The sequence below is a fragment of the Polyodon spathula genome, chromosome 26 (genome assembly GCF_017654505.1).
Source record: "Polyodon spathula isolate WHYD16114869_AA chromosome 26, ASM1765450v1, whole genome shotgun sequence".
Taxonomy (NCBI): Eukaryota; Metazoa; Chordata; class Actinopteri; order Acipenseriformes; family Polyodontidae; genus Polyodon; species Polyodon spathula.
Genome location: NC_054559.1, coordinates 11,925,106 through 12,068,817, shown reverse-complemented (window position 1 = coordinate 12,068,817; position 143,712 = coordinate 11,925,106). Strand labels below are relative to the sequence as shown.

Sequence of the window (143,712 nt, the reverse complement as noted above, 5' to 3'; positions counted from 1 at the left end):
TGAACAGCAGGCTCTAAAGAAATTATACATTTGAATGCAAAAATATCCTTGATTTCGCAATTTAAAGTCTGTGAAAAAGCAAACATTCGGGCAGAAGAAACGTGCAAAAGGCTCTTTCATCCATAAAAAATGAAAAATAAAAAAAACGGAATCAATTCCTCACAGTCTAAAAGGTTAATTCATTCATTTGTGCTAATTACATGCAATTTGGGACACTTGATATGACGTGTAAGTTCTACATATTGAAAAACTAAATAAATAAAAGAAAAAGGGCAGGTAACAAAGATGAAATAGAAAGCCAATATATTCAGGCATAAATCTGAGGCTAATTTCATTGCAACAAGGACTCTCCTGTCGTTCAGTGTTCTCAGTGCCGGTTGTGTCCAGATCTCTTAATGCACTGGCTATGCCATACATTAGAGGTAGTATCTTATGCCCCAAGTTGTAACATCAAAAGTTTGGTTTCACTTTGGTTTTACGTTATGCAAATACCAATAGACCTTCTGAAGGATTGTCCCTACAGCCCTGTGAGGATAGTATACACATTATGCACATCAACTATTTTTTCGCTCCAGTAACACTGTCTCCCTGATCCTGATCCACAATTCTGCTGCCTGACCTCTATCTGAACCTCTCTTATCTCCATCAGTCCAGACAGCACTCTGAATAAAGTAGCCTGTCCTCGGCTCATTTTTCTAATTCAGGCTCCTCCACATATTATTGCTTCTCTAGAGACCAGATTCATTCAACTACTGTAAATCAATTGGCATAATAAACTGCCTCTTAATTGTGAGACTTGCCAGGCCAGGGATTTTCTGAGAAACATATATTCCCATAACAAGAAATACTTTCTTTTTCTTTTCTTTTATACTCCCCCTTTCAATTTAAATGCTCTCTGTGGGTCACTTTGCAATATACTGTTTGTGTTAGAAAAACACGCCATAACACTGTCAATACAGACTAGAATGTGGAGATTCCTGATTGATCACCTGATTCATTTTACATTTTGTCTGATTGTCTGTTGCATGGTTTTCATCCAGGATGAAACAACAATACAGTTTGCTTTATTACATTTCGATCACACACACAAAAAAAGTGCCCTTGTTAAATACAGCCTTTGCATTCATTCTATTTCTTTCTCTGACAGGATATTCTATTTTCACACAAAGTTGTGACAGTTTAATTACATCTTCCAATCCCTTGCAGTTACTCTATGGGAGCCAAATGTGAGACTGTCTGTCTCCATCTTACTGTAGAGCTGACTGCCCTTTCTTGATCCTTCTTTTTGTCTCCCCCAGACGAGAGTTTGTCATTTTATTATTTTTGGCAGGGCGAAAGGAAATACAGGAATTACACCTTTGCTATAATGCTCCTCAGAGACCTCCTAAAGATCCCTCTTTGGTTTCAAGGCAAAGAGACAAGCCTGACATTGAAGCTCAGGTTTCTCAGCTTCAAGGTGTTTTGTAGAAGTCTGTCAAAGTCACAGCAATGGGCTTGTTTCTAACAGGGAGAATACAATGCAAAACAGTCCTGGGATGGGTACCATGGGGTGGGTAATGGGAGAATATGAAAACAAGACACATAGAAATACTGAGGGTGACTAATTGTGGATGTGGTTTAATGCATTAACATTGCACCTCTGAAAATCTTTTTTTTAATTTATTTCTTGCTTCAAATGGTAGTCTGAACATTGAAGTCTTTGCAATGTTGAAGAATGCTGCAATTTATCAAAACAAAATAAAAAATGAATCCCATGGAAATGCTGAAGTTCTCTAAAAATTACCTTTTTTAGGATTAGGGAAATCAGCAATTGACAGGACAGGATGGAGAGAAAGCAACAAATAAAAACAAACAATTCAAGTTATAAATCCATGGAATCAAAACCAAACCCAATGTACTAAACCAATGATTATAAAATGTTTGCACCCGCTGAAGGGAAAAAGCATCCATTTACTCTTGAATTACAAGCTCTTCAGCTTCGTCTCTCCCAGGGACAATGATCCAGTGGAGTATCAAACAAACCCCATGAACTAAACCACTGTGGGGGGATATTTACACCCCAAGACTCAATGGGCACAATTCCGGTTTGGCTTTGCGCATTCTTGGCATGAGCAGGTTGCTAATTTTGGTTCCAGATCAACACTTTAACACCCATCACAGCATTGTCTGCAACATTGTCTCTAGTCATTGTGCATGTGGCTAGAAACACTGAGCTGTATCGCAGTTCAGATTCTAATTCTGCTAGTCATTATGGGAAGGAATTGCCAGCTGCCACTCATAATGCTGGTTGGTTTATATATAAAACCTCCTATTAGTTTGAAACTTTAGTTCCAGTTGTACACAACTGTGGACCAGTAAAATGTAAAAAAAAACAAAAAAAAGAGATATTTTTCATTGGTGACTAAAACAACTGAAACGTGTAGTAAACCTGTTATAAAGATACATCAGCAAAAGGTGTATTTTATTTTATTTTTTTTATTTTTTTACAAATTTCTAGCCATTATTATCTATTTAAGTTCACAAAGGTATGTATTTGAACCCTACATTTTTTATATATATTTCAAAAGTAAGTCAGTGTTAGTTACCTTTATTTCTCCAGACCAGATCACAAATGTACACTTGATGTATAAATCACGTACAATTGAATGCATATTTGAATGTATTATTGTCAGGAGAAACAAAAATTAAACGCAATCTCTTATAAAAAATGTAGACTCGTTAGTTAGTGTTACAAATAAGAGAATCTGAATCTCTGCCCTGTGGAGCATTGTGTCTGTAGAACTGGCAATATTCTGGTACCTGCCATGTTAAAGAATAATACAAATAACAATGTGTTTCAAAATTGAAATGCCTTGCTTACGCCCGGCACACTGGCTTGCGGAATTGCTCTTGGACAATAGTGGGGCCAGAAAGAGACTCCAGGAATAGAATGTGTGTGTGTGTGTGTGTGTGTGTGTGTGTGTGTGTGTGTGTGTGTGTGTGTGTGTGTGTGTGTGTGTGTGTGTGTGTGTGTGTATATGTGTGTCTGTGTGTGTGTGTTTTACTGGGAACCCTGAGATTGTTGTCATTTACATGGTAACAAGATACAGCTGGACTAGGCAGGAGCAAGCTACTTATCTCTCTACAGAAATTACAGTCTGTTGCAGAAAGCAATATTATAGCTTCCTGTTTCTATGGCTACCCAATAAATATTAATTTTAAATGAAAGGGATGCAAGCTTGCCTCTTTTGAATTATCATAAGAAGGGCTCTTTGTAAAACTGGTACTGAGTCTCTTCAGTGTGTTTACTATTTAAAGAGTAGCAAAAAAAAACTCAGGGCTCTTTTTAGCACATTTATTGTGATACACCACAAAATCATAGCCAAGTGTAGCAAAGCATAGTATGGTGAAGCATATGTTAAAACCATGGTTAACCATGCAAGGGTATAGGAAAGCATGAGAGAAGAATAGTAGAAGCATAGGAAATGCAAGGTAAAGTGCAAAATCATATGCAAAGATACCATGGCAACAGTGGTGCATTTAAATCTGCAACTCTTTAAAACAATTTAAAACAGTAAAACGATATGTATTGAATACATGGTAACTATTTAGTTTAAGTGCAATTCAATGTTACGAGACTAGTATGGATCACCTTAGGTCAGGGTTGTCCAAAGTTGGCTCTTCCACTCCTGGTCTTTGTTCCAACCCTGTTGTAAATTGTTTAATTGAACCAATTAAACCTCCTTCCAGATGCTGAAGTAGTTAGTTATGCCATTTTACCTGTTAAACCTGGAGTGGAATGGCCCTCCAGGACCGTGATTGGACCCCTGATCTTACAATAGGTGTGCTTAAAAGTCCTGAAATCAAGTTGATTAGTTTAAAGGAAAAGATGAAAACTTGTTCAGTGTTCAAAAACAGATCCTGTGTGTTTATTCTCACACCATACTAAAGAGCAGTGGGAAGCAATTTAATTGGGGAATTTATCCAGACCAGAGTTTTATTTTTGCTGTGTTGCTTTTTCTCCAGAAAACCTTTTTCTCAACTACATTGCTCCTCAACACCATGCTGTGGAAAAGTAGCTCCCTTCCAGAATATAGTTACCTGATGCCAAGTTATAGCACCTCCTTCAACAGAGTCCTACAGAAACTCTGCATCTGTGGCTAATGCTGCTCAAGACAATGTAGTCCAAGTACGCCAAATTATCTCATCAGGGGAAACCAAAATCAAACTGGTAATTACATCAACACTTTTCCTAATGCACAGGTTAATGAGGCAAAGAGTGTATGGCAATGTGTCAAGAAAATGCCAAAAGACATGAGTCAAGAATAAAAATGAAAATATATTTTTTTATAAAAGCAACAGCTTCTGCTAGCCGCCGAGAGCCAACGTGGTGTGACGCAGACTGCGCGGCAGAATGGTGGAAAGTCATGCAGGTGGATGGGATTAGTTTAACTAAAGTGTGATTAAAATTAACTTTGAGTGACGTGCAGCTCAGCGGACTAGCATTGTAGAGATTACAAGCAAGCTGAATTACATTCTATAAATTCCCATCGAAATGAAATGAGTGCCACTACTAAATCTGGAGTGAATTTGGGGACTGGTATGGAAATATGTCCATAGAAAGCGGGTGAAGTGAATGATGATGAGTTGATATAGGGGAGATATATTTTCTGTGGTGCATAGGATACCACAATATCACCTATGATAAGACTGTTTAAGTTATAAACAACACTTTAGTTTAAACATCTGTTATAAAACTCTAAAATGCATTAACACTACACATGTTAATAATAATAACACACTTTAGCAATACAGTGTTATAAGATTATGGTATTAATAAGAAACTGCATAATTAACTGAATTGAATGTATGTGTTGTAATCTACCTTCCCTTGTTAGTATTTGTCAAAATAATAATTATTGCCTTTAAGTATTGCAGAAAGGACCAGGTCACATTCCAGACATATATATATATATATATATATATATATATATATATATATATATATATATATATATATATATATATATATATATATATATTATTTTAAAGGTTCGATAGCCCTTTTTAAGCAGACCCATATTCAGAAATTGAAGTTTAAAGCACTTTTTTTGCTCTGTCCTTAAACTAACCAACTGGATAGCTAAGCTGTTTACCAGTCAAAAACCTAAATGCTTTTACACACAAGTTACACACAAAGGTTTCACACAGTATCTATTCTACTGACAGCCTATTGCCTTCACGCCAACTACAGACTGCCCAGAACAAACATGACCTGCTTTATACCTATCTGCTTAATCACAGGCAGGTGATACTCATTAATTATTAGAGCCAGGTGAGTTTCACCTTGGCTCCCTCTCGTAGCATTCTGGAGGACTACATATTTTCCTTTTCAACCCCCTAGTCTGCCACTGTGTGTATATATATATATATATATATATATATATATATATATATATATATATATATATATATATATATATATATATATATATATGTGTGTGTGTGTGTGTGTGTGTAGGGACCTTAAAACAGGCACCCCCAAAAGTATTTTTGCTTGGGCTATTATAGTGAGTAGTCCTGGGGAGGAAAGTACCCTGAAAGTCTATGTAAGGCAGTTATGGCGGCCTCCAGCCATTAGGGAGCAACAGCAAGTACACTGGAGGCTAGGCTAATACATTAGACATGATAGTGCAGTGTAGCTGAGTGACTGAGAGGAAGACTGTCTGTAAAACAAATATTATTGTTATCTGTTTCAGGAATTATAGCTGGATAATTGGACAACAGTGGTATAGTGCTTTATGTCTTAGTTTTAAGCATTGGGAAGAAACTCACAGCATACATTGCCATTCAAGTTCATTCAATCAACTATATATGTAACATAAGCTTGCCCGGCCCATCAAGTGTGTTACACATATACTAATCATATATACTAAACAACACTCAGGTCTAATAGAGATAATCAAATATTTTAAACATAGATATCAAACAAAATCACAGAAACTGCGAGCAAAAATACAGCTCAAAGAATCATGATAAGTTTTCAGTATGAAACGTGGCACACTGTCAAAATGAAAACATTACAAAGTTAGTATCGGGTATGACCTCCCTGAGCATTAATACAATCCTGGCAGTGTTGATGCATAGACCTGACCAGCCTCTGGATAGACTGCTGTGGGATGTTCCGCTACTCTTCCTGTGCAGCTGCAGCCAGCTGGTGAAGGTTGGCTGGTCGCGGTTGTCTCCTGTGGATAGCAGATGTTCTATTGCTGGCCACAGCAAGACCTCGACATAGTTTTCTTGAAGTTGTGCAATAGTAATCCTAGCGCTGTGTGGTCTTGCATTGTCCTGCTGGAAAAACGACACTTCCGGATCGGCTTCCGGATTCCGGAATGGAAAAACTGTTGCCTCAAGGACTTTGTCAATGTATGGCTGAGCAGTAAGGTTGTCCTCAATCTGCACCAAAGGTGTTCTTGTGTTAAAGGAGATTCCTCCCCTCACACTTCCACCGCCCCACCGGTTGACTTGAACAACGTCTCACAGACGTTGTCTTCCGTCTGGTCTGTCAAGGGCAAAACGACATTCAATGTGTATAAAACACTCCACCACTCTCGCTGCCATACCTCAGATATTCTCTGGCCCACAAAAGACAACAATTTTGTCTCTCAGTTGTCAACATGTTACCCCTGAATGGCCTCCAAGCATGCAAATCATTTTCATGCAGATGGCGAGCTATAGTCATTCTGCTGATATGCAAGGTATTTCTTCCTGGAATTTCTTGTGCTGTAGCCACTGCAGTCTGAAAACCATTACACAGATGGATCAGTCAGATGTGACGGTCCTGGGCCGGTGTGGTGACCCTCTGCTTTCCAGGACATGGCCTGTCCCTCACAGAGCCAGTTCCCTGGTTTCTCTGGACTAGTCTGCTGATTATTGAAGCAGAACTTCTCTCACAGACAGGCCGCCTTCAATCATGCCGATAGCAACCAGGCGATCTTCATTACTCAAGCGGGGCATGTTCGTATCGTTTGCTGGTCTTGTGTTAATTTAAATTCATGAAATCACATGATTAAAATTGTTATGAAATCACATGACTTTAGCTCAGTATTTTGTTATCCCAAGGAACATACCACTCAAACAATCAACAAACCTATCTGCTCACTATTTAAAACAGAAATAACATTATGTATGTGCCCAATGAGCTATTGATGTAAAACTTAAACTGTTGCGTTTTCATTGTGCATATATATATATATATATATATATATATATATATATATATATATATATATATATATATATATATATATATATATAAACCATAGGAGGACCAGATTACTTAATATATTTTGAGTCCAGGAGCATAACTCTGTGGCTGGTTATAACATGTTTTATTTGATTTTTCCCTTAGGGTATCACAGTTTCTATATCATTTGCACTGTGACATGATTAATTACCCAATTAGGTTGTCTGTCCTACCTTCCCTTAATAGCTGCAGCAGTCAATCATTCTTATCCTTGAGTGTCTGGAACACAAGTTCCTGCGTGGAATCAGGTGACTGCAGCTTATGTACCTGGGGGGGGCAACAACAACAGGACTGCAACTAATGTGACGTTCTTTTGAACAAAAATTGAGCATTATAGATATATGATTCCCAATAAAGGAAGACATGCATTGCCTGCTCTTAAAAAGGGAATGACAGATGGGAGTGACAGGCAGAATCATTAACCTACAGTATGCTAGACAGGTGCACAGACAGGAACAGGTTTATTAAGGAGGATTATAAAATACAGATATTTTCTTCATTCCCTACAACAGCTGTTTGGAAGGGCTCCAAAACTATAATTGGGAAGTCAGGCCAAATATGAATTTGGGAGCAGTTCTGAACTATAAGTTATCATTTCCCCTTGCTTCCACATTTAGTAGAACTGTCTGTGATTCAAAAGCAATTATATAAGAACAAGCATACATATTACTATTACATGTTAAGGGAAGTAAACAATTCAACATTGATTAACCATGAATGAGCACCTTTAAAAAACAAATCAAATTTCGTTATGAGTAAGTATTGACTGTATCCTGGATTGATGCTTACTTCAGAGGAATTCAAAAGGAAATATGTTGGTTCATTAATAGTTAATTGAATCATCACCACTTATGTTGTATAACCAAAATAAAATATAAATATATTTATCCCAAATGTAAGCTCCTCAGGAACGATTTATTGATGGTTAACTCAATCAACTTCTGACTCAGCTCCAATGACATTCTTTGATTTTTTTTGTTTATGTTTGGGCCTGTACCCATATGAGATCATACTTCTGACACCTAGTGTCAACAGCTATTGTCATTATCTTTGTCTGGCATTCTGGGTAAGAGACCAACCTCTTAAAGTGACATAGTCCTGTCTACGGGATCATTACATCATCTTTTTAAACTCTACCTTAAAGAAAAAGAGACAAGGGAAAAGATACAAGGGAATTTGGGTTGCACCAGAACCCAGGGCCTCTTGTATCAAATGACTCCTGTCACATGACTGAAATTCAGGTTTTCATCCAAAGTCTCTAGCTTCTTGCTCTCAGTACCTAATAATTGCTACTGCACAATTATGTTTTTTAATTCATAACAACAAACAGCGTATCTAAGTACTAGTCAGCATTTACGCAAAAGTACTGTATATTTGAGCAAATATCACTTGCTCTGGAAGTTAAGTTATTTCCAGTTTAAGCTGATGGATAGAAACAAGGTTGCAGAGATATTAGAAGAGAGAGGGGCTGAGCTAAGAACAGAGCAGGTACCCAGAGCTTAAAGAGGCTCTCAGATATAACTGACTGTATTTAGATAAATGAAGACTGCATGGGAAATTAATGTGAAGCTCTATAATTGCAATAAACAAAAGAAAAAGAAAAGAAATATAATGACCTCGGTAAAGGGCAACAATATGCGATTGAAATGTTTTTGGCAGAAAGGCAACGGTGTCTCAGGAGAGAACAGAAGGGTGACATTCCCCGGCCTGCCAACAATTTCAATTCCACACACTTTAGGGGAAAGAGGATCTAGCCAAAGTGAACAGATGATTCCAAGCCCCGCAGCAACATTTTCTTCGAAACCAGATTGAACTCCACTGCAAACTGTGAAGACAAATAAGTGATTTGTTGTGCCAGACTTTTTTAATGGGACACAGGAGCTGGTTAAGGAGGTTGCGTGGTCCTCTGGTTAAAGAAAAGGGATTGTAACCAGGGGGACCCCCATTCAAATCTCAACTCGTTCGCTGACTCACTGTCTGACTCTGAACAAGTCACTTTGTGCTCTGTCTTTCGGGTGAGACGTTGTTGTTAGTGACTCTGCAGCTGATGCGGAGTTCACGCACCCTAGTCTCTATAAGTTGCCTTAGATAAAGGCCATCTGCTAAATAATATATGTCACTTTTTTTTTATCTTGCTAGGATGAGTTAAAAGAACAAAGGAGAGTTATCTGAAAATACTTAGCAGACAATTCAGACACACTTATGAGAACAATAAATATATGGAATAACAATGATATTCAAAGGCAGTGCATTGTTTTTCAAGTTTAATGAAGGCACAAGTGGATTGTGCATGAAGCCATATCTCAAAGCATATCAAAGTATATATACTGTTTTCAGAACTTCATAGGAACCCCATCTGGGGTTTTTTGATTGAAATGTCCAGGTGTGTACTCAGTCCCAGTCAGTACGATAAAGTCTCTGTGCCTATATAACGGGCAGTGTTGTGTGATGCACTGCAGCTATGTGTTCTGTCCCCTGTCAGTGAGACGAGATGAGGTTATAAGCGTTAAAACCATGAATGCAGATGAGACTAGCTCTTTTGCGTTGTGTTTAAGACGCTTGCATTATGGTGTGCAGGGTCTCCTGATCATACCTAGCCTCCGCCCTGTTACACCAAGAAGAATCCAAGCTGTTATAGCTTCAATGGCTTGAGATAACAAGGGAAGCTATAACTTATCACTATTATGACATATTTATTTTCGGAAAATAATAAGGTATATAAATGATGGACATTGTTTCTTTTTATTCACTCGATCATTCATCCTTGACCATGACACGCTTGAGTGACTATGATTGAAGCATATGCACTTAATCATCTAATTAGTGAGACAGTTGATTGGATGTTGATCGGAGTGATTTCAGCTGTTGAATTGCAAGCTTGAATAAAAACAATATAGAAAATCACAGAAAAACACCAATGCTTCATCTGTCAAGAGAGCAGCGCCTTCGTGCAATCGGCATGTTGGAGGCTGAACTAGGGCAGTGTACTGTGGCTCGCTGTCATGGGTGCTCACAGCGAGCAAATTCAAGCCTTGCGAGACAGTATAACCAGACACACTCTGTCAATGACAGGCCACAAACTTGGAAACCAAGAGTCACAACACCTGCCCAAGATTGACAGATCATTATGCAGCATCTTCTTGGTCATTTTCACACTGCTAGTAGAACAGCATCTGATACTGCAGGTCATAACAGTCCACGCGGCAGCAGTTCAACTGTAAAAAGGGGGTTATACAGTCATCATCTACAGGCCACATGACCATACAGGGGTCTGATGTTCAGCAATGTGCACTCTAGCAACAGGATGATGTGGAGCCAACACCTCACCTTCAATGGAGCCAGGTCCTCTTCAGTGACGAATCGAGATTCTGCATTGACTGCCCTGATGGACGTCAGCGGGTATGGCGTAGACATGGTGAACACGGTGAAGGCTAATTGTTGTGTACGAGAGACAAATCGGTGGGGAGGACCAAGTGTGATGATCGGAGCAGGAGTGTCTAGTCGCTCTAGAACTCCTCTGGTAGTGATTGATGGCAACATGACTGCACAGCAATATGTTGACCAAGTTGTACGGCCTCACTTGGTGCCCTTCTTGCAAGCCCATCCTAATGTGACAATTCCAGCAAGACAACGCATGTAATCATGTTGCTCGTTTCACGACAGCTTTCTTGCAGAATGCGAAGATGAGTCATGCCATGGATGCCTTATTCCCCAGACCTGAACCCAATTGAACATTTGTGGGATGAATTTGGGCGACGTGTGGCTTCTAGGGCTCGGAGACCACTGAACAGGCAGATGCTTATCCAGGCACTACAAGAGGAATGGGCCAGGATTCCACAAGACAACATCCGAAACCTGGTGCAAAGCATGCGTTGCAGATACACTGCTTGTATTGTTTCCAACGGTGGCCACACACACTACTAGCCTGTGACTTTCACAATACTCCCCCACGCCAGCCCCCCATAACTTCAGACAGTAAAATCTCAATTGTTGGTCAGCACAATAAAACGTCATTACACCTGCTCTAAGATAGAATTTGTAATTTTTCGATCACATCTAGTGCATTTTATCCAAATATGAGTGATACTTTTCTTTTGATGCTCAAACATAAGTGATATGTTTCTTTTGATGCTCAGTATATATATATATATATATATATATATATATATATATATATATATATATATATATATATATATATATTAGAATATCTATACTTTGGCAACATCATCTTGTTTTCCATCTGAAGGGTTATTTGATTTGATTTTTGTTAATTATTTTTATTTTCCCTTATTTCAAGTCATGCCATGCAGTTTAAATTGTCTAAAGATAGGCAGTGCTGTAAACAATTTGTGTGCCAAGCCAGCTCACAATCTTCTTGTCTCTCTACAATACAGCAATCAGAGCTCAGATTTAAATTACAAATCTCCTGCAGAGAAAATTCCATTTATTGAATCCACCTTCATTTCATTCATGTTAACTTTGCATTATGTTAAAAAGATTTATTCACTGTTATTTACCACAAGTCTTTTAATTAACGTTTTGCCTTTGTGCTTAAGTACTTACAAGTCTAATTTGTGGCACCCGTTGCTTTTGTGGATGTATTTATGGATCGTATTGTAATGAGATTTAGATTTGTTCTCTCTCTCTCTCTCTCTCTCTCTCTCTCTCTCTCTCTCTCTCTCTCTCTCTCTCTCTCTCTCTCTCTCTCTCTCTCTCTGTCTTTCTCGCCCTGATAAAACAGTACCATGGTAGATTTGCATTGCAGCCTTTGTAGCTTGCCATGCTACCATATTTGACTTCTAGTTTTATATGCTCCAGAATCTACTGATACTCATAATGAAGCACATGTCTCGCCAGCTTCCATGATGGACTTGGGGGCATAATCAATGAGAAATGACACATCCTATCAAAACCATTTTATCATCTTGCAGACTCTTCACGTCAAAACAGAGCCACACTGGCTGCCCAGAATGGTGTAACACTCTGTCAGCAGCAGATTGGCAGGTAATCTCATTTTTTGTCCTCTGCAGCTAAAACAAATTGCAACAGCAACCATTCTTAGTAAAATAAAAGATAGATAGACAGGCAGACATGGTGCTGTTTTTCTTCCCAGTGTGGACGTGATGCGATTTTGAGTTTATCTTTAAACACATTATTTTTTTATTTCAAAGAGCCAATAATTGCTTTATGATTCATGATTTACAGAACAGAAAGAAAGTGAAAGGAAGGAGGAAAATCAGTTATTATATTTTTTGTAGCTAAAACTGGAACAGTATCATTGCAGCGTTGACCAATAGCACTAAGGTGAGGGGAGTTAAACACAGCAATGTGATTAGGTTGCAGACAGCATTTTTACCCTGGCAAGCTGGAGCAAATAGGGGTAAACAGGGGTGTTAAATAGAGGTGTTACCGCTGATATTAAATCTCTAACGTAAAAGTTTCCACCTAATGACTAATGAATAGTGCTCTGTTAGTTTTACCATCTTTATTATTACTTCTTATACCATCCTTTATCCCTACAACAGGCAGAAACAGATTGCTTCTCTCCTTGGCTTCTATAAACATGGAAAAAAAAACTAGCAGTGATGAAGACACAACAGAAAAATGACCATAAACGAGGCATCAAACGTTGTAATATCAGGAGCATGTTTTTTTAACTTGAAAGGCTGAATTTCAGTTGTACAGGCCGTGTGATGCTTGTCAGAAACAGCTCAGCCAAAAATATGGAAAGTCAATATTAGCAAATTGATTGCTGCATCCACAGGGGATCAGCTTAGGGTTTCAAAGTAGTGTTAAGGGTGTGTCACTTCAATAGAGCTGCGAGGACTCGTCCTGGTCCTGGCAGCCAGCTGTTACTAGCTGGACAAGGAGGCCCCAGACCTGACTGCACAAGCAGGTAAACACTCCTTTGCTATCCTTGAAACTCTTTATCACAGTCTGGCCTTGGCAATGTTTTCTACAGAGTTCACTGGCAACGATTCAAGCCAAAATTATACATTATTAAAAAGTAGAATTTTATTACGATGTAAGGAACTGCTAGAAAGGGGCATCAATTTTAGTTTTAGATGTAGGGATGTACAATTTATCACTCTGTAACATATGGCTGTAATGGAACATTGCTGTCCTTAATCAATCCATCAATATTTATTTTATATAACGCCTGTCATAGTGGACCACCATCACAAAGCGTTTTGATGCTTGCAGCGACTATGTTCAGAGATTAATGTTAAACGACTCAATTAAACAATTACAGTGCATGCATTATTTTACTGTTCCACTGTTCAATCAAACAGCTCCTGCAGAGAGTTCATTCCAACTGGCATTATCCACTATCCACTGATTCACACATATTCTTCCTGCATGAGGCACAATATCTGTAATGGAAGGGTTAAAAGTTTCTGCTTAAAAAGGCAAGAAATATAATCAAGTGAGACACCAGCCCTGAACCAAAATCATACCCTTTTCATAGTCTTTTTCCTTATGGGTGACTGTAATAATAACACTCACACAGCATATGCTAATTCAGGTCTTATTGTATTTTCATTGGAAAGTGTCACCAGCAGCCATGAATCAATCTGGACACCTAAAGATGCTTTCTTTGCATTCTTCATATCTCAATCAACTTGCTTATTTATTTGAATGAATATTCAAAAACTTTTTGACAGGAAAAACACTCCAGGAAGTCTCCCAGTGGCAGCAGTATATTGTATGCAAACAGATGAGTGACTCATTTTCTACTGGTGAAGTTTTAAACTATCTAATCTAATATAAACTCCAGTGATTTAACCACGCGCATATCTCCACACAGCCCTTTATTATTTATCAAAGCTGGGTGCCATTTTAATCATTTTTAGTGAAAACAAAACACCCCATTAATGAGTTGATTAATCAGATTAAGTGAGAGTGATAATAGTGCATCCCTATATATATATATATATATATATATATATATATATATATATATATATATATATATATATATATATATATGTGTGTGTGTGTGTGTGTGTGTGTGTACCGTGATTTTTTTTTCATGCAATGCATTCCCTTGCGCCTATCTGCACTCTTTCTAGAGCAGCAATATCCTTTTTGTAGCGAGGTGACCAGAACTGAACACAATATTCTAGATGAGGTCTTACTAATGCATTGTAAAGTTTTAACATTAAATTCAACACTTTTCACTAGATATCCAAGCATCTTGTTGGCCTTTTGTTATAGCTTCCCCACATTGTCTAGATGAAGACATTTCTGAGTCAACATAAACTCCTAGGTCTTTTTCATAGATTCTTTCTTCAATTTCAGTATCTCCCATATGATATTTATAATACACATTTTTATTGCCAGAATCTAAGTCATTAATGTAGATTAGGAATAGCAGAGGACCTAGTACTGATCCCTGTGGTACTCCACTGGTTACCTTGCTCCATTTTGAGGTTTCTCCTGTACGTTCTGTTTTCTACATGTTACCTACTCCCTAATCCATGTGCATGCATTTCCTAGAATCCCTACTGAGTTCAGTTTGAGAATTAATCGCTTATGCGGGACTTTGTCAGAAGCTTTCTGGTAATCTAAGTAAACCATGTAATATGCTTTGCAATTATCCATTGTCGATGTTGCATCCTCCTTTGGCTTAGTGTAAGTGTATGGCCCAGGTGGGGTCCTATTAGTCTCCTAGCAGAGTCTACACTCCAGCAGGGACTGAGACAATAGCACCACAGTACATCCAGTATTTTGTCTCAAACTGTGTCTCAAAAGTCTTATCTCTCCAATGCTTTCAGCTGACTTGGTTTATAAAAATGTTACATTTTTATAAAGTGATTTCCAATGATGCCAATCTTTGGATCGTGTCTGAATAAGTGGCTACAGGGACGAATGCTGCCTAACACACCTTGGAGCTCCTTGTATTGCGACTCTGTCCTCTCGTGGCACCAATGGTAGGAATGAGCATATTGCACAGTAATACTACTTAACCTATCGCAGAGTCCTATTACCAGTAACATAGGAACTAAGAGCATCATGGAAAGACCAGAATCAAAAAGAAAATCTGGAAAACAACAGCAAAACAATCCTAGGAAATGTTGTTATGTACGGAATCTTACACCTTTAAAATAAACATTGCTTCTCAACAACATTAATAGCACATTTATTTTTCATGGGGTGAAAAATGTTTTAGCCCTCAACTGTACTTTTATTATTTCTTTGACTTTTAAGGATATATTATGTGAAGTATTATCTAAATGTGGAAATCATATAAGCACTGAAAAAATGTATTTGCGTGTAATATATTCCTAATTCCTAATTCAAGATGCAATCTGTAGAGCCGTACTGTTTGCTTTTGTAAAATGAACAACAGAAAAAAAAATACTTTGCAATCATTGCCCCTTGTTTATGTTACTTGAGCTTTCATCCATAGACGAGGGGGAATTCATTGCAGCACATCATCTTTGCAGCTTGACACCTAAGCAAAAATAAAAACAACTCTGTATCTGACACAAGCTAATATAAATGCAATCTCATGAAATATTAACTTGAGATTTTACAAACTTCTGAAAAGATACCAAAAAAGTCAATCTCTGTCAATATTAAGGGTTTTAAAACTCCAGTGTCTTGTCCTCCTTGAAACTGATCTGGATTGCCATTGTGTTTTTGTGTTTTGTTTCTATTTTGGACTGTATTTCCTGAGCTGAGTGATGTAACTTGGTAAGGTCCTGAGCGTTGGCAGCACACTCAAGGCACTCATGACTGTTCTCAAATGGTCGTCTGATCCCCTGTTAATTAAGTAAGGTCATACCTAAAACAAAATAATAAGCAAATGGAATTAAATAGGAATATTATGGCGTTGTTTTATCACATGTAATGGGATTTATACATACTGCACAACATCTAGGGTGCAACTGATATAATGACATTTTCACTAGAAAGGTCCAATCTAAATGTTTTGCACACACTTAACAAATGTTACCTGACACCTGTGACCCTAGGATATAGCCCTCTGAGAAAACAGAGAATGGGGTGAGCATGAAGATGGAACAGGGGTTTTCAAGCTGGGGTATGCATACCCCTGGGGGTACTTCTAAGGGTCATAGGGGTACGCAGAACGACTCAGAAATGCACAAATAAAAAGAAAGTAAAAGAAAATAATGATCTTGAATTTATTTTGTAACGGTATTATATATTCTCTAAACCAACGTATATAAGTATTCAATCTTTGTTCAGCTGCTCAAAGTGAACTGCTGATGGAAAAAAATACACAGAATCTATCATGTCCACATTTTCCACCTGTACGCACGCGCGATTTCGATTACGTGGATTTCCACCCTGATATACAGGGGAAGCAGGTGTGTGGGGATTGTGTCTGGAGAGCACGCTGTGCTGCTCATGATCTTTGCTGTTTTCAACTTGTCATATCAGTGAAGCACAGTGTTTCTGTGTTTTTTCAGAAGTATAAATGCTCTGGTAAACAAATAATAATCCCAATACTTTGACGGTTTGTGTTTTAATTATAACCACGTCTGCATTTTAGTAACAGCAATGCCGACTTGTTGAATATGTTTTCAATGTTTGAAATTGATACATTTCTTGCTTGCAAAAGAAAAACGCAAGAAAGATTTGCAAAGTGACAGAAAGTTATACAGAAAAAGTTTATCATAGTTAGATGTTATAGTTTTATCTTGAGGTTATTGTTTTTGATATTGTAAACATTTTAAATGGCACACAATTATGCTGAGGTGGGAAGCAAATGGTAACATGACAAACATTTACAGTGCAGACTATTTTGTATTATTTATAATGATTTTGCCGAATAGAAAGCGAATACGAGTGCTTCCAAAGAGATTGATAAATACTGTCTTTTAATTCTGTGCATCCAAAGATGTAATTAAGTTTTAAGAATGAAGCCTACTGTTTGGCATTCTGTGTTAAACCAGAAGTTTGTCAGTCCCAGACTGTTGTGAAAAATTATATATTAAATAAGTGGGGAAAAAAGAAATGCGTTAATCAGATTATTCTTCCTTTTGTTGCAACTGTGGTACCATTCAGTGAGCGAAAATTGTAAAAGGTAGCTGATTCTCTTAACAAAAGATGCAATGCCCACATGCAGAGCTGAGCTGTTTATTAATCAGTCCTCAAATCTATACAATTAACTGTGATAATGAAGTAGCATGCTGTTTACAAAAAATCAACCTGTGTTCTGGAAAGACATTCCCCTGGACAGCTTCACTGCAAGGTACAAGGAATAACAAGCAGTAACAAGAAACAATAATATATATATATATATATATATATATATATATATATATATATATATATATATATATATATATATATATATATATAATACAATAATTAAAGGAATGCAATCCCACAGCTTTCTGATGTACTCTCTCTCTCTTTCTCTCTCTCTCTCTCTCTCTCTCTCTCTCTCTCTCTCTGCTACATTGTGAACACTAGACTCAGAGAGCTCTATAGAGAGAAAGGCATGCTCTAAAAATGAATCCTGCCATCTCTAATTGTAATGGGGTTCTGGGACACTCAGTGGCAGCGCGACACCAAATCCTGACCTATATTATCATCCCTGGAGTCAGTGCCATCTAAAAAGCAGAAACATTTCTCCTCATCTGTTCGTTCACACTGCACAATCTCCCAAGATTATAGCCCATTAAAACATGAGCTACTAAAATTAATAGTGAATCTGGGTCAGTGAGGGAAATTTCTTAAATTTGCATAGCTTTTCAAAATGACCCATAGCATAGAAATAAGAAATGTTTGGTTTCATTAGCTCTGTCATGTTTACATTCTGGGAGATTTGTGTGATGTTTTTGGTTGCATGCACACCCCTAACTTGACCATAATAAAAGTGAAGGCCCAATAAATTGTTACAAAAAGTAACAAAGCCTGTTAAACTTACACATACATATCCTATATTTCTAAGGTATTGAGCGAAGATTTTCAGACAGACATCTTTTGTTATCTGTTGTTCAATACTGCAGGAAGCAGGATAAGCCACCATTGGTTTCATTTTTAGAGATTAGATTCTGCCAGGTCTTTTGAATCTGTTTACACAGTATAGATACGCTTTTACAGTACTTTACTTTCCCTGGGGTGGTTGTATTGTTTTTGGTTTTAAGACAATGGGTGGTGCAATATAAATGTGTTGGCTCTCGAGATGCAATATGTAGTTTGGGCAGCTATAGTGATGCAAAAGCACCTGTAGTGACCACGTTTGCTTCATTTCTTTTTAGTTGCAATGTGCTCCATCTGGTGGTGTGCAAGTGATCAATTTCACTGCAAACCAGATTCCCAGCACTGTATTGGAAGGAGGCAGGCAACACCATTGAGCTGTAGAGCTGGCAATAGAGGATTTTCTTACAACTTATAATGTGCAAAACTTTAGTTTTTATAACATAGAAATTACATACTGAGGCCTATATGTACAAATATACAAGCTGTTGACCTGTCAGGAAATGTCACAAAAAGCTTTTGACACATCTTCAGCACTTATAAAAAGGCTCAGTTACTCAGTGCCTAATTTCCAATGTATTCAAGAAGTTAGCTATGACTTATTTAAATGAAATTCTGTATACAAGTTAACGAATTATTGTTTACATTTGAATTTAATAGTAAACCATACATTTGTTCATATGTAATTACATTTTCGTTATTGACACTTATAAAGTTTTCTCCTCCCTGTAGTTATGTCTTTAGTATTATCACTGTGAACAGTATTTGTTTTATAAGTGCCAGTATTTTATAATGATGCCAGGTTTCTCTGGTCTTTATTCACAGCCAGATGCCATCAAGCTGCAGCGCGACCCACTCAAGCAATCTAACAACAATTTACTATGTACTCAAACACTTATCTTTTAAATAGTTTACAGCGTCGATGCTACAGGGAAAGGTAGGCGTGTCCCAGCTGACCTTTAAATACAGGCTTTAAATATTAAGAAGCTGTTAATCCTCCAAGCCAATCACTGTTTACATGTTGTTTTTTTTGTGATGGTCTACTAACTCAATGTTACTTTTACCATCTTTGTTTCTTCCTAGGGGGTCGCAGGAAGCTTCTACCAACCTGTACAGAATAGTGTTTTGAAACAATTTTACTGTTTGGTCCTATCCCTGTGGAATTTGCATTTGTTCAGCTGCAAACACTTGCCTGCGGCTTGTGTTTACTGTGAAGGTTGCGTGTAAAAACGTCTTTGTAAACCAGACTCAAATATTCTATACAAATACCCATGAATTTGGATGTGCCCTGATATAATTACAGTACCATAGTTACTTGAAACTTGACCAGTTCCAAAATAATTGGAAGAGAAAGCAGGAGAGGCAGAGCCAGGCCTTTCCATACAAAAGCCTCTTCCAGTTCTGGCAGTCTCCCGCCTTTATTATTGTTTGACAGCAGCAGTTGAAGTCACTCCACTTGAATCTGATTAACATTATCACTCTCACGCCTCGGTATTCTGTAGCCTATTTAGAAGTTCAACCTGCCTAGTTATCTTGGGATGTTACTGCTGGAAACCTGGGTTCAAACATTGACAAATGCTCCTATAAACTGACATAAAAATGAGTCATGTCTGAGGAGAGGCGTTGCATGGCTGTGAAAATGACTAGTCAGGTCAAAAATGCAACCAAACTGTTAAAAGCAGACAATACAGATTATATGATGAAAACAATCCCGCTATTATCAAAATTAATGTTGATCTCTACAGACAAATTTGCATTGATATATTTCTGTGCAGCCAACAAAAATACCAAGAAGATGAATTAGAAGCTAGCCCCATTCATTCCAGTTCAGTCATGCTCCCAATATTGACATACAGCATCATTAGAGATGATTTGCAAGATATATACAGATCTTTGAATATTCTCTGCATCAGCGAGCACCAGTTTTATGGGTTGCAAATCGTCTCCCTCTGATTACCTTTGCCACTGTTGAGCTGCAGATGAATATAACGAATAAACACATTTAATTTCCCATTACTTTGCAATGCAGCCCATTGGACAGAATGTATTATAAAGTCCCATTTAAAATATTCGGAGCACCACTTAGACTGAATATGACAATATGAGGCAATTCAAAGCAATGTATTATCAACCGTCTTGACAATCACTCATTGTAAAGTGAAAAATAAATAAATAAATAAACACCTATAGATGCTTGAATTCATGCATATATTCCAGGAAACACATTAAGCCATGCTGAAATATACCTAGAATATCTTTAAAAGACAACCCCAGTCTCTGTGTTGCTTTATGAGGAAATCCTAGGAGACAAAATATCAGTTTATTTGATTTGGTTTTCCATGCCACTGTTGATTTATGCATTTCATTTTTGCTTCCAGCACACTACTTTTTCTTCTACAACTAGGCTTTCAAGTCAGTTTTATTTTTATTTTTTTTTTACTACCAATCTGCCTGTGTAAAAGGCCTGTTCTGCCCCTGTGGTCTGGCCGGGTGCCTGCGGGCTTGCTTGTAAGCTGCCCAGAGCTGCGTTGTCCTCCGACACTGCAGCTCTGGGTGGCTGCAGGGTGGGTCTGCAGTGTGAAAAGAAGCGGTCGGCTGATGGCACGCCCTTCGGAGGACAACGTGTGCTCGTCTTCATCGCTCCCGAGCCATATTCTAAATTGGAACAACATTTTTTAAAAGATAATTGGAGACAATCTAACATGTCATAAACGACTGCCTCTAAATTAGATCATGTTTGTTTAACGTTAAGTTTCACAATACTCAAATCAAGTCGATTGTTGGTTTTTTCTAATACACACACTTCATGCATTTCAGCTGAGCTTTGTCTCAGCTCAGTTGGAGGCTGGCTTGTCTCTTCTGCTGGAAAAGGGGAAAAATGTATTGTCAAGGTGCTAATGAGTTGGCAAAACTGGGATAGAGCGTAAATAGAATGAAAAAATATTATTACCGGTAAATACTCTTGAAATGCAATATTATAATATCTTTGTTCTTCCTAGATAATCATACCTTATTATTCAGGCACAGGGGAACTGTGGCCCAGTGTCCTTACAGTTGGTACACAGCTGTTTTCTATGATTCTTTCAGTCATATCCTGTTATTGTTGTGGCCCATTTACATGGACTGTTATACTGTCAAGTTTTTTTACCTCCAGAACAGATACATATATCAACGATTCCCATCTTTTCATATATCCTACATTTCTAATCATGTTCTGATTCTGTCGTTGTTTGCCACTAGAGATCAACGCAGACACAGCTCCTACCAGGGAAGGAAGATTACAGCAACCCAAACTCATTCCAGACCTAAATGGGATGTATAGGGATATAAAAGTCTTGACAGTCTTTTTACAAATATGTGCAGCAAAGAGATTACTTTAGACAGTTTTACTGGCTCGATGAGCAGTCTTAAGGCATGAACAGCTGTCTGAAATTCTACCAACGGCTCACAAAATGCCTGACAGCTTGAATCAAGGTTCAAAAGTGTCTTTCTATTAGCTGTATTTGCTTTATTATCTTGTTTTGATCTCCCAACACCCCCACAAAGCCCCCCTCCCCCCCACCACCACCACCACACACACACACAATGTATATGCACAACAACACACACACCATCACTCCCTAGGAAGCTGTAATGATAGTTCCATTTTAAATGATTTATAAATATACTCAACAGAGTGCATCTAGGCTGCAGTTTAACCTGAATTTAGCAGTTGCATGTGAGAAATTACATCGTCACTGTAATTTATTGTTATTATATAATTCAATTTTTGCTGCTGTTTTGCACTATTGAAACTACAATGTTTTTGATGGTATAATGCTGTATTCATCAGCAGCGATAGTGCAATTAATATTTATTGCATCTTCCCAAATTTCATACGGGACACAAGCATAAATGCTCACAGTCAAACACACATAAAAAGTACATGCAAGCACATACTGTACATTAATGCGTGATCCTGCTTATTTGAGATGGTTTGTGTAAATATAGTTTTAGAAGACTCTAGAACAGTTAAATGTCCAGATGCCTTACTGGAGGGGACAGTGGTGTTCTACTGCCCTCTAGTGACTATTGGGTGTGACACCTCTGTCTTTTTGATACAGCGTCCATGCCCAATGCATGAGATGGTACACATGTTTGAGTGAGTAAAGCACACCTTCCCTGTGGAAGTCTGGATGATAATATCTATGGGGAAGAGTATGTTGCTATTGTTGTAGCAATGCTACAGCTCAGTGTTGGTACAGAAGTAGATTGTTAAGCATTGCATTGTATAGATGCCTCAATAAATCACACTGTATACTTGATACGTATTCAGTGAAAAAAATACTACACATTCACACCGATGATAACCGTTGCTGTTGCTTTGTGTCTGGTTTTAGAGGCATCAACCAGCAGCTATAAACCAAAATGACAAACCAACAAATTCCCAAAATTGAAAAAGAACGAGGGTTAGATGCAGGGAGTGTGGTAACTAACTACCCACTGCCACACTGATCAGAGTTTGACTGGAGAATATAACAAAAATCAACCTGGAGCAGACTGGAGGAGCTGACTGGAGGAATGAGAACGGGCTCCAATAAAACAGCTCCTCCTCAACCCTCTTCACGTTCCAGATTCACAGGAGAGACAAGTCTCTTACTCCCTCACTTGCTCTGCTGTATGTCTGTCTCTAAAACAGTACAAGGCCGCTAAGGTGTCCTATCGAATCTACAGTTAAATGGAACAAGTAATTTATGTCTAATTCTTCACCTACAGAATACTGCACACAGGTGAATTTAGAGATACATGTTCCTATTGACAGAACTGTACCTCTTGCTTCATTTAAAGGTTTGTTTAAATATAATCCACACCACTCAAGGCTGTAGACTGCTGTTGCATGGCATGACAAACCTTTAAAAAATGTTTGTGTGACTTTGTAAGTCATGTAACCCTTATTTAACCCATTATCCTCCCTTTCATCTTTCTGTACAGTTACTTATTGTTCAGAGGGTTAAATAAGTTTTAGTATTCATTAAGCAGTTATTGACTGTTTTGTGAATGGTAACCATAGAGCTGTTCATTAAATAACTGATAGAAAGAGGCACTGGAAGCCACCATTTCCAAAATTGTATCTATCAGGAGGAAATAATATTTTTGTGGCATACATTAGGTATTCTGGCACTGCGGATACAGTATATACACTAGAGACACCTACTGGACACTGATATGTACTGCGTTTACTCTTTGAACTATGCGGTTTTCCCTGGGAGTAACACAATAGCCATCAAGCCCCTTAGCCTTCAACACCAACGTTCAGCTCGACTGCCAGCTCGCTCCCACTCTGCATTTCAAAAGGAAGAGAAAAATTAGTCACACTTAAAACACTACTGAGCTCTGCTGTTTAAAGCCCTGAACAAATCGTTCCTTGCCTTCGACAGGGAGAGGCAGATAGAGACAGTCTCCTCCACTGAAACCACATTATTCTTAGCTCTGATTAAATCCTACGCCTCTTATGATTGAGGCATGTGGGCTGCATGTTAAGTTTACCAGGCCTGTCTGATCCGGATTACCGAATTGTAGCTATAAAGGCAAGGCAATGATTCACACCTCATTATGCAAGGCTTTTTTTAATTCTACAAAAATGCTGTTTAACCTTTATGTCATCTAAGGGTTTAAGACATTAGCTGGTTTTGACTGCACCTTCATAATCTCAGGTGCACTGTGTGCCGTTAGAATGTGATTCAAGTATTTTGATTTGTTTATTGTTATTCTTTTTTACTTTAATTGGGAATATGAAGATTTTTCAAGCACAACACTATTGGAGTAAAATGGTTGGGTACCAGGAAGCAGTGGCAAATATAATCTATAACGTTGTATCTGCATAAAATATTCATGCACACATGTATAAAAAGACAGTGAAATGGATTTTAAAGTCTTCGTTTACAATTAGCATGTATGAATAAGCATTGCGATGTATGTGTATATATTTATAGCATACGTATGAAATTTAATAGTTTAAGATTTTAATTTATTTTTTTTTTTAATGTTTTTTGTATTTAATCAGAATCTGTTAGTCTATATTTGCGTATTGGATTAACTGAATATTTTCCTTGTAAATTTCAATAAAATTTTATACAGTATGTTCATTCTTATCCCCTTAAAAAGAGCAGCTTATGGTGCCACATCGCCATTTAGCTGATGCAAGGTTTGGTTAAGTGTGGTCTATACCTTCACCCAGTGTGGCCATGGGGCGGGTTTTTAGCACTTCTTATTATAGTACATACCACTAGTAGACACACAATTATAATGAGGGCTAGCTGGCGTAGGCTCAGTGAGACAGCGGGAGGCAAAGAGTGATGGAGGCAGGAAAGGAGGAATACGATTTAGAAAACTAATTTCAAAGAAAAATGGGCAGAAGTAAGCACTTGACATTTTAATCACGTCTTTTCCTTTTTTTTTTTTTTTTTAATGTAGCCCAAGATGTTTAATATTAGCCATTAAAGCAGCTGAAATAACTTTGGGAATGTGTCTCTTATAGCATCGTTTACATAATGTTTGTGTTTATTCCAGTTGCCTTTTCCTCTCATTTGAAGGATATTAGACTACAATAATTAATACAAATAAAAACTATTTACTCCACTATAACTGTCTGAATATTTTTTTTATGAATTCAAAATACAGGTGTGAGGTTTAGTGTTGTAGAGAGAATGCAGTCATGATTTGGGGATGTATTCCTTTTAACGTACACATCTCTGAATATATTGTTTGGAGGAAAGCACATGGACTCTTGTTTACTGTATGCAAGTCCATTTAAAAAGCAGAAGGGTTACAAGCAGATATGCTTTAATAGGTCAGTAATCACGTTCTGTAATGTTTCATTCAGAACATTCCCATGTCCACCTTCAGGATTCTGGGTTACCAATTGTGACGTTTTAAATAACTTATTATTCTCTCCCCCTGGGCTGTGCACCGCTGTGCTAACTGCTTAGAACCCTTTCTATTACAATTTAACAGGTCATAAAAAGCTAATTATGTAACGCGGTACTAGTGTATTCGGGAAGCCTTTTATATGAAATGTAAGCTATTTTTTTTTTATTGCTAATTGCAAACTGATTTGTAGAGATGGAATTTAAATATATAAAGACACGTAATTCACGTTTTCATTTTCCTAATAGTGAACAGAAAATTGGATTGCAGGCTCACATGTTGGATTTGACTATTTTATATTTCAAATAATCTCTTCTGCAGGATTATATTCCAAAAGCCTACCAATACTGTGTTCTCAGTTGTTTTTAAAGAGTTATTTGGAATTTATTCGTTGTAAAACTTACATTATCATTATACATTATTTCCATCAACCAATCTTTATTTTATATAGCGCCTTTCATAGTGGACCACCATCACAAAGCTCTTTACAGGGACATAGCGAGTCAGCAGATTGAGGAGGTACATGTGGATCTGTGTGATGAAGGGCATTGTAGGTGAGCAGGAGAGTTTTCAATATAATTCTGAACTTTGCAGGTAGCCAGTGCAGCTGGGCAAGACAGGGGGTGATGTGATCACGTTTTTTACATCTGGTAAGGATCCTGGCAGTGGCATTCTGAACTAGCTGCAGTCAGTTTATGGTACGTGCTGGGAGACCACCATAAAAAGAGCTGCAGTAGTTGAGTTGAGAGGAGACAAATGCATAACAAAGTATCTCCGCATCCGTGAGGGAAAGATAGGGATGGACTTTGGATATGTTTCAAAGAGGGTAGAAAGAAGATTTGACCCCAGAGCGTAGAATAGATGTTGTCAATTCTATTCTGAAAGAAAGATGAGAAATCATGACAGGTAAGAGAGGAGGACGAAGGGGAGATGGACCTGTCGGTGGCTGGAGGTAGGATTTGGTCAATGGTCTTAAAGAGAGCATTGGATTTACCCTGTCCCGTGATTTCAGAGAAGTACGTTGTGTCGTTGTGGGTGGGATTCACTCTGCTGTTAGCTAAAAGATCTATTGCAGGGATGGAAATAAGACTCCTATTGCGCAGCAATTTCACCCATTCCAGGTTTTAATACAAACTTGATTAGCCACAGTGTATAGGTAACAATCGCAGGTGTCCTATTAAACTCACCGCAGCAGGAGCACTGGATCCAGGTGAGTAACCAAGAAACGGGAGCCTTCTTTTCATCGCTGTTGCAAAGACTGTTTAATTATTCTCTAGTGTCATTATTCAATGTATACTCCACACCAGAAGGGGGAGATGTTCTGCGTATTCTCTTCTAAAATTGAAAAAAAAAAATCGATCACATGACCTTGAATGAAGCATTTATGTTCATATTTGGTTTAGGTACAAGGAAAACTGTCGAGTGCAATGCATTATGATGTACTATTTCATCTAATTTTATGTAATTTAGAAACATACATATTCTGTCTATGCAAGCTTTAAAGTTGTAAAGGATAAAAATATCTCTTTGCAAACTCTGCCCAAAACATGAATGGCTTCATTGCCCACGCGAAGTAGTGTTTTCTTTTTGTTTCTGTTAGAGAGCTGTGTGGCTTTAACTCCCAGTCGGTGAGTGAGGGCAGTTTCTGGATGAGCAGGGGACCGATTTTTTCACTACAGTAGTTTGATGCTGTTGTGAGTAACGATGGCGGGACCTTTGCTGGAGTTCGAGACCGAAATGTTTCTGAATCTGTTCAGCTCGGACGGGTTGCTGGTGACGGCTGAGGGACTCGGGATAGACCGGATCCTTCTGCAGTTCCTTCGGGTGTATTCAGAGGAGGGGAGCCTGGTTCTGCTGCTGAACACCACCACTGCCGAGCAGGTGAGATACGTTTCCCAATAAATACATTTCAAAAAGTTCAAAATACGCGGGGGATTGAGCAATCTTACGTTTGAAACATTTGGGATAGTTTGAGTCCATCTCTACATTGTAGTTTTCAATATTGAAGTAGAGATGGGGTGTATTTTGAAATATTTTTTAGCTCTGATACGTTTTTTTAATTAAATGTACTGTGTAAAAAGAGATGAAAATGAACAACGTTATATAAAGGGATAAATGAGACAGGATTGGTTATTGGAAGGCTGGAGCAACGCTTTAGCTCGGATTGTCAATTATAATTAGGACGGATGCAATAGAAATATTTAAACTATGATCTGGAATGAACAGAAGGTAAAATAACATAATGTTAACTTTAACCTGAAATTTTCTCAAAACTATCCCTGGAAATGATCTGTAAGTGGGTCTCGGTCATGTAAAAATGTTTGTCTTTTCAGGAGTACTTTATCGAGCAGCTGCGCACAGAGGGGGTCAGTCATCTCCCTCGGATTGTCACCAACGAGATCTCGAGTAGCGAGCGCTATAATGTCTACACACAGGGAGGGGTGCTCTTTGTCACTAGCAGAATTCTTGTGGTGGACTTTCTCACAGACAGGATACCCGCCAACCTCATCACAGGTCTGATTTGCTTTGTCCATGCATGTGGACTACTCTGTATTTAAACAAAGCTTTGTCCTTTCTTATTATGGTGGTATTTGAATAGAAGGCTGTCCTTGCAGGTATCCTGGTGTACAAGGCACACAAGATCATTGAGTCGTGTCAGGAAGCCTTCATCCTGCGTCTTTATCGGCAGAAGAACAAAACCGGCTTCATCAAGGCCTTCACAGACAATGCAGTGGCCTTCCGCTCTGGCTTCTGTCAGGTGGAGCGTGTCATGAGGAATCTCTTTGTGAAGAAACTCTTTCTGTGGCCAAGGTCTGTGTTTTAAAATAATTTAACTGCTTTTCTTTATCATAAAACACAGGCACTGTACTGTGACCTTGTTGCTAAAAGTTCCTGGTTTTGACCAGAGTTTCGTTTAAGTGGAAATTACTTTTGCGTGACATTGTAGACCTCATGATGCTGACGAGAGTTGGGTGGTAGCAAGAGCATTTTGAGATACGCAATATTAACCAAAGACGCACCTGAAACCCCAAGCCTCTTGCTTTTGATTATCATTCGAAAAACTCTTACTTTTTCAGTTTTGAACATGGAACATTGTAGGTAAAATGCAACATGAAGATCAGGCCGTCACTGTTGCATTGAATTGACATTTAACCTTACAGGTACAAATTGACAGAGCTATCAGAATGACACATCTTATTTTTGAAGAACGTCGGGGGGTGCAGTGTTAATGAATTCCAGTTCCCTCTGTGATGCAGGTTCCACGTTGCGGTGAATTCATTCCTGGAGAGGCACAAACCTGATGTGGTGGAGTTGCACGTCTCTCTGACCCCAGCCATGACTGCCATCCAGATCTCTGTCCTGGACATCATGAACGCCTGCCTGAAGGAGCTGAAACGCTACAACCCAGCCCTGGAAGTGGAGGAATTGTCCCTGGAGAATGCACTGGGAAGAAGTTTCGAGAAGGTGAGTTACACATTATGGCGTTTCACTGCTTGTTGCACATTTTAACCTTTTTCCCCACCTCCATCAACGTTATATCCAGGAGGACTTTATCCAATCCAGGCAGTTTTAGATCCTTTTTTTTTTTTATTCTTCGTTGTTATTTATTGGTGGTGTCTTCTATTTTTTGTTGATGACTAAGAGTCCATTCTACAGTATGTCAGGGTGCAGTTTTTCCCAGTACAAACTTTCCAAGCTGATTTGTTTGGTGGTTTCATGATTTGCACTCCTGTGCAATGAGGATTAAATTGAAGCTCTTCATTATTACTGTAGATGATCCGTCACTACCTGGACCCTCTGTGGCACCAGCTGGGCATGAAGACCAAGTCTCTGGTTCAGGACCTGAAGATCCTTCGCACTCTGCTGCAGTACCTCACTCAGTACGACTGTGTCACCTTCCTCAACCTGCTGGAGTCCCTCAGAACCAGCGAGAAGGCCTTTGGGCAAAACTCAGGTGCAACAGCCAGGGTTCCAAAGCCTTTTTTGCTCTTTGTGAAACTGTAAGAGTCACGTGGACCAAGTTTCAAGAAACCAACCTATTTTTTATTATGGTGTTACAAACGTTGAATAAATAACTTTTGAAAATCAAATTCACCGTTTCTGATTGTGCGTTTTTGTCTGCAGATTGGCTCTTCCTCGACTCCAGCACCTCCATGTTTGTTAATTCTCGCGCTCGAGTTTACCACATCCCAGACTCCAAAACAGGCACGAAAACTAAAGCTGGAGAGAAGAGGATCCAGGCGGAGAAAGAACCGGGTAAACTCAAAACCTGAATTTTGTAACCTTAAGCTAAACTAAAAGATCCAAATAACCTCAAACTGAGTATAACTTGCAGAACAGGTTCCCTACAATACATTTTTATATGGTTAAGGCAAAAGAAGAAAGTTAATCCTTGTACAGGTAAAGATAGAAACGTGCATCTATGTTGCGTCTAGGGCAGTTGTTTACAGCTGTTTTTAACCCTCAAAAGCTCAGCGGGCGTTTCCCATTTGTAAGACAGACAGAGAATATATGGATGCAGGCATCAACAAACTAATAAAATTGTTTGGGGTTTTTAATCTGCAGAGGGGAAGAGAGAGCTGGTCTTGGAGATCAACCCGAAGTGGGAGGCTCTGTCTGATGTGCTGAAGGAGATCGAGAGGGAGAACAAGAACGCAGAGGATGGACCAGGTGAGAGACTCTGCAACCAATGCAGTCATCCAGAAAAACATTCAATTGGTCCACCCCACCAAATTCAAGGTACATTTCTTAAGCAAGTACGTTAGCACTGCTTGAATAATCCATGTCTTGTGGTTTCCAGGTAGAGTTCTTATCTGTGCCAGCGATGACCGGACTTGCGCCCAGCTGCGGGAGTACGTGACCCACGGGGCAGAGGCTCTGCTGACCAGACTGTACAGCCGGACCTTCGGGAAAAACGAAGCGCCACCTGAGCTGAGCAAGGACAGGAGAGCTGTTGGCAAGGGCAAGGGGAAGGGCAAGGGCAAGTCAGACAAGGGACCGCAGGCCAAGAAATCCAGAAAACAGACTGGAGGAAAACAGGGAGGAGAGCTCACCCTGACCCAGATGTTTGGGAAACTGGAAGAAAAGGAGACAGAGGAGAGAGAGGAGTCCAAAGAGGAGATTGAAAGCAGCATGGAGGAGGAGGAGGGATTGCTGCTCAACCTGCCCTCTGATTCCTACTACGGCATCTTGAAGGAACCGCTAACTGTCATCCACCCACTTTTGGGCTGCAGTGACCCCTACAGCCTCACACGGGTACTGCATGAGGTGGAGCCACGCTACGTGGTTTTGTACGATGCAGAGCTGTCTTTCGTTCGTCAGCTGGAGGTCTACAAGGCCAGCCGTCCTGGGAAACCACTCAGGTATGAAAAGAGGATTTTGGGGAGACCAAGGTGTGCTTATTAATGGTCAATCGCAAAGCATAGCAATTTTCTGGTGATTTGCAGGGTTTACTTTCTGATCTATGGGGGTTCAGTTGAGGAGCAGAGATACCTGACAGCCTTGAGGAGAGAGAAGGAAGCCTTTGAGCATCTCATCAGGTTAGTTCTTGCATTCTTTGGTGGTAAAGCCTCCTTTTTCCACATGCCACCCTGCCCTGAAGAAGCAACGCTTCCTTATCTATGATTTTTTGTTAACAGTTCACCATGACAAGCTCCTATTTTATCTAAGTCAGTCAAGCGTTTATTTTTTCAGGGAGAAAGCTGGTATGGTGGTCCCAGAGGAAAGGGAAGGGCGTGAGGATACGAATCTGGACCTGATTCGAGACCCCACCCCGGCAAACGCATCTACAGACACGCGCAAAGCAGGTGAGTGAGTCCATCTATTTATATTGAATAGGTGGTGTCTAACGTGGGAATGTCGAGAGAGAGAGAGAGAGAGAGAGAGAGATTGAATGAGTAAACAATTAAAACAACCCTCGTGTCTCTCCGGTTTTGTCCTGGCAGGTGGTCAGCAGGCAAAGACAGAGCCTGCTCGGGTCATCGTGGACATGCGAGAGTTCCGAAGCGAGCTGCCGGCCTTGCTGCACCGCCGCGGCCTGGACATTGAGCCGGTCACCCTGGAGGTGGGCGATTACATCCTGTCTCCAGACACCTGCGTGGAGCGCAAGAGTGTCAGCGACCTGATCGGTTCCCTCAACAGCGGCCGGCTGTACACCCAGTGCCTGTCCATGTCCCGCTATTACCGGCGGCCCGTGTTGCTCATTGAATTCGACCCAGCCAAGCCCTTCTCTCTGACAGCACGGTCAGACTTCCGCCAGGAGATCTCCGCCAATGACATCACTTCCAAGCTCACCCTGCTCACCCTGCACTTCCCCCGGCTGCGGCTTCTCTGGTGCCCCTCCCCCCACGCCACGGCTGAGCTCTTTGAGGAGCTGAAGCGAAAGCAGCCGGAGCCTGATGCCTCTGCTGCCATGGCCATCACTGCCGACTCGGATACGGTGCCTGAGTCGTCCGACCTCTATAACCCTGGTCCCCAGGACCTGCTTCTCAGGATGCCCGGCATCAACGCCAAGAACTGCCGGGCACTCATGAATGGAGCAGGTAGCCTGGCCGAGCTGGTGAACATAAGCCAGGAGCAGCTGGCAGAGCTTCTGGGCAACGCCACCAATGCCAGGCTGCTGTACGAGTTCATCCACACCTCCAGCACTCAAGCAGTGCCCAAGGGCAAAAAGGAATGGAAAGGGAAGAGGTAATGATGCTCTGGGGGAATTTTACTAGGAAGTTAGATTTTAACTGGTCTTCAGATCAGGATAGCACTTCCTTGGTTTGTCTGGTTCTCTTTTGGAGCCTTGCTGAGTTAATACCGAACACACACACACACACACACACACACACACACACACACACACACACACACTCTCCTTGAATCGCTGACTTTTTTTTAATTGGACTGCATCAAGAGGAGATGGCTTTTCATCTTGTACAATGGCAGCTTGGCCTGCTTAATCAATTTGACTGTTTTGGAAAAAAAAAAGCTTGGCCTGTCAATTAATCAATTGACTATTTATGGAAATATATATATATATATATCTATATATATATATAGAAATATATATATCTAGATATGGATTATATGGAACGGTAGTCTAGCTCTCATATATTTTTGCTTGCCTTTTCTCAAAATAACTGCAAACAGTAAACGAGAAGCAAATGCAAAAACGTGACAAATAAGATACGTAAAAAGAATATGAAGTATGTATTGTATAAGACAATACATTTATAATTTTATTATTCTATTATTCCTTTCAGCAAGGTGGTAATTTTGCATTCCACTGTGTTTTTTTTTTTTTTTTTTGTTCCCAAATGTTACCAGCACTGCGCTACACCACTTAAAATAAAGACCTTACACTTTATTTATTTATTTATTTATTTTTTAAATAAATGATACTGTACAGCAAGTGTACACTATCGGTATCAGATTTGTGATGCAGAAATAATACTGCAGAATGACCCATTAGGTGGCAGTATTGTAGAATTGGACAGGAATTAGGTTGTGAAATTGGTGGCACAAGGGTCAATTATTTGAGGCTGTACAAGCTTAAAACAATCATGTATGGGCAAAATATTAACAATAGTAATATTAATGATGTGTTAATATAAAAAGAATGGCTTTCTCAGGGTTTCTCAGCCAGGAAAACACTTGATTTGAAGCAAACAGTCTTTAGACACAGTAGGTTACAGCCGAGTTTTGTATTCTGTTTACTATTTCCTGGACTAACTAGCTCTAGGGTTACATTTAATTATGGGACCACTGTCCTCATAGTGTGGCTTTTTAATAACTACCAAATAACAATTATGATAGCAGTGTGCATTTCTTCATGCTAATACTGCTGCAAAAAAAAATAAAAAATACAAAAAAAAAACCAGTGGTCTTATTACTGCTGTTATTTTCCAATTCTTTTTCAGTTTTATATTAGGTTAAAGAGTATACATACTGTATCTTTGAAACATGCATTTAAATGCTTCAATATCAAGAATAAAACACATGTTTCTTAATCAATTTGAAGAATAAAAGTAAACTGACAAAATGGTAAGCTTTTGTCACCTTTTGAATGTGTGGTGTTGGTGTTTACAGCCCACTAGATGGCAGTATATCCAAAACCGCCAACCTACTGCTGGTTTCGAGTACCACAACAAAACGAAAAAAAAAAAAAAAAAAAAAAAAAGTGGAAAGGATTGGCAGGCAATAATTACACAAAGAATATATTAAGGAAGCAGACAAGTACATACGGTCACGTTAGAAACCTTGTATGTAAATACAGATGGTTTGTAATTGCATTTGTTTTTGTAACTTGTAAAAGCTTAAATTGTATAACAGAAAATTAGAAAACCTTTCTTGTGTAGTGCAACTGCACTCTATAGTACACATCTGATGCAAAACTAAAAACTTTGAAACATTGATTACGCAGGAGTAAAGGACCGCTACGGCCAGAAGTTTTGCATCACCCTATACAATTAACTCGTAAAGTCGAATGAAACCTGCTGAATAATGTTATGCTAGCACATTGAATTAAATACCGCTCTGTAGTTGTCTGTATAGTTAATGAAAAACTGACACAAATGGAAAAATGTGACTACTGTACTACTATTATGGCTTCTGTGATCTCATTTTGTAGTGTCTTTGATTACATGACGTTAAATATCTCAATTGTGTTTATATAGTTGTTGGTTTGTAATTGTTGCAATCCTAAAATTGTATGTTCTGCAATGGCCATAGCTGTATGTGCTGCAGTTTAAAATGAATTTGGGTTTGGCCTCATAATAAATGCAATTAAGCCCTGGGTCTACACCACTGCTGAAGCCTTGATAGATCACCGCAAACCAATTTTGTTATTCACCTCTCCCTTTTAACCATGAATATCAATGGACACGATTCCATTCTGTCATACACCCACCTGCCCGCCCACACACAGGCAGCAGCGAACAAAGACGCTGCAACAGCAATAACATAATTAAGGTGCTCTGCAATAAAAGATTCATGCTCGTTTAAAAGTATACCATAAAAAACACCCTGCGAGATAGATAAAGTGGTGCTGGAGACTCTGTCTGTTTAAAGCAGTGTGTTTCGTTCAGTATGCAGGAGTAACCTGGTCCATCTGCCCATGTCTGTCAGTCAAGTCTGGGGCTGTGTTGTTCAGAGACAACAAGGACCACCATGCCAGTGTGGGGGTGCTGCATCTTTTGGGAGAAAGTGTCAATGTTCAGATCACAACATGACAACGTGGGCTTAGGGGTTTCCTTTCCTCTTGGGGTTAAAGGTGGGGTTTAGGTACAGAGTTAGGCAATGGCTTGAACAAGGCCGAGCCAAACAGTGTTAGATTTGTACTTCGGATTGTAAGAGCCATTGTAGTATTATCATTATGGTTTTTAACATACAGCTATGGACAAAAGTTTTGCATTATGAACAATAATTGCGATATTTTATTTAACATCATGGTAATTCGGAAGCATTAACAGTAGTACAGTATTTCATGTTAGATTTTGAAATGTCACATTTTTCCTTTTTGTGTCAGTTAATTGTTAAGCATATGGAAAACTACAAAGCCATATGTCATTTAATATGTTAACATAACATTATTCAGTAGGTTTCATTTGACTTTTTATAAAGCAAAATTACTTCATTCTATAGGGTGATGCAAAACGTTTCACCATAGATATTGCTTAGTACCTTGGGCTGGATACATTAGAGTCACAGTAGTGTTCAATCTACAAGGATTTGTCTTAGAACTATCTATATGGGAAATTTCAATACATGTTTTCAATAACTTCTCTTCAGCTAAACCTGGAATTCCAATTCCAATTGTATTTATTATTATTATTATTATTGTTTTTGTTGTAGATGAAAAGCAAAACACCAGAAAGGTTTCTATGATTCAAGGTCAATAATAACAAAAACAATCCTCTTGTTGAATTTAGAGATTCGAAGATCGAATGGGAAACCACTTTTTCAGCAGTATGGGTTGTAAATGCCTCCTACACATTCAACCGGTTTACATACAGTACACATGAATGTATTAAACATTGCAGAATAGTTGGCATCCAGACGCGTGGTTGTCTTTGCCCGCATTAATGTAATGTTCCTTGCGGTATAGAGTTCTGAGTTTATGATTACAAGTTCTCAAATGTTCTTAAATGATCTTTGGCTACACACTGAGTCAGGCATTGAAGTCATAGTGAACTATAAATCAAGAGACCAGTTTTTTTTTTTTTTTCTTCTATGTAGATTTTGTTGCCTCATCGTGTCGGCATGTGTTCTTAACCCATCAATTCGACAGCTTGCTTTAGTTTGCCTTCTGCAACGTTACTCAACGAAAGTTTTTTTTTTTTTTTTTAACAACGCTTTAAGTATATTATTATTTAACAAAATCCACAGCTACAGTGAGACTGGCTTGTTCGATGTTGTTGTCTGTAGGTCTAATAAATAAGACAATTCAAAGGTTTTCAATTTAAACGTATCGTGGGCGTTATGATTCCACAAAACTAAACTCCACACAATGTGATGTATTTTTCATAACCACTGTTACTGAAAAAGAGAGGTTTTTTTTTTTTTTTTTTTTTTTTTTTTTAAATAGTTGCCATGACATCTAAATTGCACAAAAGCTGCTTTAAAACAGTCTTCCAAAATACCCTATGGATAGTCATATTACCTTCACAACGGTAGGGTACCGCAATTATTATTATTATTATTATTGTTGTTGTTGTGTACATAAAATAAAGTTATGGTATATTATGTAAACAATTACAGTATTTATAATACATTGGTTTAAAGCATAATGAATTGGGTTTGTTCTTTCAGCCTAAACACAATACAACTAAAATAACATTAATTGTAACCACCTGTAAGTTGGTTACTTGCTCCTTGTTCCTTATTCGCGGTATAGTTGACAAAGCAGCGTGGTATTTTTCCCTGTGTTTTGACTCACTTATGTATCTGGCTCATCTATTGATACCATTTAACAGATATATGCTCCTTCATTGAAGAAAAACCCAAATATGAATTTTAAAAAAATCTGTATCAGCAGCATAGCGGTACCTCATATACTACCCGCTTGTTTTGCCTCATTTACTAGACGCTTTCCTCACTAAATAACGAGGTATCCATAGGTTATCACCCCTCTGCAAAAACACCCCCTGTGTGAGAATAAGCTTTTTAATAAGTGGCCCAAAACGATTTAACACCTGCAGGTCACTAATTACTTATTCAATTTGTGTTACATTTGCGGGATGCGAATAAGAAGCTGGCAGCATCATACTTTGAACCCCTTTTATCAGCAAATAAGAGCAAAGGTATTCCTATGCATTGTTATTAGTTACATTTTGGAGTGGGGTACGGCTTGCTCATTATGATATCATTAGTGGGTTTGTAAAGAGGAGACTATAATCTATCTCTGGATACCAGAATATTTAGTGAACAAAGTGTTTAAGGGGGGAAAACAAGCGGGTAATATATGGGGTACCGCTATGCTGATAATACAGATTTGTTATTAATATTTTAGTTTTTTCTTGAAAGAGGGAGCGATTATCTTGTAAATAGTAGCGGTACATTAATTGAGCAAGATATGTGAGTGAGTCAATACATAAAAGAACACGCTGCCTTGTCAACTATACCGAGCATAAGGGACCGGGAACAATAAGTAACCATCTTCCAGGTGATTCATGGTACAGTATGTGAATACAAAACAAACAGTATAATAATAATAATAATATAGCATCTGTCGATAAACCCCGCTGAGTTGAGAACTACAAAGTGTTAAACGTTTAAAGATCCACGATTACGTCATTGAGTTCGAAAGAACAGATAAGCAGCGGCCATCTTCGACAACTTCTGTACTGCCGATAGAAAGTATCGGGGGTCGGATTGGTGAAAATCGGGGTTAACGTTATCCAAAAACCCGGTTATACAAAGGGAAAAGGTAAGTCCCGCTTTCACTCTCTCATTGTTTCACAATACGTGCTTTTTTGACAGAGTCTGCTTGTGTTTATCACAGTAGCACTGTCCAGACTGCCACACTACACTGCAGCGTGGATAATCACCACCACCACAATGCAGGTAGGGAACTAGTAGCGTATACAAAGCAGACTTTCCTCAAGTAAAATATACACTGTATTCTGTCAGCGACTTGCATTGTGTACTGATATAGATAACCTATCACAATGTTTTTAGCCGGGACAGTCCTGTGTTTTCTATCAAAAAAGGTCCCTGTGTCCAGAGATGTTTCTGAAAATCTAAAAGTCCAGTTTTTCAGCCTCTAATACCTTTGTCAAATTAACGTGAAGAACCGCTTCCTATAACTTCGTTTATGGCACCTGCAGTGAAAACTACGGTCATCAAGAACATTCTTTTTAGAAAGTGATTAATACAGACAGGCATGCGTGCCCTGCGTTTTCATTTATTTAATATTCAATGTGAGTTAATTAACTAATTAGCCGCAAATGATACACCTGTACTGAAGTTAGCTAGCTGCTGAAAAAACGGTAATGCTAAAGAGTGAGAAGATGGCTATTTGAATAACCATTAAATAGGTTGTGTTTAAATTGTTTTTTAATTTAAGTCTTATCGGTTATTTAACAATCTGTCCCAGTTCTGAGCTTTGAAAATCTGAGTCTTGTCTACACATAATCGCGGTAATAATATACTAGACCTGGATGTTAAAAAAATACATTAATAATAATAATAATAAATCGAGTTACTAAGTAAAGCTGTTGATGCATTATTGTCAGGTACACACATTGTGTGTTTGATTATGGAGCTCATAGGTATTGGCACTGCTGCTATTTCGCTGTCACTGTGACAAGCAGCTCTGAGGTTAAATGGGACATAAGCCAATAATTTACAATACGATTAATTACTTAGTAAGCGTGAGAGTTTAAGTTTTTTAGTTGAAGGCAGATTTACATTTAAAACGGTAGTTAAGATGTGTGTTTTGTTTTTTTGGTCAGAGGGCTATTTGGAAATGGACTATCTAAAGTTTCTGTATTTTTTATTATTTTTTTTACATACAGTTGTCAATGTTTTGATTGCATATAAAAGTCAAACATTGATTCTATGTTGCTTCACACCTGTTTTGGCAAACCAGTGCCCAGGAAGACACTCAGACCTGTTATGTTCTGTAAGTCACCTCTGTTTGTTGAAGCACAATAGTAGACTTCCTCACCAAGTGGTTTCCCCCTTTCAACACAGCCAAACATTCTTTCAGTGTTCCATTTTGACCTGTTGTACAATTTCGTCATTGTCTGATACGCGGCAAGTCATTGAAAACTTGTATTGAGAACCATTTCTATACATACAATAAATCACAACATTTCCCTAAGTTGTAATCCTTTTAACATGGAAAGGAGTCATTTGCATTGAAAAGATTGGTGTCCAGTACATTTTAGACACCGCTGAATCTGTACCAAGCCAGTTTTGGATTAAACCACAGTAATGTGAGATTAAAGAAACAAGGCTCATACTCCCACATTTGCTAGGAACAGATTACCCCAGTTTGGGACCAAATGGCAGGCCTGCTGTGTCGGATCACTTTTCATGATTGTCATACCGAATTGTAACAATGAGTAGCAGTACTCTTCTCACAGATCAAGAGCCCTCACGCAGCCTTCGAGGCAGAAGAAAAACAAAGACTACAACCTTAAATACTCTAAAAGAAAATTGCCACTGTAACCATTAATTAGTAGTAATTGTTTTTACATTTTAATGAGAGGTTTTGACTCCAATCAATGCATTACAAAATATACAGTTAAAATCATGCCTTCTGAAATGTATGAAGATCATTTCAAATTTAAAAAGTAGATTTAAAGAAGTTTTTATAGAGATTGTTGCAAGCAGTTGCCCAAGAATGCCTGTTTAAGTCATAGACTATGGTGTACTGAATGCTTAGTTTCTTAGTGTGAACAAACATGTAAACCCAGGATTTTGATGAAGCAGAGTACACGGTGCATTAAACTAATTTACCAACAAAACCTAGAAACCAAGGTAGAAGTTGTTTTTGAATCTCTGTGGTTTGATTTGACTGGCTGCGCGCTGCTGCCACATCATTGTGGTGTTAGTGCTGCAAGGCGGTCTGTGTGCAGAGCTGTGCCTCTTGCTTCTGTAGCATTTGTTGTCCAAATGTGAAGATGTAGTTAATGCGTACCCCATAAGTTAGCATTAAAGTATGTACAGTATTTATTGAAAGTACTCCTTGCTTCAAGGTAATGTTGAATTTTACTTGCATATTGTCTAAATTAGGGAGTAAGTTACTCAATGGCCCAAAACCTTATGTGAAGCAGCGCATACCATGCATGTCCAGTTCCTGTGAATTGGACTGCCTTGTAATATCATCCATCTATGTATCTTTACATTGCAATTACCTTTTATCATAGAGCTTATTTTTCCATGGCAAGTATTCTTTTTTTATTTATTGTTTTTTCTCGTCATTTTGGATACTGCTTCAACCTGGTGGACCATATCCATTGAAGCTGTTCTCTGATTGGTTAGCCTTAGTTGTCAGGCTAAGAAATTGCAAAAAAATAGGATTCGATCCTATTCATTTCATGTCGCCCCCGCGTGACCTGGGGTGTGAAAGATACTTCTCAAAAGTATAGCTTCTGTTCATTTTGTCACATTGCTGCACATATTTGCTTATCATCGCGTCTGGTCTGTATCCGCCTTAAGGCTGCAAGCTAACCTATTTTGTGACTAGGGTCATAGTCACCTGGGTGGTTTTTTACTATTTGTTAGCACGTCAGGTAGGGAATGGTACACTTTGCCACTAGGTTTATTATTTTGAATGAATTTGATCTATAAATGAGCTGTGTTTTAATGACACTGTCGGAGGTCGCGTTAATACAAAATGTTGCGTCCTAGATGCAAAATAAATCCGTTGGACAGAAAAATAGCATCCTGTGTTCACGGAACGCACAGAATCGTAAAGGGGCGCAGACAGCAGTAAGCCTCATTTGGATTACGCAGCATTAAAAAGGAGATTTACTTTTAGACGTTTCTGGCGCCAGGCCAGTGTCGGTGACAGTATGGCGAAGCGGTTGTGAACTGTGGTAGAGGTGATCTTGTATATCTAGAGAAGTACAATTTTGTGGAAATAAAATTCGTAAGCATGTTATTGAGTATCTGTCTCTGCCTGCACTCTTTCGAATTATCAAAATACACAAAATCATTAAAAAAAAAACACAACTGGAAGTTGTCCATGGTTGCATTCTGTAACAAGGAGTCATGAACTTGAACAAAGAGCCAGACTAAGTCAAACTGTGCCTTGGGTTTGCATTGCCAATAGTATGCTTGCTACAGTACTCTTTACGAAAAACAGTCCCATGCTGGTGCTTGGATTGAAGGAACAATGCAGGATCTTAGAAAGTTTCATGGTTTGAATATAGTTTTAAGTAGCACTGACTGAGCTGAGCCCATTTGTGAAGTAACCTAGACTGTTGGAAGAGCACATGTTCTAAAGTTAGCCACGTTAATTCCTTGTGCATGACGGGACGGTGTGTTCAAACAGACACTGGATAATACAATACCACACTCTGCTGAGCCACGCATGTTGTGATGTGCAGTTTATTTTCATTTCAGTTTCGCTATTCTCCAGATGCATACGGGATATTGATTCCAGCTTCTGTTAATGAGTTAACTCAAGAATATTAAAATTGTCCCCAATTTATTCATTCTAATTTTGTTGAGCTGTGTTTTGAAATGTCTGCATATCCAGCATACAAAACAAACAGCATCAAAAAACGAGACTACAACCAGTGATGTGGCTAGTGCGAAACCCCTTTTTAAAAATAGAACTTTTCAAGTATTTGCACAAATGGATTGAAACGGTATGCTTTGTCAACTGTTTTGTATGTTGTAGATCACAGTATCCTGGCTATGTTCCAGTTGGGAATGGCCTTGGGTGTAACTGTGGAGGAAGAGGTACATTATGTGAATTAGCTGTGTGCAGGTGCACAGGAAATGCTCTATCCCAAACAGCTGTGTCACTTAGCAGGCTGAGGACCACCTAGTCTTCTGAGGGACCACAGAGTTTTACAAGAGGAGAGAAGGGCATTGCATTAAAAAGTTGCCTTTCTTTACCCAGAGGATTTAACATACACAGTATGTAGAGATTCATCAGTGCTCACGATGTGGTCTTCATAGTCTGACTCTATAGCCATTATGGTATATGTTGTATACAACAGAGTTCGAAGCTGGGTAACTGCATTGAGAGTTGCAACTATCAAAAGCAGTTCCCTGATATGTAAAGTATTGTACAATATTGTTAGGTATTGAATGTATATGAAGGAGAGACAGTTTGGGTGTATTCTACCCTCCACTCAAAGGTACATGTTTTTTAGCCAGGTATATTAATAGAGAAAAATATGCTTGTCTACAGTTTCTTACTTAAAAAGCCATCAAGACACTAGAGGTTACCTCAATTAAACGGCTGTTATGTGGGGAACTAAGGAGTTGCTACATGAGAATTTAAACAGCATTTGTCCCTTTGATCCAACACACTAATACAGAGGGATTGTGTTTCATTCATGCTTTTTTTTTTTTTTTTTTTTTTTTTTTTTTTTTTTTTTTAGTGTTAGTAATGGGTTACACTTCTAGACAGATAAACAAAGACATCAGCTGATGCAGTTGTTTTGAAGGTCCTGCAGTCCGGAGAGTTTGAGAACTTTATTAACACTCTGCATGCGAATGACTAGGATTGTGGGCTTGTGACGAAGAGGCACATCTCTGTTCTCTCCTATGAAGCTCCACTACCACGAAGGACCCTGGCAGATTTGGCTTCTAAGGTAGAGCTGCTGGAATCCAGTCACCCCAGGTTTGGAACAGCAACACTGAAAAAGTTACTTCGTCTGTAAGGCTGTGATTGCGTCTGTGTGACAGCTAAACAAGAAAGCAGACCTGAACTATTCTAAATATATATATTTTTTCTGATGATGGAACATCCAAGCAGTCGATTATTTTAAGCAGCCCTCTCCTTAAACCCGGAGTAATTGTGTGCATCTTGAACATAATTCCCTCCTGGATTTGAAGTGGAAATCAGTGCTTGGTTGGGGAAGTTAAGTAATGTGTAGAGTATGCAATGTTTTAGAGATCTCACTGACCAGCTGTAACATCTTTTCCTGACAACAGTTCCACTACTCAGACAATCCTTTGATGGTACTTTATTATCCAATGTATTCTATATAGACATGTTTGCACAGGGAGGAGAGCTGGCCTTCAAAGCATTGTTCATTAACCCTTTATTGAACATTGCATTATTTTCTTGTATGTAAATATGCTTCCCTTTTGTGTTCTTAAATTAAGGTTTTGTTTGGCCCTTTTTAAGCAGTTTTGCAATTTAGTATCAACATTTAATTCCTGCCGATTTTCTTGCAGTACTGTATGTGTTCATGTACCTAAAGTAAAGGTTGCAACTCTGGACTAAAATAGATTGGTCTAGGTATTTATACAGCAATTGCAGTCTGTCTCTTGTCTTTCAGACCTGGGCTGGCAGAAGGTTGCAGAGCAGTTCTATGGGTGTCTCCACACTCTGCGCTGAAGCTGTAAGTCACACTGCTGAGTCACTCACCCAGCAAGCCGATAACTACCACCACCACAGAAAATGCTCATTATTTTCTGAACCCTGCTTCCACTGAATTGGCTGACTCTCAGTATTGGAATTTAAAGTGGCATGACTGACTGTATTTGTTTTAGAACCCTGCTCCCAAATACCTAGTGACTGGAACTGCCTGGAAGGTGCGCAGTGATAGCTACGCTCTGGTTACAGCTAACCTTGATTCTGTCAGTAGTTCAAATAAATAAGTAAATTGCGAGTGATGATGTCACTGTTTCTGTCACATGAAGAATGGAGTTATAAACTTATTTACTAAAGAATGTGAAGCTATGTGAGAATCTTGTACTGTGCTCTACAGCCAGACCAATGGACCTGTTTTTGAAGCTATAAAGAGAGGTGAGCTTGAGCAGGACTTGGATGGTAGAGCCCCTTAGAATACAGAGTGTGACAGAGTGTGGCAGTGTGTGCTCTGTAAAGGGGCCCTGCCTTCCGGGTTCTGCCTTTTGGAGGAGTCAGTAAACAGAGATCCTGATCCAAAAACATGGCAGGATATTATTTGGAAGAAAAGCAGAGGTGTTAACCCTGGTGCCCATTGCAAATTCCTACATGGTAAACCTGTGCTAGCTCTGCACAGTGAACACTAGTATCGCAGCAAAATAAATGTCAAAATGTATTAAATATATCATTAATTTTTTTCAGAAGTACAGATCAAAAGTGAAAATGTCCTATTGGACGCTATCTTTTTAAGGCTCAGTAAACAACTACTTGAAATTTCACTATAATTCTAGTTGAATTCCCCTTAGCACTGTGACTGGGAACAGGGCATGAGATACTGCATCCCTGTGGATCTACCCTGTGTAAATAAGCTGAAACACGCTCATGTAAGTGCATTACAGCTGTTGTATTGGTACTCAACCATTTATCCTGGGGCTATAGCCCTCAAAGTCAATGATGAAGTAGACGAAAACAAATACTTCTACTGAAGATGTACTGTAATCCACAATTTGAATCCTGGTAAACCGTGCAGTGTGAGAAATGCAAACCTAATGTGTGAGCAGCAAAGCCAGCTATTTTTGAGACCTCCTGGGAAACCCGCTTGTTTGGGGGGGGTATTCAAGGGGGTGGAATAGCTGTGCTTTTCTCACTCCGCACCGGAAACTCATTTTCAATTGTGGTGGTTTGATGTTATTATGGGAACCCCCTTGATCCTGTTAGCCAAGTTCTTTCTTGCACAGGACTGTCAGCCAGCATTGTCTTGAGGGGCGCATTTGGAGGTCAGGGAGGATGGTGTGTTTGTATTCCAGCTGGTTATCCTGTCCTGCCTTGTGTTGCACTGGGAATCTAGATTTAGTTACACGGCTGACCCCTCCAACATTGCAGGGAGGGAATTAGCTTGTCCCTTGTTTGGAATTTGCATGCTGGATTGGGGTCATGGGCTGTAACTTACCTCTGATTTAATGCCAACAAATTACAATTGTACTTCTCATCCCAAAACCCTGTTTTTTTTTATTTCCTATTTTCACACAGTAATCTGTGATCCCAAGCTCCTTGTTCCAGATTCACACTTAATATTGTGAAAGGTGTGTGCAGTACACAAGTTTTAATGGCTCGACCAGCTCCAGTTAATGTAGATGCCATATGCACAGTACTTGAAGCAAAAGGCTTCAGTGTATCGCTAACTGCTTGTATACCCACAATTAACATAGATTCTCGTAACACACTTAACTCTACTGACCTCAAGCCTGGGCTTCTATCTGCCATGTATAATATTTGAGAACTATACTAAATAAATATTAAACAAACCCTCCCATTGGCTTTAATCTAACACATCCAAGCCAAACCTCAACTTTGCACTTGTTTTTGGAACTATAATAAAGTTAAAATTGTAACGCACCAAGGAGGTAGTTGGCAGATATGCCTGACTAATTGTTGGCAAGCCTCCCCAGATGGAGCCTGTTGTTGCAAGTTGAGTCTTGATTGCTTCATTTTCCTGAGTGTAAACATGCTGCATCCTTCCATTGTGATGCAGTTGTGGCCAACAAAAGGCACCCTGCTCCTCTTTTCACAACTGGATGTATAATTGCAGCTTCGTGTTGCCGGGCATTGACTTTGTAAATGGATGCAGCTGGGGAACTTGGACCTGTGCCTAATGACAGGTATTGCAAATGTGTTCCTTAGAGGGGAAGCGGAGCCTTCGTTCTGCATGTTCCTGATAATGGTTTCTGTGTCGTATTTTTCAATTTAGAGAATCGTTTTTTCTGATTGTAAAGAGGTTTTCCAAATCGTATGGAAAATGCAGGATAAGATCGACCCTCTTGTTTTCGCTGGGCATGTAAATGTGCTTTTGGGTACTTTTGGATGCAATTCTCTTACTAACTTAAACACATGTTGGTTTTTTTTTTTCTGTTGCACAAATAAATAACCTGTACCATTTACAGCATCTTATTTGATATCCATGGGATTGTATACTCTGCAGTAACTTAATTTCAGATCTAGTTTGTACTCGGTTCATTACAATGATTAAATTAATTTTTTTCTAACTTCATAACACTGTGTTCGTAAACTTATTTTCTGGAAATACCCAGCTAATTACTCTGCTTTGTTGTTAATAACCACCCTAACACAAGGCTTGTCAGAATCTTTGTATGTGAGTGTAGTGTAGGTGAAGGCACACTGAATTTTCTTTGCAGATTTTTATGGCTCAGCATTGCAGCCTTTCTAAGAACTCCCATTTTTTGAAACCTAGCAAACAAAAATCTTTTTATGGAACTTTTTTTTTTTTTCTCATATTCTGGTACATTAACTAGAATACAAAATGTATTTATGTAGTTATTTAGAAAACTCTGTACTTCAATGCTCACTTATTGGCATCAAATGCTTATTTTTCTACAGATTCAAAGGTTCTTAAATGTGGTAGTCCATTGAGGTGTTTTCTTGAAAGGGGCTGTGCACACTGTGTTCTGTAGATGCAGCAAGGCGTGCTTGTGTTGCTGTGTTCATTGAAGGCCGATGGTACGCTTGTTTTTCTGCAGAAGGGCTCTGAAGAGCGTTTCATCCCCTTTTGAAGAGACTTTCAGGTCTATAAATACCTGGCTGCCGTTGTCTTGAGCAACGCTGCCACTGAAGTGATGCATCAAAGCACCAGCAGATCATTGTAGCTGCAGCAACCACAGGAACTGGGAGATTGCTGGTTTTGGGGGTCTGGCAAGTTACATACCAAGGGTTTGGTGGTGTTTTTTTTTTTTTGCATGAATTTTTTGTAATCTGTTTTGTGGCAGGTGTCCTTGTTAAACAAATGCACCCTCACTATGTAAATCTCACATTGCCAGTTGGGAGAACGCAAAGGTCAGATTGGTTATGGAACCATCCTTTTGTAAGTTAGATATATATAAATTGTAGCCTACCTCATCCAGTTCTTGCATGCCAGGCTTAAACTCGGTAAAACAATAAGGGATCATAAGTGTAATTTTATAAATGCGTGTGTGTTGTTGTTGTTTTTTAAATGTATTTTGCTCAGTGTATAATTTGCGCCAAACAAACCTGTAAAATACAGAAGAATGTTTGGGTTGCTAAAATGTTCTTAATATTTTTGTAACACCAACCTTAATCCTTGCCCTGCTGTACAAGATATGGAAAAAACGGAGGTATCTGTTGAAGCCATGTCCTAGTGATGTCAATCAGACCACAGCTGTAGTTGACTAGACTTCATAAAATGCAAGGTAGCTGTTTTGCTTTCTTAATGTTTTTACCCCACTGATCGCAATGCCTGTGGACCAGTGGCAACTTTGGTTTCAAAAGTGGAGGGGGAGAGGGGGGTGCAGTTTCTGTAGCTGAAGCATGGATAAAGATTATAATGAAAGTTGGGTGGACATGGGACAGGTCACCCTAAAAGGTAAAGCTGAGCAGGCTCAGACATTACATTGGTTGAATGTGTATGTTAGTACCACCTGCTGGCTAAAAGGTGAGGTTGTTGTTTTTTCCAATTTAAAGACTCCAGAAGTTCCCATTGATCAATTAACGGTATTTGGCCAGTGTTTACCCTCTCATTTTATTGTTTTTCTGTAACTAACACTGTATATATGGCACCGCTCCATGTAGCATTAAGGAATTATTGTGGAATTATTTACATTCCTGGCGAATGGTGTCTTTATGATCTAACACAAAATCATGATTAGAAACAACATTTAAAAAAAAAAAAAAAAAAAAAAAAAAAAAATTCCCAGCCTTTTAGAATGTGTCCATATGGAATTGCAGGGTCAGCTCCCAGGCTGCGATGAGCTCAGTGTTACATTGCAATCGTGTTTCTAATTTCCTGTCCCGTTCGCTTTCATTTCAACACAGAGTTTTTTCTTACATTTTGTTTTTCTTGATAGTTTGCAACGGATAATTGGCCAGGTCCAGACACTGGGCAAGTCCAGATGGGTAGCAACATCCCTGCATGTAGAGCTGTGCAAGTCCATTGTGCTACATGAACGTTTTGCCTCCAAATCCGGCACACTCCTGTTATTAAGCCTTCAAAGAGTCCACCTCCCGGGTTGATACCCAAATGGGCTGTTAATTTCACCTCCGTACAAGTCAGGAATTTCATGGATCAGATCAAACGACCATCTGGCACTGCAACATTTAGTGCAGCGCTACAGAGGAGCAGGCTGTCTCTACACTGCAGCTGTGCAGCTTTCGTTACCTTCAGATGCTGGCTGATCAGGAGCCCTTCATCTTGGCAGTGGATCTGGGATAAAGTCTTTCGGCACCACACTGATTCACAGTCACCTCGCAAGTGTGCCGAGTTTCAGGAGATGCTTGTTTTGGTCAGGTATTTGGCAGCAATGTTGATGAGCAGTCTGGTTGACTGGCATGTGTAGGGGTTCTGTACAGTGAACAGCCAGATAACTGAGAGTGCGAGAGCCGTGTTAGACAGAAAGGCTGCTGGATTTCTCAGGTTGATATCTTGAATAAATGTGTCGGTAGTCATATTGGGTATGGCCATTTGGAATACTGTTCATGTGTATAGTCTTTGTGGTAATGACAGTTTTATGGCACAAACTTCAAACCTTCCAGAACCAAATAAATAAAATATATATATATATATATATATATATATATATATATATATATATATATATATATATAAAAAACTATGCATCAGCTGCAGAGTCACTTACAACAACGTCTCACCAGAAAGACGGAGCACAAGGAGGTTAAGTGACTTGCTCAGGGTCACACAGTGAGTCATTGGCTGAGCTGAGAATTGAACCAGAGACCTCCTGGTTACAAGCATGTTTCTTTAACCACTGAACCACACAGCCTGCTATATCTACATAAATAATTTCACAAAAGACAAAAGCTAGAGGCTAGGCTTAATATTTCTATTTCACTTGGCTCCCAGAAAATTATAGGTAGAAGAAATTCTTTGGGTGCCGACCAAATCCTTTGGTGCACATTGTGCATGTTAGTGCGACTATTCTCAGAGATTTCTGGCCCTGTTTTGCAAAGGAACATTTTCTGGCAGTAATAAAATAATGAGCAGTATCAATGTTACAGAACTATTTTTTTATATTTTTTTATTTATTTTTTTTACATATAAACTTTCATGAAGGCTGGTACAGACATGAAGGTAGATGAAACTCAGTATTAACAAGTATCCATGTCCGCATTTGTGACACTCGCTTTAAGCACACTTTGAAATTCCTTGATCTGATTTGAGTATGTGAAGAGTCCCCCGAGCTGGGGCAGCCCTGGATAGACCCCTCACATGTGAAGCAGCGACCAGCCCCCCTGCTTTCTCGGTTTCTTCGAAGCCTGTATGGGATGTTGTTGTAACCCATAACCTTTAATACGCAGGGAACTCTTTATTTTCCTCCAGGCTAAGCTACAGCAAGGCATGTCCCACTGCTGTGTTGTTAAACCCTGTTATAGTACAGGGATATTGAAATGTTTTGGTATTTGGGTGGCGTTTGCATTGGCAGTCATGTTATACTAATGTACACCCCCCTCTGGCAAATACAAAATATTAAGTATGTATGAAGGCTTATTATAAATAAATAGACACCCACATCTTACATTTTACTTTGGAAAGTTTGTGTATGTTGCACATTTTGTTTAGTTTTTCTTGAACTGCATCTTCAATTCATAATATTTACTTGGTATGGACATTCTTTAACACTAGTTCTTGAGGGGGAAAAATACTCCAGATCATGGTGACCTACTTATGATTTAATTGTCAAATTAGTTAATTTGTTAATAACATGCAGTTAACAAACTATTATATCAATTCAATATGTACTTATGCACATGACTGTGGCCTGTATTGTGTTCTGAGTGCTGACAGTTGCATAATGAAGTCTTGCCTTGTCTGAGCCAGTGTTGACCACAACATCCCAGTGTGGCCCAAACCAGTCCCAGAGACCTTGCACTGGCGTTTCAAAGCAAACCGTCACGACCGTATGACCTACTGGGATATCCTGCTCGCACAACAGGCAGAGACACACTTCTGTTCTGAAATTCACTGAAATCCATCAACAGAAACTGCAGGAATGAGGAAAGGGTGTATTTCCACAGACCTCCTGAGGTGTAGCCTCTTATTTAGTCTTGCTGACTGTGTGTAAGGGGGTTGGGATTGACAGTATAACAGCCTGGTAATGATGTGATGAATCATCTGGGTTTTTTCTATCTTGAATTTTTTTTTTTTTAAACAATTCACGGCTGTATTTATTATCACTGGGTCCGCCCTCTTGGTAGAGGGAAGTATAATCTGATGGAAGCAATTTTCTCCCTGAATGAAACATTTAATAAGGGGAAAAAACTTCAGGCAAATTCTTAGCAGCCCCAAGTTGACTGGTACACAACGATGGAATAGTCTGTCAGATCTCCGAAGCTGGCTTGTCTGCTCTCTCTGTGCCAGCATTGAGTTAGTGAAATACTTTCTAGCGTTACAGTAAGTTGATGTAACTTAATATTTTATAAGCGTCTGATAAATCACTCTGGAGCGTTGTTCACAGGGGAAGCCTTATGAAATCCTTGTTTTTGTTTAATTTTTTTTCACACAAAGAAAGTAACAGATATTGCAAAGGCACACTATCGAAGTATAGTCGGTACAGAGCTGTAACAATTTATAACATATGCAGGTCAACTGGTAATGGATTATAATAACTGGTGAGCAGATTTTTTCAATGAGCTCTTCCAGTAATTTCCTGTAATAACTGCTTGTGTAGTTAAGCTGAGGGCTTAAGAGGCAACATTACCTGCTGGTAAGAAGTGAGGGACTGGGAGAGAGTGGCCAAATGACCTTTTCCTGGGACATGATTTGCTGTCTTTCTGTTAACCATAATAAGAATTATGCAACTTGGACAACCAATTGTGTGCCATTGCAATCTGGCACAATATATCTTTACCTTTTAAAAACTGACACTTGAGTATTGATGTGTAATCTCTTATTTATATTGTTTGCCTGAAGCAATTTTAATGGTTTGGAGAAGAGCAACAAAAGTGTTTTCTAGTCAATTTTTATGTAATGTCTAACACTGAACTCTTAATGGTTTTGTAAAACAAGTAAGTAATAGCTGTAATTACCACATGCATTATAGCACAACATGCAATTTCCACTCCTGACCCTGTCTGATCTGAGATCTAAAACAGCTGGTCTTGGAGATATGTTGATACAGCTCTGCTCTATGCAGTCCTTTGCGTTAACATTGTGGTTAGAGCTGAGGGGCAGGGAGGTAGGCAGCATTGCCTGGGGACTGTGGCCTTGAAGCTGAGGGGTTGTTCTTATAAATAACAGAAAAAAAAACATTTCGAAATGTTTAATTTTGAAATTACAAGAACGTCAGCTACAGCTTGTCTGTACTTTTTTCTTTCGACCAGTATTTAGTATATAAAAGCAGATGTATTCTAAACTGTAAAGTCCCTTGACACTGGCGCTCATGTGGATTTCTGTTTGCAGATCAACACTACCAGCATGACCGTGATGTGTGACTCCTGTTCACAGTGAAGGCCTGCCCCTGAGCTGACAGACCAGCCCTCCCGACTGGGTCACCCTGCTCAAGGTGAGGAGAGGATTGTTTCCACTCTGTTGCCGTTACAGTTTACAGCAGCACTTTGCATTGTGTCTGTAACCGCACTCAAGTTATACTAGTTGAGTAATTACAATGCAACAACACGTATGATTACAGATTGAGTATTGCTGGCAGATGCTAGCATGCTTTGTAATTGCACTGTATTTTGCACATGTGGTTGTATTTACAATTAAATTACTATGTAACCAAACATTTAAATTACAGCTAGAGACACTCTGATAAAGTGTTACCCAATTTTCTTCACTTTCACAATGGTTTAATTGCACAGATTGCGTATTTGTTTGAAAACACCAGCATTGTATTGGTATTTATTGAATTATTTAAAATGTGCTTTTCCAGATAAAACAAGCAATTTGCTATCCTAAAGATGCACAATAACTTGTCTGTTGACTAATGTACTGTACATTGTCTAACTTTTTACAAGTCGAAGTCTTTGCAGTGCGTCGGGTCCAATTTATTTTCACACGCGCTGTCTATTGCACGTACTGTTTAAATTTTTTTTTTCCCCCCCAGAGTAAAACAGGTTTAAAAGGCATTGAATTGAAAAAGTACACTCAGTACTTTATCTACAGCCAAGCCCCACCCCTTGTTCGCTGTATTTTTCACATACCTCTATATAGATGTGCGTACTGATAAATCCTCTCCTGATCACTCGTTTTATCACCAAACTCCTCAATGTGGTCCAAGTCATTATTTTATTACTAAGAACGTAACAAAAAGCTTTGCAAATGTCTGATATTCTTTGAGCGCTGGATGCTGAAGCAGCTACCTCCTTTGTTATGTCCTTGTTATCTCTGCAATACTTGGGGCTATGAGATACACCCACCCCCCACACACACACAGACACACTTTTTTTTTCCCCCCTGGTCTCACTCGTCCATTGAAAGGTTTTTTTCAGTATCCATTTAAATAAATCAGTTTCGAGTGGCAGTCTTTAGCGCTTTGCGAAAGCAAGCTCTCTCCCAGATGTCAGTGCCTCTGTCATTCCTCGCTGCTCCAGAGCTGGAATGCAGAGCAGAGTGCTTGAGAAGGGTGAAACGAGCCAGTCAGACTCTGAGAACTAGAAGATACGAACGGAAAAGCAAGGGTAGTGTGAGAGGGCATGATGGATTACTGGAATGGGAAAGCAAACCACAAGCGAACGGCAACTTCCTTTCTGTCAGCAGCTCAGTATTTCATGTGTGCAGCAATGGTCCAGTTCCTGCAGCCAGACTGCCAAGTGGCCAAAACAAACCGGCAGACACGCGAGTTTGGCAGCTGTTGAGTGGATTGCTAGTCTGTCATATCAGGGCAACCACACTATTGTTTCACCCCTAAAAAATGAAACACGTATTCTGTATTTTAAGATGGAATGTAAAATAGCACAAAACCCCAGTGTTCTGATTTCCCAGCAGATCTATCCAAACTGATTTTACAGTTGTTTGCTGCTTGGGGATTGAATCTGCTGTTTTACCTGCAAGGGCTTGGGATTTGCCTGAATCGACACGCTAACTTGACCCTTCTTAGTCCTGATTCCAACCGTGTCCTTAATGATGACATTGGAATAGTGTAACCTCTGAACCTAAAATGATCATTTAATTAAACCTTTTAAGCCTGGAGTGGAATGGCCCTCTAGGACTGGTGGTAGTCCTTCCAGAGCAATCTTTGATATATTCCATCTTCTTTCAGTAATTGTTTAGTTGACACCAACAAACCTCTTGCCAGGTCCCAAAGCAATTCTGTCATTTATACCTGTTAGATAGTGCTGTTGAATAAGCCCTGCTTGGCCACTTCTTCCATCCCAGGTATGGATCATTTTTATTATTAATTCAACTACAAAAATGAAAAGGCAGGGTCTGAGTTCAATGTCAGATTATGAATTCCACTTTCTCGTTGACAATACAAATATAACCACGAATAGTGAGGATACTCATTAATCGTTAGAAATAATGCAGCAAACTGGCCTTTTTATTCCCCCCTCCAACTGATCAGTTACAGCTGATCCACCTTTACTAATTGTTTGATCTTTTGGGCTGGTTTTCAGTATACTATTGGGGTGGTCTTCAGTATGATAGATCGTGCTTTTCCAATTCATAATTGACTGCTGTGTCTCTTGCTGCAGGCTCATTGTCATCTTGTCTCTCAACATCAATATTGAAATTCTATACTTAATTTCTATAAATATTGGCTCTGGCTAGGATTATGTTTTAATTACGGTTGAAGTGCCAAAAAGCAAACAAACAAACACGCTGCAATTTTATGAACTTGTTTTGACAATGTTAGCTGTTTAGAACAACACCATTTCAGTAAATCCTTAAGGTTTTCTTATTTAGTAACAAAACTTTTTATACAAAATATAATAGCATCATTAAAAAAACAGATCTTTCTTTAACTACAGGAGAAAAATAAACATCTTTCTCGTTTTGAATCGACACCCCTGTTTGTTTTTGATATCCGTGTAAACACAATTCTCAAAGCCCTTAGGTCACGAGACATCAAGACAAACAGGTCAAGATACTTTGGCATAGGCAAAATGTTTCACCAGAAGTGCACCTTCTGGTTGCCTTGCTGTGACCCTCTGTGTGAATACAATTATTTTGTCTCCTAGTATATCTCCCAGCGCTAGTATATGTTAACTAGGTCATGAAGTAAGTCGTCAGTCTTTCTTAGGAAAACAGCAAAAGTGGAAAGACAGTGTGGGCTCAATTGAAAATCAAGCTGTAGGTTAATTACATGTGTAGAAGGCAGTGCATATGTATGTTTTGGAGGTTGTCTGTCTTCTCCCTCACCCCCCAGGGGTTGCATTTTTGAAGATCTTGATGCACGAAGGTGATAGGCATGAAATCCTGCAGCGCTCGGATCTAATTTCACAATCAGTGCTGCTTCTCTGTCCCTGCAGATTTGCTGCCCCATTTCACCTACAGCTTAGATTCGTCTACCTAGAAAGGGGACATATTCAAGAGCAAGAATAGCACCAAATATATTCAATTCATTGCCTAGCATTGTTCACTCTTTAACTCTCAAAGCTTCATATACAGTATGTATATCGGTATCTAACCACACAACAAAGCAAAAAAACTAACATGAAATATGACATTTTGTCCATCATACTGGCATGTGTTTCTAATCCGATTTCTTGTCCATTAACTAAATGGCAATGCATCAAGGGAATTAGGTGACCGTTGAATACCAGAATATCTTGGTTTATTGGCCAATGTCTGAGCTGCTATTTGAACCCTCCTTTTCTCTTTCCATGAAGCTTTTTGTTAACATTGTGTTTTATTTTCTCAGCAGTGCCAGTTTCCTGGTTACCAGGGTGACCGCTCTCCCAAGTAGAGTCATGGAGCTCCACGGGATGCTGGGGATTGAAAAGGATTGTGGGATGTCGGGGGTGCTCTCCCCCAGTCCTCGGAGTGAGGCTGCATCCCATGAGATGGAGGAGTTGTCGCTGCAGCTCACCCCGAACCTGCCCCCCCTCAATGAGCGGAAGACTGGTGAGTGCAGCCTTAAGCCTTAAATAGCAGCCTGCTCTCCTTCAAAATGATGAATTAACAAACATTCCTGCACATAATAAATGTTAAGGTTAAGTGAAAGGCAGTGAAAAGCTTTTGGTTTAAAACATAATGCTTTCGTGCCCATCCAAGGTGAACAGCGTTTACACAATGTGTATGAACTGGTCAAGACAACTTGTTCCAGCCAGTCTGAAATGTGATATTTGTTGTGAACAGCATATGTAAAGTGTACCTCCTTACAAGCAAAAAGCATCCAGTTTATTCATGTGGTGTTTAAATATGCTAACCCATAGTGCCCAACACAAATTACTAGCGCTTCACTGCAACACCAGTGAACACCAGTTTTTGGATTAGTCTCCTGAACCATCTGAATGTCAGTGTTTCTCTCTCTCTCTTTCTCTCAACAACTTGGTTATTTTTCAACAACAGCAATGCTTGTGCAGTACCCCTGCTAATTCTAATGTATCTGGGCATGTGTATACAAATGTCTGTTTTTTGCAACAGTACACAGGAAGCAGCAGCAGAAAATGTTATTGGTGATGGGACACTGAATTAAACTGTTAGGATGCAAATTAAACACATTGCAAAATGTATTTAGTCTCTAGAGTGAGTTGAGTGTTTTGCTGACATTGCACGTGAAGTGTTTCTGTTTTCAAAAGAGCAAATCAAAATTCTACTTTAACATGGAACATTCTAATCTATTTTAATGTGGGACAGCATTCCAGTGTGGCAGCTGATGTGAATGATAAGAATTGGTCTGAATTTCCAGTGTTGGAGCAGAATTTAAATGTCAGAAGGTATAAAGAATCAAAACTGGAAGAATGAATGTGAAAACTTTTTAAATTCAGTTGCTAATTAACAAGGGGAGAATCCTCCTGAAACACCTTTTTCTTTGAGTTCCTCCCCAGTTGAATCCACAAACACCAGCTGAGTCTTTTAAAAAGTAGTTTGAAGTATGATATGGCTTACAGTTCCACTGTGTTCATTTTTTTCCCAACCTAGGTTCATTTTTTATCTTTTTTCTTTTGTATTTCTTTTTCCACCCTCTTAACCTTTAGCAACCTGGAAAACCTTTTGATTTCCCAGGAAATGCCTTCTGATTGGTTGGTGCATCTGGTTCCCACAATCCCAGCATTCCCTGAGCTCGAGCCCGTCTGGAAATGTTTTCTTGGCATGAGAATCTCGGTGGGAGGGCACAGGCCAGATCTCCGGGGACCGGGTAGCACTGACCCAGGCTGAGTGGCATGTTGACATTTTCGCAGGGGTCCTGGGCAGACAGGAGGAGAAACTGGGAGACTGGATCCAGTGTGCTTTAATCCATCTCTCAGGCTGCCTGGCAGGCCCTTGATTTATACCCTTTCCCCAGTGAATGCATCTTATGCTTCAGAGGGGAAGAATTTTTTTTTGATGTCCTGTACCTTTCAGGCTGTTTACAAACAGTTTGGAGATTAAATCTTCGAATTAGGTTGAGGCACCAAGTGGCAGGCCCTGGGCTAATGAGAAAATATATATATATATCATTTTTTTTATTTTTTTTTAAATGGAGGATTTCCTGTCTGATGTCAAAAAAGAAAAAAAAAAAAAACCTAAAAGTTATTTTAGTCCCCACTACTGCACCCACCCTCCCCTGGTCAATTAGTAACCTTTGCAATATAAAAAGGTACCCCTCCCCAAATTACAGCCATTAATATAAGCAACACAAACCAGGGTGCAGCTGTGGGGATATCTAGGACTGGGGTGAAAAACCGTGCACATGTTCTCATGTGTCACCTGGTTAACTTCATTAAAGTATGTAGATCTCAGGAGTTTGGAACTGATACAGTGGGAAGCAGTCTTGTCTTGGGCAGTGGCAAGGGGTACCCATCTCCCGTCCCCCAAACCTGTTACATTTAGGGGGACTTTTATATGCACTCAGTTATTCTGCTACATTTACAATAATTTAAAGTTTGTCTGAAATCTTGTTTTTTTACTAATTTGTAGATAATCCTGCTATCCGTGTTTTGATTTTAGACCCTCCCTTGGTCGCCAGCACGTGACCCACCTGTTACCTGTGTGATCCCAGTGCATACGCCCAGGTTCCATACGAACCCGCTTAGTTTTTGCTACCAGACTGTTTGTGCATTTGGAATCTTTGTCTTTGGGGGGACTTGTTCTGTAAACAGAACATCAGCAGTTTCCCAGCAGTGTCTTTTGTTCTTAGGGGTTTGTTTCAGTCCATGTACTGTATGAGAAGAGTCATGATTTTATGGAACCTTGTTTGATTAATGTTATGAGTCTTTGGTTTTGCTGGAGAAATCCACAAGTGAAGAATTACAGATTTACAATCTATTCAATCAAGAGAGAGCCTTTTAAACAGTGACGTACACTGAACTGTGGGAAAGAGTTCCTTTTAAGCAATAAACATGTAGCGCTCATTAAACGTGATGATTGACAGCACAGCTGGTTGTGGATGAGATTGCACCCCCTTTTTAAAATATTGGTTTTCTCTTGATTTTCTCATAGCAGACAGACATTGCCATCATGTGGCCAAATGTTATTTTCTCCAGGACCTTAAAGCGAGTCAAATTTCATAATTTCTGTACACCACTTAAGAGCCACATGCAGTCCAACAATATTTAAGCCTGATTGTGTACACTATTACAGCATGCACAGATTCATGGTATAACATGCTTTAGCAGAACACTAGTTCTCTTATTGAATCATCCTCTGCTGAGCTTCTGCTTGTAGATGCTGCTGTTTTTCTTGTACAGAATCATAAGGTCATATAGGAGCACATCAGAACACTGGTGCACTGCCAGCCCCTTGGTGTAACAGTCCGGGTTGCAGAAATGCATGCAGGGCGCTTGACTGCTTGCATTGATTTTTTTTCTCTCAGCCAGACGCATTGATCTTGTGATCCTCAGAAGTTCACACTGAGCTGGTGCCAGTGGCCTCCATTAACCCTTGTAGCTGCTGTGTCTCCTGTAGAGCAGAGCTGCTAAGGAAATGTCTTCATTGCTGCACACGGAGACGAAACAGACAGCCTGTGTAGGGTATATAAGAAAGGCTGGGGAATCTTACAGCAGCATGGTCCTGCTCAAATCTCCCAATATTGTGTTTTAGTATGAATCAGCAAATTATGATAATGACTAATAGGAACTGGGACTGCAAATGTTATTAAAATAACCCATTGGGGCATGCTTGGGCCATCCCCCACGTAGAGCCGTTTGTTCCGAGTAACCCTGCCAGAGTGAGAAGAGTTGAGGTCCCTTAGGTACTGGCTAACAATGTTCACATAACCCCCCACCTCCCTCGTGGTGATAGCTAACAGGACACCGCTGGGATACAGTGGAAACCTTTGAGAGACTCTGTTCTTAAACTGATAATTTAGTATAATCCCTGGGATGTGTTCTTGCATATTGAAATCGGGCAAATGTAAAATATGTTTTTTTTGGGGGGGGGTTTTGTATTGTGTATCAGACTGTACTGCTCTTGCCAATTTTGTTTTGGCATTAAGGTCACGGCTGAAGATGTATTTGCATGACTGCTGTTTTATATAAAAAAAAAAAAAAAAAAAAAAAAAGGTATTTTAACCTACAGCAGCAGTTGTAAAGAACTTCTTTATGAATATTTAATAGAACATGATTTTCATACCAGTGAACTTGCTTCTATCTAGCATATTTTCTGGGGAGCCCAAGTATCTGTTTAGTGTTACATTTCCTTTCCACTCTGTCGTTGCACACCCCCCCAGTGTTGTAAAACTGCCTGAGCGCCAGCTCCTCCCAGTAGCAAGGGTTAACTGGGCTGTCCTTGCCTTGCTCACTGTGTTCCTTACCTCTGGCTGTGATAGGCTCAGTGCTGCGGTGAGGAGGGAGCTGTGTGGAGTAGTACAGACTCCAGGGGGGAGAGAGAGAGAGAGAGAGAGAGAGAGATGGATTGCAAGGCTCGGAATGTCTAAGGCAGAGACACTTCATCCTTTCCCTCCTCCTGCACAAATTGATGGAACTCCAACCTGCATCTCAGCCCGGCACTCCCAAGTCTCTCGGATTACTGGAACTGTCAGATAGATGATGGCTTTCCTGGAAGTGGAGACTCCCGCTATCTTCAGAGGCAAATTCAAATCAGGTGCCGATCCAGCAGAGGATTTGTTTCTGAATGAAATCCATGTTGTATTTATTAACCCAGACCTGTGTAGTGCAGAAACCTGATTCAGCCAGGAATTATTTATGTAGTTGTATTAACGAACGAACTGGCACGTTATTTAGCAGCTGCTCTAGCTTGGTTGTAGCAATAATAATGATACGAATAACAGTAATAAGTTGTGGTGGTTTAGATTTTGGCACGCGTGGCTCTCTTTTCTTCGATTTGCCCCAGATAGGTAAATACATTTTTAGTTGAAGCTTAATTCTGGGCTGTGCTATTTTTGTTTTTGTTTACAGGAAGGTCTTTTAAAGGAGGATTTTCTCTGTATCGAAAGGTAGGATTTACCCACAGAGATCCAACATCATTTGTGTACGGATGTCTGCTACCCATTAGGGGTAGGGCGATTTTAGTTATTGTATTAAACTGAACTGAGCCTGCTCTCTACACTTGAACTTGTACGTGAGCAAACGGGGAAAGTCGCTGTGGGTTTTCCACCAGTTTCTGCAGGAATTGTCAGGATTTTTTATTTTAGATTCTTATATAAGATTTCTTTGTCTTATTTTGAGCATAAATGTGGTGGCATCTCAAGAGTAACGTGGTGGGAGTTCAGCAGGTATGCACCCGCCACAATTCTTTTGTGTTGCGGTTGAGAAGAGTCAGTTCTGAGGAGCGCTAGGCTGTCCCTGTGATTTGGTTTGTGGATTGTTTAGACTGTCGTCGGTAATCTGTGGGATTATGGACGGTGACTCTGTTTGGTTTACTTGTTTGTGCTCGTTGGAATGTTTAGTTACAAATTATTCTTATAATTAAGTACGAAACTTTCTTTTTTGAAATGGGTAGGGTATAATAGAAGTAAAAGTTTACTTTCCTACTTTAACTGAACAGGGGACCTTCTGAGGTCTTGAAAGCTTGTGAGTAATTATTTAGTTAGTCCAATAAAAGGTATCACATCTCCTCTTGTCTGTCATCTCTGGACTAATACAGCTACCATTTCATCTATCTACAAGTAAAAGTAGTGACACTTAAGAGTAGATTTACAGGTAAATACCCTATTGTTGTGGGGTTTTTTTTGGTGGTTTTGTTTTTTAAATATATAAATTTGGGTGGAGCAGAGGATTTCAGTTAGATAGAAAAAGGGAGGTTCTATGAAAACACAGGCATTGTACTGTGCAGGGTTTTAGTCTTGGCACCATAAACCTCCCCAAGTTCATGTTCCAGAAATCTTCACTGTTAAGGGGTTAATATTTTTGTCCGATGCTATTGGGAAATAGTACTTTGCTGGAAGAAACACCATGTTACTAATGGACACTTCCCAAAAGGCTTTTATTACTCCATTACGTGTACATTACATAAGTGTTTGTCTTTTTTGTTTGTTTTTTATACACTGAATGTTTCCAGCCTAATATTCCTTCAACTATGAATACTGAATTTCTTTTATAGCTTTTTAAAAAATAAATAAACATGATTTTAAAAGTATGTTATTGGTATATTTGATGTTCTTCAGCATTGGCATGCTGGATCTATAGCGTTATTTTAAAAAGGCTTGCATGGGACCTCGGCAATGTTTTTCATTATTTTCTACACAGCAAGGGCTGTGTGACGAATCACAAAGCAGCTAAACTGAACGATTGTGTGTACAACTGTTGTAAAGTGGACGCCAAAGATGAACAATCCAGGTGAGAGTTTTAAACAGAATTCAATGAAAGTATCAAATCTAGTTTGTCACACCTACCTATCTCCATCCGCGTAAAGGGTGCGTGTTTCCAACAAGAGAAAGAAAGCGCCGTGTCCCCTCTATACGAACATACTGCCAAAGCATTCTGCCACCGTGCCAGCTGTGATTCGTTCCCTCTGGCTATACTTTGGAGTCAAGGCCCATCAGAATTACAATTCCTCTCAACCGGGGAAGAATCTGGAAGACACAGGCACGCCAGCTGGATTTGATCCCAGGATAAGACTGAGAGCTTCAGTGGGGGAGGTATTGACCTCTCCACTTACCTGGAGCTCATCGGGTCTGCTAAAACAAGTCAGTACTGTCATGACTGGAATATATTCTTTAAATGGCAAACCACGATTTTACTACATGGTACTCCCAGTACACCCTGTGCATTGGTATCAGAGTCCTCCCAGTTTAGAACGTAGAGAGCGGAATTGAACATGTAACTGATCGGTGAGATTGAATGGGTTAACCTTGTGACTGTCGAGTGGAACAAACCTGATTCGAGTGTAGTAGTTCCTACTAACCCATTTTTGTCAATCCTTTTTCATACACTTGTGGTAAGAAATAAACGGTGTGTGAATGTATATCCAAAACAACATGCGGTGTGTTTTGTGGAGAGCATGTAGGCATAACCAAGCAAGAGTTTATAATTACACACTGGGGGAAAAACACTAATCAATGAATCAATTCTTGTGTTTTTGAAGGTGATGCATTCACCATGTACCGGGAATTATAACCACCTCTTTAAAATCCATTGTTCCAATCCATAGAGCGTATTGTATATTTCTGTCAGGTCTCCGGTGACTATTTGTCTCTGGCCACTCAGCTACAAGCCTCTAATGGGTAATTCTGTGCGTTTTAGAGGGTTGAGGGAGACATTGTGCTGCTGTTGGCGCACCACGCCAGGCCTGCCTACGCTCGACTAATAACCACAAAAAACAACTTGAGTCACATTGAGGCAGTAAAGGTTTTGCTTTGAGATTTAGTGTCGAGCGACCTCTGTGTGGCTATTGCAGCTCGTAGCCAGTTCCAGTATGACTCGAACCGTTTACATGGGTTGCCTTAAGATTCACATTTGTTACAAGCAGTTATTGGCCAGATTACTGGAGACCAGTATTCTCTCATTTTAGAGTTTTTACTTGTGTCCTTTGCATGAGGTGAAATGTAAATGTTTTCATACATCTAGTTTGACGGGAATTGGAATTTCACCAGGTCACTGGGTTTCTAGTGTCATGATATGTTTTTCTGTCCACTGTGGAAAGGGTCTTGGTGTTTTTGTTTTATGGTTGCTCCAAAACCAACTTGCATTTTTCCTTTTCAGTAGGCTTTTTCAGTGTACTGTAGCAATTACACCACAATGGTGTTCAGTTCAGAGCTCCCTGCAACAACGTTAATGTTTAATCTAGAAAACAAAAGTAAACTACTTTATTAAATCTATCATAATGAGTAAATTGAGAATTACCTGTACTAGCTGTGGTTCTTCCTGGGTCATGCAAATAATACATTTGAGTAAAAACAAAAACAGCACCATAATCCCTTATGGCATAGAGAGAGTCTTTCGTGTACCGTCACCAGTGGACAGTGAGGTTCCTCGGTATATCCATCGGACTCTCATAAACTGTGAGCTGTTGAGTGAAAACTCAAATCGTCTTATTTATCCAGTTATGCCCTTCTCACGAGTCCAAAGGGGGAAAGGGAAGGAAACCTCTTGCAATGAAAAGTGGACGGTAAACTTGATGAAAATGCTGTTGCTGTGTTCTTTGTAGTTTTGACAGGAAGCGAGAGCTCATTATTCACGAGTGGCTGGATTTCCTAGCAATGTGAGTCAGACTCGCACCTCCCTTTGTCATTCCACAGACAGGGTTAGAAGCGGGTCACTTCCTTTTCTCCCCACTAATCAGCTGCCCCGTGGTTTAAGAAGAGAATGGGGGTGGAGGTAATTTATGATGTCACCGCATAGTGTTACTCGCAGCACCTCTGAACAGTCCCGGGACACTGCAGGGCTGATGATGCTGCTGTAAGCAAGGCTAACCTACTTTTCTTCTTCATGTCCACAGTTCTTCAGCTCAGGCTGCAGCAGAGAAGGACTCGGGAGCAGCTCATAGACCAAGGCATCATGCCACGTAAGAAATGAATGCTTAACTTCTCTGCCTACATTTTGTAATGGATTGTTTGAATTGGTCCATTCAGGGTGGCAGTTTGAGCACGTATGCTCCTTTTCAAAGAGACCCTGTCCATGAGTTAGGGCAATAATCAATGATCCTGATTTTAGAGTGTAATAAATATATCGGGTACAACTGACAGCCATGTATTGAATATTGCTTTCCCGATTTGTTTATAATATACCTGTCTAATATAGATGTTCGCCTTTTTAGTGTAATTTGTGTACGTTGTAATGTTCAAAATGTGAATGTCTACTAACACTCTTATATTTATTAACGTTATAGTAATTGTTTGAGTGTCATTTAATGGTGGATTACAATCATTTTAAATGTTTAAGCCATAATAAAAAAAATAAAATAAAAAAAAAAACAGAAACACTGTACAGTGCATCCCTAGATATCTTGGTGTGCATACATGAGCTCTGTGCTCAATGGCAGTATCCAGTAGGGTTCATCCCTCCAGTTCTTACTGCAGTTGTTGGGTGTTACCTTGGCAACCTGCTGGTGGCTCAATGCCCGAGGCCTTACAATTAGCTTCATGGATGTGTATTTAGTAAAATGAATTGAGTGTTTTGCTGATGTGTTTGGACCACCCGGTAGTATTGCTCAACAGATACAGGGAGCGTGCCACTCTCCGATTGGCCATGTCTTGCTCAGTGTTTCCTAACTGTTTACTTCTGATCTCTCTGTTTACGTCCAAGCCAACTCTATCTCTCACTGTGGCGCGTTGTTTTTCATTTAGTTTTTGGCACAATGGGGGAGAGACAATAGTGGGTAGTAACTCCTCTCTCTCTCTCTCTCTCCGCACAGAACCAATTTAAAAACTGTAATATAGAACTGGCAAAATAACAGCCAGGTAAACAGATTATGCATTTTAAACAAACTGTAGCCTCTCAGAACACAACACAGGCCAGTGTGGCCAAAGACCCTTCGATCATTGCTAAGTAACTAGAGAACAAAAGGGGAAAAAAATAAATAAAAAGATTTATCTGCACGCCAAAATTCTTTGTGCAGCTGATTTAGGTCCTGTTGTGGGGCACTAAGGAATGCAACTACGTTTCAGTGATAGCTTTTGTCTGAGTTGTTTATCTCAAAGGCTGTGGACAAGCAGGTTTTGTTTTTTTTCACATCCTTGATATTATGCACTTCTGTCTGGCATGCCTATTGATTTTAATGTGAGGGGAAAAAAAACAACAATTGTTTATCTACCCTCCAAAAAATCTTGACACCCCTGAAACTGGGGCAAAACACTACTCTCTCTTTTCCGATATTTACCATGAATTACTTTTTTTTTGGTTTGTTTTAATTTAATTGAATGCAAGTTTCCTTTCTGGAACATATATTGCAGGAAAATCAGTTTTTCTTCAAAAGCCAAAGGTTGGCTGACGGACCTCATTTTCAGTTTGCTGATTAGTTTATTGTGAGGCATGCCTGATTTGCAGAGAGCCTCACTTCTGGGGCATGTTTCAAACCTACGCTGAGTAAGCTCCCTCACTTTGAGGCTGGCTTGGAGCAGGGTGACTCGCCTGTGGCTGGCACCGCTTCTAACTGCCCCGGGTCTCAGCCCTGCTCTTACCTCTTTCCTCTCCAAGCTGCTTCCTAGGGATGTTAACCCCTTCTTGCTCTGTCTGCTTCTCCGCACAGCCCTGAAGAGCCCTGCTGCCTTCCACGAGCAGATCCGCAGTCTGGAGAGGGCCAGGGTAAGACTTTAGCATCTGAACTGTTGTCCAATGCACAGAAATCCACTCTTTATAGTTTCTGAGCCTCCTAGATATTAATCCATGTCAATATTTATGTCTGCACCATAAAAATGCAACATTATTATGGCTAAGTTGAAACAAAACCCTGTTGTTAGGGTTGGAAAGCTCTGGACTTCTAGGACACAGTATATTCTCAAGCCCTTAATTGAAGCACTGTAGGTTTTGAGTTTCCCTGTTAAACTGAGACACTGATGTTCCTGTCTCCACTGATGTGTTGTACAGCTGTTTCACGCTGGTGGATTTCTGCTTCCTGCCTCCAGTCACAGTACTTCCAGACACGCTTGGTCAGGTTTCAATTAGGAGCCCATCAGCTACATCCTTACAGGTGACAAGCTTAGCTGCTGGGTTTGGATTGGGCTGCGATTTTAAAAAAGAAAAAAAAAACAAGGAAATAAAGCAAAGCGTGTACAACAAAATTTAGTGTCCACCATGCACTACAGTGTAGTTTAAAAAGTGGGAATGGACTAGTTCACACACAGCAGTTGTTCATCAAGTATAATACTGTACAGTGTACTAGTATTAGTGTGAATTCGTATTGGACCTCCCTAGAAATAAGCAACATGTGCAGAAGTTCTGTGCAAGGTAGAATAATACATTATTTAAATAATAATAATGTTATCTTAAATTTTTAATTTTGTGATGGATTTGTTGTTTTGTAGTTTCATGTGAAGGGGATAGTAATGAAAAGCTGTATGGTCATGTCCCATTAATAGGACATCACCACACACCCCATGTTATAAAACTGCTTGCTTTGGACCCCAACAGGTGAGGTCCTGGAAAGTCCTCCACTCAGTGTGTGTCAGCCTGTCAGACTGCTCCCTTACACAGCAACTCTTTAGTTAACCCTTTTTGGAGTAAAGTAGGTTTTGTCTTTTTATTTCTGCAGACTGAAAACTTCCTGAAGCACAAAATCCGGAGCCGGCCTGAGCGCTCGGAGCTGGTCAGAATGCACATCCTTCAGGGTAATGACAGCACTGGAGGAGCGTTTGCTGAATCCCGAATGTGTTGTAATCCCGGGATCTAGGGATACTGTGGCGGGTGGGGGCACAGCGATGTACTTGCATATTACAATGGGAATTATTATAACTCAAGTATTAGAACTATAGTAATGCCAACTTTTTCCCCCCCGAGTTGAAAGACTAGATGTTCATTTATAGTGCTTTCATCCACATGTTGTTGTCCCTCTCTATCTCCCCCTCACAGAAACCGTGGCTGAGCCCTCTTTGCAGGCCACTCAGATGAAGCTGAAGCGGGCCCGTTTGGCCGATGACCTCAATGAAAAGATTGCGCAGAGACCTGGGCCACTGGAGCTGGTGGAGAAGAACATCCTGCCTGTGGACTCCAGCCTCAAAGGAGCTGTTGTTGGTAAGGAGAGCTCACTGCTGTAACACAGGACTGAAATCCCCCCCGTCCACAGGCCGTCCACTCGGGCCCTGTATAAGTCCACAAAAATGTGTTGCGTCAACCATGTGGGTAATATCCACGGATAGGTATTGCACAAAAAGCAAAGGCTTCATATTTCATTGCTGATACACTGTGCCTCCCAGCCCCTATAACCACTTTAAACTCCTTAACAGCTAAACCCTTTGACTTGCATCTGGACGTCTGTTGCCTATTTGCTGTTCACATTCCCTTTTGAGATAGTGATTTTAGTGGCGAACTCACAGCAAGCTAGTTGCTGAGTGTGCAGTCGATCTGATAGGGACGGGTATCTGTGGCTGAGATTACTGGTCCCCCAAGAGGTGTCTAGCAACTGCAAGAGACGACATTTTGAATCCTGCCGCAGGAGTGTTGTAACTCTTTACCACAGAAAACACAGCTCACTATTCATGCATCACAGCTCCTCGGCTTAAGCCATGTGGCCTCCCAGCCTGTCATTTCTAACCACTTGTCCCTCAGCTTCAATTGCAGAATCAGTTCACTTTTATTTCTACGAGAGAGCACCACCACGGTATAGTGTTTTAAAGTTATTGGTTAATAAACTGCACTTCGTTGATGCTGTTTTGACGCCCCAGATGGTGAGGTGGACTACCCCAAGACACGGGACATCTACTCGTTTGACGAAGACAGCAGCGATGCCTTGTCCCCAGAGCAACCGGCCAGCCAGGAGTCCCAGAGCTCGGTGGCCTCCCCTGGAGAGCAAAAAATCAGCGAGGTTTCGTCCCCGCTTCCCAGCTCCACCCTGCAGGTCAGAGCCATGGGTTCGGTGTGCTTGTGTATCTGCACAGTATTTCAAGATCACTGAGGAGGTTCTCCTCCTTTCTCAGGCACATACATGATTGCTGGATTGAAAGTGGCACGGTTGATGTGTTGTGGAATACAGCAGACGTTGTCTGTGCCCACCAGTTACTGCAAGCGTAAAAGTAGAATTTTTGGTCTGTTTTTATAATTATTTTAGTCCACAGTTCCCTTCAAAGCTAAAAGCTATTCACCACCAATTGTTTTGTAACTCTTTACCTTTCAAACGCTTCAGTAACATTGGCCTGTAAGGATGCTGAAAGGTGTGCAGGTGTTTTGACATTTTAAATATTAAATAATCAAATGGTCAATTGACTCAATTCAATGTAGATCTCTGTCTGTCTGTACCACAGTACTGTCCCCAAGCCTCACTGCCCACTTCAGACTTCCTGAAACCTGTGTCTGCTGCCGAGCATCACACCGGTCGCTTGGCAACCAATTCATTCCAGCCAATCAGCACTGTAGCTCCTTCAAAACCAACCCCTACACTTGTAAAGGTGAGTCTGTGTACAAGACAAGAGTATGAAAGCTGGACGTTATGGATGAACAGAGTATACTTTGTAAAATACATACAGCAGTAATGTATGTAAACACTCCTAGTGCATATGACAAACACCTGCTGTTAAAGATTGCAAACTAATCCAGCAGTTTTATTCAACTCCAAATTACAGCAGCTGGAGGCAGGCTGAGCCACAGAGCCCAGGAAATGACACAAGCCGTTTGATCTGAATCTTTGACAGATACAGTATCTCACTGTTGGTGGGGGGGTTAAGTGTGTGGAATGGAGCTCACGGGTAACATTGTCTGCTGGGGCTGAATGAGGGGAGGATGGGGTACTACTAGCGCAGCTGTGGAAATCCTACTGCCTGGGCCAGCTCAAACCAAGAAGATTTTAAACCAAAAAGTACCTTTTTTCAGGGTGAGTGTCAGCCTAACTTGGGTCTAGTACTGAATCTGTCTTTTGGTATTTCAGTTGAATTTCAGCCCACTGTTTTGTTAGCACATACTGACTCGGATGAAAGTAATTACCCCAACAAGAAAGTCAAGGTTTTTGGTTTGTTTTCTGTTTTTTCATGTTGTGTGGAGGATCTGTAGAATGGGAAGTTGTGGGTTCAATCCTTAATAGAATTGAATCGGATGAGTTTTAGTCTCAGTGCCTGAGGATGCTGAGTTAGAATTTGAATCTGTTATTCCTTGAAGCTGTCGCTCTTGAGGGTTGATGAGAAGTTTATTTTTAATGTTTCCTGCCTTGAACTTGCTTGGGCATTCTAGTTACGTAAACAAGTTACGTTTTGTTTTTTAAACTACAGTAACTTATTTTTAAGGACAGATTGGATGCCACTTAGTTTATGTATGTGTGTGTGTGTAATATCTATCTATCTATATATATATATATATATATATATATATATATATATATATATATATATATATATATATATATATATATATATATATATATATAAAAAATGTGTGTGTATGTATAAAACACTTACATATGATATGCCATATCATGTGTAGCATGTCATGCTAGGTAAAACAAATCCTTTCTAAAATACTTCTGAATTGTATCCAATTATTTACAGCACTGGGGGAATCTCCCTGGATTTCATCAGCCACCTAATTTTAGGGGTGGTCCTGGGATAATATCAGAAAGGTGGTTGATGCACTGGGATACCCAAGTGCTGTAAAGAGCTCCAGTGCGGCTTATCAGGGTATAGGATTGTTCGGTCACTAATGCGTGACATCCCTGTACGAGCACTTTCCTTCCCTTCCACTTGACTGTACCGGATCAGCCCGTGTGCAAGCCTACACTTACAAGGTGATCTATGTTGAGCCTAGCGCTGATGGAACAGATACTGTGCGTGCCATGCTGCCTAACACTTTTTAGCTATCTTGTAGCTATGTTTTCCACTTTGCTATCTAAGATAAAGTGGGTTATCTTTTATATCGCATAAACCAAAGGTGCTATATTTAAATTGACTTCTATTTTTTGTGTTTTATTTTTTTATGCAAACCTTAGATATATGTTTTTAGTTTTTACCCAGTTGAAAAAAAATGAATGTTTTGTGTGCTTGGTTATGTATTTAGCATACTTGCATTTGTTCAGTTTCATTTGTTGGTAACATTTCAAAATCTAAACCTTATTGTGTGTGTGTGTGTGTGTGTGTGTGTGTATGTATGTATGTGTGTATATATAAAATAAAAACAGGCTAATAAAATATATACGTGAGATCAAAAATTAATTTATGTATTTAATTTTCTTTTTGTACACTGGGAAACTGAGGTGATTTTAGAGATTTTCTGTCACACTTTGTAGCAGAGCCAGCCAAAGACAGCAAGCGAGAGGAGCCGCAGTAAGAAGGGCCGGGAGGCCAAGCCGCGGGTGAAGAAGTTGAAGTACCATCAGTACATCCCTCCCGACCAGAAGGCAGAGCCCAGCGAGGCACCCATGGACTCGTCGTACGCACGCCTTCTCCAGCAGCAACAGCTCTTCCTGCAGCTCCAGATCCTCAGCCAGCAGCAGCAGCAGCACTACAACTACCAGGCCATCCTGCCTGCGCCACTCAAGTACGCCCCCCGCATGCCACACCATGCACTGCAGAATTATGCTAGACCACATGCTGCTATTTCTCTCACCCTCCCTCTCTTTTTCCCTCTTTCTCTTCCCCCTTCATGTCCCTATCCCCCCTCTTTCTCTCTCCATCACCCTCTCATCTATTTTGCAATGTCTGTTTGCCATTTTGTTCACAGCTATAGGCTTAACCCGCATGTCAAATGCTTTTTGGCCCTTCAGCGTAATTGAAGAACCTTGCTTTGAATTTGTGCATTTTAATGATTTAAAAGTTGTCAACAGTTAGATCCGCTGCCTTTAGGCTTGTTTCCAAGGAAGTCCTATGAAGAAGCAGCAGTCAGGCACGCAATCACTTAACACACACACACACACAAGTAATTTATCCAAAGAATCAATGACTAGTTCTGTTTCTTGTGTTAGCTGACAGACTCTGTAAGCTGTCGCTGCAGGCCCTTCTTGTTGTGTTTCTTTACCAGATGTTGATTACCATCAGGATGTGGTTCCTTGTCTCTAGACATTTGGATTACAGATATTTTTTTTTGTTTTTGTGTATATTCAAGCTGTCGGCTTGTTCCATTTAAAAGATGTGCGTGTGCTGTCAAATTTGTGACCTGTTTGTTTTCTCTCTCTCTCTCCTGCCATTTCCACCTAGCAGGCCCATGACCGACAATTTGAATACCTCCTTGAACAACAACAACATGCCCACCACCATCGTCGTTGCTTTGCCAACCAGTGGCACCCTGCGGCAAAACAACAGCCTGGCCAATCGAAAACCGGGGCCACTGCCTGCTAATCTGGATGATATGAAGGCAAGATTTCTTTTTTTTTTTTTTTTTTTTTTTTTTTTTTTAAGATTTCAGAATCAAGAATCGCAGCGCTCGTGGATTCGACCGACATATGGTTGCAAGGCTGTTTTGAGACGACTTGATTTAGGAAAACAAAAGAAAGTCAAACAAAACCAAAAGGGAGTGGAGATCGTGCAGATGAGGGTTCTGAAGTATTAGAACGAGCTGTACGAAAGCTGCAGACAATTGCAACACTTGCAGTTGCATACATTTAAGAACTTTTGAAAGCATGTTTTTAAACGGTCGCAATTGTTGCTGGCATCTTCCCCAGTCTGCCTTTTCTCATGCATTACCAGTTGCGCTCAATGCATTTGAGGTGAACAGCGAAATACCTATTTTTCCCTAAAACCATGGAGCAATAGACTGCACACATGTGCTGCTAACCCCTCTAAAGTAAAGAGTGCGCTAGGTGTTCATTTGATTTTACTACTGTACTGTTTTGGCATACTGTACAGATTAACATTTTGTTTCAAAATGTAATGTGCAGCCTATCTAAAACACACTGGTGTTATTTCAGCGCAATGATTTATACATTTAAAGTACATTGAGCACTATAAATATATGTGTGTGCATGTGAATATTATTTTTTTTTTTTTTTTTAAGCCCGACATCTCGTAATGTCAGGCAAACCTATCTGGTTTAGCGAGAAGCTACTCCTGAAAAGCTTTTTGATAGAAGCACATTTTTTATTTTGGGTGCAGATGAGGGCCACAGTATAGAATCCAGTGAGATTTAAACTGCATTTAATTTATATATAATATATACCCAGTATTAAAATGGGTAAAATGAAGATGGAACAGAATGCATTGTACAGATGACGTTTACATTTAACAAAAACAATGTTATTTTGATTCTTGCATGTATAGACGTTATCCTTCGGGCACCCTCTGCTACAGCATACCACAACTCAACTCCCAGTAATTATTTGAACAATGTTGCACTCTTGCAAGGTATAATGCTGCAGATCTTGCTAAGACGTTGCAACAGATATTTTAATTATTTTAGTGCAGATGCCTTCATTAACATATTTTCTGTTCGTACATACGACAACATTTTTGCAGCGTGTTTCGACAAATGCAAATTGCGATATGTTTGCGCTGTGACTGGCCCATCTTAACAAACCTACCCCTTGGCTTTTAACCTAAAAAGGCAGTACCGATGCTGTACTTTGACATGACATAAATATTCTATGGCATATTTAAACAAGCATCCGTTTTCTACAGTTTTTTTTTCCACCAATAGATGAAATCCTTTAATGCTCGGAGTGCAATTGAAGTGGACTTTAAAAGACAGTGTGAAGTCACTGTCACCTAAGTGTTTTCTGAATGGCTTCACTATGCAGTGCTGAAATGGCAAGAGTTATTTGTTTAACAAATTCAAAAAGTGAACCTTTAAAAGAGACATGTTTACATGATTGTCCAGGAGACACAGACCAGACCCAGTCTCAAGGACAGGCGCACACACACAAATGTTTTTCCAATTCATTCAATTATGAACATGTTTAAAGGAGAGCTGGCTTTAGTAAGCATTGGCCAAAATGTTTGTGTACCTAGTTTTACCTAAAAAAAAAAAAACTGATTTCTTCCTCTCTGGAATAATGATTTTTTTTCTTCCCAGGTGGCCGAGCTAAAGATGGAACTAAAACTAAGGGGGCTCCCAGTGTCCGGCACTAAAACGGACCTCATCGAGCGACTGAAACCTCATCAGGAAAACTCTACCGCCATCTCCACAAAGAGCGCCATGACCACTACTATCTTCTCTGGGTCAGCTGTGGAAGGGCTCACATCAGCCTCTTTACAGACTCCCTTTGCTAAAGAGCATCGGCATAATTCCAGCCAGCTGGAGAGCATGAGCTCCACCCCGCCAGTGTCCCCCGTCCCCTCGGAGCTGTCCAGCCTGAACACCGAGGACAGCAGATCCATGGACACCTTCAGTGAGATCATGGGCGTGGCCCCTGCTCATGCCTCTGGGGCCTCCCCCCGCAAAGGGACCGGCGAGGACTCGGGCATGGAGCTGGAGTCGTCCATCAAGGACCGTAAACTCCACGAGAAGGAGCTGCAGATCGAAGACCTCATGAAGAAGCTGGAGCAGGAGCAGAGGCTGGTGGAAGAACTTAAGATGCAGCTGGAGGTAGAAAAACTAAGCCAATCGCAACAAATAGGCATCGCTGCCCAGCAGAACCACTCTGGGGCACCAGAGATCAAGGCTGAGAGCAGAGTGTCCCCTTCGTCTTTCCACCCAACCTCCCGCTGTCCGGTGGTCCAGCAGACACCCATGTTGATCAAGCAGGAGCAGGAGGAGCAGCAGCAGCCTCCACAGACAGCTGTAGCCCAAGGCCCAGCCTGCCTGCAACAGTTCTTTGTGAGCCACCAGAGGGTGCCCCAGGTCACTGATCAGCCTCAAACCTTGCTGACAACACAGCCTGGGACTCGGCTTCTCCTGCCAGTCTCCCCCTCTGGCACCAACACAACCATCCAGCTGCCAACAGCTAATGTGAAACCCCAGGTAATGGTTTTCTTTATTTTAATAATAATTCTTATTAAGGATTATGTATCCTACAGGGCTATGTCCAGTGTTTTAGCTGCAATAAAGTAACTATGATTAACAAGAAGTGATTTATTTTAACCCTTTCAGTCTTGGCGGGAACTCAAGGTCCCACCTTACCTTGGTGCAGTTTAAAGATATTAAAGCACTGACAGGACTTTAAAGTCTCATTTGATTTATTCTAGAAGCTAAGACCATATACTAGTCAATTAGTCACTAGGGCTAACATGTCCATGACTTCTCTACCCAGCAGCCGCAGCAAGTTCTTCAGGCCATACCCCCTGCTTCAGCCCCAGACCTCATCCAGGCCATCCCTCAGATTCAGCCACAAAAACAGGAGGCCCCTCAGCAGCTCCTTCACCAAAACCACCATATCTCAAAGGTTTGGGACCATTTCCAGAACTTCCCCCGTCAGTACCTCTCAACCAAATGTAAAACAAGGGACACTGCCCCTTTCTAAAACAGAGGATACTTAAGTTATTATCAGCCACTTAGTTGTCCAATAACAAAACACAGATTTGAGGTTAAACTTGCATCTTAACAGAGAGCAGAAATACATTTGCTGTTTTTCTTTTAAAACATCACAATCTGTGAAGGGAACATTTTGCCTCCGGCAAGCCAGTATGAACAATAAGAAAACAAGAAGTGTGGCGCTTTGGAAATGCTTGACTTCTGTTTCTGTAATTTGTCAAAGGTTGTGTGAAGGAATGTTACAGCTTCATACTCGCGGGTGAAAAGTAGGGGAAAGATTTTGTTAAAGTAATACTTGTCTTTTTGTAATCTCAGTTTGCAGCTGTATGGTTAATAATAGTATAGCCTTGATGTTGAATTCCTTTCCTAATAGCATTAAAAGCATCCACTTCATGAAATCTTGGCAGAAGTCCCATTGCTAATGTAGATTACTATTATAGGAATAGCATATTAGTTTGCCCTGGTATATAGCACATACTGTATTGTACCTGCAGTGATGGATCCAGTCTTGTTTCTGTAGGCGTTTCCCACCTGCACCACATCCAGTGCTGGGTTTCAGTTCCAGAGCCAGCCAGTGACTGTTGACCCGCAGTGTTTCCTCAACAGCTCAGCAGAGAGAAGGCTGGCAACACGCGGCTCCCCAGGCTACACGCTGCACAACGGATCCATGCACAAGGTACAGCCTTATCAGCCCCTTCCCCCCCCTTAACCCCTGGTGATACATCAATGTTGCTGCCCTTCATTTGGTACCTTCTTTGTTTCATTTATCTGCGCTTTCTTCTTGCTTCAGCCCCAATTCATCTCAGTGTTTGGAAACCCCATCCACAAGAACAAGGACCCTCCCCGCTATGAGGAGGCTGTGAAGCAGAGCCGGAACATGCAGGCTCCCCCGCAACCCCAGGTAACGCCAGACACTGCTCAGGGGCATCGGAGCTGCTTACTGCTCTTATTACATATTAAAATATTAGTGAATTACGTGCACAAAATTCTTAAACTTCACATAAATGTGTATGGCTGCCATTTCCTCAATGGAATTATTATTATTATTTTTTTTCTAAAAAGGTTTTCATGTTTACAAGTTGTTTTTTAGTAAATATCCAGAAATGTAGAATAGGTTTGACTGTTATTATATTTCTCTGTTATATGTTGTGCTGCCCTGTTTTGAATGTGTCTAACAGTAACTTAACACAGACTGGAATTTCTCTTCAAGCTTCCCATGGCAACCAGCCAGCAGATGGACGACCTGTTTGACATCCTGATCGAGAGTGGAGGTACAGGAAGCATTTATTCCTGTTTATCCATCGAGACTCAGGGTAGCTTTTAGAAATTGATGTCTCTGTGCTGACTTAAATTTCTAAAAACGTCCTGTTTTGAAACGACCAAAATGTATTTCATTCTCTAGTCTTTTCATTTGTGTTTTGAATCCATTGTTTGATCAATCTAAACAACGTTCCTTATGACTTTGTGTTGTATGTGGCTATTCAGTCGAGTTACAGTAATATAAGGGCACGCCTCTAAAATGTGTTTTGGAGCATACTGTGAATTGAAAGAATACCCCCCCCCCCCCCCCCCCCCCCCAGATTTCTCCGTTCTTGAGGGAGGAGTCCCCTGCCAAACTGATGCCTGTGACCGCCAGCATCACCACCCTGCCAATCAACACTGTGCTGTCCCGCCCACCCCAACAGGTCCAGATGGCCCCTTCACTGACCCTCGACCCCGCCCCCAGTCTCTCGCTCGCCTCGGAGAATCAACTGGAGGCCTTCCTGGATGGGGCCCCCCACCAGGGTTCCACCCGAGAGCACTTGTCCCTCATTGAGGACATGCAGAGTCAACTGCTGAGCCAGTCAGGCTCCCTGAGTCAACCGCACTCCCCCATGGACACCCATGAACTGCCTTTCTCCACAGACGGGGGGCCTGGTGTCGGTTTTGACCTCCATGACCCTAATCTGGATAATATGGAGTGGTTGGACCTTACCATACCTGGGCCGTCTAGTAGTCTGGCCCCTCTGGGCATGGCCCCATCAGGGGGAGTTTTCTCTGACTTTCTGGACACTCACAACCTCCAGCTACCCTGGGACTGAAGTGGTGCACTCCTCTTGCTCTCCAAACAGATGCTTGTTGTTTTAGTTTGTTCCTTTTAACTTTTTTTTATTTTTGTTTTTTTCAAATGAAACAAAACCAGATGCTGAAATGTTTAGGCTGGCGCCTGGCCTCATTTCAGCTCATGTTTCGAAATGGAGACGGCAACAGGTTTTGTAAATTTATAGATCCTGTTTTTTTTTTCAGTACCTGGGATGCATTTTGAGTTTGTGGGCAAGTACAATGCCAGCAGTCTGTCTGGTGTGATTGGACGGCACTGAGGTCTGTCAGAGTTGAGATCCTTTATATCCTAGTGAGAGGGTGGCAGGGTAGAGGATTCAAGACAAATGGTCTCTTCTGAAATGTGAGAGTTTGCTGCCTTGATCATCCCTTCCCTGCATTCTTGGGCATTTTGAGAAGGGGACAGTATCTTAGTCTATTTTTAAATGTGTGCCAAGCAAATATGAGCAGCCTGTACCTTAAGCCCAGAGATGCTGTCGGAAACAAGAGGCACATCTTTAGGGTTTAGACTGGATAGAAATCGGAGACCTTGAGTATTCACCCCTGGGTATTTATTTTTATTTATTTAGAATTTTCCAGGCAGAAATTAAATGCCTTGGTTTACCACCGTCACTCAAACACAGCCCTGGAAGAACAGCTGGATTGCTTTAAGGCTCAGGGAGGTGCACTGGTATAGCCGTAGCACACAGTACTGTCATACTGTGCCATTGATTTTGAAGTGTCTCTATAGCTACATTTGTGAGTTAATATCCTCCCTTGTCATCTATACCATTAAGATATCAAGTAAAGACAGGAGCCATTTTAAAGCAGCTTATAGAACAGGATACGTGTTGTTTTTTTGTCCCCATCCCCCAGTCTTAAGCATTACGCTTTTGAGGTGTTGATTTAACTGAGGTTTGATCTTGGTAACATGTCCCAGTTGGTGGAAAACAAACTGTCATTTCAATTTGCGTAAAAAAAAAAAAAAAAAAAAAAAAAAAAAAAAAAAAATTGTGACAGTCAGAGACCTTTTGTAAATATTTTGTAAATAACCTGCTTTTTATCCTTTTTTTAACTGTTGAAGCTGGTTAGAGAGGGAAGGGGTGACCCTAGATGCCAGTGTGTGGTGCTACTGTACTATACTGGACTGCACTGGTTCTGAAAATTGACTCGATACATTATTTTGGAGCAAGATCGTTGACCACTGGTCATTGTTCATAAAGTAATCGTTTAGGCTGCTATAATTGTATCTTACAATTGTGGCTAAAAGTAAATGTGACAGGAAGGGGGGGTGCACTTTGAATTTCCAGTAGATTTGCTAGTAAATACAGATTTAATCCTGTATACACAAGTCATTGTCCTGACTCTGTATTTTGCAGCATGTTACTGTTTAATAGTCCTTCAGAGGTGCGTTCTACACCAACAATCTTGTATAACGGATTTGTTACAGTAATGACACTACTGTATCAAAATAAGTTACTTCAAAAGAAAGTAAACTAGCTGTAGACTTTAGGAATCACTAAGAAATCTAACGGTGCATATTTTGTTTTGGGGGTGTGGGTTGGATCTATGAAACAAAGTGTCATTCACATAAGTTTTGACAATCAGGCTGTATGGTGGTGGTTCTTCATGAAACTACCACTGTAGTTACAATTTTACCTTTTGACTGAATTTTAACAGGAGATCTTTACTGATAGCCAAAGGTGCAGGTCTTCCTGTTTCCAGGGTTTCATCAGAACGTTTAATAAATTCTTAAGCATCATCTTGATGGGAATAAAATATTTATTTGTAGGGTTTAGAACTTCAGTTACAGAAAGAAAACACAGCACACTAACTGTCTTGGGATAAATTTCGGTGTATAAAGCCATATAATTTAGAGTATTGTGCCACCTAATGGTCAAGGGGTAGCACTGCACCTTAACTAATTTTTCAGGAGGTATTCTGCCATTCCAAATCTAAACCCTTACCATAAAGAGACAATCCACTGGTTAGTAAATACACCAAGTACATCAAAAGCATATCAGATGACTATATATGTGCCTGCTTCTAAAGCTGTTCTTTATTTGTAAAATAACTGTCCATAGTGTACAGTTAACAGCTACAGACAGCGATGTATCGTGAGGCACAAAACAGCACAGCTGCAGTTAAGAAAGAATCTGATCCTGCTTCATGCATTCTAGTTCTTAAACCTCATCATGTCTGAAGTGATCTTTTTTTTTTGGGGGGGGGGGGGTTGTAGTGATGCCAAAAAGATAGGTCTGTTGTTGATGATGTTGTTTTGATTTGTAATGTTAAGAAACCAAAAGCACTCATTTGCATTCTCTGGGCTCCCAAGCTCCAAACCAAATTTGATAGGGTAATTGAATAGTGTACTACACAAACTAGCAATACATCTGCAACATTAATGCAGGGTACTGTGGCTTTTGACAGGTGAAAGCATCCCCTGGAAGTGCAGGTAGAAATGTATTTACTCTGCTCTGGGAGCTCTAGATTTTGTCCAAGGGGGACATTTCTGTGTTTAGTGCCGTTAAGTTTTCTTTAATATGAACAATCACAATGATGTATTGAAGTTCACAGATACTGTTTCTAATATCAAAAGGTGTAGATATTTAAACTTTTTAAATATAACGGTGCAAATGTTTTGTTGGTAAACAAATTGTTTTTAAAAAAAAAAAAAAAAAAAACACTAAAAACAGCTAGATATGGGTGAACCACATTGGGCAAAATTTAAAATCTGAACAGTGTCGCTATGTATTTGTAACTTCAACCATTGTATTTATTTATTTTTTTTAATAAAAAGGTACAAATACAAAAATTAGTGACCTCCCTCTGCAAAAAAGAAAAAAATCTGTTTTAAATAGGAGTAATTCCCCTTAATATGTGCTGTGGGGAAAATGTAACCCTATTAGCTTGGCTAAACTACAGGTTTGACATACTGAGATGTTCTTCAGGAAACTGAGCTGGGGGGGGAAAACAAAATAATGTTAATGATTGTAATGATAATGCAGAGTTAAACTAAATATGGTAATTGCACTTACTTGTACATGAAGATTACCAGAATGCAAATGCGATTAGTTTGGTAAGGAATGAGTTCTGGTACAGCACCTGCTTGTTAGTTCTGCCTCGCTCTGATGGAGATGATTCACCCATACCCAAGCCCAATGATCACACCCATTATTTTGTGAAGTTGTTGCTCATCCCATTGTGTCCACAGCCACCTACCTTTCTGAACTACTACCAAAAACTGAGTCTGGGGCCCTTTTTAGACAGTAAACTGGCATCAGTTTTAGTCCTAGAAATACAGAATTTATTAACTAAGTAATGGAATCAAATTGTGTTAGTGGTTCAAAACCACAGTTTAATATATATAATATGTAATGCATATACAATATGTAATGCATATTTTTTATATATATGTAGCACATTTTCTGAACTCTTTTGTAAATAGTGGCAAACATTTAGTTACAAATTAAGTGTTTGTTATATATCTGCCTTTTTTGTGGCAATAAAACTGGTGATGAACTGTGAATCTGACTGTTGGGTCTCCTACTTCATCAAATCTCTTATGGCTGTTTTCACAAACCCAGATTATCTCTAATCTCCAGACTAATGTTAATTTACATAGTTTAAGATTACTGCTAATCTGGATATGTGAAAACCAGACTAAAGTTTCATCAGCTGTTTTAAGAAATAAAAAGTTGATTAGATCAAAGCTTTACAATTTTAAAACCAATTTTGGTATTAAATGAGTTATCAGAAAAACATAGGTGTGTTGTACAAGTAATATAGCAGACTAAATATTCAAAATAAATTGTATTAATGAACACCAATGTAATCCATATAATGCCTAGCACTATATTTCCACAGCAGTACTGTTTATTCCTGAACTCCTGATAAAATCAACTCTGCTTATTATCACTGATTTTGAACAGCCCCTTTTGAAGTTATATTAAAAGGGGTTGACTGTATGGCAAGTAGAGAACATACAGCACAAGTTCTGCGTGAATCTGAATGCAATGTGGGTAACCACCTTGAGGAAACTTGCTATTTTACACTGCTATTTCTGCTTGAGGTAAAACAATGTCTATCAATTTGGATGTGTTCAATCTAAAAAGAAAAGGGGGTGTGCATTACAAATATATGCAGGTGCCGGATTATGTAAAATGTACCTTTTTGTAATGTGCCTGTTGAGACATGCAAAGTAACTTCATCGTACCTCTTTGTCTTGGGTTTAGAATTATATCCCAGCTTTAAAACTCTACAGATCACTGTACTGCTGTTGTCCAGTTTGTGGCAATTAAAGATTTTCTGTGAACTTCGTTGCAGTACATTTCCACATTTCGTCCTTTCAGCCTACATTTTTCTTTCTGGGGGGTGTGCCATAAGCCAAAGCCCTAATTTGTTCTGTAATTCGCTGGATTCTTAAAGCTTCTGGATTATCTGAATTATGGATCGACAGTTAGGGCACCTGTGGACCACATCCTTATATACATGTACACAGAAAGGGATTAAACAACAGCCAAGAAAGCATCAGAGGAACCAAAGAAATTTGTGTATTATTGCAATACAAAGAGTTATTAATCCATGCTGGCATAGCAATGTTCAAGAAAATACATTCAAGTAATTATTTTTGTTAAAATAACATTTGAAGTAAACAATGGATCAGTTTACAGTGCTTCCTTGTGATTTACTGAAGGCAGCGAATGAGCGAAGAGTACAGTACAGGGCAAGTTACTTGTGTGTGGAAACAAGGATGGTGCACTATATATGGTATTTAAAAGTCCTGGACAGGTCAGTTGGAAACAAGTTAAAAATAAGGTAATATTATGGCTTCTACCAAAAAAAAAGAAAAACACACAATCTTTGTGCAACTGGCAAGGAAGTGACCTGGGAATTACGCAAAGAAGCTATTTTTACAGTGTGCCTTTAATGCAAATCAGTCACCGTTTGTCAAACTGATCCAGGGAGAAATAGTCAGTAAAAACTAGCCTACCCAAACATGACGGCCATGATGCACAATAGCCAGACAGCGTTTCCTGCCTTCCTGGAAATCTCTGTGGTCACAAACTGCTGCCAGGAGGGGCAGTGCGTTGGGGTGGGACTGTCTGGGAGCTTGTCATAGTCCAGTGTCTGCTGGGGTGCTGGGCAGAAGGAGAACAGCACACAGTAATCAAACTCATCCTGTCTGGTAATGAAGAAGCACTTGCAATCACGACTACCCCTGGGTCTATTGAACCTTATACTTCAGAACTACAAATTCTAAGCCTGCATTCTAACCCATACCCATTCAAGTATTACTGTACCCTTATTTTCATTAAGCTCCACTTACCTACAACTGGGTTATCATTTAGAATTATGCAAAGTCAACAATGTTGACATTTGTTCTGATATTAGATGATCAGTTTTCCAGATTTCAACACATAATCTTGTGACTTGTAAACTAAAACAGTTAATAACAAACTAACACTATACTTTTAAGATAGTCGATACTGCTGGGGGCAAATCAAACATCTACAGGCATTACTTGCCATTTATATTATGATGACAGGCCTTGACTCAAAGCCTTCATTTTTTACATGCTCTAGCTAGTCTTCATCAGTTTCACTGGAGTGCATGGTAAGGTATCAGCCTTTAGGACAGTGTGAATTTGTTCTGATTTTAAAAGGAGCCTCACCTTGGAATGACTGTGGTGGTACTGCAATTTCAAACTGATCTGAAATGCCAGGCAAAACAAAATACGCCACCATTCAATTTGCACAAATCTTAAAAAAAACAAAGAAACACATTAAAAAGGTGTCTAGTGATCCTGGTCAAGGCTGCTACTCCCCGGTCCACTGACCTCACAGGCTGGACAGTTATATTAATACAATATAAACAGCTTACTGAAATGTAAGAAAATGTCCGCAATTTTTTATCATAGAATTTAAGAGCTAGATTCTAAAAGCTATGTAACAGCAATTGCCATTTTAAAACCAATGCGAAAACAACTTTAGACTACTCACAGGCCCCTAAATCAAATGTCTGCATTAGTACATTTATCTGAAACATGCTAATGAAAATTTGGAATAAACAGCTCTGAGAATCCAGCCCTAAACTTACAAGAAACCGTGTGATAAAGGCACTACTATGTTTTTTTTCTACCTTTAGTACTGTATTGGTACTAAAGATATTGCCTGTGAGCTGCTAGTACCTGGTCTGGACTGGCCAGGGAACAGGATCTCCTTCCTGCGGTTCAGGAGCTCTCCCTCTTGCTCTGCAATGTCTCTCGTCTGCTCATCTGTCCTCTCAAGCTCCTTCTTCTCAGTGGAGTCTTTAAAGAGGCACACAAATGACAGCATGGAGTGCAGAGCTGTCAATCCAACCTGCTTTTTTCTCAAACTGTACATCAGGTATACACTTTGAACGAGTTCAATTAGACAGAAATGTTTAAACGATGCTAGTGATCCAAATACACACAAAACTGACTATAGATTGCAGTTGTTGAACCACACTGAACTGCAATTTGAGCATACCAAGTTCTTGTCAATAGTTTCAGCAGTTTTACTGCACATGCAAGTTTTTAAACTTGTTTCCTGTCTGCTCATTAAGAAGTTGTGCATAATAAGCCGAGTGAATCACAGTGTGTTCTGGTTAACCTGTTCTTTTGGTCAATGCCTTCTTGTCGTGGAGATGAAGCCAGTGTTGTGTTTGAAGTCCTGCAGCATGGTGAGCAGCGATTTCCTGCTCAGGAGCTGCTACTGCTGCTGTTGCCTCGGCCGAGCCATCATCTTGGCACCTCATCCAGCTCCGTCTGCTCCTGCGCCCTGGGCATCTCTGAGGCAACTACTGGGCAAAAAAAAAGGAAGAACTACGTGTGGAAACAGCCAGTATCTTGGTATTCATTTACACATCTTTGAGAATCCCTTAATTGTTTGGAGCAGTCTATTTTAAAATAAACTACTTGGTAGCTTAATAACTACAAGTGGAATTACTGTGATCTTTTTATGAATGTAGGCATGTCTTGTAGTTTACAAAGTCTTCATTTTAATGAATTTTAAGCAACAATTTGCAATTTCAGTACTTTGAATAAAATAAGTTTGAGGGGGAAATAAATTCACCACACTTTTGCTCCAGGACCAAGTATTGCACTTTATATTTGTTGATCCCCACCTTGTTTCTTACTTTGTACTGAAATAACCTAAAATAATCTATTTCTTTATTTTTAAAATTAATTAACAAGCAGCCCAGTTAACTCTGAAGTGTACGGGTATTAACATTACCTGATGAAGCCGGGAGCTGAAGAGTCACCTATTGCTTACCAACTGCACTCCTGGAACATGTGATCACAGAAAGAGTAACCCTACCTCTACAGTATGTGGCACTGTGAGCTGAAAAGGGGTAACAGTATTAGCAGACACTCTCTGCTGAACACTTGCTGTCTAGAAAAAAATTGATGTGTTAATGTCAAGGGAAAACTTAATGCATTGTGGAGGCTAAGGATGGTAGAAAGGTGTTTAGTGCACTGTGTACGAATAGTCAGTCCACTCTGAACGCAAATATCACAGAGAGATAAAGTCATTTCAACAAGTAAAGCAAACAGAATATCCTGGGTATTTAAATGCAAGGCACAGTGCAAATGCATGGTCCTGGAAAGTATTTTATTGTCCATGTCTCAACATATTAAGGACAACCAGTATGTGTAGATTTGCATGTTCCTGCTGCTCTTAATTTGTTAATCTAGTTCTGTATTTGCTTGGAAAGACGGCATTTTTCTGCAACAATATCCTGGCTTTTGAAACAGAACTGTTTATTGAAAACAGATATATATATATATATATATATATATATATATATATATATATATATATATATATATATATATATATATATATATTTCAAGCACCAGCTGCCCAACGTTTCGATGTACATATTATTCTCACGGGAGCATGTGTTTGAATCAAAACGTTGGTAGTATTTATGATGGCATGACAATTACATGTTATTGTTTATAATCTTACATGATGGAATGGTGTTCTATACAATGTGCATATATTTTTATTATTATAATATAAAAGGACATCAACATAAAAGTTAGATTCTCTCATAATGAAATACTCATGGAAACATGTTCACACACACAAACACAAAGGGACAGACACACACTCTTCCACTATAAATCTGGATCTGGGATGCCCCAGCACCACTCAAACTACACATACGTCATACATGAGTCTGTGGGAACTAGGGGAGGGGGATTCACTTGATCAGCAGAAGATCTAAACACAGTTGTTGCTTACTGTAGATCATGAAATAGGGTCTTTTGTGTACCACTGTAAACAGATTACTCATAATATATAAATTCATAATACAGTAACTAACAAAGACCCCTTATTAAAGAGCTGATTGGTATACAAATAGAGATACTGTTTTATGATTGGACTACATATAAAAGATACTTGACATAAACAGGACAGGAGCTCTTCGCAAGATGTATGAACAATATCGGCATGCGTGGTTTGCAGTGCACAGTGAAAGGTGATGCAGGTGATCCAGACAACGACGAACACAAGACAGTTCACAATTCCAAGCAGCTTTATTTCCGCTGGGTTGTGTGTCAAAAACACTAAATAACAATATGCATGGGCTCTACACACCAAAGTGTACTGGACTGCTTAAAAAGGAGGGTTACAGTCCCGAAAGTAAAGGACACACACACTTTCAACACAGTGCATGCTCTCAGTAAAGTGGCATGTAGTCTGCCAATGGTGCTTTGTGCAGTCTGGGTTTGTGTGCTGGCCACAAGTGACAGCTCCCAAATGCTTTTGCCGTCTAACAAGAACAAACAGCAACAATTAGTCAAGTACAAAACAAAGAAAACACGAAACCCTCATGATCCCACAGTCCTACGGGGCACGCAATTCCTGATGAACAGCGCTCCCACAGGTCGAGAGGGAGATTGTTGATTCGGATTCATTCGCTCTTTGTCACACAGGACGACAGCGATGCACTTCCATTAAATCATCAAGGAGATATTCAACTAATTACTGAAGAATACTATCACATAACTTTCCATATCACTCGAACTTATAATCAGAAATTTTATTCCCATTTGCCAGGATGTGCTTAATACTCCCAATCAAGGCATTACAACCGTAAGTCTTACTTTATTACTGGAATTATCATGACAAAATGATACATTTGAAAAGCAGGTGTACAGCGGCACAATACACAACTTATATTCAAGTATATACACAACAATAATACATTGAAAACAACTGGTGCTTACACTGATTCACTTTAGCTTCTTGAGAAAAGTCACCTCATCTCTGTTTCTTATGCCATAACTGTAAAAAAAAAAAAATTTATTTATATATATATATATATATATATATATATATATATATATATATATATATATATTCATTCCAGTAGCATTTGTGAATAGATGCTTCATATTACAGTCATAACTAATGTTTATTTCAAACTATTTGTGTGTTTTCTTATTGCATGTATCTCTTGCACAGATTAATTTCTGACTTGTTCATTTTAATCTTTTCAGAAACATCCTCACAAGATCAAAAGATCAAAATTCAGGACAGTGCATAATTAAGTAAAAAACAAAGTTTTAAAACCTCTATTTAACTGCAAAACAGATTATGCCGGAGTATATCCTAGTATGCTAGCAGGCCGGGTATTTCCTCGTAATGAACATCCCAAATACCGTGCTGTATTAGATTTTGGGGGTTGGGGTGGGGGTCTGCTTAACAAGACAAAAGTAAATAAGTTTGCTGGTATTCAGAAAATGTTTTCGGTTTCACGTTCCTGTGTTGAAAACTGTACTGTGGTTTCTATGACAGGTATACAAAAATGACAAACAAATACAGTATGTATACATTCTAGAGAGCATGAAAAATATTTGTGTAGGGCTGAAAACAAGGGGAAGTGAGAGTTACAGCAAACCAACTTTTTACTCTAGATTTCTTCAAATTTTTCGATAGAGAGAAATTCTTCTGGTCGATGGGACACACCCTTCCTTTAGAATTAAAGATCTTATGACGAGACTAAAGTTATGGATGAACTGTTCTTGGTTCCACACTTACTCTTTAAGTTTCATTTTGTCGTCTTCCAGTTTCTCGCCATCAAAAATCAAATGGAAGGTTCTCCAGACATACCGCCTTGAAAAGAAGCATGTGAAAATGGTTAGCAATGCACACCCAGGGATGGAAATAAGAGTCCCTTTGCATAGCAGTTTGATCCATTCCTGGTTTTACTATCTTTAATAAGACACATATGAGCTTATTATCTATACACTGTGGCTAATCAAGCATGTATTAAAACCTGGAGTAGGTCAAACTGCTATGAAATAGAAGTCTTATTTCCTTCTCTGCACACCTCTTCCAGGAGATTAGGGGAACGTTATTTTTCCTCAACCAAGACCAGAGATGGAAACAAGGCCATTGCATTGCGGTTTGCAACACCCAGTAGGAGCCTAATCGGATGCACCACCACTTTTAAAACTTAGGTTTGAATAGTTACACTCAAAGTACAACCTGAAATGGAGTTCACCGCTATGCAAACTAATCTAATCACTACCTGGGGCACAATGATTAAAACCACTTTTTAATATGGCACAAACTACAGGAACAATAGCCTAGATTTTCCACTTCACTGTGCTACATTGTCTTGAAAAGGCCCCTCCGTTTAGGTTAAATACCCTACGAAATGTGAAAATGAATGTTATTTGAGTTATGTTAATTATAGTTTTATAAACTGTAATTATAGTATCAGTGCAAATACTTTACTGTAACTTTCTAGAGTCAACACTTAAACTAATCTAATTGCTGTAAATCTGTGTTGGGCTTTACACACCAGCTAGGTAGCCTATAAGAAACTGGCAAATGTATGTTCCAATTCCTAACGCTTGCTGGTGGTTACCGACAGGTGGTGGAATTTTCAGCCTGAATTTTCTAGTGGCAACCAACTAAAATAGTATCTACAGGAATTTAAAAAGACATGGGGGACAGTGCATCAGTTGACAACATAGCATGACCTTTCAGAAAGAGCTGCCCAATGCAAAGATATAGCTACTCAAAATCAATGAAGGACTGTGGCTGAAATCCATGATTCTGATAGGGTTACTTAGCTCTTAGCCAGTTTTACTGAATTACCAGCTGATGTGCTTCACTCCTCCTTCTCGCTGCTGCTTCAGCTCCATGAACCTGCGAATAGCTTTCTTCAGGTCCAGCACTGTAGCATTCTGCACCACCACAATCGCTGGAGGAACACAGGGCATTGTTAACTCAGTCCTACAGGCATGCATTGCAGTAGATAACTTCTCAGCTTTAAGAGATTCACCTAGCTCCAGATAATGTAGGTCTAGCTGCATTGGCCATTACAATAAATACAGATGAGAACATTTAAAATGATGGGACAATCAATCCAACAGAAACTAATAATGCTGACACTGTTGGGGGAGTGGAGGCACCCTTCAACACGTACACCATGTGGGTCTGTGTGTATGGGAAAGCAAAGAGGGGCCACTAATATACCGCATTATGGGTGGTGGTACAGCATGGAATAAAATACATTAGCACTCACGCATAACTTCACCGTCATCCTTGCAGACTCGGACTGTCATTGCCTGGCCATACTCCAGAGCCACCTGGGAATTGATCTCTTCCAATGTGACCTGGAAAGACAGCATACCGTTCACACTCCACCCTGTCATAACTGGTCCATATACATTACTGTCGCCCAGAAACTTACTACTGTCTTCCTTATTATTGTATGTGTTTTGGTTATTGGAGATGGACAAACCTGAATGGGTAGGTCACAAAGCAGAGGGTCCTGGACTATCCTCGCCAAGCCTTCCTCAAAGATGTCCAGGAATTCAGCATGGGGCAGATCTTCTTCTTCGTCCTCTTCTTCCTTACACGGGCTCTTCTCCCCCCCCTCCACCTCCTCGTCTTTCAGACTGACAGTTGCAGGGAGAACTTCTGTCCCTTCCTGCACAGGCTCTGCCATTGACTTCTGCTAAATTATTATTTATTATTATTATTATTGTTATTATTATTATTATTATTATAGACGCCCTTATCCTGGACGACTTACAGTTGTAAACAAAAAATACATATCAAGAATTACAGTATAATTAAGAGCAAGACACAAAATACAATGACTTCAGTGCTAATAAGAGCAAGCACAAAACACAGTACGATTTGATATCGGTGCAGATAAGTGTTGATAGTTACACCGGGGTTAGATACGAGAGCAAGTGAAATACAAAATACTACAGATTGGGTTAAGTGCAGGATTAAATACAGTAACACTGGGAGTAACAACAAAACACATTTGAAAGTGTAAAATGAATTGCAAATTCACCTGTAAGTGGACACTTAAATTAAAATTTAGCTTTTATCGAAAACTCTATACACCATTCATTTTGTATCACCAGAACCCATTTTCTTCCTCGTAGTGCATAATTCATGTTTTAAATATGTTTACTATGTTTCATAGTAACTGTGTATCAAGTCATGCCAGGTAATTGTTATCAGCGTGTATTTGACTGTATTCGCTTGTTGTGCTGCTAGCGCATGAAACCAGCCAAACCAATTATTAAATAAACAAAACAAACAAAATAAAAGTAAAAAAATAATAATAATGAAAACACGCAGTGGCCCACCTGGTTTGATGCGGTACGTCCTATTCAACAACCCCAAGGGAAACACGTCGTTGTGTTTAAAAAATACAACATGCTGTCCTGTGAGATTTTACAATTAACGATTCTGAACAATATTAAACTTCTACCGTTTTCATAATAGCAACGAAGTATGCATGGTTCTAGACATTATTTTGAGTATCAAGCACTACTACATGGAACTGAGATTGATTCGGTTATGTTGCAGGGCGGCCTTTAAACCCTGTTACTCACAGACCGGGTTTTCGTGGAAATACGTGAGAACCTGTTTTCTATTAAGACATCACTATATAATTTATTGTGTTTCATTTTTTGTTGCTCTCTGTCCAGAGTGAATCATGTTGCTGTTCTGTCCGACCTGTGGTAATGTGTTGATCGTGGAGGAAGGGCAGAAATGTTTGCGTTTTGCGTGCAACACCTGCCCGTATGTTCACAACGTAACGAGAAAGGTAAATACAATATCCGGTGTTAAGTATGACATGGAAAATAACAATTTGTGTTTTTTAAAACTCTTGTTTAATTGTCTGATGGCTGTATTGAATTTACTCTATTACCCTTGTGAATCTGCGCGATAATAAGCTGTTACTTTGGTTCCCCATGTAAGTTTGTTTCCTTCTGAGCATGTAAACATCCGTATGTATTATCAGCAATATTGTGACTTTGAACTCACAAGATTGTATTAAAAGGTTCCGCATGTTTTAAAAGGACAACAAATATGAACATGGAATGTAATTATTATTATACATTTTATGACGCCTAAAAAGTGTTCTTTTGTTTCGGGGATGGTAATAAGATTCCTATTACAAACTGCTGTGCAATGTGTGTTGTTTCCGTCGCTGTATTTTATTTTGCCCCTTGACTATGTGCAGGTCACCAATAGGAAATATCCCAAGCTGAAGGAGGTTGATGACGTGCTCGGTGGAGCCGCCGCCTGGGAAAACGTTGATTCCACCCTAGGTAATTCAGACCCTGCCTTGGAAATGCGTGTCTGACACTGATGAGAGGAGCTTTGTAACAAATAAATACAAGCAGGGGTGGTAAATCGCTGTCCTGGAGAGCGATTCCAGTCCAGGTTCCACAGGTAAAATGAGAACTAACAGTTTAGAACAGGGTTGGAACAAAGACCAGAAGTGCCAACTTTGGCCACCCTTGAAATGGATTCCCTTTACCCTAGGTCAGGGGGTTCAAAGTTCGCTTTCCAACTCCTGGTCTTTGTTCCAACCCTGTTCTAAATTGTTTAATTGAGCCAATTGCAGTAAACCTCCATATAGACCATGTATTTAATTATATCAATTTTCCTGTTAAACCAGAAGTGGAATGGTCCTCCAAGTGCTTGATTGGACACCCCTGCTTTATATTAATTCCACAGTTATTGCGATTAAGCACAGATTAAACTTGCAAACTGTGTACACTGAAAATATAAAAAGGAAAATGTTAGACATCGGTTTAGTGGAGTAGTCTTCAGAGTGAGTAGAGCATGTGTACGTTTCAATTAGCGAATTGACATGGTAACCACATCATTTTACTTTGTTACGGAACAGTAATCTGGTCATTACTGTCAGCATTAATGTGAACATACAGGTTAATGTCAGTAGCACCCCTTTTATTATTGAATTTCTGGATGGCAGTACAATGAAAAGAAATATTAGAATGATGAGGCATACACTGTTTATTTGAATAAACTGAAGATGCCCTTAATCAGGCCAGAGCAGCCAGTTAGTGCAAAACCACAGTAAATCACTACTGTGGCATTATTCTAACCACCTTTGTTTTGATTTCAGAAAAATGCCCCAAGTGCGAACATCCACGTGCTTTTTTCATGCAGATCCAGACGAGATCAGCTGATGAGCCAATGACAACCTTTTACAAGTGCTGCAACCTCCAATGCGGGCACCGCTGGAGGGACTAGACCTCCTGCTTTCTCGTCTTAAGAGTAATGAAAGGACAGCTTGCATTGCATGGTTACCGCTTTCTGAAAGCACTGTCTGGTCTGTGTTCTGTGTGCAACCAAGTTACCAAGGCAAGGAAGCATTCAAGAGAACTACAACTTGAAAATGATTACAGTGTTGTGCCACCAGCTGCTTTTTCCTAAAGTTATGGGCGTATTCTAAATACACCTGATTGAATTGTGAGCTCACAAAAGTAGGGAGAAGCAAACCTGGGATATTCTGCTTTAAGTTGAGTTAAAATGGATTACTTTTGAAGAAACATTTTAATATCAGTTTAAAGCAGGGTAGATAATCTGACACTAGAATTTTAGGCAGGTCTAACCAAAGGGAGTAAAGATAGAAATCAATATGTTTCTGAGCTACGTGTGAGTAGAGTTGTGGGAAAGAAAATGCAGACCATTGCCAGTTTAAAAGTCAGTCACTTTAGCCACTGGCTATGGAGATTTATTTTTTTTAAACAATAGGCCTTGCTATAATGTTGCCAATTCATCTGTTTGGACAGTGAGATTTTAGTGCACCCTGTAATGCAAACCATGCAGGTAGCTTTCTCATTTGTTATTAAACAATATATATTTTAGTGAATGCTGCTGGTAACCTCAGAGGTTATAGGTCAGTTTGTTACTGATATTTTCTTCAGTAATCACTTGAAAGTGAGAATATATTTAAATTGTCTCAATCTGAATACAGTGTTACAAATCTAAAACGTGTGTATTTAAAATATGAAATAATAAAAAAAACAAGGAATTGTTAATTAGTTGTTATTGTATTGTTAAAATAATAGTTTTGTGTTCTATGCAACAGCAGTAGTCCTATTCACATCGTTCAGTTTCCACAAGAGTATAATTTTACATAGCAACATTAAAAACATACATCAAATACCATGGATTAAAGGCGAACATTTTTATTTGTAATTGTTTGCCTCATCAACCCAGTATAAATATGACTGCCCTTCCACATCACTGCAAGCCACTTAGCATTGCAAATAGAGCCAAGAAAGGTAAAGGAGGCCAGGCTGGATTTTCAAATATTCATAAAAAGCTTGAACATGCACTGGCAAATTACAAGCCACTATCATTGGAGAGCAGATCTGGATTTTCATCTGCTGCATGGTTTTAAAAACTCAAGGTCATGCTGGTTATCCAACAGCATGGGCTTCTCAACAAAAACTATAACATGCAAACAAAACCTTAGCATTTGTGCTGGATGGAATTTGTCTTGCTTTCTGTTTTGGATGTGAGAATAACTGGATTACTCTCTTTAAAGACCATTCCTAATTCCCACAACAGAAAAAGGACTATGAAACTATTCAAATTTGCAAAATGAAAGGTGAATTGAGCAGCCATGGACGTTAACTCGTTTTCAAGTATCCCTTTTTAAAAGTACAGAGATACTGTAATAACAAAAGCAAAAGTTTATATTACTCAATATTTCCATGCTACAAATACAAATCACTAAATTCACAGGACAGTCTGAACACATGGTGCCGAAGAATACTCTAATATCCTGCTTGTACAATCTAATTGTGTTTTACAATCTTAAAAGAATTGTCTCCAGTGGTGCAGGTCTCACATTATTTGTCACATAAATTATGTTTTTTTATTTTTTATTTAATAAAGATAATTAAACAGACTAAGTAAGACCCACATAGATTTATTCACAGGATCACACATCTGGGCTAGTCTTAAGAAATAAATTTAAAAAACAGATGAGCTTTTAAAACTCGTTACACTTCAAAGTAAACGTAAAGCCAAGAACATAAAAAGTGCACGAAGAACAGAAAGTGATGCTTGTTGAACTAGACTAATAAACTTTTTCCAAGCTGCTGAAAAAATCAAACACTGCACCAACATCCAGTAACAGCTATAGCCTTTGTATAAGACTGCAACAACTAGTAGATCTTGATCATCAAATGGTAGCTACCATTAGTATTTGATAAGACTAGTATTTTTTTAGAGCATTTTACAGCACTGCAGATTAATTCAGGACTGTACATATCCTTGGTTATCCAAATAAATGCTCTTAAAAAAAAACAACTGTTGGCTTATCCCAGAGAGGTACAGGACGATAAAACACACCTCAAACTCAAGTACACTTGGCTAATGCCTTTATTAGTGTGGCGAGTTCAACTGCTCTGTGGTAGTGTTTTTAAGGGCTGGTGGGGAATATTGTTCCCGGTTTAAGGGTGGTATACATCTAGGTGTAAAATGTTGATAGTCGACTACCCCTGGCCAGCCATGTAGTTGTTGCTGCCCTAGCCTTTTGGCTTCATCTGGATGTAAATGGGTGCCGTCAATCCCAGTACAGTGTGTGAAATGATGCAGAGACTCTGCCACTACAAACAGACAACATAACAAAAAGCCATGTATGATGTATCACACTAGTACTTAATACAGAAAAATATATATATTACCATGGTTAAAAATGACAATAAAATAAAAAACTAGGGAACAATGCTTCTGACCTTTACAACGTTCTATATTATCTGGCAAGCAGAATTGTATTTTATGGCAAGTGCAGTTAACATCTACTTATACCTCATGTATAATAAAATAATAATAAAAATAGGCAGTTTTATTAGACAATCTGCTTCTATGTTCTAATGTGGAGTCTGACTTGACACATTGACAATTCCGATACATGATTCAAACCTAAAGTTGTTCACTGCACTAGGTGAGCTTGCAGCCTACATAAAACGTCTGCCAATGAGCCTATGGCATTATTACTAAAGAACACAAAAGAGATGAAAATTCCCTATGGATTAAAACAGTTCTCTGTAACACTTGACCTCTTAAACTGCCTCTTTATTAAAGGGATGTCCCTTTTTAGAAATGGAACAGAAAATGCCTGTGCTGTGTATTGTAGCTGATCAACAGAACCAGGTACCTCTTGAGTTCGAACTCTGATAAGACAAGATGGTGCTACAGCAGAAAAAAAGACTTCAGTGGGGATCGAGCTACGACGGAACAGAAATGTAGTTGGAATCTCAATAATGCGCTAAGAGTGGACCTTCAAATAGAGAAGTCATATATATATATATATATATATTATATATATATATATATAGTATATATATATATATATATATATATATATATATAACTTCCAATATCCTGTCCGTTACAATAAGCGCAAGATAATAAAATTATGGTCTATACTGATAAGCTGTACACTTACACTGCGCCACACTTAAAGAAAACCCTATGTTTTGCTTTTGTTTTCATTTTGTAGTTTTATAAAGTTCATTATCCCTGATGTCAAGGTTGGCAGGATGAGAGGTAAGAGTACAGTGCCTATTATTCCCTTAGTAAAGTCTTATCAAATATAAAAACTCTATTTATTTGTAATACCCTTTTGCTGAGCTTTGTGGATTCCCAGTAAGGCCTTCACAGCTACTGACCTTAACAAACACTACAGTATGACTGGAGAAAGCACTGCTATGTAAACATGGCGAAATGAAACGTTAAAAGAAAGAAATGCTGTCGCTACCACAGACATTCCACAAGGGGGAGCTATAACACCAGGCATGACTGTTAGCACATGCGCTTGTATGTGTAGATGTAGCCCTTGCAGTTGGGGCAGGTGTGCGTCACATCCTTGAGGTCGTCAATCACGCAAGGGATCAGACAGCAGCCCAGGTCACACCTACAGAAACACACAAACAAGTTTCAGACTCATCTAAAGACGTGGTTTTTTTATGATCAGTGGATTAGTTTTAACAAAGTAAAAGTCGTTATAGTGCTGGGATAAATATTTTATTATTATACAAAGCAAACACTGTTTGAAATGTGTTCGGCGTCAAAAGATTACTGTTTTGATGTCATATACATTATTAACAGAACTGAGCATGCTGTACACATGTACAACTTGTCAACAGCACATGCAACAACACAAAACATGAAGACTTATTTTTGTTTGCTCAGCAGAGTCACTCACCCCACAAAGCAGCAGAAGAGACAGAAGAGTGTGTTCATGAGGCCGATGTCATGTGTGAGCTTGGTGGTGATCGCCTGCTGGCAGTGGGGGCACACCGTCTGGACCGGCGCTGCCTGGAACATCTCCCCCTGCAGCACCGTCAACGTGGTGCCAGCACCCGGCGGCACGATCACCGTGGCTGTGTGCCCCCCCGGAGAAGGGTAGTGCCCGGGGCCGGGAGCGTACTGCCCAGGGATAGACTGTGGGAAGTGGCCGGGAGGGGGATAGTACCCAGCTAGGAGGAAAAAGAAGGAGGCTTATTCAAATCCTGTACACTGCCCATCATTCATCTCTTCAACCAAGAAGATATAAAAATAATTTAGAAAACTAAAGGAATTTACTGACAAATGCATCTATTTTTTTCCAGCCTTTAATTCTTCTTAGTCACATACATGCTGCTCAAAAGCAGCTGTGTTTTTATGTTGGAGATTCTGAACCACTATAGGTCTTGTGAACATGTCAATGTTGTGCAAAACCCCCCACTGTGCAGCAATACAGTTTGATTCATGAGACATTACAAAAAACTATACAATAATGCAATCTCTGTGAGGTTTTGTTTAATACTATATAAATACCCCATGCTCAAATACTAGAGCACTTCCCTAGAAGAGATACTGTACTTCATATAGCAGAATTTAAAGTATCTTTCAGTTAAATATAGTGTGAGGATTAAGGAAGTTTTGTCTGTACAAAAGATGGCAACACTAAATGGAAGCCTTAAAATAGCTAGCTGTTTATAAAGTATTAAACAGGAACACTCCATGTTTCAGGGCTGGTTCACACTGTACAAGGATACGGCAGTTACTGTGGCTATAACATACCATAGGGTGGGTAAGCCATGCCCCCCTCTCCTGGTACATGGGGGGGTATAAACCCAGGCTGTGTTGGAGGCTCATAGGGAGGCGGGCCGTACTCTGGATAGACTGGGTGCCCTTGAGTGTGGGTCATCAGAGGAACTGGACCTAATGGCAGAAAATGCACACTGTTATATGGGGTGTTATAACAGTATACATGCCTTTTACAAAATGCTAGTGCAACAAGAAAGTGCATTTACCTAGGAGGCACATGAAGCAGGAAAATAGCAAACAATCACATGCCACGCAACCCAGTACATTGAAACAAAAATTGCCAATACAAAACATTTTTTAAAAAAGCCTTGTTTTTGAAGCAATCTGTGGATGTATCAAATTCCAACAAGGTTATCTTTTCAACCTTGGGTAAGGTTATGAGGCTTTAGAAAAATGAAAAAAAGACACAACTGTTTTCAAACACAAGAACCTCTGTTCCGTATTTCTATGGCAACAGGTCATTCCGCAGGCCGTTTCACAAATTGCAGCTAGTTGTGACACTAATTCAGAAAGACATCAAGTGGCACATTTTAATTGTGAATGCATTATGGATTTCCAGACTGTTTTTAATTAAAAAAAGAAAGAACAAAAAACCCTAGTTAGAAGAATGCTCTCTATTCTGGAAAGAGTATTTGAGAGGAGATATTTAAAATATGTTTAAGGTGGAGTTTTAACGGTACAGGGCCTCAAAAAAGCTCTGAAAACACAACACGATGGCATGGTCTGCTTAATCAGTCTACCTTCATTTTAGAAATGCCTGTCTAGGGGTTCCCGAGTGGCTGATCCAGTAAAGGCACTCCGCGTAGAGTGCAGGATGCACCCTGTAGCCTGGTTATCGTCGGTTCAGGTCAAGGCTATTCCACTGCTAGCCGTGGACGGGAGTTCCACGGGGCAGCGCACAATTGGCCGAGTGCCACCCGTGGTGGGGAGGGCTTAGGTCAGCCAGGGTGTTCTCAGCTCACCGTGCACCAGCGACCCCTGTAGATTGGCCGGGCGCCTGCGGGCCTGCCTGCAAGCGGCCCAGAGCTGTGTGGTCCTCTGAAACTGTAGCTCTGAAGGTAGCTGCATGGCGAGCCTGCAGAGTGAAAAGTGGAAGGCTGACAGCTCAATTTCGGAGGACTTGTATGGCTGTCTTCACCTCTCCCGAGGTTGCAGCGGTGAGACAGGAATTGCGTATTTCAAATTGGGAAGAAAATGGGGTAAAAAAAAAAAAAAACTAAAAAAAATTAAAAACTATGGCGATTCCAAAAAAAAAAAAAATGCCAGTCTGCATTTAAATACAAAAAAGAAGCATTCAACAGCTGTAGGCAGAGAAAATATCAGAGAATCTCAGACGAAGGTCTGGTTAAAAAGAAAAGCTTAAATGACGAGGTCAAACTTAACAATCAAACAGACAAATATTTTCTCTTGACAGCATGTTTGGAGTTTGGGTGAAAGACCTCTGGATGTACCTGAGATGGGTGGCTGCCCATTCTTCTCTTCCATCAGGGGGGCACTGGGACCCCCAGGGTACGGAGGAGGGGGATCGCTTGACATCCTCAGCGGTTCAGTCAGAGCAACCTGCAGAAAAGTTATCAGCATCATTCCACAATAACTGAGGCACTACGGGAGCACTTTAATTTAGAAAGCATTTTAAAAACCTGGGGCCACCTGAAGACTCAATATCTTAGCATTCATTTTAATGGTGCAGCAGACAAACACACAATGGGGTAATATACTGCACACTAAGGTAGAACAAAATCAAACACACAGGTGGGTTTTCAAGCACTGTGCTTTAACTACCACTGACAACTTCAAAAGTCTTTAAATAGTTATTTCTTAAAGCTTTGCATGTTGTGCCAAACCCTTTTTGCTAGGGCATCCTTGCATACAATAGAAGCCACTCTTGACATTCCTCTCTAGATACGTGTAAAAAGACATGTCATTGAGACACATATGTAAGGGCACCTCAACTATATGTTCGTTTCCAGGGAGATTTACAAAACAAGACAATACTTACGCCTGAAAAGAAGTAACATTTATTACTTTTCTCAAAGGAAACAAGATGCTTACCTGTGGAGAACAGTACGTTCTTGCCAATTAGGCTAACGAAATCTGCCAGCTTTACTCTTCAGCGTCCTTACACAGTGAAATACAACTGCTGGAAAAATAGGAAATTAGGACTCATGAAACAAGAGTAATATTTTAATCATAGCCTAGCAGTGTTGGCAACAATACCCACATTCACAAACAGGCAGCGCACAATGACCTTAAACATACATTATGTAGCTTAGTCTGCCAGCAGTCCCTCAGCAGTTAATGACTTGGCCACCTCATTGTCTAAAGAGATTGATACCTTCTTAATGCAACATATCTGATGTCAACTTGAACTACTGTATGTAAATGTGTATATAACACTCAACAAATGTTATACCATATAGCTCCCTTAACACACAAAGTTCTTTTCATAAGTGCAGTCTGCTCACTGTTGCAGATAAAAAGATGAGCAAACATCAAACTAAATTAAGGTAATTTCAGTTTGAAATTTGCTTAAAGAAGTAAGACATCACACACTTACAGTGACATGCAATCTGCACTGTGATCACTGGAGTTCAGAGGTATTTGTACACAGAAGGCTTTTGATAAAATATCCTGACCTCAAGAGTAGGCAGCAGCTGAAGCAAGCATAGTAACACTCTGTAAATACCTATCATAAGGGGTGTGACAGTCCACAATTACTATGGCAAACATGTATAAGGCTAATGCGTAAAGGAAGTGATGGCAGTCAAGCATCTTAAGTGATTGAAAACATCAATACAAAGCTTACTGTCTTATTTGTTCAAACACAGTTAACAAACTAACTGTGCATCTCTTTTATAATTTAGCTATTGTGGTTAGCAGTGTGCAATATACAGTAAAATGCCTCTTCCAGTTTCTGGTAGACAGATGATTAATTGAATAGTAGAAAATAATATTATGGTTACTACTAGACTTGGAATAGAAGGGATTATTTACAACCTGTGTATATTGCTGGCAAACTGGTTGCGAAAGTAAACCATAAGAACCAGCTAGGTCACAGCCTACTACTACAGGTATATGCTGGTTAAAGCTGTTTCTTGAATGGAGAAAGTAGACCACTGCAGACAGCAATCAAAAGCACAGCTCTGCATGCTAACAACTGAGCTGACCAGTGTGATAAGCACTGCAGGCTGCATACAGTAGAATCCCTCCCCCTTGAGCACTACTTCATTTAAGTATATCTGATTATTTGTTTGTTGCAATCCTTCCAATCTACACCACTTGCTTTAAAAACAACCCTTTGGCACCATGTTAAGGTTTTGTTTTGTTTTGTAGATTTTCATATAATGCCAACTATTAGCAACTTTATACCACAAATATTGTATTTTGTATACGAATTACGTACTATACTTTGTGTGTGTTTCATTTATATTGCTTTTTTAAAGGGGTACCAGCGGTAAGAACTATAATAAGTATTCAGTCATCAGATAAAAGGCGTAAAATCCCTTCCAAATCGACTGTACCCTCTCCAGCTTTATGTGAGCACCAGCTCATCTGCGTCAAAATGCGGCGACTGCACGGAACTGTAGTTCTAAAAGCTTCGCTCAGTTTAGAACAAAATGCGTTACACCGCCCTGCTTTGTGGGAAATATAGTTCCTGAAACAAATCCAGCTAGTTAACGTTCGTTAAATTAAGAAAGCATAAGAACTACAAGGCCCAGCCTACACAGAGAGGAACAATCCAGCCTATAAAACATCACGCTAGAAAATTAGTAAAACGGTTCTCATCTATTATTACACAAATAAAATATATATTTTTATTTCAATATAAGCTATTAGGTTTAAATCATAAGACAGTCAATCGAGATTATTATTTTTATACTTCAGTGTGTATTCCTAAAAAAAAAAAAAAAAAAAAAAAAAAAAAAAAAAACCCACATACAAGAAACAACCAACACAAAAACAAGCACAGTCAACGCATTGCCATTAGCTATATTTATCTTAATAAATAAATATAGACACTATTTAAACGAACGTTTAAATATATTGACCCCTTACTAAATTATTAATATACACAACAAAAGCGTCACTGTTCCAAATTTAGTAGTCAGTCAATACAGATAGCTATCGTTCTTAACCTAGCTAATAAATCCGCTTTACAAAAAAAAAAAAAATAATAATAATAATAATTTGCTCTACAGCAATAGCGTAAATAAACGGTACCTGTTTCTTGTTTTGTTATGTTCGTATAGGCAGCGGTTGAATATTGCAGTAAGCAGATGAGGTCAAGGTTTCGCTGGGTTTTTTTTGTGTTGTGTGATCGCCTCTCAGCACCTTCTCCTTTGCCAACCAGTCTGACGTAACTGATAATGAAATGCACGTAATGTTGTCACGCGTTCCTTATTTCAAGTGCTGGAGCGTTACAAAAATATAGCAATACAGCATTACAAAAATATAATGATAAAAACAACAACATATAAACGAAGCTGTGTGTCACTACTGTTCAGCAGAATGTGCAGCCGTGTCTTCATTTATAGTCCTGTCACATACCTGCCAGCACAATTTAGTTTATTATGCTTATTATAAAAATGTAATTTCAACAGTTTTAATAATGTGCACTTAGAAAGTATGCTTTCTTGGGTGTCTTCCATAATGTTATAGGCAATGGAATTATTTCTGTAAATTATTTTGATAATTTGAAGATTATATATATACCTATAAAAAAATCTTTCACGGACTGTAATTATTGTTATTTTTTTCTAAAAATGACATCACTTAAGATTCATCAATCAAGTAAGCCCACAATGTTTTTGTTATATTCAGTTGCTTGCCTTATGTACTGCTTATATAAACCCTCTGAACCATATCTAAACTTCTAATAAGCACGTAATTGTTCCAATTAAGTAATTTAGGGTACAGTTGGAACAAAACCAGGAGGGACACTGGCCCACCAGAACCAGAACCAGAACCAGAAACTGACACCCCAGCGCTAGAGGCTCTAGAAGGCAGATTCCTGGCTCTAGTCTAGAAGAACTGAATACTGGGATAAAGCTGATGAAAGACTAAGCTAAGATGTCAGACAAATTCTAAACAAAAATATGATTCACAGTGATAGAAAGAGATTTGATTGTAATCGGTCTCTGTCAGGGTGACACTGAGAGTCCAGCTGGCTAGCAGTGGAGCAGGCTCTTCAGGAGCTGGGCATCACTCCTATCAAACAGGGTTCAGGGGCAGGTCGGTCACCTGGAGGAGCAACTCACAAAGCACATGGGAGGAGATTTCATCTTATTCAGGGACCAAATTCACAGCTGTTATGGTGCTTTATATACACGCTGTAGTCAGTACTGAATGATTTTGAGGTCATGACTGTTACAGAACAATCAGTTCTGTACTAATAATAATAAAAAATAACATAATTAGTTCTACTGCTTATCTCTCTTGCTTATCTAGTTACCACTTAATAGTAAAATTGACCAAATCTATAATAACCATCGCTAGTTGTATCTCTGGGTTTAGATGACATTGATAAACTCTTGTGCTTTATTTTGTAACCCTTGATGCCTTGAAGCAGGGGCTAGGGGATGCATCTAAATCCAGAACAACAGCCTGCTGCAAAGGTGGCAGGAGACAAGGTTCAGAGTGAAACTATTTCACAGCTAATACCTAGCGTGCTACTTGGTTTCAGACTTGCTTTCATAATGTGGTAACCCTTCTGTACCAGTCATAAACCTTTGACCCTGACTTTGTAGTGGCAGTAGTATAGGAACACATTTTGTGAAGAGGGTTTCGCCCCAAAAAAGTAAAAAGAGGCAGAACGCTTTGCCTCCCTCTTGTGGCTAAAAACTGAATTGACGGAGCAGCTCAATATGTTGAGATTTGCTTTACTTTGATTCCCAGACACCTGCTGAAACGAGTGAACTGCATTTCCTGTGACAGACTTTTTAAGATGATGACTGGAAAGTAAGTTACATTTCTCGCACACATACTGGCTCCTGCTTTTTTACACCATTAAATCATTTCTGTCCAGGTTTCGCATTGCATTGCTTTCCAATGTCTGGAAGGGTGAGGGGAAGGGTGGTCTCTCTCTGTCCCATGGAGAGCCTACAAAGGGAAGGATAGTCAGGGGACACCACCCCTGGAGCTAGCCATGAATCACAGCAGGGCCTCCAGAGTGCCCATGAGCAGGGTGCGTGCACTAACCTGGGGCAGCCAGTGCTGAACAGCCAACCAGCGCATGTATCTTTAACCCTTTGCGGTCCTATAACGGACCAGGTCTGACATTACAATTTTCCCTTTCCGTGAGGTTTGTACATTAAAGGCGCTATATAAAATAAAGATTATTATTATTATTATTATTAGGGAACTCTGGGTTAATGTTTTTTATTACATGAGAGTCGCCGTTATTTACGTCATGCTTCCACCAAGATAAGAGATAGCTTCCCTGTAATATATAGCTCTTCCAGGTAACATGGACTTCCTATTGGCTGCAGTGTAATGCTAACTCCAGGGATTAGGCTATTTGAGGACTCACTGGCGCACCAGCAAACACAGCGGCGCCGATACTGGCTCCAGGGATCAATCAAAGTGAAAAGGGCTGGGTGGGGCATTTCTCAGTGGTCATCAGGTGAGCACCTCCTGTTTTTGGTGTTTCATTCACCTGCAATAGTAGTGTGTTTGACATGTCTTTGATATTTGATATTGATACCGGTAGTTCAGTTCCAATTCCAGTGTTCAACCACCAGGTTATGTGCAGGAAGTGAAAACCAGAGAAAATTGCGAGCATGTATACCTCCGAATATGGAAATGAAAACAAGCACAAGTACAAAATAAGTTATCAACACAAAATATAAAAAGAAAAATAAATAACAACCGTGTTTACAAGTGAGGGGTTTTCACCCCGTCACAGTGACTAGTTAATTCTGTGTTATTTAATGAAAATAAAGGCGAAACTGATCTAAACTTAGGGTGGACAACTAAGTTAGGTCAGCCTGGGTCGTGATCCACTGAGCTCAATGGATGTCTATCTCTCTCTCTTTTATGCTGCCAGTAATTAGCCTGCTCTCTATGAGATTACGACTTGACCCCATTAGACTCTGCTCTTGGCTGGAAACGGGCAAATGGGCCACTGGATTTTTTAAATGTCCTCAGTTGCTGTTAGTGCAGTAACACAGAGACAACCAAAATCATTCTGGAACTCATGTTTCCCAGACCTCTCAAATATAAAAGAATGGCAGATTAACTTGTTCTGAATGATAATGGGGCTAGCACTTCATGATTTTTTTTTTTTTTTTAACACAATCTATGACCAAGAATAGCTAATGTTGTATTATAATAAATGTTTTCAATGAACACCTTAATTATACACTTGTCATTATATATTGTATAGCTCTATACTTTGAAAAGAGGAAATACAAGTCACAATAGTATACTTTTTTATTGTACATGAACTGCATATGATAGTTTAAACGGGAAATGGGATTGGGATTGAAAGCTGTATTTCTATGTTTTATATATATTTTATATATAATATTTTAGCTCAAAGAGCCTTTTCAACTAATAGACAGTGTTACTAGGGATGTGCACTGCTATTAATTTTATAAATAAAATAAATCAATAAAAATCACTAAGTTTTTTCATATAATAGCCCTGTTAAAACGCAATAGGTCCCTAAGGAGGGATCAGAATACGTATATCTTTGTGAAATGTCTTAATAGACATATCTCGGAAGGAATACTGATTGGGCCAGCTCAGTGTATCAAAGTTCCAAACAAATCAATATAGCCAAAGAAAATCATCTTTTTGAAGGTTGTATTTTCCTGAACACGGGGAAACAGTGCCACCTAGTGGTTAGTGTGCTGTGGTTCACCGGTATATATGCATTACTGATGTTTTAAGTGGGTTTCCCACACATATATTTACACACACACACACACACACACACACACACACACACACACACACACACACACACATATATATATATATATATATATATATATATATATATATATATATATATATATATATATATATATATATATATATAAACGTGCTTAAAACTGTCTCTGATGGGTTAATCTGATATGGTACCATGCCTCACAAAACATTATTTTAGTATCCTATTACAAGCATTCAGCCTGTCTGAGCCTAACAATTCAGTGTTTAAACACAGCCTTGGTAAATGGAGGTGCAGCAAGGTTAATGAACTGTATCCTCATGTGACACACAGATGGACGGGTTATTGAGGAAGGAAACTCATTGGTTCCTCTTAAAAGCAAAATGGGTTTAGAATATATTGAAACATGCACGTGTTGCATTACCACAAACCACTGCTTTCTTGCATTGCTTGCTTTTACACTGGGAGGGTAGCAGTTTCTTCTTAAGGAAACATGATGTTTTACTAAAATAATAAAAGTGTAACCTACTGTACTTTTTATGCCATAGCCCATTGTGCAGCAAGGTCATTCTTACCACAGCTATTTCTGTGTTGAATATTGTCTGTAATTCTACAGCTGTGTGATGAAACTAAATGAGACTTTGGTGTTGGTTTGCTATCCTGGTAACCTAATTTGAATATTTAAATAAATAAATTAGTAAGTATCTTTGAAGGGAAGTGGTCCAGTCCATGACACAGGGATATGGATTCTCAAGTACAGTGGCTGACCAGAGGACACTCTACACAGCCTCGGATATAACAGCGTCCTGATGTCTGCCATGTGTGCTCCCGCAGGGTTTCTCATTGATAAAATATCTGCATGGAAATTTGCAATTCTCATTCCTAAGAGGGCATGGTGCTGGTAGCATGATCTACCTCCTTCATTCAGTACTACAGCTATCACTACAAATAAAACAAAGACAGACTATAGCATTCAGGGCACCCACAAAACACTTTATACTAATGAAAACCAAAATAACATGCATAGTAACTCAATATAGTGCTGAAACATGTTATTATGACATAAATTGACTTACAATAAGTCCTTTTCAATTACAATACATTTTGGTTTATAATAAAATTACATCACCTTACAATGTTTCAGCAAATGCTTTCATCTGTGTTATGAGTTTTGTATAGTCCAGTGATAGCACAGTGACTAAGCACCAGGCTGAAAAACGTAATCAATATTCTCTACTGCTTAGTTTCTCAATGTTATATGGGATGCATGCTGTAGCTTTCTTAACACTGAAGAGTGTGTGACACTAGCAAACGTGTTTCTCAGCCAGTCAGATAAATTCTGGTTAGTGCTGTAATGAGATCTTGCTGTGAGCCTTGATATAATGTGGCTGTTTAATGTTTGTTTATTTCTAAAAGCAGTGTCTACAGGCCTGGCTCTTGCCTGATAACAGGAATGCTACTAATTACAGAAAGTCAGGTTTGCAGAGGGAAGGCTGAGTAATTCTTGTTACAATCCCGGTTGGGTTTAAAAGGAGGTTTATATATCTCCAGAGAGATGAGCATTCAGTTGTAATGCAAAAACAAACACCACATTCCTAGAAGAAAGACCTGTCACTCAAATATTATAGTGATCACCTTATTATAAGAAGAATGACACTGAAATGTCATCAGAGGAGGGCTAGTGCATGGCATTCCCACATACCCTCAATTTTCTGAGGCTCTGATAGGTTGCTGTTTGCTTGAACATTTCTGATAACAATCCAAGAAATTCCATTCCAATTCTACTTTTGATTTTTGTCCGGCAATCTTCTTATTGGCCTAGTGCGTTGACCCAATTTGTCATCAATACAACAGGGTTTCAGAAACGACTTGTAATTTTATTTATTATCCAACAGAGGGCGCTGTTCGCATAAAACACACCGTGAATTTGAATTCACTTTTACAGCAGTCTCGGCTTTTGTCCGCCACTGTGTGCCAAGCCAAATGATCATTTAGCGGTATCTGAAAATATTTGAAGAATTCTTCAGATATTTAAAGCCATCTCTAAATCATTTTAAGATATCTAAAATACATTTAGAGATATCTCAAAATGATTTCCAGATATCTTTAAATGGAGCTTTACATGAGCTATCCAAAATCCATAGATATCTCTAAATCATTTTAGGACACCTTGAATGATATCTCCTGTTCATGTAGAGATATAGCTAAATCATTTTAAGGTATCTTGAAATAACTTCCTGTTCATTTAAAGACATCTCTAAATAACTCAAGATATCTGTAAATGAACGGGAAGTTATTTCAAGATATCTCTAAATGAGTTTGGCGTACCATGCTAGCAAAACATTAATGAAAGAGATCTGTAAATTAATTTTGAAATATTAATTTTGAAATCATTTCCAGATGTCTCAAAATGAAATTAAGATATCTTCAAAAGGGTTTACTTACAGATATCTCATATTCATTTAAATATATCTGCAAATGATTTACAGATAAATGATGATTTGGCTTGCCATATCTGTCTATTAAGAAATTCTACTGGCAGGCTTTCGCTTATGATCAGCTGGTGAAGTATATAGAGGCTTAGAAAAAGTGAATTTGACATAATTAACAAACAAAATGTTGCAATTCCCAAAGCTTACATGATCACTGTGTTTTCTACAGTTACAAAATAACAGCTCCTTCAGACTGCATGGCAGGCTAAAGTCATCCCAAACTTGGTACAGTGGGTCGAAGAGCAGTACAGGAGTTCTAGTTTTATGGAGCGCACATGTTACATTTATGAAGGATATTATTAAAACAGGCAATGTAATATGTCACCCTTAATTCACTGCTTTATACATTTTTATCTATCTTGTAACTCTTATTTAGCCCCCTTTGATAAGGCATCCACTGTGCAGAGCAGTCTGACAGCATGCTAATGGCTTGGTCATCCAGTGCCATGGTAATGAGCCTGGGGCTAAGAGAAGCTGCCGGATTCTTACAGGCTTGGGGGTGTTGTAGTGGAAACAGGCAGCCCTGCTCCCTCAGCCCCATTCAAAGCAGCCAAGCTTCAGCACTCAGTGCAGCTAACGGCGGTCTGTGTGTGTGTGTGTGTGGGGGGGGACACGACACGGGACACGTCAACACTTTGTAAAACACGTTTGAAAGAACTAACTATGAAACTGCAATCAGCAATCACAGAGGAATAGCCATGCATAGGGCCACTGAACTATTGAAAAACCTGCAAACGCCATGCTGAATCAGTGTTGATCTAGTTACACTTTATGGTCCTTCACTCCAGTGACAGTTTTCCTCCGAGCCTGTAATAAGACTCCTTTATGCTGAAGGGGTAACAGACCCAAGACCTTGATGTAATACTAATTGATAACAGGAATATCCTCCCTGTTTTTGCAAAATAGCTCATTTCACAACATCCTCCCACTCAAGTGAGTATTTATGGGGGGGTATTAAGCAACTGTTCTCATTTAGTTCTTAGTGAAACTTGCTGTGCCCAAAGAGGAAAGTTTTCAGCTCTTTCAGATGAGGAAAGTTTGTTTTTCCTATTGGTGAGCCAGCTACAGACCGCAGTCATTCGATAAGGGAGCATGTGAGACATGGCTCATGATACTGAGACAGGGGATTCTACTGACATGCGGAGTGTTGTGGGTTACTAGTGACTATTTAGTAGTACAGAAGCACTGACTGCAGCAACTGAAACTAGCAAATTGTCCAAATAGCTTTTCATTCTCCTCAGCTTGGAAAGTGAAAAAGCTTTTATCTACTGAATTTTTCAAACCCACACCTTACCTTCCACACTGCAGCCCAGCACCCTAAACACTGAGCTATCTCCAGTTTCATATCTCTACCTATTTCATCCCTAAAATTTTATTTTTAGACAAAAGTGGCAGTTTATCATTTCAGGATGTAGGAAATCAGTTAAGGAACATCTATAGTTCCTGTCATAAAGATAGGTGCAGGTGTCAAGTTGCAAACACATTCGCTTCATCAATTATTTATCCAATTCTCAACCCATTCTATTCATGTTGTTAATTATGCAAGTGCGCACTTCTTTAAACACACACACACACACACACACACACACGTGCGCGCACACATGCAGACGCAGGCTCTGCCGAGAACAAATATTGTTTATTTTATTATTCGTGCCATGAACACGCGCACACCCTGCCAGGAACCGTGTAAAGAGCTGCATTTGTTTAAACAATACACATTGCGAAGACAAGGGGCAAACAAGGTTTCTCATTATTCATTTCACCCACAGTTATAACCTGGGGAGTAATTCATACACCAGCAACCTGTAATTTACACAATAGCCAGTGCCACCATGCAGCCTGAATCTGTGCACCACAATTTGATTCAATAATCTAATAATGGCTCACATTTGTATGTGCTTTTTATACATGGAATCAAATGTTATAAAGTACAGGTTCAGTGACTACAGTCGTCATTAGACTCAGCAAGATCCTCTACCAGAAGTGAGGAACAATTGCAGTTTCCATGCCTGTTTTACTCTTGTGCCAGTTGCTATGGCGTGAGGTTTTTGTAACAAGCATGATAACCCCTTCGGTCACTATTTTTTAATTTTTAAAACTGTTTGTTGGAACTCTTTGACAAAACATATATGCATTATAAAGTACAGCATGGGTAGGAAACTTAAAATGGCACCATTGTACATGCCGTGACTTAAGAGGATACAACAGGTGTCTTGATAAGGCAATGTCAGTTATCTAGAAGTAATGTTCACTGCAGAGGGTAGTTAAGAGAAGTTTCAAGTTCAAAGGTGTTTGATATTTTTTCCCCATTTTCTTACCTTTTTTTTTCAAATAACTTTTGCAAGGTTTGAAGGAGGTCATTGCTCCCCAGGCTGTTATAGGTAGCTAATAGATAGCTTTATGTCAAATGTTTTATGACCAAATATATAATAAATGCAGTAAAATAACTGAAATCAAAAGAGCCACTTCATATCGCAGCCTATTTTTAGTTGAATAAATATTTCCATTTAAATCAGTTCATATTCTAATAGGTTAAAAAAAATGTACCCTGTTTTAGCTCTGTGCTGGAGTTAAAAATTTAAATGACAAACGCTCTGTTCATTGCTAATGCTTTGGTAAGGAAGGAACATCCTGATCTCAGAATTTGCATCTGATGAGAAAGGCCTGTCCCTTCTTTCGAGTCTTCATTCCAGGCTGTGGTCCTGACTGGGGATGACAATGGAGTTGTAGTCTGTCTGGATTTGCAGTTATGAATTCCTTTATTCCTTGCGATCAGTTGGGCATTTTCATTTAATGAATACAATTTGCACCGACTTGATAATTCATGTGATGTTCCTAACGTTGTTATATGAGCCCATAAACAAAAATACTGTGGGAGATGTTTGATACTTTGAAACATGAGACTTCAGTTCCTCCCAGGAAGCCTGTGGGCACAGGTTAGAAGTCTTGGGAAAAAGTTCAGCAGTGAAGCTCCTGGGAGTTCTGTTTCACTGCCAGACTGGCATAGTTTTAGTATCCAAGTTACACCCTGAGCAAACACACATAAACAGAGATAATCTGTGCCATCACATATAGGTTTTCATGGGTGCTCAATAAAAATTTTAGCAGAACCACAAAAACAAAACACTCCCTTTTGAAGCACTACCGTCTCTTAGACTCAGAGAGCCTTGTAAGGAGAGGCTTTGTATTTTACTCCACGGTGCAGCATTTAATCCTTTCCTTACAGAATGTCCCACCTGAGAGCTGTGAGATACTGTAGCAGTGCATTGCCAGTGTGGGAACTTCCATCTATCTATCTTTCTATCTCTCTCCAAGTTCAGACCCCTTCCAATATTTGGGTTGCTATTTTACACAATGGAAAATCACCAACTGCTTTTCATCACCTGCCTGAGACATGACCTAAATGCATCCAAGCCCATATTTATAGGCAGTAGGTGTTTACAGGTCCCTGCTATGCCCTGCTAAACCTGAATATTGCTCAGAGGGGTATTCTCTGCATGCTGTTCTATCTGTTTTAACCTCTTCTTACCTCAAGCAACGTTTTAATGGGGAACTGTTTGCACTGTGACCTACCTGCTCCAGAGTGTATCTGGTGGTTTTATGGAGTTGTTTACGCTACATATTGCACAGAATTGCTTTCACATTAATAAGTAACCTGGGGTGTTATATGTTACCAAGTGCTCTGTGGAATCTACACCCAGTTTACCCTATTTATTGTATGTGCATATAAGTAAACTTACAACTGAATTGAGGCTTACAAACCTAGTAGTAGTGATTTGTTGTCAAATAGCCAGCACTGTAGACCATAAGCAAGAAGAGATAACCAAGGCTTTAAAATGAGTTTTTAGCATCAGCAACACTTATATACAGAATATTCAGCACAATTGTAATGGGGACAGTGATAACGTTAAGCATGTTCTTTGCAACCATGAATAATGGGTGATTATGGTTAGTCAGTCACTATAGAAGGATGGAAACTGGGCTGAAGGGTCACACTGGACCCTAAAGTTCAGATAAAGCCTAAAAACAGATTAATATGAGCACCTTTGCCTTCAAAACTAGACCCTGTTCATAAACTTGACATAATCAAAAGTAATATGAAACATACTGTACAAGCAGAAGGTCCCAGCCTAAGTTCATTCATTGTGTCTGCTTTATTGTTAACTCAGACTTGTTATAACATGTAAGGCTAACGTCAGTTGAGTTAATGTTAGACAACCATACCCCCCAGCAATATTACCCCTGTAGGTTGAAGCCTGTGTTGTGGTGTGGCTTGTTTGCTCATTTTTGGCTTAGTAAATAGCTGCACACTGCTACTGGGAGCACAAGGCCAGTGTTTGCTGTTGAAACATTAACCAGTTGGAGGCTGGACTCTGTCTCTAGCGGCCCGCGTTTCTGTGGGGAGGTTGGAGGAAGTCTGGCTTTGCATAAACAAGGGGAGAGAAAAATAAGAGAAAAGAGACAGGAAAAAAGGGCAGAGGTGACCCAATGGGCCTTCACCTATGGAGGTCTGCATTAGTATCTGGTTTAGCTTCCAAGCTCTCAGTGGACAGCAGTGTAGTAAGTCTTGCTATTAAGTGCGAGCCCTGCTCTGGTTAAAGAATTTCAAGCTCCTTTAATAGAGCACCAAAATCTATTACAAAAACTTAAAGCAGTTAAAAAAAAAAAAAAAAAGTTAGCCTTTCAGATCCATAAGACATGTGAAAATCCACAGGTGAAAGTGAATGGGAACCAAAGCCAATACACAGCTTGGGTAATCCAGATACTAACTCAACAAACAGAAAAAAAAATCTATTTTCTAATAATAAAAAAGTATAGGGGTGTAAATAAAGGCCAACAAAAGAACAGAAAGCTGAACAACCTCGGTAAACGATTTCTGCAGCCATTAACCTTCAGTTCACAAACCCTGTATCACCAGCGAATACAAGCTCAGACCAGCGGTTACTGCAATGCAGGGAAGGCAGATGGAGAGGATTGGTTGGCAGGTACAAACAGTATCTTCTTCAGAAATCTATGAAGTCTATACTGTGCACTGTACCCTTCCACTATGTATTTTGAGCTGGCTGTAGCTGTATTGCTCATTAATCTGTCATTCTAGAGAGTGATGTGTTTTTTGGAGCATGTATTATTAAGGTACTTCATGACAACAAAGGATAGGCAAGAGAGGAGTGTGTGTGTTTCAGAGAAACTGAAGGTGCAGGAAAGCTGTGCTCATCATTGCAGTATCACGATAGGAGTGCTCCTTAGTATATGCCTAGGGATTGAAGCAGGTACATTGCATCCAAGACCTGCATGTAGACTTGAATGAGAGCCTAAAGGGACTAGAACTGTGATGCAAAGCCAATGAGGGAGACTGCATCGGGCACCACTGATGATGATATACAGTAATCTGTCACGTATCCGCCCGTCACATATCTGCCCTAACCGGTTATCTGCCATGATCAAGCTCTTCAGCAACATTAGTTTAATATTGAACAGAGAAGATCAGTTCAGCGATTGCAGATCCTACCAAAGTTTTCATACACTGTGTTGTATGTGCCCCATTCGCTACCATTGCTGGTAGTGTTACGTGAGCTGTTCATGTTTCGTAGAATTAAATACAGCTCAGCAAATGGAACAGCAGTCAGGATCTTGAAAAAGCACAAAAACCATAGTCTCACAGGATGTGAAATAACTTTTTTGTAACAAATGCATATGCAGATGCCCATTGCTCAGCAAATCAGAAGCTGGAATTTATGCATACGTATGTCAATTTAGATTCCCTTAAAAACAACTACATGTGTTTTTATATTCCTTTTTAAAAATGTGTACAGTACATTGTGTTGATTATACTGTATTTATGCATTGCTGATGTGGAAAATATGATTGAATGACGACATAAATGGTTTAGTTTTAATTCCAGTTTTGAGTCAAGTGTGGTTCTAAACAACAGAGAAGTCATATGCTTAGGACATACAATATTTATTTAGAAACACAAATGATAAGTTAATTATTTATCAGGTAGTCCACAAATATTGTGCGAAAGGTATCAATACAGTCATAATGGGAGTAAAAGAATACATACAATCAAACTATTCAGGAAAAAGCAATCCTAAAAGGTAGCCCAATAATAAAAACAGAAAAAAAAAACAAAATGGCTTGTTGGTGTTCTCAGTCTTACCAAAAATGCTTATTAAAATAGAAAATAACAATGACACAAATATTTGTTTCTTTTTCTGTTTTGTTTTTGTTTTTTTAGAAATAAATGGACAGTGAAAAACTAAAACCAACTTCCAGAGAAAATGTCATCCCTGAATATGCATAAACACTAGGGTGTGTAAACTATGCTCAGCTGCAGAGTCACTTACAACAACGTCTCACCTGAAAGACGGAGCACAAGGAGGTTAAGTGATTTGCTCAAGGTCACACAATGAATCAGTAGCAGAGCTGGGATTTGAACCGGGGACCTCCTGGTTACAAGCCCTTTTCTTTAACCACTGGACCACACAGCCTCAACAATATTGAATACATCTGTTGTTTTAAAAATATTAAAATTCAAGTTAAAAAACAAAAAAAAAAAACATCCTGTAGTTCCTGTGCGTGAGAAACACATTTTTTTTCTTTTTAAAAAAATGTGTTATTTTGTCTAAACTAAAGTATAGTGTGTACATTTGAGCAAGTCATGCCGGTGGCACATATTTTAACAGAGAGAAAAAAAAAAAGAAAAAAAAAACTAACAATGGTCTGTTGTTGCTTCTAGATGCTAACCTACCCCCCCCCCCCCAAAAAAAAGAAACATTTTACAAACCAAAAGAAAATGAAACAAAGATTTGAAAACTCTTCTCTGCAATCTCTGCAGAAGTTATTTTTTTTATTTTTTTAATTTTACAATGTATAAACCTTAACCTATTTCCCTCCCTCTAATAAATCGCAGTGTTCTGCCTGATGAAGAGCAGAGACATGAATTAAAACAGTTATTGGAACCCAGTGTGACATAGAAAACAACTAATCCCTGATTGGTTGGCTTTAGAAAGTCAGGTGACTGCAGCACCACAGTATTCAATGATGTCACTGGGGAATTACGTCTCCAGGATGGTTCTGTCCAAAGTCTTTACCAAAAAACAAAAGTTACTCTTCATGCAAACACTGGTACCTCAGGTCTTGTACTGGACAAATACACTGGCTCTCCCCTCAAAAATATAAAAGTTGTTTAAGACCACCTGAAGGTTTTTCCTTGGGTTAGCTGCAGTATGACTCAAGTTGGTTTCTTTAAAAAGTGAAAAAAGAAATCTTATTTGACGTTGTCCGTGTCGCATTGGCTCCTTGCTCCCCCCCCCCCCCCCCGTTATTCTCCAAGTTTATTTCCCACGTGGGGGGGAGGGCTATTCTCCAAATAAGAGGAAAATAAAGAAAAGTGCACCCCCCCTCCCGATTGCCCCAAGTCCAGGACCTCATCTCTCCGCCTCCATTGCGACACTGGCCTTCTGTTCAGAGGCGGCCTGCTGGGTGACTGTGGCGGGCCAGCCAGGAGGGGGCGCCTGCGAGGGAGGCTGCCCTGGAGTCCACAGTCCCTGCTGGCTGGGGGGTGGGGGTGTCATGGCCCAGCTGACCTGAGGGGGGGGTGAAGTGGTCATGGAGGCGATGGGGCTGCTGCTGGTGAAGCTCTCTGAAGCCTTGAGCCGAGCAAACATGGTGAGAGCATCCGGGAAGTTGGGAGGCGTTGCTGGCGTATTGGCTGGAGTGCACATCTGTAGGTAAGAGAGAGCAAGAGAGAGCAATGACTGTTTTGGTAGGTGTAAGGGGACAGGCGTGACGTGCACTGCCCCTGCTGACCAATATTATTATTTGTTTATTTAGCAGACGCCTTTATCCAAAGTGACTTACAGAAACTACGGTGCGTGAACTATGCATCAGCTGCAGAGTCATTTACAACAAGGAGGTTAAGTGACTTGCTCAAGGTCACACAGTGAGTGAGCCAGGATTTGAACTGGGAACCTTTTGGTTACAAGCCCTTTTCTTTAACCACTGAACCACACAGACTCCTTGCAAACAGCGCCTAACCTGCTCGCTACTGCAGAACTGTTTGGGCTGTCAGGAGCTCCAAAATAAGAAAAAAGCTCCAGCCACAATCTTAAAAGAAATAGCATGAATCTGAAAACACCTTGTTTTCATCCCCAGCAGGATGCACCAACATTCCTTCTACATCCTTAAACTGTTTATTTTTTTGTTCTCAACGGCTTCCCTTTGATGACCTCACTTCACCACCACACATGACCCCATCCAACCTCTATTGTCCACCCTGCTCCAGGGCCTCAAATTCCTAAGCATGGAAACAGGAGCAAATCGGCTCCACTGCACTCCCTGCCAGACAGTACCCTCTGTTGTTCAAAACACAGCGCAGCTCATCTAGAAACTAACACATTCGCTCACAGTTTAGAATTCCACTGACCAAGGACAAAACAATTTGCTAACACTCTGATTACATTTTAAGAACGGCACCACTATCCTTATAGCAGTTTCAAAAAATGCTAAATAAGAAAACAAAAAACTGATAAAGTTAACTCTTGTGGGCATTTTATGTTTTGTTAGCATTAAATAACTGCACATAGTTATGATAAAGACAACCATGTTATGATTAAAATAAAAATCTAGGGCAAGGGTCTAAGTACTTAAAAACCTTAAAATGGACAATATAATTACTGTACACTTTAACTATTCTGTTTGATTACAACCTTAATATATTTTACCAGGAGAAGACACAATACATTATAGCATCTTGCTTGGCAAACACTAAATATTGATATTTTAAATACATCCCAACTGCATTGGATTGCACTGGTCCACAGTCAGGTATCATGTTATGGCTGATTCAGTACCCTTTCTATTGTTTCTGCTAATGTGGGAACAACCTTGAACTTAAGTGCCTGGAAGAGACATCGATCAGCCCTTGCAGCCTGTAAATAAATCGGATTCTGAGTGGTGTTACTGAAGTATTCTGTCTCCCCCCCCCCCCTTGCTGTATGCCCCCCAGCATAGGTACTGCATTGTTAATGCAATTCAGACCCTACTTTGTTTGGCACTTTATTTCATGAAATTCCTTGCACTCATTAAAACTTGATCTCTGGTCCTGCTCTATGGTAAATAAATCTCTGTTTGCAAGCCATTATGGTGTTGTACTTCCTTGGTCACTTCACCTTGAGTTAGAAATTGTCCCACCCATTCAACTCCTTTTTCTCTTATTAGCCAACCAGCTGCTTCCCTTTTTGATGGACATAGTTTCAGCCAGTAACAGCTAAAATCAGCAACAGACTTCCGAAGCAAGGGACGGAAACTGAGAATTTTCTGCAGCGCTAAACACTTTTTTAAAATGTAAATGCATGCTTGCTTTAACATGTGTTTCTTTGAAACCAGCACATTTAAGACCTATGCAGCAAATGCATGTACACCACAGGGGAGACGCGTGTATCTGTGTTTACTGCAACCACTTTAAGAGCGCCATGTTTAGATCGCTGATCACCACAAGTCACAAGTCAACTTCTTGTGGTCGGAAAGTGAAAGCTCAGGCGCTGATCTGCTATCTAAAAACCTACTACCATCGCAACAGAAAACTATCAGGGAGAGTCTGGGGCGGGTGCGATAGATTTGATTTGAGTTCATGCAGTTATCGCAGTTTGACAGATCTCTGGTTACTTGTGTTTAATGTTTAATTTAAATGCACGCACTTAAGAAGGTGTACATTTGTGATCAACAACAGGCTGCTAGTTTAAAGCACTCTCAGCTCCTTGTTTTAGACACAAATGATGAATGGCTGTCATAAAATAAAATATCAAAAAACAAAACATTTTTAAAACATGCAATGAACAGAGATGTTGACCGAAATTGTGCTTCATTTCTAATGAAGCAGCATTTTAAAAGACTGTGGGTTTTAACCACCCCCCTCTCTCACCCATTTCCATTAGCTAATCTCCCTCAGTTTCCCTTTAATCTGTTCTCAATGACAGAGTAGGATTTATTTCACTCTTAATCACTGCCACACAGAACTCTCCATTGTGTGCAGCTAATTCACAAACTCCCCCTCCCACAGTCTGTCAGGTGAGAGGCTGTGTCTCACACAGAACTGTTTTTAGAGATTTTAAAGTCACTGCAACAGCTCTGTGTAAATCAACTCATCCCTACTGCATTGTGTCCAGATTTTTTTTAATGACTAAACTGTATTCATTTTATATATATATTAGTGTAAGAAAATTGCACTGACAAAATTCAACTAAGCACTGACGTGTGCACAGATCTCAAAGTAATGAAAAATTCAGCAAGGTGCAGAGTTGGGCAATGACAATGGCATGTCCTGAAATCCAGAACAGGTCTAAATTCTGCCTAAATCCACTGCTCGCCCTAGATCTCATTTAGGTCCTAACCCTGACCCTCAAATACAGCAGTGGCATCCCAAGCAGCTTTATCTTTCCTGCAGTTCAGAAGGTCAAGGGTTCAACCTTGTGTTCAGACACTTCAGATATGACTCCCCAGCAATGAATCCCTTGAAGGAGCGATTTCCAAAAGAAACATTCTGGACTATTACACTTCAATGCAGGTGCAGTCAGCCAACTGCTTTGAAAACTGACCCCTGACCCCCCCCCCCCCCCCCCCCCCCCCCCCCCCCCCCTCCAGAATTCTTTAAAATCTACAGTAATTAAATAAGTGTTGAAATTTAAACTACAAAACCAGATAATTAGTGTTTTCTGTATTTAAATAACACGTGTTTTCAAGGGCGCTGGAACAAGGGGTGGGGAAGCACCCCCTTGGCTTCGCATGGCTTCCATCGTATACAGGGGTTACAGTTTTGTTCAATGGCTTTCAGCACCCCCACTTTAAAAATTGTTCCAGTGTCACTATGTGTTGTTATTGCTGTTGTAGGGCAGGAGGGCTGCACCACACCCTATTACACAATAAAGGTCACTTCTACCTGTACTGTTATATGTCACGATACAACACTGCTGTTTATTGGAGGACTCCAAGCTGTACTAGTTTTGCGATACACATGCACCAGTTTGAGGGTATGAAATATTTTCTTAAAGTATGAATCTAGTTACAAGCTAGCTAGGATTAGAAACAGCAGACAAGCAGCAAGGCATCTGAATTCAAAATCAAATCCCTTGTTTGCCTAACAGTCAGAGGCTAGAAATCACAGACATGTTTGTACTCATCTTCTGTACAGTAGCTTGTGTTGGAAATGTACAGAGCTCTAGCAACTTCAAGTCCCCTCCTAACCCATATACTTGCTCGCCTTAACCTTTGAAACACATTACACCACACCCAAAAGAAGAAAAAAAAAGATTTTAAAGCAAGTCTGAGAGAAAGGTGCCAGCCATGATGTCAGCAGGCAATCCTTATACCATTGTGGGTTAGAGCTAAACAAGCTTTGTTTAAGGTAACATGAGGCAGCTAATTATTATTATTATTATTATTATTATTATTTACAAGTTTATGTAAGGAACATTTGAAACTGGGCAGGCTGATTTATTTATAGGTTGCTGTAAGAAGACATTAAAGGGATATCCTGTATCCAGGATCGTCTTTGTAATACAGTAAGCCAGCAAGAGTAGGAGCCAGGGGTGGGTGTAGTTTCAGTAATGCAACACGACGCAGCTTGTCGCGAGTGCTGTTCTAACTGAAAGGATCCAATTGGTGCAGACTTGACATTCATAAACTAAGGTAACCCTCTTCAAAGCTAAACTACCACTGTTCTCTAGGTGTACAGTCAAATTTTAGTTTCATGTCAGTTTAAAATCAAAAGGGTGGGGGGGGGGGGGGGGGGGGGGCCCGACCTGGAGGGATGGGGGCTACAATTTTGCTTGTTCAGTTGTAGAGGTCCTGGTAGTTTTCTCCACTAAAGGTCTCATGTAAATCAATCTTGCATATACTAAAGTTGAAAAAGACAGATCGGCTCTACAAACTGCTTGGTGAGGAATATCTTGAACTGAAGGCCCACGAGGCTACAGACTCTCACAGCTCAACCCTGATCTGAACACCCTCTGCCATTCAGTCCTGGGCCTCTCAAGCAGTGTGACAAGTATGTCATAATGCAAGTTGCTGGCAAGGTCAACTCACCCAACTTGTATCCATTGTGCCCTGAGGTTGACTTGAACCCGGCCTCCCGTGGAGAGAAGCTAGTGTATTAGCCTGCTGTACCACTTTGCTCCAAAAGTGTCACACAGCAACATGTTTAAATTATGAATTTTGACGGCAGCAACCTGTATACATATCAATCTGACAGCCTTCTTAGATTTTAAAATTGCCACCATATCCCATTTAAATCCCCTGTCCACAAAATATAATGAATGGCGCCTGCATACTAGTTTAACCCCAAAGTTTACAAGTGAAACATCAATGGCATGATACTTATCTATAAATTAACTACAGAAGTGAACTGATTAAATAAAAACAGATTTAAAAAATATATATATATATTTTAATGGATGCCATCAACCCCAGTGTCTATACAAACAGAGGCTGTTTTTCACAGACATGGAGCATAATAATGAAGTTTAATAATTAAACACGCCAAACTACCTCTGGTCACAGAAGTGTTCTCTGTGAAATCAATAAGAGCAAGTTCACCTTTAAGTCTCTCAGCAAGTTCCAGTGTGTGTGAAAAACCATCATATAGATATACTGGTATATCTCCCTGTTGCAAGTCTCTTTCCTGATAGGTAAAACAGTAATTTATTTAGTTACTGTTCCATTGCCTGGTGCTTCCACATCCAAGATAGAGCACAATTACAAATGGGCTATTCCGGGCAATTGACTTTACTGCATATTTCCACAGGCAACCTGGGTATGGAAAAACAAACTGCCGTTCATTGCATAGCAGTCTGATCCATTCCAGATTTTACTTATTACCCACAGTGAACTGGCTCAGGTGTCTTGCTTCCATTCCAGCAACACATCCAGTGTACCTTGGCCTCCAGGATAACTTGCCCAGTGGAGCGGCTTTGTGTTTATGTTTGCATTCCGTTATTTATTACCCCAAAGCTGCTGCAGAGCGCTCGCATATTTGGCAGGGGAACTGCTTGGACAGAACCTCGGCTGGAGCACTACTGTGCTACAGTGACATGGCAGCTCACTCACATCTGGGTTTACATTGACACAAGATATCTATCCAGCCAACCCACAACATTCCGGAAAACTCTATTTCTAGGAACCCTCCAGCGGCCGAACCTAATCCAACATAGACAGCTGGTGTTGGCTTTCAAAACAGCCACACACAGCTGGGCTCCCAGCTTTCCTTTCCGTCTTCTACTGTACACAAAGAACAGAACAGTTGGACAAACGAATCAGAAAAACCAACTTTATGTAGCACAGGTTTTTATTTAAACAGTCTGTCCCACATCATCAAGAATTATTTATTTTTTTGATAATAGGCAATCAGTTGGAAGATGCTTCTGCATCCAAGAAATTAAATACAGATATGCAGCAGCATTATCTCAAACTTTTTTTTTTTTAATTCACCCAAATAGGAACCCTATAATGTTCAATGCACTGTATTAATCGTGTATTTATTATAATAGATACAACATGGCTGTTAAAGCTAATGTACTGCATGTTAAATCTTCTGTTTGAAATACACGTGCAAAACAGAAGTGCATTTTAACAACAGTATTGCCAGCTTCGCAAATATGATTCATTGATAGTCAGCAAGCAGATTTAATTCTCACAATTATGATTCATTCAAAAAGTTTCCCCAAGACAGTAATCTAGTTCAGTTAGCAATGCTTCCACCTCCTATTAAGCACATTTAAATTCCTCCTCCATGGCAAACCGATACTAAAACAAAACGATGCAGACAAACACATCTGAACTGAATTACACAGCCCCAACAGGCAGGAAACAGTAAGTGTATATGAGCTCTGACCATCATCTGTAAAACAAGCAGAGAAGTCCCTGGTGCATGTGTAGAAGTACCCAGTGTGGCCAGACACTCAGAGTGTTGGAGGACCTAATATAAAAGTCCTTGGAGTCACATATATTACAACATTCATACCCACAGAATGAACACCGCAGCTACTGAGACAGAGAATCGCACAGCACTTCTGATTATTTATTTTTAGGATCATGAAAGGAAGTACAGTAAATTCCCATTTGACCTACTCATCATTAAGACCCTCTCTGTCTGCCTCTTTTAAACTGACTGCTACATGCTGTGGTAAAAGCATAGTGAAAACAGTAACCTTGGGAAAAACAGTAAATAACATGGTAAACTGCAAGCTGTTTGAGAGCACAATAAAGCTGCCTTAGATTACTTGAGCATTGCTGGGGATCCACCCAACAATGGCCATCACCATAACAGCACTTGTACCCTGACTGGGGATGGTTACTTTCAAGACAGTAATGCACCCGTTCAACGTGCCAGAATGTTGTGCCAGTGGTTTAAGGAGCATGACAGAGGCTTCAGGCATTTTACATAACCAGAAAATCCCCAGATATCAATGTTTGAAATTAACTTGAATGCCTACCTCCCTGCACCAGCTGCACTAATTGATTAACATCCCTTGAGACAACTTCCAGCGCATTGTATTGTCTGTGCCACCAGATGGTAAGGTGTGATCAGGGGTCACAGTTGTGAGGTGCAGGTCCTAATGAAGTGTACAAAGCTCAGCAAAGTGCACTAGAAGGCTTTATCAAAGGCGGTTTTCAGAATGACGACGGGAGCACCGGATTTAATTCATGCACTGCAATTTACTTCTCCTTTTTTAATTCTCTACTCGTCTGCACACAGTGGCACATCACAAGTGGTGTGCTGTAATCGTTTCTCAAGGCTGTTCATTAAAAAAAAGAGCATGTATACTACACAGCACAGAGGGGAATGAAGGCAGTCAAATGACGGGAGTAGTCCCCAAGATCTTTAAGCCTCTTCCAGCATTTCAAATATTATAACTCTGATTAAGTATAAGGCAACAAACTAAAATAGTGCAAAAACAGCATTGTGCGTGTGTGTGTGTTCCTTTCCCATTAACGGGCAGCTTTACAGACAGCAAGAAGCAAAAGCTACTGAACTCCCTGACCTAAGCAGTAAGCTGAAACTGTACTACAGAATTCTATTACCGAGCACCTTATCCATTTAGGAGAGTTGAGACTTAATGCATCTACACACTATAACAAGCGCGATCTGGTTTAAGGACTTTGGACCTGTTCAGTAGAAGGAAAAACACTCTTTAGCATCTCTTCTGTGAAAATAACTTGTAATGTTCAAGTTGCTTTGCAATGTGCTCTATTTGAAAATAGAAGGGGGGGGGGGGGGCTGGGATGAGAATAGGAGAATTCCTTCCTGTGTTGACAACACTCAAGCCCTTTGTCAGTGATGCACCATCCCTTCCTCCACCTACTTGTGCAGGCCTGGTGTGGAGCCATTTTCTGGGCACTGAGCCGCGTTTCCTGTTGGAATCAATGGTGCTGTCTGTGTTTACACAGGGAGGGCAACCTGTGTGAATACAGCCCAGCCTGCCAGGATCATGGGAGAGGAGCCACAAAGAGAAAGAGATTGCATGAATGGTACAGTATGTAAATTAAAACCGACATGGGTCACTACTGAGTGCGATCCCGCACCTCCTTTCACCCTTCACTCAACAGACTGGGATCTTCTGTTCTGAAATGAAAACAAGCCTGCACAATGACATTATCCTTACTACAATAAAATACATTGTGATAAAGCTACAGTTTCTGACCATCTCTATTAGGGAAAACCTTAAACTTGAAGACCCTTTTTATACTGTTACAGTTCTTCCTATTGGTGGTCAGAAAAAGTACAGCTTCTGTTTTTGAGTTTGATTTCAGCCAATCAATTCAGAGACAGGCTACTTTGCTTGGTAACCAGATCTACGTGTTTATCCAAAAGTGTCCCGTCATCACAACCTGAAATTCCACTGAAAGGGAATGGCCAGAGATCTGTCATAAAATGAAGGGACTTTTTTATTGCTCCCTGGAGGGTAGGGAGTGATTACGAAGGACACGGAAAAGCCAAAACACGGAATTTAGTGTAAAGGTGCAGATGACTGTAGGCTTCAATTTCCTTTCTCAACCTCTACACAGTGTATCAGCACCATCAGAAATAATATCAAGTTTAAAGGCAGTGCTCCTGTTTTAAAACAAAGACACCCAGGAATGTCTTTCCAGGTGGATTTAGCCATTGCTCCTGCACTTCCAGGCTCATAGAACATACCGAGCACTGGCTACTGCGATATGTGCTGTTAGTTACGGCTACAATAGAAGACCCTATTTACAAGTATCCATAAAAAATACACAAAGAAAATACTGAATGAAAATCATACTCCTCCCCCCCTTCCGCTCCTTGTGCGTGCAACTCTGACAAAGCACCAAGCTTATCTTCATGACAACAAACACTGCTGCACTGTAATCTCCAAGGGCATGGTTTTAAAACCTGATTAAACTTTAATGTCCAGTCAATCTGTTGTCCCTACTGGAGGCAACTACTCCTACCAAAGCTGGTAAAGGAACAGACATTAAAGGGCCTCTGTAGTCTAACTAAGAGAGAAGGGTTCTGCCAATCGAGGAATTCTCACACGTGTGACGATAAAGACTGGTTTTCTGTGCCATTTGCACTGCTCCCTCATGATGACAATGCAGCCCTTTAAAGTGTAGAACCGGCTAGAAGGCAGAATTAAGTTGCTTCTGTTTTCCTCTTTCATGCCATTTCACAAGGACCTGCATCCTCAATATAAGGCAGAATGCATCTACTGCAGCATGGTCTCTCAACAGCAGCGTTTGAACTCACACTGATGTAATTCAGGGGGTGGTCTGGGCATTTGAAATGTTGTCTTTTGTGACTAGAAAAAGAGATGGAAGCCCTTATGAGTTTTATCATGCTGCATTTTTGCACACTATATATTAAGTATTAACCCTATACACTTTGCTAGGCATTCACCATGGTTAGAACTCCTCAAAAAAAAAAAAAAAAAAAAAAAAAAAAAAAAAAAAAAGATTCCTTCAGCTATGAGCTTACAATCAGACAAAAAAACAAAATACAGATCAGATGCTAAACTCTCACCTACTGTAGTGTACACTACGTTTGTATTTCAGAAATAAATAAAAGACAAACTCGAGGCCCCTGCAGCCAGAGTGGAAATACAGTGTTTACAGTGAAGCGTGATACACCAGCATGGGAAGCAGGCACTGTTCTGGTTTTTATAATTATTATTATTATTATTATTATTATTATTATTATTATTATTATTATTATTATTATTCAAACAAGACGTTTTCACGGGTAATTCAAACTTACTACCATCTCCGTTTAAAATGAGTAATTATAATGCTTGAATGAATTTGTTGCTTCCTGTTACGTTGGGACATAGTGCCAAAGAAACGCCTTAAAACAAGTCAGATCACCTCATTTACCACTGATGACGGACATTCACAATCAAGTATTTCCCTAGTTCGTTTTTTGTACAAAGGGTGTCACAGTGGTCTTTCCTTCTGTAAGATCTGCCTTTCTGGAACTGCGTGGGGATTTAAATTCTGTAGGATTGGAGACTTAACCATTAGGAAACAGGTGATAACAGCTGTTATCCTTTTGTTCCCCCAATTAAAAAAATGTCTCTAACGTCGTTTCAAAACGTCATTTTTGTCTATTATTACTTGAGCCGCCATTCCATTTGTGTTCCTGCATTGATAACACTAACTATAATACTGCTATGATTAACTGTAGCCTACATACAGTTACGAAATAAAAACCAAACCTTATTCCTGGCCTTGATGTGACCACATAATTGTAATTCCGATACCAGTATATGACATACCAGTTGTGTTTTTTGTTTTTTGTTTGTTTTTGTTTTTAGTTGCAAATCCTGTCGTGTAGCAATGGACCACACATGTTTATACAACTGAATAAAGGAAATAAAATGTTAAAATTTACTCACGTCCTCACTTACAGAATGAAATTCAAATTAAACCCTATAATTAATGTTCGTGTTTGATTCTTAATCAAACCCGTAGTAAGCCGAGCAAGGGGGGAGGGGGGCAAGTGTTAAACTGCAGCTCAACAAGTCATGTTCACGGTTTTCCTGGAATTACCCTCCCCCCATCACTTTAAAAGCAGAACTCATTTTCAAACCCTTAATTATATATCCGTACTAACCATCTCTAATGGGCTGTATAAACAGTTTTTTTTGTTTACTTATTTATATTTTTTTGATCCCCTACTTCCAAGCACAGCACAAATAACCGATATGTTATTTTACATAAAAGAAAGAAAATACACTTCTGCATTCTAGACATGATGTCTGTCTGGCAGTACTTGCGTTTATTTTTTGGCAGTCTCCTGCTGCTGCTCAACATGGCGGAGCAGCATTTACCATTTATGATAACAATCATAACATAATAACAGTAACACACACTTTCGTTAAAAAAATAAAAAATAAATTTAAAAAAAAAAACGTAAATGTATAATAATCAAATGCTCACCATCTGATGGTGGTGACTGTACGGGATGTTGGTTTCTTGAAAGAAAGCACTAAGAGCAGTCTAAAAAGGAAAACAATGGTAAAAATCCCATCGGGTATAACACAGCAAAAAAAAAAAAAACAGTATAAAATTATTTTAACATAATGTATATACGATATAGCACACATTTGTTTTTAGAGACAAGGTATCATTTTTGTTACTGTGTGTTTGGTTGTTTGTTAGTTTTCTGTTGCCATACCCGTCACTAAAAGCAACTGTTCCTGCCTGTACTGGCATTCTAGACATTCTAAATCAATTAAAACTGTCTTGATAAATAATAGCGTGGGTTACTACAAATCTATTACACTATCATATTACGTTTGCACTGTTGTTATTTGGGGAGGCTGCTTTACTGTGTGTTTACACATTGGTAATTGATTTATTGCCCAATAGTATTACTGCCCAAGTAACTTTGGAAAATGAATTATCTATTCATGTGTTGAACCCAGTTTATGCTAAAGCAGTAAAGCAATAGATTACCCAAATAAAATGCGGTTAAGTGTTTCAACATTAAACATAGGGTTTGTAAAATCAACTGCAACGAATATGCAGTTATACAATATTTAATAAAGCACGCAGCTGTGCATATAATTATCCTCTGCTGTCCCACATTTGTATTGGATTTCTAAATGTATGTTATCAGCATGCAATGCAATTAACGTTGTAGCCCCCGCTACAATATAATAGATAGACGCAGTACACACAGTGCCACACACACTGTACAAGTCATACCTCAAACTGCCAATGTGCCGCTTGCAGAAGCTGTCTCGCCTGGTCCGCCGCGCAACCCGCGGTCAACACAAACTGATTGATCATGACTTGGTGTTTGAGCTCGTCCATACTGACCGAGATTTCGGTTTTTTGTATCGGTGTGTCTGCTGTTTTCCTTCTCTTCAGTCCTTAGGATGTTTCTTTTCTCAGTGATCCACCATTACAGCCGGCTGAGCAAACACAAATATTTACTGTAGGTCCTCCGGCAGCGAGCTTGCCCCTGATTGACATCTGACGGCAGTAAATGGGAGGGACGTCATAACTTTGGGAATTGTAGTTCTTTTGTCGTCATGCGCAACGTTCTTGAACAGGTGACAGATGAGCTGCCACCAACTACATTGGCACCGGCTGACTTGGGAGGATCAAATGATAACAAATATATGCATGCAGCATACTGTATATGTACCGTGTCAACAAGACAAATAGACTATTCAAAGTCATGCATATGTGTAGCGTAGCATGCACGGGGGAAGGCAGCAGCAGGGCTGGTAGGTGACGTAATCACATACAAAGACATTAGCCCGATATACTCTCCTTGCAAAGGAGCCTGCTCTTTTGTACAGCGGTATCGGCGCTATGCTTTAGTGCGAGAGGTCCCGGGTTAGCGTCCGTCCTCCGCCTGTATGGATTGCCACCCCGTGTGTGAGGCGCCTGCCTGCGTTAACCAAGATCACCATGTATGTATACACACACACCCTATTGTATGTATTTCAAAAACGAAAGATTAAAATGAAAAGCTTCCTTGGCATGAAGTGTTTGACATGAATACTGTTTTGTGTATTTTTTTTTTAACAGATTGCCGTTTCTGTGCTTTTAATCTGAGCATTTGCTTCTGTACCTGCAAATTAAATGTTAGCTACTATACCCATGCTTAATTAAACATACCACGTAATGTCCTTCGTATGCCCTTAGTGCTAAACATATTTTCTACAAATTACTATTGTCTGTCTACCAGCTGGACTGCATTTCCCAGCATGGCTCGCTTTGTTTATTAAAATTCTGGGGTTAAAACATTTTTGAATGACAGCATCTCCTGCCCAATTCCCAGGCCGCTTTGTGGCACTATCTTACCAAATTAGGTAAACAAATCTCCCGGCACCAATGGAAGGCAGAAGGGGCGGAGCCAGCCGCCGGCAGCAGTGTGTGTGTGTGTGTGTGTGTGTGTGTGTGTGTGTGTGGTGTGTGTGTGTGTGTGTGTGTGTGTGAGAGAGTGAGAGTGTGAGAGAGAGAGAGAGAGAGAGGGAGAGAGTGATGTCAGTGTTGATCTCCCTGGAATCGCTGAGAGGTGGGAATTGTGGCAACTTGGTGTTCTGCCAAGCATAAGGTGGAGTTGGTCAGCCAGAACACAAAAATAACAAAAAGTAAACGACTTTCTTTAGTTTAAAACTTAACGTTTGCTGTATCCATGTAATCCCTGATATACTGTTGAACTTTCACCCCATTTAGAATGCATTTTAGATTTCAAAAAAATGCTTTATTATAGAACATAGATAATATAATCGGTATTTTGTGAAATTAAACATGCAAATGTTGGCATGGTGCATAATTCATTAGCACCCACACAGGCAAGGCTGCAGTGCATTTTGATTGCTCGTTGATGCATTATTAATAAAAGCAAACCAATCCACAAACGGGCGCCCTGCTGTTGATTGTAATTTGAAACTGGCGGCTGGCATTTGAACGTCTTTTGCTATGACAATGACTTGTACACATTTTAGCGCTGATTTCGGGTTATAGTAAACAAGGAGACGACGCAAAATATGTAATGTAACATACAAAATAAGAATGGAGCCTGATACTTCACATGAAATCTGCAAGCCAAGCTGACAACCTGACACTGGGCTCCGGGAGTTGTAGTTCTTTACACGCTTCACAAAGCCCTTGGTAGAATCTGACAGTTTGCATTTCCACAACGACATTTCCCAAAGTGCATTGAGAAATGTGAGCAAACGGCGTAAGTCGCGCGACACCTTGTTGCTGGGACTGAACTAAAATAAACACTGTCTTTTTTTTGCTCGTTTTTTGTCGCCTGTATTTTGTTTTGTTTTTTAATCATATTTCGGTGGATCTGGGGCTTGGTTTCCCGAATTGTAAATGTTAAGCGGGATTCATATCACTACGGGATAATCTTTATGAAAACACCAAAACCGTGCGAAATCTTTTATGATGTGTGATTGAATTTTTTTGGGGGATCGAGCTGTGGAACGTCGTCATTATTTTATTTGTCTGTGTGTGTGTGTGTGTTTTTTTAAAAAAAAACGTAACTAAGTCCATACCGGTTTGTTGTTCCAGTTTTTGTTTTTAACGTGTTCCCTGCGTAGTTTTGTATTTTGTTTGAAAAATGGGTTCAATGTTAAGCCGAAGAATTGCTGGAGTTGAAGATATTGACATCCAAGCAAATTCTGCATACAGGTATCCTCCGAAATCGGGTAAGCTCTAATCAGTATGTATAAATCTATATATAATATATATATATCTATATATAGATAATATATATATATATATTATAAATGACAAAATCATATGTAATCATACATACAACAAAAAGTAAATCTGTGGTTAGACATATCCAGAACGGTAGGAAAGTAGAAACAAAAATACCGTTTGTTTGGCTACTTGTCAAGTAATTGAGCAAAAAGAAGACAAAAACAAAACTTATTTTTCGTATACAGAGATTTGTTTTTCATAATATTACAATAATAACAGTTAACGTCATTTATGTTTATCTACAGTAAATCACACCGACAGAATAAGAAAACACAGCGATATGTTAGCAAATAACTGCAGAAATTCTGGAGTAATTTGGAATACATATGCAGGCTTCTGGCATGGACGGTGCCAGATCCGCAAAGGTTATTCCCATTGAATCAGCTGCAGAACACGTTTACAGATGCGTTTAAAGAGATTTTTTTTTTCTTTACTAAGCTTTTTATTCAGTGAAAAAACAAACAAACAACAATTTAAAGGCTCCAACACACACTCAAACACACCTAATACATTTGTTATTTTCAAGTTATCAGTTATTATTTCACTTGGAAGCAAACTGAACTGATTTAAGGTGGCCTTTTCCAACGAATGGAACTCTCCAGTCCCCCCAAAAAATATGATGTGGGCTCTTTAGCTGAAGTTCACCTGTTATTGCATTACTCTTTTTGTTGCTTGTAGAGACAGGACTTCTAACAGTGCTGTGTACACACGTCATGAATGTTAGGTAGTTAGAGGTGGATAAGTCACCCTATTGTAATTCTAAAGCAGGATTTGCACCTATCTCTCTTCTGGAGCATTAGGGTTGGGTTGAAATAGGGTTGCTAGTTGCCACCCATCCAGGTTTTTGCTTGTGACGGTCATATACACAGTTCAACATTTTGGACAGCTAGAGGCCCAGAGTTTAAGGAGTGTATCACAGGCTGTTAATATAGTTTTATAATATAAAATTATGCAGGCTCTTCTTTTAAAGAATATTTGTTTAGGTTAAAGAAAAGTGAACCAGGTATGTCATTTTTAGCTTTGCCTTGTGTTAAAATAGTGGAGTACAAACTGTAGGAGCATCTAGCAGTAAAGGGGCAGTTTGGATAACAAAGATGATTGCATGATAGACTGAAATGTGTAAATCTGCTTCACTACAGTACAAATCCTATTAGTTTTTGTGTGTTTTTCTGTTTGTTTGTTTTTTAAATTACATTAATCTGAGTCATGTGGGTGAGGCATACCTTTTTTTGTGACAGACTTCCTGTGTGTGAAAATAGCGCTTTTACATTTACAAATAGTTTTCAAGTTGTCTTGTGCCGTAGGTAAGGCTGGTTAAGAGCTCATGGTCTAGAAGTATGACCACACCTTCAAGTTCCCTCACTTCAGCCTATAATTATTTCTATGATCATAAGCAAGTCTTCCAAAAATGGTTAGTTTCGGATATGCTGTGAGTTTCGGGGTCCACACACACACGTTAATCATCTAAGGCTGCATTCTAACTATGTTGCTTTGGTTTGTAACATTATAGCAATTTCATTTACCCACCGGCAAAGCGTTTACGCACAGGTGTGCAGCATAACCTTTTAGTTTGTCTTTACTGTACTTAAAATGTAAGCTCCTGTGAACTGTGCTGAATTTGCTTAGGTGCGCTGTTGCTGTTTTGTGTAATTCTTTGATTGAAAGTACTTGATACTGTGTTTCAGAGTTGATTATTTCTTTAGTAAGGTGAAGAAGCCATAAAACTGCAAAAAAAAAAAAAAATACTAGAAGAAAAAATGATTTGGTGCTATCCCTTGAATGTTTCATTTTAGGAAACTATTTTGCAAGTCATTTCTTCATGGGAGGGGAAAAGTTTGATACTCCACACCCAGAGGGATACCTGTTTGGAGAGAACACGGACCTGAATTTCCTTGGGAACAGACCTGTGCAGGTAAAAGGAAAGCTAGAAACTGCCTAACTGTACAAACTGTACATAAGTCAAGAAGGAAATGAAAAGTAACAATTTATTTTTAGGTAGACTACTGGAGTCAGGGTCCAACCCTGAACTAGTATTATTAGGAGAGAAAACCACTAGTTTCAGTAAACTGATGTAGAATTAGCCTATAAAACTTGAGCTTGTAAAGCAGATCAAGGCTAGAATAAGACTGAAATAATCAGTGCTATATTCTGTACAGAATATAGCTCATTGCAAGCTCATTCTTAATTATAAGCTCATTCTTAATTATAAAGCTGCCTAAAACAATCAACAATGTTACGCTTTGTCGTAGAAGTCCTTCCGACTCAAAAATGTTCCCTTTATTAAAATATGATGGGTCTGCACTGTGAATTTTATCTTTGTGTGTGCTACAGCCAATCGCATGAATATTTTTAGTGTCAGCAATAATATAGATATATTATGTTGGTGAATTAAATGGGCTATATAAAGCAGAGCAAATAAAGCACAAATCATAATGCTACTGAAAAAGATATTACAGAACAGAATACAAGCCACCTTAATATTTTGTTTTATATGTATTGCATGGAGCATCGGTGCAATAAATCATTTTGCTTTTCTAATCAAGCCCTGTCCTTGAAGTAGTGTGCTTCTGTCTGTTGACCATGTAGCCTGAAAACTGCTCTTTAGAATGTGTTTAAAATACTGTATCTTTGAATCTCACACAAACACTTTAGATTATTATTATTTTTTTAATAGCAAGCTTTAATTTCTTTGTTTCAAGTACACAGACAGCGCATTATGTTGTCTAAATATTAACCAAACCAGAAGTTGTGTTGAATGGATTGTTTACACCACCTAAGACTTTATCACAGTTATATTGTGGGCATTTGCTTTTTTTTCCTTTTTGGAGCTGATTTATTTTTCATTCCTGTTTTGTTTTTGTTTAGTTTCCATATGTTACCCCAGCTCCCCATGAACCAGTAAAGACATTGAGGAGTTTAGTTAACATTAGGAAAGACTCCCTTCGCCTGGTCAGGTGAGTAAAAATGATTTAACACATTTTAAGTCCTTTGGAAATACAGGAAGTGCTTATGGGATGGCACGTATGATCTCAGTTTCATATCCTTTGTCTGAATGTAGAAACAAAGCCCTATACACAATGCTATATGGAAAAGAAACTAAGACAGACAGGCTGATTGTCATATGTGCAATTCCATAAGACGGTTAGCCTGAGCAGGTTCCCCGGTGGGGGAAGGCGTTAGCTGAGTTTGGCTGATCTGATAGTTTCACTGAAGCTTGTAAAAGCCAAGGTTAGTTGCAGAAAGCAATGTCACTTAGTCCCAGAGGCAGGAATAAAACATCATCCCATGTATGGCATTTAGAGTGGAAAGGGCGCATTCTTATACAGAACCCTTTTTGCAATATCAGGCTTTTGCACTGCCAGTTTACCATAGCTCTGGTTTTATCCTGGCCTGTGCAGGTAGGAGTCCCTGCAAAGCGTCAAAGCCAACCCATTCCTGCATTCATGCTCATTGTCCTGCCAAAGGGGTCTGAGTTGATGATAAAGTGCTGACTGTCTGTCTGATGTCTTGCAGGTACAAAGATGATTCAGACGGCCCCGAAGAAGAGAATGGGAAGCCAAGAGTCCTGTACAGTGTGGAGTTCACCTTTGATGCTGATGCTCCCGTGGCAATCAGCATTTACTGCCAGGCCTCTGAGGAATTCTCCAATGGGATGGCAGTGTAAGTTCAAGGCTTGGTTGAAGTAGGTGTAGTTTACCCTCTTCCAAGATTTCTGTGAAAAGAGACTTAGTATCAAAATTCTAAAATCTCCAAACTTTTACAAAAGTAAAAAAATAGTTAAAATTTAACAGAAAATTTAACACGTATGTATTTCCTTTCATTTTGTAGACCTCACATTTTCATGTATGAAAGACACACACAACACATGTAAACGTGTGTTTGATTTTTCAAGAGGATTTGTTTTTGTAGGTATTAGTGAAGACTGCTTCTCCATACACAAAATCCAATCCCATACTGCTGAATTATATTCACTTACCCAGACAGGGAAAATATCTAGTTCTCCTAGCAACTACCTTGTCACTATGTATACATAAAGTTGGAACAGCATTGGCATGTATATTGAGAGCAGGAGGGAGGTTCAGGGGTATAGCAGAAAGGGTGTATCTCCGTTTTTTCAGTTTACAGCTAGTGGGGCAAGGAAATCAAAGAGGCATACCATAAAACACTATGTTATCAGTTACAGTATTTGAAAAATTATTTTCAGAGATATGAATAACGTATAGGTCCTTTTCCTTTATAATTCTCTTAACATTAACCACCACAAACATGCCTACAGTTTAATCTATTAGTAGAAATGCAAATATTAGAGGGTAAAAAGAAGCCAGGCAGGATTGGATTATGTGTTTATATACAGTAATATGAAATATACCATCCTGTGTCACATGAAATTTTCTGTTGTGAAAAGAAAACAGATTTTCCTGAGACAAAAGTGTACTTATATATTGTTTAAAATAAATGCATGCACCAGTGCAGTTACATGTATATGCCTGCGGTACCCTGTGTTTTTGTGTTTTGTAGATACAACCCACGGAACCCTGCCCTGGTCTCTGAAACAGTATATTACAAAAGAGGGGTGAGCCAGCAGTTTTCACTGCCTTCTTTCAAAATGGATTTCTCCAAGTGGAAAGAGGAAGAGGTGAGTAGCACTTGAAAACAGTCTCCTCTGCTTTGATGAGGCTGGCTTATTTATTAATGTTAGTAAATTACAGTATTTAAAAATAAAAAGGGACCATATCACAGCAGTTAATTAGGATTTCACAGTAATTTAAGGAGATTGTATAAATGATACCAAAACACGGGTTGACATTCTCGTATCTGCGTCTCAATTCAATTTTAAACCCTCACAAGGTGCAATGGTGTCATGCAAAGACATTTTGTATCTCCGTTCTGCACTATGGCCACTTATGGAAACAAGCAAATGTACATCCAGAAATGGAAATAAAACTCCCATTGCTTAGCAGTTTGACCCATTCCTGTATTCACTATGAGTTTAATAAGACACACCTGAACTTGTTACCTATGCACTGTGGCCAGTCAAGCTTGTAGTAAAACAGAATGGGTGAAATTGCTATTCAGTGAGTCTTGTTTCCATGCCTGTACATCTGAACTTTAAATTGAGAAAATTTTGAGAAAATTAGACACATTTTATGTAATGCTTGAGCTTCAAACATAAAATCTGCGTAAAATGAAACTTCATAGTCTTGTAGAAAACAATTTGACAAAAAATGTCTAGCGTGAACTGCATGATTATTTTTTTTAAAGAGTTGGTAGGGGCTGGGGGAAGAGTTACAGTAGTTTCGAGTGTTAAATAAGTTAATGGCAGCTCTTTAAATTCCCATTATAACTGCTTTAGTAAACACTTAGGTCATGCTGTCTGAAAGGTTTCTGATGCTCCATACATGACATCACTTGACTTTGACGTTGTGCTAATTCTATAGCTTGAAACACAAAAGAAATCAACACCCCTAATAATACAGCATGTTCTAAAACAACTGTGAGGGTGAAGGTAATTCCTGTTCCTATGTAAGCTCATAAACTTTAGCCATGGCCAGTGAGACGTAAAGCCAAATGTCACTTGTATAGGACCGTACTTGAAATGTAACAATCTCAAAACATAATAACATTGTTTTAACAGTACAGAACATTTTTAGTTACAGGGCATTTAACTGAAGCCTCAATTATGCTGTTCCTACCAATTTACTGCACTTTCAGTGCTTGATTTGTGACGAAGGGGATAGAATTGCTGCTTGGCAGCATGTTCTACATTAAACAGACATTGGGTCTGGTATTTGCAAAAATTTCTGAAGGTTTTAAAGAGGGTCATCACTAATTAGATAACATTATAAATCACTTGCTTACAGTGTAATGGCAATCAGTTCCAAAAAAGATTCCTCCATATAGTTGCAGGCACGGAAATGATATAAAGTAATGGGTAATTATAATTTGATTTTGCTAATTGTTTCTAACTGTTTAACGGTCAGTGATCTTGCAGCAGTATTAGGGACTAACTGTAATTAACAACAGATCATTAGAAAAGGTGGGCCCAACTATTTCTATAAAAATGAACTAATGAACATCACTCCACTGTAGACTTTTTGTGCTTTTACTTTTGAGAACCAGGCATGATGGTGGTGCTTTGTATTGATACCTTGGGATTGTTGCTGAACATCAGGATTTCTTTTCAGCTGAACTTTGACCTGGAAAAAGGCATTTTCCCAGTGGTGATCCGAGCTGTGGTTGATGAAGGTGATGGTAGGTTTTATAATTTAAGCATCACTGTGTAAATCTAACAATGCCCCTTACTGAGACCTAAGATGGCTGCCATGTTGTTGTCATGTGACGATTTTTTTTTGGATGATAAAGACCTAAAGCTGTCAGATATTAATAATCTCTTCACAAAGGTAGTCTATGCTTTTTTCTGTTAGTCAAGACATTCACACTGACCTCTGATCTAATACGACTGATGTAATGTTTGTCTTCAATATCAGTGTTGTCCTGTAAAAATGAACTCCCATTTCTTGTTTGTTTTAGTCCTGTATGCATTTGAACATCGACATTAGGAAGCTTAATACCATTGTGTTCTTCATTCCTCCTTGCAGAGATCACAGGACATGCACATGTTCTTTTGGCAGCCTTTGAAAAAGTAAGTGAGATTTAAAGATAACCTGTTTGCTTTCTAAATATCTTGGTACGGATTGGTAATCCTCTGCTCTTTTAAAAATATGCAAATTACTTGAATGAGCAAAGCATCTCACAAATGCAATGGTGACTGCCAAGACTGGTATTACGTTGAATGTCGCCATTGCAGAAAAACAACAGCTCCATTGACCCAATAAATATTACCTGAAGGTAGGGTCCACTGAAGTGTTTTTATTAATTCTTATGTTTGTTCGCAAACAAGTGTTCTTTCTACCTCCATATACCACGTAGTCTTTTGAAGCTGGAGTATTTACAGTTAAGTAAGCTCTGTGGATTTTCCGGCTGTGAAAGCCATTAGTGGTTATTAAATGGCAAAGCAACGCTTTATGGGCATCATCCTTCCTGAGAGACTTTCAATGAAAATCATTCCATTGCTTTTTATCACACTTTACAATGGTGTTTATAAAAGTCATGCAGACAGTATCAGATTCCATAACATTTATCTTCAAGGAGAGTTCAACTTGCATAATGTGGTTACTGACCAAAATGGATAAGTTATGTGATGTGTTCCCTCAAAGGCAAAGGCTCAGAGGTAATCTACTAGTACAGGCTGGGCAGAGCAGGCATCTGGCGAGTCTGCCTCTATGGAGAGTGCTGCTCGTGAACTTTGCAGTCGTATAATTGAATAATAATCAGTGAAGCACAATCTTTCTGCACTATTTAGAATTATAAATACTCTGGTAAACATAAATAAAAATCACAACACTCTCACTCTGACGTTTTTTGTCGTATTTCCCTTTTAAAAAACCTACCATTTCAGAAACATCATCATCTCAAGCGTAAATGTACTCAAAATATACTCAAAGTCGCAAATACACATTTAAGTGTATAATATATATATATATATATATATATATATATATATATATCTATAATATATATATATATATATCATTAAGAAGACATACCATGTGTTTTGTTTTTTTTGGCAGCAAGTTGAGTTTATTCATCATGTGACTTCACTCGTGTCTCTGCTGAAACTCAACATGGCAGCAGCACCAACAAAGAAAAAAAAAGCAATGTTTTAGTAAAAGAGCTAAAAAAAAAAAAAAAAAAAAAAAAACCTCATTGTCTATATGAGTTTTGCTGTCATTCCATTGAGCATGTATGAGTTAATACCATTAAAAGGTCTTATTGCCAGATGTGAATACAGAGAGAACAAGAAAGCAAATAAGACCACAGCAATGACAAAGCACTGCATTTTTTTGTGCTGAAAAACCAAGTTACTGTAGTACTGCAATCAGACAGGGCTTTCCCGAAGTAAGTAAGTCAAATGAATTGTTGAATAATTATTGTTTATTTCTTTCCATGCTACCTGCCTTTTAATAAAGCTATAATTAGCAATATTTAACCGTGGCTGTTTCATAATTACATTATATTATCTGACGATGAAGAAACAAGCTCAAAGCTATTTTTCTACTTATACATTCCTTAAAGGAAATCGATCGCTTTACTGTGTAAAGGATGTAGACACTAAGTTTAGCCAGTAAGACAGAATTAGCAAAGAAACAGTTGGGAAGATTAATTTATGCATTTACATTAAAAGGAGCGCTATTTAAATTGCAATCAGGTGATACACAGCACTGAACCTGTGTAGAGCAACAAGTCAGTCAACAGTACACTTTTTTTTTTTTTTTTTTTTTAATCATTGTTTCATATTTTATCCTGGTTATTGTAATGCCAGTAAAATGCTAAACTGCATTTATGGAGTGAGTACTGTACATAGAATTACTCTCACGTGAAATTGCTGGACTGTTACTAAATTGTTTCATATTTTTATTGTTTTTGTAATGCCAGCAGTAAGATAAATTGGTCTTTTCACAACACCTTCATTTGTAGACTGAACTACGTTGTTAGTGGAAGACTGTAAATATGATTTTCACAACAGTGCTGGACAGTTGTTTTCTGAGCTGTTGTAATATAATTCTTAGGTTTTCCTGCTTATGTTAATGCCAGCAGTGAGCCAAGTGATGTCTGTAAATGTTAGACAGGTGTGAAGTGTCTTCATGGTGCTTTACTTTAAATTATTAGAAAAACAAAAATTTTAAAAAAATATATTGTGGTAATATTTAGTAATTTACTTATTTTAACTGTCAACATAATATTTTGTTCAAGTGCCATGTTTCATAAAAATGTTTCAATATACGTTTCATAAAAATTCTGTATTTATTTTATATACCGATAAATAATCAGCAGATGATTCAGAATCAGAGGCAGAGCCACAATTAATGTCTTATTTAAATTTAAAGCAAATTGTTAAATTGTTGAGATACTTGTGTTGGAATATTGTTTCAAAATTGTATAATGTAACAAAAATAATAAATACTATTAATTGGACTGGCGCAGTCACCCTTTTTAACAATGACAGATGCTTTAACAAAAAAAAAGTAGTAACTTAAAACTAATTGTTTCTGTAATTTTCTTGTTGGCAGCACGTTGACGGCAGTTTTTCAGTGAAGCCTTTAAAACAGAAACAAATTGTAAGTAACCATACATCTCGTGATTAAAATAGTTGTGTAGTATTCAAGGCTGTAGAAGCAGGACATCTCACTCTATTAAACAGGAAAATTTCTGATTGTGCTTTGTTTACTGTAGTAGCAGACCAGCTTGCTGCATTTGTTACACTAGAGATATTGACTGTTTGCCTAGTTCTGTTGTCTGTTAAATATATTTGGGTTCAGTGAAGCTTTCTGAAAGCCCTGCACCAGGAATTGGCACACCCTGTTAGTTATCTTCTTTCAGCTAGAGCCCCCTTGTGTCTGCAAATGTCATTGCATGAAAATTACAAGCTTGGTTAGCCACAGTGTTGCTTTTTATTACAAAAAAAGTGTTTGCTGAAACACTGCTGCACCCATACTTTAGGTGGATCGTGTGAGCTACCTGCTTCAGGAAATCTATGGAATAGAAAACAAGAACAACCAGGAGACAAAGGTATTATATCAGTATTGATACTCTTGGCTAGAGCCATGCTGATCTATTTTACAAAATACTGTTAGTTCAGGAGATACTTTTTGATTGCATGCTTTATGATAACCATTTTATTCAAATGTTTGCCTTTTAACGTGTGGTGCGATACCTTTTGTTTTTAGCCCTCAGATGATGAGAACAGTGACAACAGCAATGAGTGTGTGGTGTGCCTGTCAGACCTGCGCGACACCCTGATCCTGCCCTGTCGACACCTGTGTCTGTGTAACTCCTGTGCTGACACCCTGCGTTACCAGGCCAACAACTGTCCCATCTGCAGATTGCGTGAGTGTTTGGAGGAGAAGAGGGGGCAATAAAATAGTTTTATTAGGGCAGTAACTTGTACTGTGTGCTCTTCTTTAAAGATGCCTGACACTGAACATACATTAACAGAGGCACACGGTATTCCCTGCCAAGGACTACAAATTCTTTGTCTTAAGTAACTATATTTGGACTGGGAAACCTGAATTTTAAAGCATTTTTGGAAAAGCACAGTATTGTAATTTAAAACTAGAAAGGGGGAGCATTTATTACAAATTATGTAGCTATTATATCTTTACCTAGGGGCTCATTGAGAAACTAGGTACATTTTGTTTAGTTAATTACAAAATATGACAAATGAGTATTTCTTTTTTATCCATAGCTTTCCGTGCATTGCTTCAGATCCGGGCTGTCCGCAAGAAGCCTGGGGCTCTGTCTCCTGTATCCTTCAGCCCTGTCCTAGCACAAACAGTGGACCATGACGAGCATTCGGTATGTGACACGCACAGTCCGTAGCCTCTGATGCACCCAGATATACAGCACATACAGTGTGCAAGGCAAAATGGTTGATCTTTAAGCTGTTAGGGTGTCCTTTAGAATAGCATACACCTCTGTTGTGTGCAATAGTTATCTTGTGTTGCAGTCCTGGGTTTTCATGCTGTCACTTTTGGTTTAATCTGAGTGACATTTTCATAAGAAAAGAATCATCATAAGCTAATCAGCTTTTGGGCCTTTTAAATAATGCTTGTGTTGCAGAAAGTGGCGGTCTGACCAATTCAACAATGTCTCCGGTTAGAAAGCAGACTTGAGCTGGGGAATCACAGCTTCCCTACCGCTCAGTGTGAGCTAGATATAGATACAGTTCAAAGCATTGATTTTTTTTTATTTTTTGTTTTGTCTTGAATTTCCAAAGTTTCACAAAATGCTTATCTTCCTGTTTTGTGCTCTGATAGGGTACTCTAAAGATTTTATATGATAAACATTAATAGTTTTAAAACGAATCCACTGCGATCACACAAGCATTGATGGCATCAGTTCAGTGAATTGGCCCAAGCTAAGCCTTGTTTAAATGAAGTTTAATTCTTCCAATTATTTAAGTATTATAATTAAGTATTATAAAGTGGATGAATATGTAAAATTCTTGTTTTTTTTTTTTTTTTTTTTTTTTTTTTTAAAAGAGCTTAGACAATATCCCACCAGGCTTTGAACCTATCTCTCTGCTCGAAGCCCTGAATGGCCAGCGATCAGTATCTGCAGAAATCCCCTCTGCCCCCTTGTATGAAGAGATCAACTTCTCTGGGGGTCTGGGGGAGTCTCTCCCCCTCTCCAGCATGCCTCTGGGCACCGGCGACCGAGCCATGGACAAGGGCAAGGTCAGCAAGTCACCGGACAGGTGAGGCCCATGAAACATGCCGATATGGAACTACCGGATTCGTAACTATCGTGGAACAAAATTCTAGTATTGAAATGTGGCCCCCCTGAGGTACAGCATCACATTTACTTAATTTCAACAAGACTGTTTGTTTACATGCAGTTCAAGCTAAGCAAGCTTGTCCTTTAGCTTAAACTACTAGGGCAATTATTAGACAGTGACTGTATAATCCATTCCTTTCTTTTACCATTCATTGCAGCACACTGCGCTCCCCCTCCTCCCCAATCCAGGAAGACGATGAAGAGAAGCTGTCTGCAGTTTCTGATGCCCAGCCTCACCCTCTGATACCGAGCAATCCCACTTCACCAGAGGTAGGCACAGTAGGGCTCTTTCAGTTGCTCAGGAATGGATAGAAATGTGATTATTGTATTAGGTTTTAGAAACACAAACAAAAGACCAGGTAAGCATGCAGTGTATGATTTATGGCTCATTGCTTTCAATAATGAAAAATTAGCAAGACTGTCCAACTGTACTAAGAGTACAGGATCTGTAAGTTTCAGTTGAATAAATCCATCTGTGTCGCTGGTACATGATGCAATCTGCTGATTCTCACTTTCATCTAGATTCTTTGATGCAAGTCTTATTTTATTTATTCTTTTGTTGTGTTTTGTCATCCTAAGACCACACCAGCAGAAGATTCTGTCACACCGAACAGAGGTGAGGAAAAACTAAAATTTAAAGCCATTATCTGTTAACCTGTTTGGAAGATCAGTACTGATAACTGAATGTGTGAGTGAGCGAGTATCATTGTCATTGGATGCTGGTGGACTGAAAGCAGCTTTTGCTTTAATGTTGGCAGTTCAGAGATCCCGGTCCATGGTAGATATTCTCCAAGACAGCAGCAGTGAGCACAGTAGCCTGACTAAGACCGACAGTGACCCGCCAGTGGAGATCTCCCTGCCAGGTAAACCTGCCCTGTGAAGCCTTGCTCTCAATCCCACCCCTGGGGGAAATACTGGGCTATGCCTAGGGTTAAAGTATGCTCCTTAGAGGACTGGAAACTTGACAGATCTACAGCGAAATACAACAAATCAGGAATTGGAAACACTCCACCACCAGATTTCTCCGACACAGCTGCCTAGCTACAGCACTAATTTTCAATTAATTTGTTGTACTGGACTTCATAAAGATACTGATAGGCCACATTGTGTTGACTTACTTCCATCTGTTACATTGTTGCTATATAAGCTTTTTTGGCAAACTATGGAAGAACTTCTAACATGCTTATTCTTTGTGTCAGTTATCAGATTTAAGTAAATTTTTAAGATTGATTGATTTAACAAATAGCCTGTTTGGTGAATGAACAGATGAAGGACAGTTAATTGTATAGATTCAAGTGAAAAGGTAATTTTACTAGATAAATCGAATGAGTAAGTAAGTTACAGATTGATTTACATCTAATCAATGGGGAATCAAGTTAATCTGTAGATGTGGTTTGTAACAAGGTAAGTTTTTTGATAGCTGTAGTATGGCGATAAAGAGCTCATTTTATCAATCAGTAGATAATGGAAAGGAAGCAATGCGTCATTTATGGGTTTATGCCTTGATTTGATTGCTTACGTTAAGTAATCGCTTTCCATTATTCAGAGAGTCTCGCCTCTAATCTGTGTGTCATTGTTTTTCTAATATTCTCTTCCACTCCCCCTCCTCTTCTTGGTCTGGGCAGCCCTGGGTCCTGACTCCTGCTCAGTTGGTATTGAGGAGTAACTCTGGTATGTTGCCTTTACTGTCTCCCTGTTATTTTCTTCTGTGGATCTACATTGTTTCCTATGTGTCTCTGTCTCTAGAATCTGAGAACTATAATATACCAAGAGATGTGTATCAAGCTATGGAGGCTTGTTAACCAGAGCCCAACTTTTAGAGTGTTCCTATTAGAAGTATCCATTACAAGGCTAAATTATTACCCTGCACTATGGTTTAGTTATTTGTTTGAGCATTCCCCTTATCGAGGTAAAAACAAAGAGGTGTGCTCAGGAAAGTGAAAACCTGCAAGATGTGGGTCAGCGTTTGTTTAAGCATGGAGATGGTAGAAGAGTTGAGCCTAATCGCTGTTTGACTATAAGTAGAGTTCGAAACTGGTATCCCTTTTAGTACATTTCTCCCAGGGTGACTTCTGATTGCTGGATGAAAGACCACCTGATACCTGCCTCCTCTGGTAAGCTCTTGGACAGATTTTTTCCACACTGCTTCCTAATTCCTCACTATCTCAACAGGATCCTCCGAGTCGACCGAGAGCCTGAAAAGTCAGAGCACAAACAGTTCAAGCCAGCCTCTCCTCTCCCACCTGAGCAGCCTCCATACCGAGGACGAGCAGCATGCTTCATAAACACGGCACAAACTTTCCTTTCCAAGCCACCTCCAGCAAGACACTGTGTTTTATGACGACGACGCAGAACACTAATCAGAATGAGTACAAATATGCGCAACAGCCTTTCAAAGGGTATTTTTAGTTACTACATTGTTGATGCAACAATGCTGTCTTCATTTTACATCAAATTTGTTTTCAAGATAATTGAGTTATTTAAAAAAAAATGGAAATGTAACCTTTTTTCTTTCTTTGCTGTGCCATTTTCGCACAAAAACTTGTGCTTTTTTAGCTAGAGGGCAATCATAGTTTATTGCTTGAAACAGGTGTAAATAGTGTAAGCAGTAATGTAGGTGGTACTTATAATTGACAAAGATCTCAGAAAAAAAAAAAAATATATATATATATATCTCCCAAATTAATTCATAAACATTTTGATTGATTGAAATTAGATTTTTTTTGCCACAGTTGAAATGCAAAAAGCCTTTATACTTGTAATGCCCAGAAGATTATATTAATTTGTGATTTGCATTTTAGATTTTAGATGGCAAAATCACCACATATGTGTTTGACTGACTGATTTAATTAACTAAATGCACAATCTTATGATTATTGCTTTAGTGTTATAATTCTGATACTTCTGAAAGCAACCCTACTTGATTACTTTTATTTTACTATGTCTGATTTATACAAATGAACACTGAATTTAAAAAAAAATTACTGTTTTAAACTACAGTGTTAGATTAACCATTTTCTCAACTGACAGACATTTTGTTTATCCACTTCACAAATAATGTTTTCAAAGGTATACCTTTAGTGAAATGTACAGGTTGCTGGAAGTGCATCAGCAGAAACGCTAGCTTTTTCCAGACTCTATAAATTATGTACTGTATTATAAATAATAGCTATCTGAGACTAGTCATCACCCCCCTCCTGCCACCTCACTAGGGTCCTTACCGCTGCTTGAAATGGGGCGGTACTCACCGGTACGGACTACCGCTACTTCTCAATTTAAAACATTGGAGTAGCACTTTGGCGCTTATCGCTGACTATCTGCCCGTTGTCATTTCCAAGCTGTCAGCTGCAATTATGTGACTTTCTAGTTCTTACTTTGTTGTCCCAGCAGCAGCTGCAAGGTTTACTTCACAGCAGAGCATAGACTACAACTCCCAGAGTGCATTACAAAACAACAGCAACTCCCAGAGTGTATTGCAAAATTTAGCGGGGGAATTTATTTTGAATGGTCCAGGTCAAGTTGCGATTAGACACAGTACTGATTAGATGAGCTGCACAGGGAAAGAAAGACAGATAGAGGTGGGCCACTTTTTTCTCATTTCAAGCACTGATCCTTACTGAACAGTGATGTTGGCGCCTAGCAGGCATAGCTTGTATAACTGGCATCTTGCATGTGTGTGCCGCCTTTGTTATAACATGCCAGTCATTTTGTGTTATAAATGAGATGGGCAACACTCAATGCACATTTCACAGCACGTTGTGTAGCTTTTGAACTGTACTTGGCCTTAGTTTTATCAAAAGGTTGAGTTTATTAATTATAATTTTACTTTACGGACACCAATTTAAGCATTTCCATAAAGGACACTTTAAACATACCGCATTTGATAAGGTCAGATCTATTTAATAAATAATAAATACACTATTCTGCCAATCTGTATTTGGTATATTTTTATGTTTGGGTGTCCTCTGTGTGTGTGTTTTTTAATTTTTTAATTTTATTTTTGTGTTCAGATAAACTAAGATTTCTTTTCGTAGAAGTGGTTACCGCACCTTCACTTACGTATATCTAAGGGAAATGTAATATTATATTATTGATGTGGCTTTACTTTGTGGCACTTCTGAATTTATGCTAGAAATAACAATGTTGATTCCTCCCACGTAAATCATTATTTTGATGGCCCAAGTAACGTATCCTCAAGATTGTGTAGCCATTTTTGTATGCCGCATTCCTGCACAATTTCAAGCATTGGATGATAAAGTAAATGTGCACTTTTTGGAATCCTGGACGATACACTTGCTGGTAAAAAGCAGAACTGCTAGGGGACCATGTAGCTGATGCTTGTCTCCATCCAATCAGATGGTAGATTTAGAAACCCTCCAGAGTTCCAACCCACAGATTAATGCTTGCCTCTTAAAGTATCCTGACTTTTTAATTCTCCCTGTGTATTTTTGCAGTCAAATTTACTAAAATAACATTTTAGGAAATTAAAACTATAGAAAAACACATGCTGTGAAAGCAGTGTATCAAAACCAATGTTTATTTTTTTGTACAGTGTTTGAGTTGTCTGAACAGGTGTGAGTTACCTTTTAAAAATTGGATTTGTGATTGTGTCAGAACTGTTAACCTGCTTACTGTTACGCAACTTATTTCCCAGGACAGCAGGAGTGTCTCTTAGTTAACAAATTTGTTTTACTCAGCCACAAACAATCAGAGCGAGCTGCACTTGTAATTCCCTTGTAAAGTGCACTATTCGAGAAACCATGCTCCAATGTGCTCTGCCTGGAACTGCCACTACATCAAAAGAAGTAGCAGCAAGCTTTGATGAGTCTGTAACATGAGAGGCAGGTGATAGACAAGATTGCAGAGTCGTCGTCCCACCCCCCCCCCCCTTTTTCCATTTTGAATAAGCACATATCTGGAAAATGCTGTTCACCGCTTTACAGCGCTACAGTACCAATTAAACACAACAGTTCTGTCTTTAAGTAACTTTATTTAAAATATGTATAAGGAAACCAGGTTTCTGATAGAAAGCCTATCGCACATCCAGTGCCAGACGCACATTTATATTCATATCTCTGAACTGAAATTATCAGCTGTCCAGAATTTAGCTTCCAAATCTGATTTTTACTTGCACATGGATTTTTGTTTTCAGAACCATGTCCCATATTATGAATAATTATCATGTGAAAATACCAGACATTTACCAACGTAGGGGTAAATGTGCATGTTATTATAATTCAACATAGTGATGCTGTGCCTTGTTCTCAATATAACAATCCACCTATAAATATTGTAGCATTGTATTCAGTGATTGTGCTTCAGCTACATTTGTATGTCTGGACAGTGAAGCAGTTCTATTTTATAAATATGATGTACATATTTGTAGTGACTTTGAGAAGACAGGCTTTTGACAAAGAGGGCAGAAAACCTTAAATGAATTAAATATTTAAATGTGAGCTTTAATTGGCTGATTGGGTTATGTATTCTTTGTAAAACCTTTATCTGGTTATTTCCTTATTATTGCTGATATCAATTAATTCATGTATGATTGTTCATCACTAAAGGTTGTTTTTCCTTATTACTATGGCTTGTTTTTTTAAGTTTCTACAAGTATGGTAATAAATGAATATAAAGCAGTATTTGCTGTTGTCTCGTTTTCTTTTATATTGTTGGAGGAAAACTCACGAATTTCATAGTAATAGTTTTTTTATACTGTCTAGAATATTAGACACTCTGCGGTGAATTTCAAGGTTATAATTACATCTTACATCACAGGTACAGGTGACCCCTAAAACACAATGAAGCTCGAATGGTTTATGATGAATTTACCAGAACCCTGAGATGCAATTATTACCTAAAGTAATTCACTTCAGCCCCATTTGTTATTTCTTACACTATATGGTTTGCATTACTTTTTAGAAGGCATGCTTATTTGTGTTTTTGTTTTCTTGGTCCCCAAAGAA

At 39.3% G+C, this 143,712-nt stretch overlaps 7 protein-coding genes across 25 annotated transcripts; 4 read left to right on the top strand and 3 right to left on the bottom strand.

The window, feature by feature from the left end:
• Positions 1 to 26,527: 26,527 nt before the first annotated feature.
• Positions 26,528 to 32,128, top strand: ercc4 (excision repair cross-complementation group 4). The gene is made up of 11 exons (XM_041229134.1): positions 26,528 to 27,034; positions 27,487 to 27,667; positions 27,769 to 27,964; positions 28,411 to 28,618; positions 28,928 to 29,108; positions 29,279 to 29,410; positions 29,720 to 29,824; positions 29,955 to 30,516; positions 30,601 to 30,693; positions 30,848 to 30,960; positions 31,099 to 32,128. Exons 1-11 carry the CDS (start codon positions 26,858 to 26,860, stop codon positions 31,845 to 31,847), a joined length of 2,697 nt encoding a protein of 898 aa, XP_041085068.1. The 5' UTR covers positions 26,528 to 26,857; the 3' UTR covers positions 31,848 to 32,128.
• Positions 32,129 to 36,772: 4,644 nt separating this feature from the next.
• LOC121300702 (myocardin-related transcription factor B-like) lies at positions 36,773 to 79,086 on the top strand. 10 transcript variants are annotated; one of them, XM_041229403.1, is made up of 19 exons: positions 36,783 to 37,067; positions 41,710 to 41,951; positions 42,616 to 42,678; positions 50,632 to 50,734; positions 54,035 to 54,237; positions 62,155 to 62,220; positions 63,904 to 63,959; positions 64,906 to 64,981; positions 65,223 to 65,384; positions 66,026 to 66,207; positions 66,611 to 66,754; positions 68,578 to 68,828; positions 69,485 to 69,641; positions 71,295 to 72,182; positions 72,472 to 72,603; positions 73,213 to 73,368; positions 73,483 to 73,593; positions 73,903 to 73,963; positions 74,271 to 79,086. In XM_041229403.1, the coding sequence occupies exons 5-19, from the start codon at positions 54,084 to 54,086 to the stop codon at positions 74,771 to 74,773; spliced, it is 3,099 nt and encodes a 1,032-aa protein (XP_041085337.1). In that variant the 5' UTR covers positions 36,783 to 37,067; positions 41,710 to 41,951; positions 42,616 to 42,678; positions 50,632 to 50,734; positions 54,035 to 54,083; the 3' UTR covers positions 74,774 to 79,086. The 10 variants fall into 10 exon arrangements, with proteins under 10 accessions (XP_041085341.1, XP_041085337.1, XP_041085338.1 ...); XM_041229404.1 differs by lacking the exon at positions 41,710 to 41,951; XM_041229407.1 differs by lacking the exons at positions 41,710 to 41,951; positions 42,616 to 42,678 and having other exon boundaries at positions 36,773 to 37,067; positions 72,475 to 72,603.
• On the bottom strand, positions 77,439 to 87,551 carry LOC121300705 (U11/U12 small nuclear ribonucleoprotein 25 kDa protein-like). Of its 5 annotated transcripts, none has more exons than XR_005947560.1 (10): positions 87,433 to 87,551; positions 86,568 to 86,783; positions 86,349 to 86,439; positions 85,919 to 86,024; positions 84,851 to 84,925; positions 84,037 to 84,094; positions 81,407 to 81,593; positions 80,962 to 81,081; positions 80,446 to 80,533; positions 77,439 to 79,912 (listed from the first exon to the last, which is right to left on the bottom strand). XR_005947560.1 is itself a non-coding variant. In XM_041229417.1 (7 exons), exons 2-6 carry the CDS (start codon positions 86,772 to 86,774, stop codon positions 84,043 to 84,045), a joined length of 531 nt encoding a protein of 176 aa, XP_041085351.1. In that variant the 5' UTR covers positions 86,775 to 86,783; positions 87,433 to 87,551; the 3' UTR covers positions 82,670 to 83,579; positions 84,037 to 84,042. The 5 variants fall into 5 exon arrangements, 3 of the variants coding, with proteins under 3 accessions (XP_041085349.1, XP_041085350.1, XP_041085351.1); XR_005947559.1 differs by having other exon boundaries at positions 80,446 to 80,484; XM_041229417.1 differs by lacking the exons at positions 77,439 to 79,912; positions 80,446 to 80,533; positions 80,962 to 81,081; positions 81,407 to 81,593 and adding an exon at positions 82,670 to 83,579.
• A 129-nt stretch (positions 87,552 to 87,680) lies between these two features.
• polr3k (polymerase (RNA) III (DNA directed) polypeptide K) lies at positions 87,681 to 90,888 on the top strand. The gene is made up of 3 exons (XM_041229418.1): positions 87,681 to 87,896; positions 88,317 to 88,404; positions 89,229 to 90,888. The coding sequence occupies exons 1-3, from the start codon at positions 87,786 to 87,788 to the stop codon at positions 89,354 to 89,356; spliced, it is 327 nt and encodes a 108-aa protein (XP_041085352.1). The 5' UTR covers positions 87,681 to 87,785; the 3' UTR covers positions 89,357 to 90,888.
• Positions 90,889 to 91,800: 912 nt separating this feature from the next.
• LOC121300704 (cell death-inducing p53-target protein 1-like) lies at positions 91,801 to 98,619 on the bottom strand. Of its 2 annotated transcripts, none has more exons than XM_041229412.1 (6): positions 98,438 to 98,619; positions 96,269 to 96,356; positions 95,668 to 95,776; positions 94,190 to 94,330; positions 93,330 to 93,603; positions 91,801 to 93,038 (listed from the first exon to the last, which is right to left on the bottom strand). In XM_041229412.1, exons 3-6 carry the CDS (start codon positions 95,750 to 95,752, stop codon positions 92,927 to 92,929), a joined length of 612 nt encoding a protein of 203 aa, XP_041085346.1. In that variant the 5' UTR covers positions 95,753 to 95,776; positions 96,269 to 96,356; positions 98,438 to 98,619; the 3' UTR covers positions 91,801 to 92,926. The 2 variants fall into 2 exon arrangements, with proteins under 2 accessions (XP_041085346.1, XP_041085347.1); XM_041229413.1 differs by having other exon boundaries at positions 96,269 to 96,353.
• Positions 98,620 to 112,008: 13,389 nt separating this feature from the next.
• ubald1a (UBA-like domain containing 1a) lies at positions 112,009 to 124,087 on the bottom strand. Its single transcript, XM_041228999.1, has 3 exons — positions 123,827 to 124,087; positions 123,056 to 123,115; positions 112,009 to 112,329 (listed from the first exon to the last, which is right to left on the bottom strand). Exons 1-3 carry the CDS (start codon positions 123,932 to 123,934, stop codon positions 112,033 to 112,035), a joined length of 465 nt encoding a protein of 154 aa, XP_041084933.1. The 5' UTR covers positions 123,935 to 124,087; the 3' UTR covers positions 112,009 to 112,032.
• Positions 124,088 to 125,799: 1,712 nt separating this feature from the next.
• mgrn1a (mahogunin, ring finger 1a) lies at positions 125,800 to 143,388 on the top strand. 5 transcript variants are annotated; one of them, XM_041229437.1, is made up of 17 exons: positions 125,800 to 126,294; positions 128,146 to 128,264; positions 129,218 to 129,306; positions 129,866 to 130,012; positions 130,871 to 130,988; positions 132,538 to 132,604; positions 132,952 to 132,995; positions 135,484 to 135,531; positions 135,914 to 135,982; positions 136,141 to 136,300; positions 136,659 to 136,768; positions 137,455 to 137,669; positions 137,908 to 138,019; positions 138,329 to 138,365; positions 138,508 to 138,612; positions 139,375 to 139,420; positions 139,922 to 140,009. In XM_041229437.1, exons 1-16 carry the CDS (start codon positions 126,207 to 126,209, stop codon positions 139,413 to 139,415), a joined length of 1,569 nt encoding a protein of 522 aa, XP_041085371.1. In that variant the 5' UTR covers positions 125,800 to 126,206; the 3' UTR covers positions 139,416 to 139,420; positions 139,922 to 140,009. The 5 variants fall into 5 exon arrangements, with proteins under 5 accessions (XP_041085371.1, XP_041085372.1, XP_041085370.1 ...); XM_041229436.1 differs by lacking the exon at positions 139,375 to 139,420 and having other exon boundaries at positions 125,803 to 126,294; positions 132,538 to 132,598; positions 139,922 to 143,388; XM_041229435.1 differs by lacking the exon at positions 139,375 to 139,420 and having other exon boundaries at positions 125,803 to 126,294; positions 139,922 to 143,388.
• Positions 143,389 to 143,712: the final 324 nt, after the last annotated feature.

Excerpts from the sequence above, each read along its gene's own strand:
- ercc4 (XM_041229134.1), top strand. The coding sequence starts at position 26,858 with ATGGCGGGACCTTTGCTGGAGTTCGAGACCGAAATGTTTCTGAATCTG. Across the intron at positions 29,109-29,278 it reads GGCCTTTGGGCAAAACTCAG|ATTGGCTCTTCCTCGACTCC; the intron begins GTGCAACAGCCA and ends TTTTGTCTGCAG. Across the intron at positions 30,961-31,098 it reads TACAGACACGCGCAAAGCAG|GTGGTCAGCAGGCAAAGACA; the intron begins GTGAGTGAGTCC and ends TTGTCCTGGCAG.
- LOC121300702 (XM_041229405.1), top strand. The coding sequence starts at position 54,084 with ATGGAGCTCCACGGGATGCTGGGGATTGAAAAGGATTGTGGGATGTCG. Across the intron at positions 68,829-69,484 it reads ATCCTGCCTGCGCCACTCAA|CAGGCCCATGACCGACAATT; the intron begins GTACGCCCCCCG and ends ATTTCCACCTAG. Across the intron at positions 73,369-73,482 it reads ACAACGGATCCATGCACAAG|CCCCAATTCATCTCAGTGTT; the intron begins GTACAGCCTTAT and ends TTCTTGCTTCAG.
- LOC121300705 (XM_041229415.1), bottom strand. The coding sequence starts at position 86,774 with ATGGCAGAGCCTGTGCAGGAAGGGACAGAAGTTCTCCCTGCAACTGTC. Across the intron at positions 86,025-86,348 it reads GGATGACGGTGAAGTTATGC|CGATTGTGGTGGTGCAGAAT; the intron begins GTGAGTGCTAAT and ends GTGTTCCTCCAG. Across the intron at positions 84,926-85,918 it reads GGAGTGAAGCACATCAGCTG|GCGGTATGTCTGGAGAACCT; the intron begins GTAATTCAGTAA and ends CTTCTTTTCAAG.
- LOC121300704 (XM_041229412.1), bottom strand. The coding sequence starts at position 95,752 with ATGTCAAGCGATCCCCCTCCTCCGTACCCTGGGGGTCCCAGTGCCCCC. Across the intron at positions 94,331-95,667 it reads TGGGCAGCCACCCATCTCAG|GTCCAGTTCCTCTGATGACC; the intron begins GTACATCCAGAG and ends TTCTGCCATTAG. Across the intron at positions 93,039-93,329 it reads CTCTTCTGCTGCTTTGTGGG|GTGTGACCTGGGCTGCTGTC; the intron begins GTGAGTGACTCT and ends GTGTTTCTGTAG.
- polr3k (XM_041229418.1), top strand. The coding sequence starts at position 87,786 with ATGTTGCTGTTCTGTCCGACCTGTGGTAATGTGTTGATCGTGGAGGAA. Across the intron at positions 87,897-88,316 it reads TTCACAACGTAACGAGAAAG|GTCACCAATAGGAAATATCC; the intron begins GTAAATACAATA and ends GACTATGTGCAG. Across the intron at positions 88,405-89,228 it reads AAACGTTGATTCCACCCTAG|AAAAATGCCCCAAGTGCGAA; the intron begins GTAATTCAGACC and ends TTTTGATTTCAG.
- mgrn1a (XM_041229435.1), top strand. The coding sequence starts at position 126,207 with ATGGGTTCAATGTTAAGCCGAAGAATTGCTGGAGTTGAAGATATTGAC. Across the intron at positions 132,605-132,951 it reads TGTGGTTGATGAAGGTGATG|AGATCACAGGACATGCACAT; the intron begins GTAGGTTTTATA and ends TCCTCCTTGCAG. Across the intron at positions 136,769-137,454 it reads TGGACCATGACGAGCATTCG|AGCTTAGACAATATCCCACC; the intron begins GTATGTGACACG and ends TTTTTTTAAAAG.
- ubald1a (XM_041228999.1), bottom strand. The coding sequence starts at position 123,934 with ATGGACGAGCTCAAACACCAAGTCATGATCAATCAGTTTGTGTTGACC. Across the intron at positions 123,116-123,826 it reads CGGCACATTGGCAGTTTGAG|ACTGCTCTTAGTGCTTTCTT; the intron begins GTATGACTTGTA and ends TTTCCTTTTTAG. Across the intron at positions 112,330-123,055 it reads ACAGTCACCACCATCAGATG|ATGTGCACTCCAGCCAATAC; the intron begins GTGAGCATTTGA and ends TCTTACCTACAG.